The sequence below is a fragment of the Pseudophryne corroboree genome, chromosome 3 (genome assembly GCF_028390025.1).
Source record: "Pseudophryne corroboree isolate aPseCor3 chromosome 3, aPseCor3.hap2, whole genome shotgun sequence".
Lineage (NCBI taxonomy): Eukaryota > Metazoa > Chordata > Amphibia > Anura > Myobatrachidae > Pseudophryne > Pseudophryne corroboree.
The window spans coordinates 202,787,177-202,931,355 of NC_086446.1; the positions used below are offsets into that span (position 1 = coordinate 202,787,177).

A 144,179-nucleotide genomic window follows, 5' to 3' on the forward strand; every position below is an offset into this window, starting at 1 on the left:
GTCGAACCTGGAAAAGAAAAGTGCCCATCTGGCCTGACGAGGGTTGAGACATTGTGCGCCCTTCAGGTATAAAAGGTTCTTGTGGTCTGTAAGTATGGTGATTGAATGAGAAGCTCCCTCCAACAGATACCTCCACTCTTCTAGAGCGAGCTTGATGGCTAGCAACTCCTGGTCGCCAATGGCATAGTTGCGCTCAGCTGGGGAGAACTTCCGGGAGAAGAAACTGCAAGGGTGTAAATGGCCATCTTTAGCCCTCTGAGATAACACCGCTCCTACTCCAACGGAGGAGGCATCCACCTCTAAGATGAAAGGAGAGTCGATGTCAGGCTGTTTCAGAACAGGCGCAGAGATGAACCTTTGTTTTAAAAGATGAAATGCTTGCATGGCTTCTTCAGACCACTTGGACGGGTTAGCACCCTTCTTAGTGAAAGCAGTAATAGGCGCCACAATGGTGGAAAAGTCTCGTATAAACTTTCGGTAATAGTTGGCGAACCCTAAGAACCTCTGGACCCCTTTGAGGGTTAAGGGTACCGGCCAATTTTGGATTGCTTGTAGTTTCTCAGGATCCATCTCTAGTCCGGAACCGGACACAATGTACCCTAGAAACGGAATGGACTTGACTTCAAAGACGCATTTTTCTAATTTGCAATAGAGATGATTGACACGGAGATGGGACAGAACCTCTTTAACCCAAAAACGATGTTCCTCTAAATCGTTGGCAAAAATGAGGATATCGTCTAGATAGACCACGACATGACGGTATAGAATGTCTCTGAAGATCTCATTGACAAAATGCTGGAAGACAGCTGGAGCATTGCTCAATCCGAAGGGCATGACGAGGTACTCATAATGTCCGTCACGGGTGTTAAAGGCGGTCTTCCACTCGTCACCCTCACGGATCCGGATGAGATTGTATGCACCTCTCAAGTCCAGCTTTGTAAAGATGGTAGCTCCGCTAACTCTGTCAAAGAGCTCAGTAATCAGGGGTAAAGGATAACGGTTCTTGATGGTAATGTCGTTCAAACCTCTGTAGTCGATGCACGGCCGCAGACCACCATCTTTCTTTTTTACAAAAAAGAAGCCTGCGCCGGCTGGAGAAGAAGAAGGTCGAATGAACCCCTTTGCTAGGTTCTCTTTAATGTATTCCTCCATAGAATGCGTCTCAGGCAGAGACAACGGATAAGTTCGGCCTCGAGGTGGAACCTTCCCTGGAACGAGATCAATCGGGCAGTCCCATTCTCTATGAGGAGGAAGGATATCAGCAGAAGCTTTACTGAACACATCCGTGAAATCTTGATATGGAGGAGGTGGAACATCAGACGACCTGGGGGAGGAAGAACAGACAGGCAATACTTTAAACAAACATGTCTCAGCACAGGAGGAACCCCATGCCAGGATTTGCGTAGTCGTCCAATCAATTGTAGGATTGTGAAGACGGAGCCATGGAAGGCCCAGGACCACAGGATGTGTGGCTCTTGGAATCACTAAAAAAGAAATAAATTCAGAATGAAGAACTCCCACTCTCAGACGAACTGGTAGAGTCCTTAGGGAAATAACTGCATCAAAAATCTTGCTGCCATCCACGGCAGTTAAGGAGATGGACGAAGGAAGTCTCTCGGTGGGTAGGGACCACCGTTTAACATAGGCTTCGGTAATAAAGTTCCCAGCTGCTCCGGAATCAAGGAGGGCAATGACGTTCCGATAACGTTGAGCAATTTGGAGCGACACTGGGAGATTACAATCATGAGGAGATGGAGAGGAGATCATTACTCCTAGCCGGCCCTCTCCTGGGCGAGCTAGGGTTTGGAGTTTTCCCGGACATTCGGGACAGGCATTGATGGTGTGAGACGGAGCTGCACAGTAAAGACAAAGAGACTTGGAGAGACGTCTTCGGCGCTCAGCAGGAGTTAAACGGGAACGGCCAATTTGCATGGGCTCATCTTTAGTTGGTGACAGTTGGCGAGGAGGAGGAGCAGAAGATTTTGGAGCAGATGATCTTCCACGCTCAATTTCTCTCTCTCTGAAACGTAAATCAACTTTCGTGCAGAGTGAGATTAGCTCATCTAACTTAGAAGGTAAGTCTCTGGTAGCTAACTCATCTTTAATACGCTCAGATAAGCCATGCCAGAATGCAGCATACAGGGCCTCGTCGTTCCATGCCAGTTCGGATGCCAGGATCTGGAACTGTATCAGATATTGTCCTACAGTACGTGACCCCTGGCGTAAATGGAGAATCTCGGATGAAGCTGAGGTTACCCGGCCTGGCTCGTCGAAGATGCGCCTGAATGTTGACACGAAGGCAGTGTAGGAAGATAGCAGGGTGTCGGACCTCTCCCATAACGGTGATGCCCAATCAAGGGCTGAGCCACTGAGAAGAGAAATAATGTAGGCAATTTTTGTACGGTCACTGGGAAAATTGCCAGGTTGTAGCTCAAACTGAATCTCACACTGGTTGAGAAATCCCCTGCAGAATCTTGGAGATCCGTCAAATTTTGCTGGCGTTGGAAGATGAAGACGTGGAGCAGAAATGGGTAAGGTGGGTGGGGTTATAGCTGGAGTCACTGTGGTTGACGCACCAGACGCGCCTGATCAACGGAGAGTTGTCTGAATCCCATCCAGCCGAGTAGAGAGATCCTGGAGACAGCGGATGATGTGGCCCTGTGCAGCCTCCTGATGTTCTAGTCGGGCTGCCAGTTCTTGCATCGGCCTGGCCGCTTGATCCTGGTCTCCGGCTGGATTCATTAGGTCAGTGCTTACTGTCACAACTGAGGGCCTGAGCTGACGGGAGGCAGCCTCAGTTGTAGGGGCTGAGATGTACCGGAACCTGGGAGGTTGTATCAGACCCCTGGACATGTAAGTAACATGAATAATAACTGCCCGAAGGCGTGACCACGACAACTTGGATAAAAGTCAATGATGTTTATTATGACAACTCCGCAACACAGCAGCAGTAAAAGAAAACGTAAAAGTCAGCAAAGAATAAATACAGTTCCTGGGTACTACAGGATGGCAGGAGCCACAGGGCACTGGTAGTGTGAGATAGTTCTTATGATCTTCTAGATGGAAAGTCCTTACCAGGCCCGACTGTAGCAATGGAGATAACCCAGGATTGTGCCAGCTGGTGTTCCAGGAAAAGCTGGGTTGCTGAAGATAAAACAGCTGCTGTGGATACTGGCTGGAACCAGACTGTTGTTAGCACGGAGTGGATACTGGCTGGAACCAGTTAAATAATAAATGAACTTGGGAGCGATGAAATATGAACTGAAATGTAGAACTTGAGAGCGGAGAAATAATAATACCGGTGGAGAGTGGTAAAGTGTAGAAAGGACACCGGCCCTTTAAGGGAAGCTGTACTCTGCTGGAAGCTGAGCTGAAAGCAGGTAATGTTGTAGCTGGAAACAGATGAATCCACAATGGATTGGAGAGTCAGGCTACACCGCAGGTGGAATGCTGGTGCGGGTCTCTATGGTGGAAGTCTTGAGACAGGAGCTGGAACCTGGAAGACAATCACAGGAGAGAGACAAACAGGAACTAGGTTTGACAACCAAAGCACTGACGCCTTCCTTGCTCAGGCACAGTGTATTTATACCTGCAGCAAGGAAGGGATTGGCTAGGCAATTATGCAGATTATCAATACTGAGAACAGATTGGTGGAAATGATCAGCTGACAGAATCCAAGATGGCTGCGCCCATGCAGACACTTGGAGGGAAGTTTGGTTTGTAATCCATGTGGTAATGAAAACAGTAATGGCGGCGCCGGCCACCGGAGACAGGAGGCGCCAGGCCGACAGATGCACATCCAACCACGCGGACACAGCGGAGGCCGCGGCTGACGTAATCGCCACTCAGACACTCTGCATGCAGAAGTTCAGGGACGGCGGCGGAGGCCGCGGGAGACGCCATGCCAGGTGTAATATGGCGTTTACTGTGACAGCGTCCCAGAGTGACAGGAGAGGATACAGGAATGTACACATCAGGATAACAGATGGGATCCGGTCCTGGAGCGCTGAGCCAACCTTAGGAGGCATCTGATGGGTAAGAAATGGCGTCCAGATACCCGGATCGTGACAGTGTGTGGTTTAGGGGTACGCTCTCCTTTGCCACCAATATTGTGCATGTATTACATGTTGGCAAATTCCAGCACGTCCCATGTTGTTTGTGCCACACACTTGTGTCTCTTAGCTTAGTCATACAGCTACCTCATTGCACCTCTTTTTCTTCTTTTCGTGATGTGCTTTTTAGGGCCTAGTTTTTAAATGCCATCCTGTCTGCCATTGCAGTGCCACTCCTAGATGGGCCAGGTGTTTGTGCCACACACTTGTGTCACTTAACTTAGCCATCCAGCTACCTAATTGCACTTCTCTTCTTTGCATCATGTGCTGTTTGGGGCCTAGTTGTTAAATCTGCCATCCTGTCTGCCACTGCAGTGCCACTGCTAGATGGGCGAGGTATTTGTGTCGCTTAGCTTAATCATCCAGCCACCTCGGTGCAACCTTTTGGCCTAAAAACAAAATTGTGAGGTGTGAGGTGTTCAGAATAGACTGGAAATGAGTGGAAATGAATGTTATTGAGGTTAATAATACCTTAGGATCAAAATTACCCCCAAATTATGTGATTTTAGCTGTTTTTATGTTTTATTCAAAGATCATCCAGATCTAAAACCAAAACACAAAAGAGTGGTTTTGGCAAAAACAATACAGATCCAAAACATGACCATGGAACCAAAACCGAAACCAAAAAACAAAACACGAAAAGTGCCCTCCACACATCTCTACTTATTTCCAGTCAATTTTGACCACCTCCCAGCTCACAATATTGTTTTCATCCAGTATAGGCCTAAAGGCTGCACCGAGGTAGCTGGATGACTAAGCTAAGTGACAGCAGTGGGCGACGCAAACATGTGGCACTAAAACTTCCAACATGGCATGTATGGGGAACAGAATGGCACTGATGTGGCAGACAGGGTGGCAGTTTAATAAACTATACAAATGTTTGACGTCACAATCATAATTGCTCCAAACATCTCATAATGTAAAGAAGAGTGGGGCAAGATGGAAATGTCCTTGGGCCCTCCCACCTTGATGTAGTTAAGTTACCAACAGTCAAGATCCCCGTGATCGACACTAGAATCCCGACAGCAGTCAAAATGCCCAGTATTCCCAATAGGGTGGTGGTCCACACCACCTCCCGATGGGGGAATACAATAGTGTGGCGAGGGAACATGCTGCGCTTACTGTTGGGATTTTGACTGTCTGGATTCTGAAATCGGTATTTCGACTGGTGGAATCTTGACTGCCGGGAAGTAATACGGAATCCCTCCTACTCATCCTTATGTTGTATATATTAAACAGGACATGCACAATTTAACAAACCAGTCATTTAAGCAACAGGGACTGTCACTTGTGGTTGAAATGATTGGTTTATTTTGGCCCCACAAAACTATTTTTTAGAAGGACTACCTCCGATAAGTAATGACTCTGAGGTTGTTTATGATAAGGTGTTAATTACATTATAATCTTGTACAATAACTTTCATGTCTTCGCTACAAATGATGTAACATGGGGACGGTGCCTAGATGGATAACATTCCTACCTCTACTAACTTTGGCCTCACAAATGGGGCAGATGCTTTCACAAACATTGTCAGAATTGGGGTAAAAATAATCTCACACTCAAGAGGTGGCTTTTTTATGGTTTTATGTTCAGGCATCGCAATGACTTTCTTTTTATCATTGTCAACAACTGCTGTCGCCGGTGACTGACTTACACAAACATCATCATCAACAACATCCTCACTACACACACATCTCCCTCATCCTGTCCCACTTTCACACACGACTCTATGTCCTCATCATCATTATCTTTACTTGTACTGTTCCCCACGTGTTCTTTACATTATGTGATGGTTCAGAAATGTTGGAATGAGGTGAAAAAGGCTTCTCTAGGAGGACAGTGTGAGAAATGGCAGAATGACACATAGGTGACATGTACACCACTAAACGTTCCTCAAGAATATCTGATGATTCTGAATGCACAGTTTGTCTTACTGCCTCTGCATCTAACTTTCCTTTTGATGTTTTTTTCATTACTACTGCAAAATTATATGATTTTGCATGCCCTGACTTAAGCCCTCTATGATATGCTCTGGGCATCTGAATTAGAAGATGACACTGACGGACTTGTATCATCATCACTGTTGGCAGCATCTGCACCACAAGTATGTTCATCCTGATCTCCTCTAAATTGTTAGTCCTCCATATCTATCCACAAACACAAATGAAGTGTGGTACACAGCACACACCACAATTTCTACAAAAAATGTACCACCTTCAGTGTTGCACAATACAAGTATCAGTCAGAAATAGTAATCGAACACTGCCCTTTAAATTCACCAACAGTGTTGAAAATTTGTGTATGAGTAGGAAATAAAATAAATTACTGTGGTACCACCTTCACCCACAGCATCACACAATATATGTGCATCAGAAATAGTGACCGAACACTGCAGTTGAACTTCACCAACAGTGTCACACAATACATGTTTGGGCACAGCACAAACAAACAAAAATTAATAATTATATTTTTAGGCTTTTTCTTTTCAGCCGTTATTATTTTAATTTTTCACTGTGGCAGACCTCTTGGATGGATGCATAGATCACCCCTCCAAGACAGTACCCCTTTCGAAATTCAGATACAGCAGACATAGCACCATGTCTGGACTGATACAGCAGAGCACCCCTGGGTCATTCCATGTCAGTTCAACCAGGCGTGTCCACCACCCATTTTTTTATGAAATTATTTTAGTTAAGAGAGTATGTAAAAAAAAAACTATTTCTGCAAAATATCTCGACTGTCTGACAATTTGTTTATTATATATTGATTTTTCAATTTATTAAATTATTTACCAATCGCAGCTTCTTTATCCAGTTTGTTTGAAGTATGACGGGTGTTTATTAAGGAATCCCTCCAAAATTTGCAGCTCTATGGTAACTCATCCTCCTGAATCCAAAAATCCAAACCAAATGACTATATCTGCCTTATGTTTCGAGTTACGGCAAAAACACGTTTTTTTCAAAAATACACTGAACCTGTGTGTTTTTGCGAGATAATGTATTTTTTTTTTTTTGCAGGTGACAAAATTGGATAGCCTGCAAAAAAATATGGGTAAAACATCCGGAAAAATTGCACAATTTATTTTCAGCTGTAACTGTGGTTCCTGCTGTCTTCATGTCATCTGATGACGATGGGAATATGTGTAGTTCATCATAACTAAAATTGGTGATGAGCAAGTGTTCCTACTACAGTCTTTGCTGTTTCTAGATGGCTATGCAGCTTAGTTTTGCAGTCTTGTATTTCATATTGTGACACGTGTCAAAACTTTAGGCCATGTATCTTTTCAGCCCAGCTATACAGGTCTAAAGGTGTCAAGATGTGATGAGTTTCCACTGCTTGTAGACTGGTGCTGGTGGCTAGATGTTTACTAGAACCATCACTAAAGTAGTGAACATACTCCAATAGTTCCGCTAAGTGTTTAATAACTACCATAATGAAAGCATGCACAGTTATGGCTGCATGGTCACAGGTATCATTTATAACACACAGACTAACACAGTTTAACGTGTCACACAATCATCTCTCCTAAAAAACAGATGTAGCCACGCTAATCATTGCCTCGCGGCAAGTGTGCATGCAAATGCATGCCTATGGAGTAAATGCAGACTGTGATCAGACTGCCTATGGAGTAAATGCAGACTGTGATCAGACTGCCTAGGGAAGCCTATGGAGTAAATGCAGACTGTGATCAGACTGCCTATGGCGTAAATGCAGACTGTGATCAGAATGCCTATGGAAACCTATGGAGTAAATGCAGACTGTGATCAGTCGCAGCACAGCATTATGCCGTGATGCGTATGTCATGCACACATCGCAGCATAGATGAGCATGGCTCTATCTGTATACATAAAAGGGGTGAAGTGTTGCTTGTGAAGTGTCCCAGTGGAATCATTGAATTGCCTCCTGACACAAATTAATAATTTTCTGCAAAATCTAGTAACACAGAGCTTCTGTTTCTGGTAAAATGGTTTCCTTCAACTGGCATAGGTATTCAGCCTGTGACTTTGCTGTATACAGATGGGCAGTTGTATCATCAACAGCACTACAAATAACTTCACAGAATTGTTTCACCATACTAGTGATTGTAACTAATTTACTGTGGACCCACTGCTTTGTAAACAATTGTGTCCTCATCATCCATGTCACTATCATGAAAAAGTTTTTCAACTATTTTCTAAAATGCTTCCAGACCTGGGGGTAAATTTACTAAGATGGGAGTTCTATTTCAGATGGGATGTTGCCAATAGCAACCAATCAGATTCCAGGTATTATCTTCTAGAAGGTGCTAGATAAATGAGAAGCAGAATCTGATTGGTTGCTATGGGCAACATCCCATCTTAAATAGAACTCCCATCTTAGTAAATGTATTTATGTCAAATCAATGAAGCATACAGGTTTTGAGACTGAAGAACAAACAAGGATTTCAGTTACGTCTTTGTAGTCTATCTTTAGTGGTAGAGCAGCAACCAATAATTTGTTATGAATGGTGAGTTTCGCAAACACACATGGCATGCATACCTCCGGCAGCACCACTAACTAACACACCATGTAGGTCTTAAGGAACAAACCATAGACAATTCAACTTGAATCTTTGTAAAACAGTATTTGAAAGCAAGATAATGCCCTTTCAAGTTTATTAGGAGTAGGCTTTTCTATTTGTGAATCCTTTTTCCTCCTGGAACTTTTACAGAAACAAATTTTCTTTCCAGGGCACATCAGAGAATGTCCATCATCTTCGTAAAAACTGCTGTACCTGATGAACGATTTGTACAGGAATATAGTAGAGATGAGCGGGTTCGGTTCCTCGGAATCCGAACCCCCCCGAACTTCAGCCTTTTTACACGGGTCCGAGGCAGACTCGGATCTTCCCGCCTTGCTCGGTTAACCCGAGCGCGCCCGAACGTCATCATCCCGCTGTCGGATTCTCGCGAGGCTCGTATTCTATCGCGAGACTCTGATTCTATATAAGGAGCCGCGCGTCGCCGCCATTTTCACACGTGCATTGAGATTGATAGGGAGAGGACGTGGCTGGCGTCCTCTCCGTTAGAATAGATAGAGACACTTGAGTTGATTTACTACTAACTTAGTAATTTTGGGGAGCATTAGGAGTACTCAGAGTGCAGAGTTTTGCTGATAGTTACTAGTGACCACCACCAGTTTTATTTATTATTTAATATAATCCGTTCTCTGCCTGAAAAAAAACGATACACAGTCACATACCATATCTGTGCTCAGCCTCAGTGTGCTGCATGATAATATCATCTATGTATATCTGACTGTGCTGAGTGCTCACTGCTCACACAGCTGAATTGTGGGGGAGACTGGGGTGCAGTTATAGCAGGAGTACAGTGCACACTTTTGCTGCCAGTGTGACTGACCAGTGACCACCAGTATATTGTCTGCCTGAAAAAGTTAAACACTCCTGTGGTGTTTTTTTTTTTAATCTATAAACGCATTCTGCTGACAGTGTCCAGCAGGTCCGTCATTCATTATATTATATAAATATTTACCTGCAGTAGTGTTATATTTTTTTTGTTCATCTCTATCATCTTTATCATCTCTATATTAGCAGACGCAGTACGGTAGTCCACGGCTGTGGCTACCTCTGTGTCGTCAGTGCTCGTCCATAATTGTATACCCACCTGTGGTGGGTTTTTTTTTTCTATCTTCTTCATACTAGTAGTTTAGGAGTCTGCTGACAGTGTCCAGCAGGTCCGTCATATTATATATACCTGAAGTAGTGATATATATATATTTTTTTATATCATTATCATCTCTATACTAGCAGACGCAGTACGGTAGTCCACGGCTGTAGCTACCTCTGTGTCGTCAGTGCTCGTCCATAATTGTATACCTACCTGTGGTGGGTTTTTTTTTTCTATCTTCTTCATACTAGTAGTTTAGGAGTCTGCAGACAGTGTCCAGCAGGTCCGTCATTATATTATATATACCTGCAGTAGTGATATATATATATTTTTTATATCATTATCATCTCTATACTAGCAGACGCAGTACGGTAGTCCACGGCTGTAGCTACCTCTGTGTCGTCAGTCACTCGTCATCCATAAGTATACTAGTATCCATCCATCTCCATTGTTTACCTGAGGTGCCTTTTAGTTGTGCCTATTAAAATATGGAGAACAAAAATGTTGAGGTTCCAAAAATAGGGAAAGATCAAGATCCACTTCCACCTCGTGCTGAAGCTGCTGCCATTAGTCATGGCCGAGACGATGAAATTACATCAACGTCGTCTGCCAAGGCCGATGCCCAATGTCATAGTACAGAGCATGTAAAATCCAAAACACAAAATATCAGTAAAAAAAGGACTCAAAAATCTAAAATAAAATCGTCGTCGGAGAAGCGTAAACTTGCCAATATGCCATTTACCACACGGAGTGGCAAGGAACGGCTGAGGCCCTGGCCTATGTTCATGGCTAGTGGTTCAGCTTCACATGAGGATGGAAGCACTCAGCCTCTCGCTAGAAAAATGAAAAGACTTAAGCTGGCAAAAGCACAGCAAAGAACTGTGCGTTCTTCGAAATCACAAATCCACAAGGAGAGTCCAATTGTGTCGGTTGCGATGCCTGACCTTCCCAACACTGGACGTGAAGAGCATGCGCCTTCCACCATTTGCACGCCCCCTGCAAGTGCTGGAAGGAGCACCCACAGTCCAGTTCCTGATAGTCAGATTGAAGATGTCAGTGTTGAAGTACACCAGGATGAGGAGGATATGGGTGTTGCTGGCGCTGGGGAGGAAATTGACAAGGAGGATTCTGATGGTGAGGTGGTTTGTTTAAGTCAGGCACCCGGGGAGACACCTGTTGTCCGTGGGAGGAATATGGCCATTGACATGCCTGGTGAAAATACCAAAAAAATCAGCTCTTCGGTGTGGAAGTATTTCAACAGAAATGCGGACAACAGGTGTCAAGCCGTGTGTTGCCTTTGTCAAGCTGTAATAAGTAGGGGTAAGGACGTTAACCACCTCGGATCATCCTCCCTTATACGTCACCTGCAGCGCATTCATCATAAGTCAGTGACAAGTTCAAAAACTTTGGGCGGAAGCAGTCCACTGACCAGTAAATCCCTTCCTCTTGTAACCAAGCTCACGCAAACCACCCCACCAACTCCCTCAGTGTCAATTTACTCCTTCCCCAGGAATGCCAATAGTCCTGCAGGCCATGTCACTGGCAATTCTGACGAGTCCTCTCCTGCTTGGGATTCCTCCGATGCATCCTTGCGTGTAACGCCTACTGCTGCTGGCGCTGCTGTTGTTGCTGCTGGGAGTCGATGGTCATCCCAGAGGGGAAGTTGTAAGACGACTTTTACTACTTCCACCAAGCAATTGACTGTCCAACAGTCCTTTGCGAGGAAGATGAAATATCACAGCAGTCATCCTGCTGCAAAGCGGATAACTGAGGCCTTGGCATCCTGGGCGGTGAGAAACGTGGTTCCGGTATCCATCATTACTGCAGAGCCAACTATAGACTTTTTTGAGGTACTGTGTCCCCGGTACCAAATACCATCTAGGTTCCATTTCTCTAGGCAGGCGATACCGAAAATGTACACAGACCTCAGAAAAAGACTCACCAGTGTCCTAAAAAATGCAGTTGTACCCAATGTCCACTTAACCACGGACATGTGGACAAGTGGAGCAGGGCAGACTCAGGACTATATGACTGTGACAGCCCACTGGGTAGATGTATTGACTCCCGCCGCAAGAACAGCAGCGGCGGCACCAGTAGCAGCATCTCGCAAACGCCAACTCTTTCCTAGGCAGGCTACGCTTTGTATCACCGCTTTCCAGAATACGCACACAGCTGAAAACCTCTTACGGCAACTGAGGAAGATCATCGCAGAATGGCTTACCCCAATTGGACTCTCCTGTGGATTTGTGGCATCGGACAACGCCAGCAATATTGTGTGTGCATTAAATCTGGGCAAATTCCAGCACGTCCCATGTTTTGCACATACCTTGAATTTGGTGGTGCAGAATTATTTAAAAAACGACAGGGGCGTGCAAGAGATGCTGTCGGTGGCAAGAAGAATTGCGGGACACTTTCGGCGTACAGGCACCACGTACAGAAGACTGGAGCAACACCAAAAACGCCTGAACCTGCCCTGCCATCATCTGAAGCAAGAAGTGGTAACGAGGTGGAATTCAACCCTCTATATGCTTCAGAGGTTGGAGGAGCAGCAAAAGGCCATTCAAGCCTATACAACTGACCACGATATAGGAGGTGGAATGCACCTGTCTCAAGCGCAGTGGAGAATGATTTCAACGTTGTGCAAGGTTCTGCAACCTTTTGAACTTGCCACACGTGAAGTCAGTTCAGACACTGCCAGCCTGAGTCAGGTCATTCCCCTCATCAGGCTTTTGCAGAAGAAGCTGGAGACATTGAAGGAGAAGCGAACACTGAGCGATTCCGCTAGGCATGTGGGACTTGTGGATGGAGCCCTTAATTCGCTTAACAAGGATTCACGGGTGGTCAATCTGTTGAAATCAGAGCACTACATTTTGGCCACCGTGCTCGATCCTAGATTTAAAACCTACCTTGGATCTCTCTTTCCGGCAGACACAAGTCTGCAGGGGTTCAAAGAACTGCTGGTGAGAAAATTGTCAAGTCAAGCGGAACGCGACCTGTCAACATCTCCTCCTTCACATTCTCCCGCAACTGGGGGTGCGAGGAAAAGGCTCAGAATTCCGAGCCCACCCGCTGGCGGTGATGCAGGGCAGTCTGGAGCGACTGCTGATGCTGACATCTGGTCCGGACTGAAGGACCTGCCAACGATTACGGACATGTCGTCTACTGGCACTGCATATGATTCTCTCTCCATTGAAAGAATGGTGGAGGATTATATGAGTGACCGCATCCAAGTAGGCACGTCAGACAGTCCCGTACGTATACTGGCAGGAAAAAGAGGCAATTTGGAGGCCCTTGCGCAAACTGGCTTTATTCTACCTAAGTTGCCCTCCCACAAGTGTGTACTCCGAAAGAGTGTTTAGTGCCGCCACTCACCTTGTCAGCAATCGGCGTACGAGGTTACTTCCAGAAAATGTGGAGAAGATGATGTTCATTAAAATGAATTATAATCAATTCCTCCGTGGAGACATTCACCAGCAGCAATTGCCTCCACAAAGTACACAGGGAGCTGTGATGGTGGATTCCAGTGGGGACGAATTGATAATCTGTGAGGAGGGGGATGTACACGGTGATGAATCGGAGGATGATGATGAGGTGGACATCTTGCCTCTGTAGAGCCAGTTTGTGCAAGGAGAGATTAATTGCTTCTTTTTTGGTGGGAGTCCAAACCAACCCGTCATTTCAGTCACAGTCGTGTGGCAGACCCTGTCACTGAAATGATGGGTTGGTTAAAGTGTGCATGTCCTGTTTATACAACATAAGGGTGGGTGGGAGGGCCCAAGGACAATTCCATCTTGCACCTCTTTTTTCTTTCATTTTTCTTTGCGTCATGTGCTGTTTGGGGAGTGTTTTTTGGAATGGCCATCCTGCGTGACAATGCAGTGGCACTCCTAGATGGGCCAGGTGATTGTGTCGGCCACTTGGGTCGCTGAGCTTAGTCATCCAGCGACCTCGGTGCAAATTTTAGGACTAAAAATAATATTGTGAGGTGTGAGGTGTTCAGAATAGACTGAAAATGAGTGGAAATTATGGTTATTGAGGTTAATAATACTTTGGGATCAAAATGATCCCCAAATTCTATGATTTAAGCTGTTTTTAGGGTTTTTTGAAAAAAAACACCCGAATCCAAAACACACCCGAATCCGACAAAAAAAATTCGGTGAGGTTTTGCCAAAACGCGTTCGAACCCAAAACACGGCCACGGAACCGAACCCAAATCCAAAACACAAAACCCGAAAAATTTCCGGTGCACATCTCTAGAATATAGACGATTTGTCTATATTTTTCAGGTTCTGCCAGTATGCCATGGGTTTCTTTAAGTTTTCTTGATAGTTTTACTATGTATTCTATGACATTAAATAAGTTAGGAACTCAAGTTATGTTTAAGTTTTAACATTTCATGATTTCTTGTGTTAATTATGTATGCAGTACAACAGTAATTGAACATCAACTTGATGATTTTTTTTTCTCCACTATGAAACAGAGTACCATGATGATTTTTTGTGTGGTAGTAATGTATACCTTTGTTATGCACTTAATAAAAATTGGGATATCTAATGTTGATTGAACCTAGCGTTTAAGTATTTTCAAAAAAATGGGGTTTTAACCCGAAACGTAAAGCAGATAATTTGTTTTGTATTTTTGGATTCAGGAGAAAGAGTTACCTTAGTGGTCCAAATTTCATGGTGATTCTTTAATAAACACCTGTGATACTTCAAATAAACTGAATAAAGAAGCTGCAATTAGTAAATCATTTAATAAATTGAAAAATCAATATATAATAAATTAATTGTCAGACAGTCGAGATATTTGGCAGAAATTGTTGTTGTTTTTTTACATCCACTCTTAAATAAAAAAAAATTGTAAAAATCTGAGATGGGTGGTGGACATTTCTTTTTTTTTTTTGAGTGATTTGATGTGGAATGACCCCCCTTTCAGATACAGCAGACAGAGAACCCCTTTCAGATACAGCAGATCGGAAAAAAAACGCCCCACGCCAGACAACACAGTGCAAAGATTTACACGTCTGTCCAGTACACTCTCCGCAGCCGAAGATGTCGTTTATCACCAGGGACCTTTATAGAATCCAAAACCCGCGAGAATCCGACAGCGGGATGATGACATTCAGCCTCAATTTGGGATCCGAGTAAGGTGGGAAGTCCCAAGCCGGACTTGGATTCAGACACGGATTCCAAAGTTTGGGTGGATCCGGTTCTCGGAGACCCGCTCATCTCTAGTTTTTATTCATGTAGAAACACTTTTGTTGCAATCGATTGTTTACAGCAGGCATGTCCAAACTGCGGCCCTCCAGCTGTTGAGAAACTACACATCCCAGCATGCCCTGACACAGCTTTTGCATTCTCTGACAGCAAAACTGTGTCAGGGCATGCTGGTATATGAAGTTTCACAACAGCTGGAGGGCCGCAGTTTGGACATGCCTGGTTTACAGTGTTACAGTAATAGAATACATGTATATCATATATTTATGTAGTTTATGGATGTTTAGTCAGCCATTCCATGCACCTGGTTTATTAATAGTGCAGTGCTAACAAAATTTCTGATGCTGCTTTCAGATCGCAAATGCCGGATCCTATTCGGTAAGAGAAACGTGTCCTGACCAGGGTGGGATCCGGCATTTGCTCTCCTCTGCTGGCTTTCTGACATGGCAATATACCATAGCAGCGGGGGGCGCAGCAGCAGCAGGGGCGGGGGTGGAGGCGGCGCTGGGAGATGAGCTCATCTCCTGTGCCGCCTCTCCCTATGCTGTGAATGGGAGCCATGTCGCATCGAAATGGCTCCCATTCACACTGCACCTGACCCGGTATTCAACCCGGTAATAACCCTTCTTTTTAACCGGGTTGAATCATGCGACCCGCTAATTCGGCAAAGGTGCTTTCACATCGCACACTGACCTATTTCGCACAAATAACCCGGTATTGCCGTGTCGATACCGGGTTATTTGTGCTATGTGAAAGGGGTATTAGTGAGGCATATGTGGAATCAGCTTTCCCTAATTGGTTAGCCCTTTTCATTTAGTAGTTGTATGTGCACAGACACACCTGGGTACTTGCTGCTGAGATAACAAAAAAATTGTTCTGGTTTATATTATATGTGGTTATACTGTATTAAGCGCCTAAATACAAAGTCATTTAAAGACAAGTTGTGAATTAATGAAAGTCTGCTTCTCTTTCAGCCCGGTTTCCTCTGTGTAGTCACACTGATGTGCAATTTTAAATAATTATTTATATGATGGAAAAGATGCAGACCATCTGGAGGGCAACACAAGTTAAAGAGCAATGGTAAAGATGGTCATATACTTAAAGATTATGTGTTCAAACTGATTTAACCATTTTGTTTGAATGACCATTAATGTCAGTATTATGGTGTTTTGAAGAAAATGGTTAATTGCCATTTTCTCCCATATATTTCCAAATCTTGTTCCAACCATCCAACTATATAGGTAATCTAAAAGTGCATGGCCAGTTTCAGAGGCGTCACTAGGGTTGGTGTCACCCGGTGTGGTAACTCACGGTGTCACCCCCCATGCCACCCTCCCGTATCACAATACACGGAACCCTTAGTTATGTTTTTGTACTAGTTTTCACATTATAACACACAGAATGAGTCAAAAATCACATTATAGCACACTGCATGAGCCAAAATTCACATTTTAGCACACGGCATAAGCCGAAATTCACATTATAGCACACTGAATGAGCCGAAATTCACATTATAGCACACGGTATGAGCCGAAATTCACATTATAGCATACTGTATGAGCCGAAATTCACATTACAGTACACTGAATGAGCCGAAATTCACATTACAGCACACGGTTTAAGCCGAAATTCACATTATAGCACACTGTATGACACAAAATTCAGGGAGAGTGACAGCAGGGACAGGGACAGAGAGACAAGGAAAGTGACAGCAGGAGCAGGGAGAGTGACAGCAGGGACATAGGAACAGGGAGAGTGACAGATTGACTGGGAAAGTGACAACAGGGACAGGGAGAGTGACAGATGGACAGGGAAAGTGACAGCAGGGACATAGGGACAGAGAGAGGGACAGCAAGGGCACATAGTAGGGACTAGGGCGAGAGAAAGGCAGCAGGGTAAGATTACCTATTTAGCAGCGGCGGTGCTGAGGATGCTGTGGTCTGCGGGGCGGTGGATGAGATGGCTGTGATTGGCATGGTGCAGAGGAGGCGGAGGTGCAGAGAAGGACTGAGGGCAACGGTGGGGTGGCTGAGGGCAGCGCCGGTGTAGTGGAGGAGGAGGCAGAGGGTGGCGGCGGTGCAAGGAGGAGGAGGCTGTGGTCGGCAGCACTGCAGCTCCTATGACCGCGGCGCTACTATTTTGCGGACCGGCAGCCAATCAGGAGCGGCCGCGTGGCAAGAGCTCAATGTGGCGGCGGAGGTATTCAGACTCATACATACATATATATATATATATATACACACATATGTATATATATATATATATATATATATATATATACACACACACACACTCAAAACATTTTTTTTTATTCAAAACATTTTTTTTTACTCAAGTAATAATGGTTTATAATGTAATTGTAAACTGTAAAACATTGAATCAAACATACACACCCTCTCTCAGCTGAAACAGCTCACAGCCAGCCAGAGAAGAAGGCAATGAGGTGCGCACTTTAGTCCCTGCAGTACAGCTCCCTCTGGTAACGGCCGTCCTCCCTGCCCAGCAAAGTCTCCTCCCATTCTCCCTCCCAGCAAGGCATGCGGTGCAGGCGTGCGTATGACGTCACTCGTGACGTACAGCACCCGGCAACAGTTTATAGCTCATCACCATGGTGATAGTAGTACGGACCCGGTCACCGTGGCGCCGCGGCGGTGTACAGGCGGGCCGGTGTGTATATCACCGCTGTCCGGTGATGAAGTCGGCGGGGGTGCGGTGCTGGGGAGGAATAAGTGTGGGTGCAGCCGCAGACGTATCTGTGGATGAGTGTGCGGGTGTGCAGCTCTTTTTGGTGTCACCCCATTGAAGGGTGACACCTGGGTGCGGGCCGCACCCCCCGCACCCCCCTCATGACGCCTCTGGCCAGTTTAACCCTCCATGTGGTCTACTGAAAAGAGCAAAATAATATACTTTTGATTTACATGGTTCAGATATACAGATATACAGAATCAGAATCAGCTTTATTGGCCACATGTACTCACGTACACTAGGAATTGTTTGCGGTACACTGCATCTCCAAGTAGCAACACGAAAGGGGAATATATAGCATAAGAAGGGGGAAAAACGTAGCATACATTACAAGCATTACACGTATGAGTTCATACTGCACATAGCAACTGTACGACAGACTCGACATATTAGACATATTATATATGTTAGACTTTTTATATATTGTTCAGCTGGTGGATAGGTAGTAGGAAGAAGCTTTTAATGGATCTGGTCGACTTCGTGGGCATGGACCTGTAGAGTCTGCCTGATGGAAGCGGTTCAAACAATTTGTGACCTGGGTGCTGCATTTCTGCAACGATTTTCTCCACTTTCTTCCTGACCTTTGGTATAATTCCTGGACAGGAGGGAGGTCAGCCCCAACAATCTTTTCAGCTGTCTTCACCACCCTTTGCAGCCTCAGTCTGTTACTCTCATTGGCAGCTCCATGCCAGACTTTATTCGATGAACAAAGGACCGATTCTATGATTGTTGTGTAGAAGATGAGCAGCAGCCTCTCCAAGATGTTGAATTTCCTGAGTTGCCTCAGAAAGAACATCCGCTGCTGGGCATTCTTTACAATAGTGCTTATGTTGGGTCCCCATTTGAGGTCTCGCAAAAAATTTTACCCTAGGAATTTGAAAGAGTCGACCCACGAAATCAGGCTGTCAGCTATTATAAGTGGTTGCATGGCATTGGGTTTCCTTCTGAAGTCCACCACAATCTCAACTGTTTTGAGGGGATTTAGGTCAAGGTTGTTCCTGCCGCATCACTGCATTAGCCATTCCACTTCGCATCTGTATGCAGATTAATTAAGCCGATGACAGTGGTGTTGTCTGCAAATTTTTAGAATTTTTACTGATCGCTTGGCCGAGGTGCAGTCATTGGTATATAGAGAGATGAGAAGGAGGGAGAGGACACATCCTTGAAGGGCCCCCATGCTGATCGTGTGCCCATTAGACGTGAATGACCCGGCTTTCACCACCTGTTTCCCTGCTGTCAGGAAGTCGATGATCCAGAAGCATGTTGATTCTGGGACCCCTAAGGAGAGGAGTTTGGCTTGCAAGATTCTGTGGACGATTGTGCTAAATGCCGAACTGAAGTTGACAAATAGGACCCTTGCATAAGAGCCCGGTTGGTCTAGATGTAAGATGTAGTGCAGCCCCAAGTTAACAGTGTCCTCGACATTCCTGTTCACTTGGTATGCAAACTGCAAGAGGTCTAGGTGGGTGTAAGTCGCTTCTCTCAGGTTACAGTATAACGTAACAATAATTTGCTTCTGATTTTGTTATTAACAAGGACCAATTTAACCTGTTCGACAAAAAAGTCTTATAGTAAACAGTATAGCTGTCTAGAATTATTTAGGTAGGGAAGGGATGAGTAGGGTTGGTAGGATAGTGATTAATTGGCTAAAGGTAAAAAGCTCAAAACCTCCCAGAGTCCAACAGTCAATCAGTCTCCAAGTTTCAGGGATAAACAAGTGCAAAATTCCTCAAGACCCCACTAATAATGGTGATAAGCAGCATAAACTCCCAAGTTAAAACTAAATTTAGAAAAATGGGAAATAGGAATCTATGCTCGGGAACCAGTCAGGATCCCAGCTGTCGATATCCTAGCAGTCAGTATACCAACACCGGAATACCGACAGCTGGGATCCTGCATGAGGACAGACCACAGCACACCATAGGTAAGCTGTGCATGGGGGGGAGGGAAGGTTAGGGTTAGGCTGTGGGGTGAGGGTATGGTTTAGGCAGTGGGGACATGTGGTTAGGTTTAGGCACCTCCGGGGGTGGTTAGGGTTAGGCACCGAGGGGGGAGGTTAGGGTTAGGCTGCGGGTAGGGAGGGTTAGGGTTGGGGAGAGGGAGAACACCCCTTACTCACCCATCAGCTTCTTCCACATTGGGATCCCAGCATCTGTATTTCGAGTGCCAGGATCTCATACTGATCCCCTATGCCCATGACTTTCTAATGTAACACTTATAAACTGCTAGGGCCTCAGATGCTGAAGCCCAATAAATGTTGCATTGGTGGCAGCCCTAATGTGGAACAAGTGTGTGCCATAATTTAGCCAGATTGAAAAGATGTGGTGCCATAAAACCTAATGTAACAAAGACCATGATCAGGGAGCTGTCTGAATGCATCAACCAAGTGCCCTTGACCAGAGGTCTCAACAACATGTATTCCTGGGTGACAGCCACTGGGCAGATCTGGGAGTCAGCAGAGGGAGGAGGAGGCACCTAGGCACCACATGCCAGCTGGTCATTCTTTGAATGCTGTACTCTGCACAATATTGCCTCAGAAATAAGGAAATGTGTCCTCAACAAAAAGAGGTAGGGCACATTTCGAAACAGCAACCAATTAAGCAATGTTAAAGACGCATCCAAAAGAAAACCAGAGAAAAAACTTATAAGAGGACAAACAAATGGCTGTTAGAACTGAAACTAACTTAACCAACAGCAAATGGGTAATAGGTTGTCTACAATCCATGGGCATGGGCACCATACAAATGTAGACCTTGATGGCTTGATATACCAGGAAGGTCCTAGTAAATCTTGCAGTCCACACAGTTACAGAACAAATTAGATATTTTCTGGGATACAACAGCCATGGACTTTCCGGCAGAATAAAGGCCCCAATTAAGTGAAAGAAAAATGTGATGCAGGGTCTTAACCCTTGCAAGCTAAAAAGACTTCTTACTGATTCCAAGTATCATAATTTGTTCTAATGGTTCCTGGGGCAATAGAAAGCTCCACTAACACCTCCATTCTATCTAGATATCTTGACAACAGTGAGGGGGCAATTGCCACCAACAATAGCAGCAGGCACCAGGGGGTATATTAACTAAAAGTCGATTTTGGTCACTTTTTATAGATTTATGGTTGATGCTTGGTCTATTTTTGATTGATTTTGTGTTTCAGGGTCTAAATCACACATTTACTAACATTGTTTTTGACATATTTTTTAAAGGGACCAAAATCAACTTTTAGTAAATATACTCCCAGGGCAGGAAACCAGTCCCCATGAAATCTGAACATAGCATCCGCAATATAATTCTATATGCCAGGGATTTGAACCTCCACTGAATATAGATGTTGCAGGCTAAACAGCAGGGCACTAGCTGTGCCAGGAGCTGAATAACTGGCAGCAAAGAAGAATGCTGCTAGTTAATGGCCTGTACAACACCCAGATTATCACACAACTAAATAATGTAATACTTTTGTGCAAGTTGTTTTAAACACATGATGAAGTTTCTAGGTCAAGCTGCAGCTGATCAAGAACCTTCCAAGTATGCGCCAATACCTGACACCCCTGTAGCATGCATACAAAGTTGAAGATGCACATTAAATAAGGGGAGAGATAAGCAGAAGCTCTCTCCTTTAAAGTCTGCCAAAAAGGTGTCCCACAGATAACCTAATGAAATGGTGTGCTTTGCGGGTGCCAGCCACAGCCCATTCAATTTGCATCAGAAAATCCTGTTTATGGCTATGACCCATGTCCATTATTAATTTCAATGTATAGCTGGGAATGGCAAATACTGTACAGGGTTTTGCTGACATTTCAGCTATGATTGTAACTGTGAACTCAGCAAACAGGGCGCATAGGGAGACTAGAAGTGATATATCAGCCAGTCCAACAGTGAAAGTCATCAAGGTAATTGGGCTACCCACAACTCTTCCAAACCATTCACATGCAACAATGGAGGAATGAACTAAACAATCAAACAACAAGCATGAAACAAAACAGCCCATGGTCATGCATTTATCTACATAGAATCTACAAGAGCACCAATGCCTTTGAGTATTCTGCTGGGTCCCGTAACCAGCAGGATGAGAAGACCCTCAATCCTGCCTGTGATGAGCACCCACATAAATAGAGAAGAGAGGCCCTTTCCCCTCTACAAAGCTTCAGCTGCAATAAACTGAGGCCATACCCCCTGTGACCTAGAATCCTGCTGGGACCATGACCACAATTAATTGCCCCCAAAGGGCATGTGCTGTGGGGGCCTGGCAGAGTTCCCAAGATCATTAGAGCCCTTTTCCATGACCCCTTCAGCATTTATGAATCATGTCAGATGCAGGGTTATATGCCACAGGTGTTGTCATCAAAGGACACGGTGCGTTGCCTGCCAGACAAAATGGGGTTGCCTGTGTTAACCTGCAGGCATGATGGCTTCCCCAAGCATGAAAATATTGGTGATGGACAGAGCATTGAGGATGCTGCATATTCACAGGAGAGGAGGAGGATGGCTCAAAGAAGTAGAGGGAGAGGAGAAAATGGAAACAGATTCAATTAAGGTTCGGAATCGGAGACAACCAAAGTCACTTGCCTGATCCCGGAACTCCAACAAAAGAGACAGACCTCTGCCTTACCATACAAAAAGAAACTAAGTACCTGCCCCTATCCCCTCCCTTAACATTCTGTAACTATATGAAAATCAGCCACTGACATTAATCCCTAACAGCCCTATAGCTAATGACTAAAGCAAACCCACTAAAAAATGACTCTGCACTTGGAGCACATTCTGACTAACCTGAGGGTTTAAGGCTCATCATTTTAATTTGGGTGTAGTATGGTATGCCAGCGGCCGGGCTCCCGGCGACCAGCATACCGGCGCCGGGAGCCCGACTGCCGGCATACCGACAGTGTGGCGAGCGCTCGCCACGCTGCGGGCACGGTGGCGCGCTACGTGTGCCACGCTATTTTATTCTCCCTCCAGGGGGGTCGTGGACCCCCACGAGGGAGAATAGATGTCGGTATGCCAGGTGTCGGGATCCCGGCGCCGGTATACTGTGCGCCGGGATCCCATCATTCGGCATACTGAAGACCACCCTTTTAATTTAGGTACCTTTTGTCATCATTTTAACAAAATCACTCATAAAGTTTAAGAAGCATGCCAAGATAAATGGAAACATATTATTGTGGGCATTAATGTAGAAATAATTTAAAGTCTGGACAGAGATTCCTTATTTAATGTTTGTATTTCAGTATTATCCTCCTAGCCATCATGTGTTAGCATGATGCTGCAGACATGTATAAGATCTATGTCATAACTTATAATTTAATCAATGTTTTGTTTTTTATAACAACATCCAAACATGCGTTTTTCTATTTTGCCTTAAAATAAATAATGGTCCTCATTTAAATATGTCTATTAATAAAGTGTAAATGTATGCTTTTGCATATGGTGCATGCATACCAATATGCAGCCAAATTTATATTTTAATACAGTATATCATGGGCTTACAGCCTCTTACACTGGGAGGGTGAAGATTAAGTCAGGCAAGCATAAGTTGTGTACTGTACAGTTGTGTTGATTTAAGAGTTACACATCCCCCTGGAGGGAGCCAGTCAGGATCCTGGCAGTTGGGATTCCAGCAGTCAGAATACCGATGTCAGAATCCCAACACTATTTGGAATGCCGACATCGCAAATATGGTCTAAAGACTGGCGCCAAAGTCATGACAGCCACAATCCCCAATGACCAGACCATGCCACGCTGGACATGTAAGTCGCAGGGAGGGTAGGTTTAGGCTGAGGAGGGAGGGTGAGGGTTAGGCTGCGACCCATGGGGGGATAGGTTTAGGCTGCAGGGAGTGGGGGTTAGGTTTAGGCACCCCCCAGGGAGGGTTAGGTTTAAGCTGTGGGGGAGGGGGATTAAGGTTTAAGCTGCAAGGTGGGGGGATAGGTTTAGGTGCCACCGGGGAGGGTTAGTGTTAGGTTGCGGGGGGAAAGATGAGGGTTAGGTTTAGGCTACAAAAAAGGAGGGGTAGAGTTAGAGGGCCAGGGGGAAGGTAGTATAGGAATTCTAATCATCAGGATGCCACGGTCGGTATTCTGACCACTGGTATCCCGACCACCAGCATATTTAACTCAACCCTCCCTGGAGATGTGACCTAACGAGACTTAGATACATTGTCATATTTGTAGGTGAGTACCACAGGCCTGTTGTAAAGATATGTAATGTTGATGATGACACCAGCAGCATTATCTAGCCACTTCTGATTGGCAGTTTGTCAGCACATCATATATTGACATCCTAGCTACTTCATGTGAACTCCTTTCTTTCTCATACACTTTAACCAATGCAGGAAAGAAACTTTCTATTGGATTTATAAAGCAATCTGTAAATGACCATTATGGGTGTACTGTCATTTTTAGACCACATAATGTATCAAACTCTAAATCCAACACAATGTACATGTAGTTCTAAATTCTTTTTGTTTTCTAAATACCAAGAGTTAAAGAAAGTACTGTACTGGTAACCATTATATTATAAACCTGAAGTTATCTAAACTTTTTAGATGCCATGCCCTACCTCAAAACTGTATTACACACACAAAACAATCAGAGGTGAAAAATACACACAAAACATTCAGAGGTGAAACAATGAATGACAAGTTTTATTTGTAACAGCATACGTACCTGTACATATTTTTTTTATAATCTGTAAAAATTCCTCCTTTAACACACGTTTTGGTGAAGTACAGTATGTTTTGCTGGCATCAATCAGATGCAAAGTCTATTGGAGTTCTGAACTTACTCTAAACAACTAACCAACTACATGTGATGTAACTGCATTTTTAAAAAATTGGTGCACCTGCAGGAGAGGTCAACCAACTCTGATTCAAGAAAATAATGAAAAAATGTTTTCCCTGATTTAGGAACTGAATTCTGATAATGCCATTTCTCTTAGATGTTCACATGAAAAACTACAATATCCAATTTCGCAAGAGTGATTCTGAAGCTCCCAGTACACAAATATCCACCATTAAATTGCAAGACATTATAAGAAAGACTACATAATCATACAAATAATCTTTGGTATGAAATTTGCTTGGACAGCAAAACTGAAAAAACAGTACAACATTTTTTTTTTAACTGCCCCATGGACATGCATTTTAAATATTTCTTTCAAAAAGAAGCTTTAATATTGTCAGCAAATGCTGCAACTCAAAATATATGTGAGAAAGGTCAAGATAAGGTAACGTTATTTGAGATCCCTGTGTGATGTGGAGAAAACCGCTAAATCAATACATTGCAGAAATTAGACTTAGAGATCGTTTGCTTGCTTCCTCACCAAGATCATTGATAACTTAAAATACAACCTCTACTGTATTTATAGTTTAACATTTTAAAGATAAAAGTCTACAGCAACAAATGTAAAGAAGCTCTGCACAGTGAGACTGTATTTTCACAACTTTTATTTTTAAAGTAACCATTGTATTTAACTAACAGTAATGTCGTTAGGCAAAAAAAAATGTTGTAACTTTTTTTTTTGTAAAATACTATATGTTAGTTTACTACAATACAACAACAATAATAATATTATGCTCCAAAAGTGCTTAAAGGAATGGTCTTTCTTTGATTAACATTTTGTTCTTTAGAATTAAATATAGAAGAATTCTAAGGTATATCTTGTAAACGGAACTGCTAAACTGACTGGCAGCTTTATTAGGAACACACTGTAAAATAAGGTATCCAACAGTTTTGGAATATTTGTATTGAAAGTAGAGATGAGCGGACTTGGTTCTCAGAGAACCAAGCCCACCCACATGTCTCGCGAGAGAATCCGAGTTGTGGACCAAGTTTTCCGGCCAGGCTAAGATTTCAAACTGAGGAAAAATGTCATCATCCTAGCATCGGATCTCGTGGGTTTTGAATTCAATATAAGTTCCTCCTGCAGTGATTCAGATGCAATTTCACAAAATACCACTGGCGAGGATAGTCATGGCACTATTTGACAGGCACCCACATGTCACTAGTTATTATTACTGTGGAGAGTCAGGACTCTGTTTGACAGGCACCCATGTTTCCCTAGTTAATAGTAATGACCAAGCTAGATGGCTCATGTAGACAGATAGCAAAACAATATTTTTTTATATTTGTAATAGTCCAGGAAGGAACATGTTATCTATTATTACTTGTAATTAAACTGCATCACCTTGGTGCACAGCCCATAGATCCTAATACATAAAGGGCATCGTTAACAATTTTTGCCCAGTGCACACTGTTGTTGTTTTTTTTTGTCACTTCCCACAGTGCAGTATTTACCTCTTATTGGTGCACACTTGTGAGTGCCACCATTAATATATTTTTTGAACAATAAAGCACAATAGGTGACGTGCCACATTGCATTCATAAATATAAGCACTGTGACTCTGCAGTGTGAGTTGTCATTTGTGAAAAAAGCTGTTATTTTTTGTGTACAACCTATGTGTTAAATAAAGCTCAGTAGTTGCTGTGCAACTGCATATTAATAAATATAAGCACTGAGTCGATATGGATCATCAGTTGACACAAGAGCAGGAGTAGCAACCAAGTACTAGTGCTGTGGCTGCTGCCAGCCATGATAATACTACAACATCTACTAAAGGTGGTCCAGAGGGCAGAAAATTTAGGAAAGGGCAGCTGAAATCAAAATCTTTCACAATGTTAAAAAAGGAGTAGAGGTGTCACAGTAAAAATAAAACAAATTAGTGCCCATAAAAAGAACACCAAGGCTGAAGAACAAACTGTTCACAAATCCCTGAGGAAAGTCTAAAGGTGTCATAATAGAAATGGTGTATGCTAGTGTGGAAGTGGAACAGGAGAGGAATATTTACAGTATGTACTATCTGACGCTAATGAGGATGTTGATGATGTTTGCAGATTCTGCTGGAGGCTGCCCAGCGCAGGGCAAGGCCGCCCAGGATGCTATTCTCCACCCAGCAGCTGCAACCGCAATTTACATTGTGGTCGCAGCACTTGTAGATGACCCTCTGGCTTTGCAGCCTGGCTGCAAAGGCAAGCACACCGTGACCATGGGGGTCATTCCGAGTTGTTCACTCGTTGATGATTTTCGCAACGGAGCGCTTAAGGCAAAAATGCGCAAGTATTTTATCACAAAACTTAGTAGATTTACTCACGTCCAAATGAAGAATTTCCATCGTTGAAGTGATCAGAGTGTGATTGACAGGAAGTGGGTGTTTCTGGGCGGAAACTGACTGTTTTCTGGGAGTGTGCGGAAAAACGCGGGAGTGTCTGGAGAAACGGGGGAGTGGCTGGCTGAACGGAGGGCGTGTTTGTGACGTCAAACCAGGAATGAAACGGGCTGAGCTGATCGCAGTGTAGGAGTAAGTCTTGAGCTACTCAGAAACTGCTAAGAATTTTCTATTCACAATTCTGCTAATCTTTCGTTCACAATTCTGCTATGCTAAGATACACTCCCAGACGGTGGTGGCCTAGCGTGTGCAATGCTGCTAAAATCTGCTAGCGAGCGAACAACTCGGAATGAGGGCCCATGTTTTTAATTGGAGCAGCTGCGTTTGACATCATGGAGCCACCCCCAAAATAGTCCACAATGGTAAAACACCCCCTTCCCTGATGGCCACCGCTGTCAGTCATAGTCAGATCGCATTCTTCAGGGAAAAAATACAGATCAAAACCAAAACACATGAGGGCGGTATTGCAAAAGCCCAAACCTAATGATGAATTAGAACCAATATTAAAACATGGAGGTCGGCTTACATTTCTAATTGAAGGTGTTATCCTCTGATTACTGTGGACCATGGCAAAAAAGTATGTTTACAGATGCATCCATGTTCATCTTGCTGCGATGCTGCATGGTGCGCTGTGCTGTGACTAAACGCAGCTGGCAATCGCTCTATTATTTCCACAAGGAATTAATGAAGTGATCACCAGCTACAAATAGTCACATCCTGCCACAATGCAGCAAGTTAAACATGGCTACTTCTGTATGTTAATTGTGGCAATTGTTGCTAGATGTAATAATAGTTATTTTCTTTTACCTATGGGCTGCAGGATTGCAGCCCCTCAGTTAAAATCTGCCACCTCAGCTCAATGTCAGTGAAGCCAGATGCAGTCCGTAAGACTGCACTGGCTTCACTGTGACTGGCAGAGACTTCCTATTGGAAGTCCTACCCGACAGTCATAGACACTACAGGCAGGTCCATTGGGAGGTGTTTCCTCCCTGTGGGACTGCCAGACCAGGCTGCAATAGGCAGGGATCTGGCTTCCTGCAGGAAGCCATCTCCCTGCCTCATCAGCCCTAGACAGTTTCTATGGACTGCAGCCAATGCATTTAATAGATGCCATGATTTTGCGCATGCGCTACTGCGCATGCACAGGATCCTTGGCATCTTTGGACTGTATCTAGTACAGGAGCACTTACCCAGGTGGCAGGAACAAAAAGGCAGAGGAGACCTGGCAGTATCGCCAGTGGCAGCACTCCCCCTCCACTAAGGTAGAAGCCACTACTGGTCTAAACTGTGGACTGCCAAGATACAGAAAAAGTGCATGCCTTTAACACTCTGCATATGCACAGCCTGAACTGATTTACTGGCCTCATTCCCTGCTGGAAATGACCCCAGTTGAAGTTCCACCATTGCTTATTCATGTACTTTACCTTGACATTAAATTGTATAATCAACGTTTTACTAGCAATCCCAGTATATAAGATCTGAAAATCATCCTGATTTTGGTGGGACAGTCGCACTGTTCCGGCACTGTCTCACTATTCCACCCTTGGCCTGAATTGTACCACAGGGCGTGATGGATGTGAGGTCTCTTTTACCTGCTGCTCTGCATAGCATACTGTAGCATTACAAACAGTAGAGAGATTGAGCAACTTTTAAAGCGTTGGGAAAACTCCCAGTGTGATGAGAACAGGGTGAAATGCTTGATCACATCCTTATCATGAAAGACTAGGACCCCTTTCTTTTTCATCCACTAGGGGTCACTGGAGTACTCTTGGGATATGGACGGCTTCCACAGGAAGTAGGCACTGAATAAATTAATTTTGAAACTACACCTCCCCTCCATATCCCTGAGTACCTCAGTGTTTTTTCTGTGCTCGACACAGTTAGTAGGCTTGTGGCTTTGCTGCCACAGAGGTCCACATTTCATTGGAATTTTTTCTAAGTTTTTTCTTTTTTCAACGATTTACCACATCCCTTCCCCCCTTCCAATAGGCGTGGGTCCGGGATAGTGAAGGCTGCTTTAGCAGCTGTGGGTGTCGGACCTCTCTAAAAAGAGTTCCCTCACTACCATGTGCAGGACTAAAACCTGCAGTAAAGGCTGGACGGAACTTACAGAGAAGGCCCGTCATAGCCCTCACCACAGGGTCCAGGTATGTTGAACGGGGCGGTCAGCTCACGCTGCCGCCCCACTGTGTGGGATACTGTGTGTGTGTGTGGTCCCCCGCCGCTCTGAGCTGCGTCAGCCACATGGTTTTATGCATAGGCCGCTCCATGAGTAACTTTGCTGCCACAGTGATGTTCCCTGCACACAGAAATGTCAGGGTCACTGGATAAAAGATCATGATTCAACTCTTATTGATAAAGGGAATACAGCAGCGCTGCATATGTATTACAATAGGCTATGAAGTCTTTGTTAAAACATGATACAAGTTACATGTGCAGGTTTGAGTGCAACATAAGATGTTTATTAAATCTGCCTACATAATTATAAGTCGGCACTTTGTGTTATACTGTGAGCATGGGGACATATTAACCATGCTTCCTGTTGTTTTCCTGTTGTATTTCCAGAAATTTCCTGTGTTACATCTCTCCTCCATTGAAGGCGCAGGGGTGTTAAGGGGAATTTGGGATCAGGCATATTGCTGGCGTGCACTGCACTTGGCCAGATATATATTTATAGAGACACCTTAGTGCTATTTACTGAGTCATGCAAGTTGTCTGTCTTTGTTTTTTTTGTATTGTCTGTCTGCATTGGTAAGACACCAGCAATTACTAATAAGCAGTTTCCCTGCCATGTCTAAAACATGGGTATACACTTACTAATTATTTATTTCATAAACTGTTTATAATGATCCTAAAGACTGCAAATCTGAATCATGGCTGTGGCAGCCAAATACTGGCTTGGTTCACTGTTGTAAAGTAAGATATGTTATATCAATTGGTCAGCACATGGTGCTTATAAAACAGTATCTGTAGAGCACTGCAAAGCCTGCAGCAGCTTTGGCTTAATTCACTTGGCCACACCACACTGGATACGCCCAATCTCATCTGATTTTGGAAGCTAAGCAGTGTTGGGCCTGATTAGCCACCTTGGGAGTACAAGGTGCTGTAGGTATTTTTAATCTACAGCCACACCACTCTGGATACGCCCAAACTCATCTGAGCTTGGAAGCTAAGCAATGTGCATAGTGTTTTGCCATCTGGGGGAAACTGGTGATCCAACTAGATTGCATACTAATACATGCTAGTTCAAACTGTTAAAAATAGCTCAGTTGGGGCTTACACTATCAATATAAACCTACCATAGGTTTAACAGTCAGGATAGCTCTCCAGAGGCTGCTCCCAAGAGCGCGCTCCCGGCGCCAGCCACTAGATAGGGCCCATTAACTAAGCTGTGGTTAAGCAGCAGTCATCTCAGGTTTTAAGCCTGTGTGAGCTCACATTTAGTTTCAGACTTCTAAAAAATGTATTATACCTCTGTATCAGGATATATCTGGATATTTGTATATGGGTATATAATATATATGTGTATGTATACATATATGGAATATATATATATATATTTATTAAGGTCTGAGTATGTGTGAATATACATTGTTGTATGTATGTGTAGATATATATATATATATATATATATATAATATGCTGACATTAAAAATCTATTTTGCAGTAAGCAAGACTAATTGGTCAGCACACAGTGCTTATTAAACAGTATCTGTTGAGCACGGCAAACATGGTGAGTTCAGGCCTCATCTGCAGCAGCTTTGCTTATTGTTTTTACAGGTGGCTCTGTAGCTAAGTGGTTAGGCTTTCAGGCCACAGTGAACATTGTGATTGCATGGACACTGGTTCAGATCCTGGTTTAACAGGTGTTAAAAAAAAAACAAAACAAAAAAACATGGTAGGACACCATTTTCTTTTAACGTTACTTCCTGGTTCTTTCCCGGAGGTTGCTGCTCTACAACACTTAGCATCTGGAGGAGCGGTGTGTTGTTAGGAGTTTAATTTATTAATTGTTTTTTGTACAGCATGACTCTACAGGAAGATTCACTATTGCTGGTAACCACATGCACGGTAATGCAGGTTAATACACACGTTACTTCCGTGGTGTACTTACTGGTTGGAGTACATGATCACTAAGTCTAATGCATATTTAAACAAGCAGCTTTGCTGCAAAGTCGGTCACACAGTGTGTCGGACAAATACGAATCTGGGCCAGAGGCGCAATGTATAACGCATCTGACTATAGATAACAAGATTGTAGGTTCGTCTCCTACCTGGCTCGTTTAAGTTGTCGTGATCGTATAGTGGTTAGTGCTCTGTGTAAAAACTGCACAGACAGACCCTTACCGGTCCTCTTTTGGGGGAATACGGGGGCATGTACTGCCTGAAAGGGGAAAAAAAAAATAATAATTTTTTTTACTGTTTCAGTTAGATTGTTGCGGTCGATTTACCGCCAGCCCTCATAGCACCAGGCCAGTGCGTCAGGTTCTCAGCGAAGGCTGAACGATTTCCAATGAGAGACAATTACAATTATTGGGTGTTTTACTACCTATCGGAGTGTACCCTACACAGCAGTAGGGCTGTTGCTTCGCCCTGCTTTGGTAAGGGTTTTGAGGTAACAAGGCTGTAGGGGCAGGGCACTCCAGTTCAGGTTTGCCCTAAATAAAGACCACCTTACACTTCTTGCTACCTACAGCTTCTTTGGACGTTGGCAGTTGGTTCTTGCGTTTTCAGCTTCGCTAGTGGCGCATAACGTCCACTTTGGCTACGTTCCTAACAGGCGGAGTCGGATTCCAAACGAGATAGATCGCAGACCAAGTGGGGGGGGGGGAATCTGATTTCCTACCATTGTCTACGCGAATTCCTGAACGATTCCGTATCAACGACTTCAATTCCTAGGCATGATTCTCGGTACGGTAAATCAAAGAATTTACCTACCCGAACAGAAAGTACAGGTAATTCGTCATCTGGTACAATTAGTGCTCAAGCCACGCACAGTCTCGGTTCATTTGTGCATTCGCCTATTAGACACAATAGTGGCGGCTTTCGAAGCGCTTCAGTTCGGAGGACTTCACTCACGTCCTTTTCAATTGGATGTGCTCGCACAGTGGTCGGGCTCGCATCTGCAGATTTACCGCAGGGTGAGGTTGTCTCCAAGGGCCAGAGTGTCTCTACTCTGGTGGCTCAAAGTACAGAATCTAACCACAGGGAAACGGTTCGGTGCCTGGAATTGGATAATTCTCACGGCGGACGTGAGTCTCAGAGGTTAGGGAGCTGTAGTTCAAAATTATCAGCTCCAGGGTCTCTGGGCGGTTCACGAAAGACTGCGGTCTATAAATGTCCTGGAACTCCGGGCAATTTACAATGCGCTACGACAAGCAGTGCACAGGCTGCAACTCATGCTGTTCAGGTGCAGTCAGACAATGCGACGGCGGTCGCATAAATCAACAAACAAGAAGGAACGAAAAGCCGTATGGCAATGCGGGAAGTAGCTTAAATCCTCTATTGGGCCGAGTATTACCAAATGATATTGTCGGCAGTAGTCATTCTGGGAGTGGACAACTGGGAGGCGGATTATCTCAGCCGTCTGAATTTTCAAGGAGAATGGGCATTAAATCCAGAAGTATTTCACATGCTGGTCCAGAAATGGAGTTACCCGCAGGTGGACCTGATGGCTTCTCGCCACAATCATCAAACGCCCCAGGTCGTGTCCAGAACGAGAGATCCAAAGGCAGTGGCAGTGGATGCTATCACAATCACGTGGCCATACAGTCTCGTGTATCTGTTTCCACCATTTCCACTGCTCCCTCTGTGGCTAAAACGGATCAAAGGAGAGTCCGTCACAGTTATACTAGTGGCGCTTCTTTGGCCTCGGAGAGCTTGGTTCTCGGATCTCCGCGGTCTACTCGCAGTCGGTCTTTGGCCGCTCCCACTACGTTCTGACCTGTTTCAGCAGGGTCCGTTCCTTTACCCCGATTTAGCGCAGCCGCGTTTGACGGGGTGGCTGTTGAGACAGCCCTCTTAAGAAGAGAGGGCATTCCAGAATCTGTTATACCAACCATGTTACGAGCTAGGAAGCCGGTTACGGCAGCTCATTATTACAGAATTTGGCGTGCCTATGTAGGTTGGTGTGAAGCTCGGAAGTTTCCGACATCATCTTTTAAGTTATCCCGTCTTTTGTTATTTCTACAGATGGGGTTAGATAGAGGTCTGAGTTTATCCACACTTAAAGTGCAGATATCGGCGTTGTCCATTTATTTTCATAGTAGATTGGCCCTATTGCCGTCGGTTCACACCTTTATGCAGGGTGTCCTCAGAGTTCAGCCTCCATTCACTCCACCTACTGCGCCATAAGACTTGAATCTGGTTTTTAGATTTCTTACAGTCTTTTTATTATGAACCCTTACAACAAGTGGATATTAAATTTCTCAATTGGGAAAACAATTTTTCTTTTAGCCTTAGCGTCAGCAAGGCGTGTTTCAGATTTGGGTGCTTTGTCGTGCAAGCCACCGTATTTAGTGTTTCATGATGACAGAGCGGAACTCCGGACGAATTCCGCTTTTCTACCAAAGGTAGTGTCATCTTTTCACATCAATCAACCAATAGTAGTAACTGTGTTACAGGAGACTCTGGTAGGTTGGATGTGGTACGCGCATTACGCATTTATGTATCCCGAACGTCGACCGTTCGTAAGATGGATACGTTGTTTGCTCTCTCTGATGCTGCCAAGATGAGTTGGCCAGCTTCTAGGCAGACCTTATCCAGTTGGATTAAACTGACCATACGTCAGGCTTACCTTCATGCTAGGTTACAGCCGCCTACATCAGTAACAGCTCATTCCACACGGGCTGTGGGAACATCATGGGCAGCGAGTCGTGGAGCTTCTACGACACAGCTTTGCCGGGCGGCCACATGGTCTTCGGTCCACATGTTTGTGCGCCTCTACAAGTTTGATACGTTGGCGGCATCAGCATCTAGCTTTGGCCGCCTAGTGTTACAGGTGCCAAACAGCTCTCCCGCCCACGGGGGGAAACTTTGGTACGTCCCAAGAGTACTCCAGTGACCCCTAGTGGATGAAAAAGAAAATAGGATTTTGGTTCTTACCAGGTAAATCCATTTCTTTGAATCCATAGGGGGCACTGGACGCCCACCTAGAGCAGTTTACCTGGTTTGGGGTAGGTTCAGTAGATCTTATGGTAACACATTTTCACCGACTGGTTCAGATTAACAAGTTCTAATCAGTTATGGTGTCAACTGTTTAGTTGTCAGTAATGTTGTGTCAACTTTATTGTTGTCCGTTATGTTATATGTAATTCTACACTGTCAACCTCTCTATCGCTCCTGTTCGGCTCAGTAAAAAACACTGAGGTACTCAGGGATGTGGAGGGGAGGTGTAGTTTCAAAATTAATTTATTCAGTGCCTACTTCCTGTGGAAGCCGTCCATATCCCAAGAGTACTCCAGTGCCCCCTATGGATTCAAAGAAAAGGATTTACCTGGTAAGTACCAAAATCCTATTTTTTATGTGCACACTCTGTCCCAATCACCACATTTTGGAAGGTAAGCATATATGCCTGTGAGACAATAATATACAGAATGGAAGTTTCCCAAATCAATATATAAGCTAACTCAGGTGCTTGAAATTGAAATGTTATCTATACAATAAAAGCACAATAAGCTGAATATACACTACAGTGATACTCCATCTATGAGTAGCAGAAATCTATGGTCATCAAGGAACTGTGTTTTCCTGTATCCACAACTATTATGGTGCCTACCATTCTGCCTTTGGAGCTGCCTCTAGATGTTTCAATGCCATTGCATGGCAGTCATGATGGTTTCTCCCTAGGCCCTTCTGGCACCTTTGACTTTATAATGTATCCAGTTGACCTACAGGACTGTGACACTCCATCTCACATCTGCCAGTGTCCACTTTATTTGGGCGCTGCTCAATTTCCCCACAGGGTCAATCTACTTCTGTGGCCCTTTTAACTGAGGAGCTCATCATCCTCCTTTTGCTTGCCTACTCCATCTCAGAGTGTCTAAAGTAGTACTGGCTTCAAGTCTCAGCATTAGTCCTGTGATTTGGAGGCTCATCATCCCACACTCATCATCCCTTTGAGTATAAAGGTACTGTGGAGCCTATTAACTGAAGAGACTTCTAAAAGATAGAAATTAAGGTTTTTTTTTCACATAGACTGGAATGACTGTAGCAAACTTGTAGTGATTACAATTTATCACCCTAGCTCACAGATACACAGATGAATAAAGACTTCATTTGGAAAGGTGGCTGCTCAGTGATAAAATATGATGAAGAAAAGATCATCTCATAAGAAACATCAAAAAACAATTTGAGACCAAGTAAAGCAATCTCCCAGCCAAGGCAAAATATCATATGATGTAGAATACAGCATCGGTGGCAAGAGGGCAGTGGGTCAATAACCCAGTGGAAAGGTACACTTCTGGATAAATGACCAGTCAATCCTTCCCTCTAGCTTATAAAGTATGATGGATTTGATTGTGTATATAGACTTCATCGTCACAAATATGAAAGGGTGTCTGCTCTTTAATTTCTACCACAGTTGACTCATCCCAAATCAGTGATGCCCATTTGACTTACACAATGATTGGTAAAGCAGTGGATGATCTGCTTGAAACAAAGCATGATTCCAAGGATGAGTGTTCAAGGATGGTATTAGCACAAGCACCTATAATGAACATATGGTTTTATATAACCTATGAAAATGACCCAGTCTTATACAGTTTATGAATCAATTTTAAAGAAGGAGATCTTTGAATCATGCCAGACCCAAATGATTCCCATCCAGCTGAAAGAGAGCCAAGGAAGGTTGTAGACAGACTGGTGAGCAAGCAAGTGGAATATGCCAAAAAAGGTTGCTCAAAAAGGACTGGCATGATAGTTCATAAAACTGAAGCCAAACCTTCTTGGTATGTCATTAAGTTTTTTTTTTAATATAACAATTTTTTATTTTATTAATGGTATACATCCATTATACAACATTTGTATTCAGTAAGACATGGAGCAGAAGATATTCAAACATAACTCTTTAGGCTAGTCTTGTCTCATTGTTTTTGGTTTAAACATAAAACTTAATGTCCATATATGGCAATAAAGTATTATAATATCTAAAGCATTGCTGGCAGATCCAAACGGGAGTGTTATGACATGACATCAAAAACTGGAACTCTTATTATCTTAAGAGCCCAACAACACCAAAAAAAAAAAAAAAAAAGAACATGTCATTGTTATTAACTCTTTACTAGTCACCAAAGGAGGCCAACTTGTTGCGATGTTGTTGTCAGTTTCTTCGAAAGAACTGATAATGAATTAAATTGTAAAGGAAGTGAATGCCATATGGTAAATAACTTATGTAGTATTTAGTAACCTTAGAGTGTTGCTCCATATAACTAAATGTAAAGGAGTATCCCCATATATAATGAGCGCGAGATAAAAAAATAGGTATAAAGTACCTGTGAGATTAGGATTATATAGAAGGAAGAAAGAATGAAAAGAAGGGAGGAGTAGTATGAAGGGGGAGAGAAGGAGGAGAGATCAAGGAGGAAATATGGCTCTATCTAGGCGTATTTGCGCTTGAGGAAAGTCCTATTGACATCCCAAAGAATGCGCATTATACTGGTTCATCTCCGTCGGGACATTTATTTCGAGAGTTGGTGACTGTGGGGATGAGAAAAAGGTGGCTGAGAGGGGGGGGGGGGGGGCGAGCTCTCCGAACCTGGGCGTCACTGTAGAGGAAGAGGGGATGGGTGTTGTGAATAGTATAATGATCCCTTCAACCTCCAATTAATTTAACCCTTTGAAGAGCAGGGAACAAAATGTTCGCCGTACTTTAGTGGTGAGACCACTGGGTGATGTCAAACATTTTGGTTAGCGAGGTTTCCATTTCTACTGGTAATGACAGCATATAGAAATGCCATTTGTTCATAAACTTGGAGAGATTCTCACCCCTGGCCAAGGTCAATGATCTTCTGTCAAAAAGAAAGATCTGTCTAAGTTTCTGCATTACCTCAGTAAGGGATGGTGTGGATTTCGAGGTCCAGTGGATGAGGATTATCTTTTTTGCTATAGTCACTATAATAGTGAGTAGAGGGTGGATCTGTGATGTATGTGGGCCAATTCTCCAATTTGTGAAATTTGCGCATAGACATGCTAGCATGTCAGGTTGTACCCTCGCATTAAATAATTTATTAATGTAAGCTATTACCTTGTACCAGAATTTTTTGATCTTTCCACATGACCAAAAGGAATGTAGAAATTTGGCATTGTGTGCTGAGCATTTTGGGCAATCTCCCGATTCTTCCAAAACCATGTGTCTTCTCTGTGCTGGGGATATATAGGCCTTATGGATGGTTCTGAAGTGGACCTCTTGTAAATATGATGAGTTAAGCCATCGCATGGTTAGGGTGAAAGTAGGGCATAAATCAGCGATTTCAGAAATCGTTGGTATATCTTGTGACCAACTAGCAACGTTTGATGGGGTGAGAGCCGGACGTCTGGCTTGCATTAGTTTGGGATAAAGAAGGTTAGTCTTATATGGTCTGTGTGTTAATGATTTGAGTAGTGAGAGTATGAGATCTTGCTTGTCAGGACAGAAAGTGTGTGTATGAAGAGATATTGCAAAGTGGCGAGCTTGAAGGAACATAAAAAATTGGTTGTTAGGAAGTTGGTATTTTTGTTGGAGATTGGAGAAAGAGAGAGGTATTCCCCCTGGGTCAAAGACTTTTGCAGTTGTCGATAGTCCCTTAGCTTTCCATTCAAGGAAGAGGCAGTTTGTTAAGGATGGGGGGAACCCCGGATTGCCCCATAGTGGGATGTGTGTTGACGAGAAGTGATTTCGGTGTAGGATTTTGTTGATGGAGATCCAAGTTTTGTATGTGTCTGTGAAAATGATGTTATTGTAGATATGTGTTGGGATTTCTTGCTTTTTTGAGTGTAGTAGTGCTCCCGGGGAGTAGGGTGCGAACATGGCCATGTCAAGGTTGACGTCTGTATATGTGGAGGTTTCCAAGATCCAGTCCGAGATGTAGCGGAACATGACTGAATGTGTATACATGCGTAGATTGGGGGCTTTGAGACCTCCCTGTTTGATGGGGTTTTGTAATTTGCTCAGAGAGATTCTGGATTTTTTATGTTTCCAAAGGAATTTGGAGGTTAATTTATCGAAGGTGTTAAAGTCAGAGGGTTTCAGAGAAAGCGGTAACATTTGAATGAGGTAGAAGATTTTGGGGAAAATAATACTCTTCACCGCAGCAAGGCGGCCCAAGAGTGATAATGGGAGATCTTTCCAGTTATCGTAAAGAGAGGCTATTTTTGTTAGTAGGGGGGTGTAATTGAGTTTATAGATGTTGGCAGTGGATGGTGGAATTTTTATCCCTAAGTATTTTATACCTTCCTTTGCTAAATGAAAGGTAGAGAGAGATGTGATATTTTGTGTGATAGGGGGGGGGGGGGGCATTGATAGGTAGGATTTCAGATCTGGATATGTTTATTTTGAGGCCTGCAATTAGGCCAAAAGCTGAGATAAGGGACATAACATGTGGGACTGAGGAGGAGGGATCTGAAAGGAATAAAATCATATCATCTGCGAACAGAGAAATCTTTAATTCCGTGGATCCGATAACAATTCCAGATATATTGGACGATTCACGGATGGCTATTGCAAGAGGTTCAATGGCTATGTTGAATAGTAAGGGTGACAGCGGGCATCCTTGTCTGGTGCCTCTAGCTATAGGGAAGGAAGAGGAGAGGGTTCCATTGCATGAGATTTGGGAAGTAGAATTTGAATATAGGGCTGTTATTATATCAATGAATTTCTTAGGGAAACCAAATTTATGTAGCGTGTAATGTAAGTGGGGCCATAGTACTAGATCAAAGGCCTTCTCGGCATCCAGCGATAGAATGATAGCTGGTGTGGTGGGAGGGGAAACATTCATGCACTGGATAGCCGAGAAGACCTTCCTCAAATTGATCACAGAATGGCGTCCTGATACAAAGCCAGTTTGGTCTTGGTGGATTATATGGGGTAAAATCGGTTGGAGGCGTTTGGATAGAATTTTTGTCAAGATTTTGTAGTCGAGATTGAGTAAAGATATGGGTCTATAAGAGCTAGGTAGAGATAGGTCGCGATTTGGTTTGGGGAGAGTTTTTATTATTGCTGATGTGAAGTAAAGTGGGGGGTTTAGGTTTGTGAGGAGATGGTTATAAAGCAGTACTAAAATGTGAATAATTTTGGGGGCTAGTAGTTTGTAAAATTCGCCTGAAAATCCGTCTGGGCCTGGGGCTTTATCTCATTGGAGATGATTAATAACTGAGAGGATCTCTATATCCGTTATGGGTGTCATCAAGGTATCAGCAAGAGATTGCGGAATGGTAGGGAGTGTGGGATATTCCCATTTGTGCGGAGTGGGGGATGTGTCCTGGGGTGTGGTGTCTGTAGGAGAGGAGGGAGTAGGGGCTGAGTATAGCGATTCATAAAATGATCTCATCACCTCTGTTACTTGTTGGTTAGAGGTTGTTATTTGGCCATGTTGTGTTTGCAGAGGATGTACGAGCGCAGAGGATCGAGTTCCATGCAGTAAGTTGGTCAAGAGCTTTCCAGTTTTGTTGCCAAATTTGTGATATCTATAATTGATATTAAACAGATGTTTGTCACCTAGAGATTGAAGATGGTCATCAAATTTGGTTTTTGCTTTTGTATATAGTTCTTTGTTTTCAGGAGAGGGTGTTATCTTGAATAGTTGGAATGCGGATGTTAGGTCTGACTGTAGTTGTAAGTAGCGTGAGGCTATATGTTTTTTGGATCTGGAAGCGTACGAAATGATCGTGCCCCGTAATATTGATTTGGCAGTTTGCCAAAAGATTGGGGGGTTTGAAGTGAGGTGTGATATGTTATTGGCTAAAAGTTCATCCCATTTCTCCATCAGTGCTTTGCAGAACTATTGTGAGCGTGTTAGATGTGTGGGGAATCTCCAGACTTTTGTGACTGAGGGGTCATGGGAGAGTTGGAGGTCAAACCAGATGAGGGCGTGGTCCGAGATAGAGATAGATTCTATATTGGTAGAAATGATGTCGGGGATTAAGATATGGGAGATTAAGAGGTAATCTATGCGTGACATGGTGCCATGAGCGGCTGAGAGGCATGTGTACTCTCTGCCGATGGGGTTGAAGGCTCTCCAGACATCAGTGGTTTGGAGGGATGTAGCAAAGTGTGGTATACCAAATTTTGGTAAAGAGATGGGTTTAGAATTAGTATTAGATCGGTCAAGGAGCGGGGATGAGATTAGATTGAGGTCCCCACCAATCAGTAGTCTGTTATGGAGGTTGGGGGATAGTTTTGTTATCAGAGTGGAGAAAAATGACTTTTTGAAGGTGTTGGGTGCGTATATATTACATAGTATATATGGTATGTCATGTAATGTAGCTTGGGCTATGATAAATCTACCATTGGGGTCGGGTATAACCTTGGTCACCTTCAATGGTAGGGATAGACGTGCTAAAATTATAACTCCACGAGCTTTGGAAGAGAAAGGAGCTGCCGCCACAACCTTCCAACCCATGGTGCCGAGTTTATTCGACTCCAGTTCTGTCAGGTGTGTTTCTTGTAGGTATGCTAAATCTAAGTGTTGCTTAGTTAGGTATTGCAGGATTTTTCGACGCTTGGCTGGGGAGTTTATGCCGCCCACGTTCAGAGAGCCCACCTTAAGGTGTGAGGTTGTCATAAGTGTAAGTCATCAAGTAATGAGGGGACAGAGAGAAGGTTCTATGTAAGCCATATTTCAAGTTTGTAGCAAAGAGTGGATGATAGAAGAGGGGATAGATGGGAAAGAGAAGAGAGGATAGAATTGTGTAAAATAAAACATATAACAATAATGTCCTTCTTAGGACCTCACTAGGGGTTAGCCTAGGTGTTTGACGGCATACCAACTTCCGATTCATCAATATAGGGGGAGAGTTAGCTTTGGATGAATCCTAGCTACCCGGGACAACCCACCTGATACTATCGATAGGGAGGGAACGAACCTTTTATGAACATAGTAAGCCGCTGATGTGCAGGGATTATTCTTAAACTCTATAGCAAAAATCTATACATCATCTGTGACTTCAAGAAGTCACGCATCAATCTGCAATGTACTCCGCCACTCATATCTTAGTGTCAGAAAAAAAAAAAAACAGTTAGAAAGAATAAAAATAAAAACAAAGGGAAAAATATTACTAGTGGTAATAGAGAAAGAAAGAACAAATATAACAAAAAGGCGTCTCCGCCTGAGTAGACTAACTAAGATTAGTTTACAGAGGTTGGGCTTGTATATGAAACAATAGTGCCCATCCTCCATTATGCATCTCAATCTTCAATGATAGAAAACAGTCAAGCAGTTAGCTGTAACGTAAACTCAGGAGGGTCTTGGCTGTTTCTGAAACCCATTTAAATTGCTATGAATTGTCAGAAATGTCCTCATGGTGCCCTTGAGCTTCATCTTTCAGGAATGCATCAGCGTCGCCAGGGGTGGAGAAGTCATAAAAGGAATCTCCTATGAATATACGTAATTTTGCTGGATATTGGAGGGCAAATTTACGTTTCATCTGCACCAGCTGAGCACAAATAGGTGAGAAGGCCTTCCTGGCCCGTGTGAGCTCAGGGGAGAAGTCTTGGAATATTAGCAATTTATTTTTTTCCCATAACAAAGGACGTATTTGTCTAGAGGCTGTCCATATGGCTTGCTTGTGAAGGTAGTTTAAGCAGCGTAGAATAACCACTCTGGGACGGGTGTCTGTTCGTCGCAGGTTAGGGCCTATTCTATGTACCCTTTCTATGACAATATCTTTGCAAGCATCTGAGACATGGAGCAACTGTGGTAGTGTAATGCTAACAAATCTCTCCAGTGCGGCATCTTTCACTGATTCAGGAATACCTATTATTCTCAGATTGTTTCTCCTGGATCGATTTTCAATATTATCTAGCTTGTTTAAAAGGTGATAATTTTCCTTTTGCAAGCGAATTCTGTCGTGCTGCACATCAGCCATGTCATGTGCTATTTTCCCCATATGTGTTTCGTTTGTGGTCACTCTGTGGGTGAGGTTTTGGAGCTGTGTGGAAATGTCATTTACAGCCTGTGACAGAAGGGGTCCCATCGTGGCCGTTATAGCTTGGGCCAAATCAGAGTATGTAATGGGGGAATCAGGATGTCTCTGTAAGGCAGACTTATCTGTTTCAGGAGTCGCTTTCTTGTGTGCCGGAGACGCTGGCGGGGAGTCTGTGTCCGGCGCCATCTTTGATTCCGCTCGACGTTTCTCCTGCCGAAACAACTGCTTGCGGACGGCGGTGGACGGAGCGAGGAACTTCTCCATGCACTGGGGAGTGTAATGAAGGTTCTTCCCTGGTGGGTGCGGGCTCCGGTGAGCTGTTATATGCTGGTTACAGTGGGTTCGTCCCGGGAGCTGCACGGACACGCTGTTCACAGCATGAACCCGGAACCGGAAGTCCACCGGTATGTCATTAAGTTTAATTAAAATTTCTATATTTATGTCTATGATCTGGTGAAGATATCTCAAGTGGGATTTTGTACTTTTTTTTTTCTAAACTTAATCTAATAATGTAAAACTTATAGAAAATAATTGTGTTCTGATTATAGAAGAGCCTAGATATTCCTGCGAATGCATGATCCCTTCTGGGAGGAAAAAGAAATTGAGAAACCATTGTTTGCGAATGTTGACCTCTTAACGTTACAAAGGAACAACCCACGTTCTGAGCAGACTGACATTCTGGGGTTTAAGGCGACATAATGTTTTTGAAAATAAATCATAAATCAGGTGGTGTAATAGAGCAAAACAGTAGTGTATCTGGCTTCCATAAGGAAGTAGTCCATTATTTTAGCTTCCTTTGAATTTTTTTAAGCATTGGAGGTGATCCATGCTTTTTTTTACTTTTTTCTGCATAGCCCAGTAAAAAGTTGCAATGTTAAGTATTGATTTGTGCCTTCTGAGGGTCTTGCCGTACTTTGCAAAACATCTTACATAATTCAATTGAACATACAGTATGTGGAATGTCCATTAGCTGCTTGTTCAACATCACGTTTACAGTATGTAAAGATCAGTGCTGAGAGCATATCTATATTGCTACAAATAAAGACATTTCTAAAGTGGCTTGAACCCAGACATGTCTTAGGTTATGGGGCAATTTTACACCATGTTTAACTGTGCTGAGTATATTTCCATTATTATATCTATCATGAAGAGCGATAAGTGGTGGTTTCCACATTAAAAAAAAAAATTTATCTTTTTTTATATCATGTTTGCTTAACTTGTTCAAGTTCTAAAGGAAGATGTATAACTTGTTTGAATTCTACAGCGATAAAATACTTTTTCAAATAAAATGAATAACTGACCAAAAAAATAAAAATCAGAAAATGATTGATTGATTTCTTGATTGTGGTAGGCAACTGTATGGTCCGTATTCTCTGTGAGGTGAGGCTTAGCAGAAAAAAATACAATAAAAGAAGTTTAAAAAGTTTATTGGTGGATTGTGGTTGGCACTGGCAACTGTACGATTCACTGGGTTAAAGACTGGTGTGAATTAATAACCTCTGTGAGGTGAGGCCTAGCGGCAAAAATTCAATGAAAGAAGAATCACAAATGATTGATTGTGGTAGGCATTGGCAACTGTATGGTCCTTATTCTCCGAGAAGTGAGGCCTAGCAGTAAACAGACAATAAAAGAATAAGCCCTCTAAATTTGGGCACCAGTGCCCCCCACAATGCAGCCCATATTAAAAAATTTGTGCAAGATGGAATGTCCTTGGGCACTCCCACCCACCCTTATGTTGGATATTAAAAGACATGTACAGTTTAACGAACCAAGAACTTCAGCAAAAAGGGGCTGTCTATTTTGTAGCTGAAGTGCTCGGCTTATTTGGACCACTACAAAACAAGCTGTCGATGGGCTTAAGGCAGTTTACAGTGTTGTAAATCCTCTCTACATTTGGAAGAGGTTATTCTCCTCACCCGATTCTTCACCCTCATCGTTGTTAATACCATCACACAATATTAACTCATCCCTACTGGAATATACCATTAAAATGCCCTGAGAAAAATGCAGCCTATAATGAAAATAAAAATGGTGCAAGATGGAATGTCCCTGTGCACTCCATCCTTATGTTGGATATTAAAAAAGGGTAACCGGACTATTGATCTACACTAGAAAGGTCTACAGTCAATAGGCCTATCACTAATGGTAGACATGTATTAGGTTGACAGGGTCAAAAGGTTGATATGACAATGGTCGACACACATGGTAGACACATTTTTTTCTTTACATTTTTCTGCTTTTTCATACTTGACCATCCACGTGGACTATGATTGGACATAGTAACCTTGCCCAAAGCATGGTGAGCCATGTGAGGGAATGCAATACACTAATGGGGCTTGTTTATGGCAGAAAAGTGACACAACACCTAAACAAAAATTGTCTACCTTTTTGTGTCAACCATTTCAATGTCGACCTTTTGACCCCAAAGACCTAATGCATGTCTACCATTAGTTTTAGACCTATTTACTGTAGAACTTTTTAGTGTAGATCTAATAATTCACACCCTTAAAAAAGACATGCAAAGTTAACAAACTAAGCACTACACCAAGAGGCCCTTGAAGGGTAAAACAAATGATTGATGATCTAAGTAGACTAGAGGAGTGGTCAAATGTGTGACAATTACAGTTTAATGTAAAAAAAATGCAAAATCGTGCACTTGGGTCTCAAAAATCCAAAGGCTAAATATAGTATTTATGGCACTATATTGGAAACTACCGAGGAGGAAAGGGATCTACAGATGTAGCCACCTTTATCTTGACTGTTTCTCCGCCGAGACGGGCGTTTAGCCACGCTAAGGCGATAGCTGAGTTTAATCACAGGCAGGCGCGTTGAGACGATCTAGATACTCATCATGCATTACACATCTCCACCACTGTGTGGCTAATGCTCCACTAATCCAGTACTTTCGATCGTACAGTATAGCGGCGGATTGATCTACAGCTCTGGCAATACTGTAGGCGTAACGGGAGGCGGTGGAAAAAGTATGGAGTACAGTACTGTATGTGTATGGAGACGCAACTACAGTAATTGTGTAAAAGGAAGAATGTACAGTACAATGTATAAACACCGTGCTTTTAAAATATATGAGCGTCTGAGTTCGCTAATGCATAATGGGAATGGAGGACTAGCAGAAGGCGGAGGAAAACACCGTGCTTTACAAATGCGAGCGTCCGAGTCCTCTAAGGCATAAACCAACAGCAATGGGGCGGGGGCCGGGCGCTGTTTGCAGTACTTTCACACATGAAATTAGAAATCTCTCATGAGGCGTCGTGGGCTAGGGGTGAAGGCTCCCACCTCCCTCACTGGGGGTCCAGGGTTCGAGACATGATGTGCTTTCTTTCTTTTTTTTTTTTTTTCTGTAATAATGCACTGTATTATTTTATTTACATTGTAAGACAGTCAATGGAAGGATGCACACAGGTTTCACATAAATCAAAGTACATCTGCAGGAGCGATTCTTTACGCTAAATGCACCCAAACAGCGTGAATGAAATGAGTGTATTCTGACGCTACCAACTAAGCAAAACAGTACTGTAGATCTTCAGCGTTTGTGCATTGCACAGGACCTGAATTTCCTCCCTGTGCAGGCCCCCAGGGGGGAAGGGCGATGGGGGTAGGGGGGAGACGATGGAAAATACTGTGCCTTTGAAATGCAATTACAGTACATGAGCGTCCGAGTACACTACGGCATACTGTAAACCAACACCAATGGGAAGGAAGTGCCAACCTTATTTTTAATGTGTTCCCGTGACATTCACTTTAACATTTTTTTTTTCTCTCCAATACAGTACATCCAATGGAAGGATGCACACAGGTTTCACATAAATCAAAGTACATCTGCAGGAGCGATTCTTTACGCTAAATGCAACCTACAGTACGGTACTGTAAGTGAGCAAAATAGTACTACAGTGGGCGTTTGTGTATTGCACATGACCTGCATTCCCTCCCTGTCTACTGCATGATCTGTGCAGGCTCCCATGGGGGAAGGGCAACAGGCTAGCAGGAGGCGGAGGAAAACACCGTGCTTTACAAATGCGAGCGTCCGAGTCCTCTAAGGCATAAACCAACAGCAATGGGGCGAGGGCCGGGCGCTGTTTGCAGTACTTTCACACATGAAATTAGAAATCTCTCATGAGGCATCGTGGGCTAGGGGTGAAGGCTCCCACCTCCCTCACTGGGGGTCCAGGGTTCGAGACATGATGTGCTTTCTTTCTTTTTTTTTTTTTTTTCTGTAATAATGCACTGTATTATTTTATTTACATTGTAAGACAGTCAATGGAAGGATGCACACAGGTTTCACATAAATCAAAGTACATCTGCAGGAGCGATTCTTTACGCTAAATGCACCCAAACATCGTGAATGAAATGAGTGTATTCTGACGCTACCAACTAAGCAAAACAGTACTGTAGATCTTCAGCGTTTGTGCATTGCACAGGACCTGAATTTCCTCCCTGTGCAGGCCCCCAGGGGGGAAGGGCGATGGGGGTAGGGGGGAGACGATGGAAAATACTGTGCCTTTGAAATGCAATTACAGTACATGAGCGTCCGAGTACACTACGGCATACTGTAAACCAACACCAATGGGAAGGAAGTGCCAACCTTATTTTTAATGTGTTCCCGTGACATTCACTTTAACATTTTTTTTTTTCTCTCCAATACAGTACATCCAATGGAAGGATGCACACAGGTTTCACATAAATCAAAGTACATCTGCAGGAGCGATTCTTTACGCTAAATGCAACCTACAGTACGGTACTGTAAGTGAGCAAAATAGTACTACAGTGGGCGTTTGTGTATTGCACATGACCTGCATTCCCTCCCTGTCTACTGCATGATCTGTGCAGGCTCCCATGGGGGAAGGGCAACAGGCTAGCAGAAGGCGGAGGAAAACACCGTGCTTTACAAATGCGAGCGTCCGAGTCCTCTAAGGCATAAACCAACAGCAATGGGGCGGGGGCCGGGCGCTGTTTGCAGTACTTTCACACATGAAATTAGAAATCTCTCATGAGGCGTCGTGGGCTAGGGGTGAAGGCTCCCACCTCCCTCACTGGGGGTCCAGGGTTCGAGACATGATGTGCTTTCTTTCTTTTTTTTTTTTTTTCTGTAATAATGCACTGTATTATTTTATTTACATTGTAAGACAGTCAATGGAAGGATGCACACAGGTTTCACATAAATCAAAGTACATCTGCAGGAGCGATTCTTTACGCTAAATGCACCCAAACAGCGTGAATGAAATGAGTGTATTCTGACGCTACCAACTAAGCAAAACAGTACTGTAGATCTTCAGCGTTTGTGCATTGCACAGGACCTGAATTTCCTCCCTGTGCAGGCCCCCAGGGGGGAAGGGCGATGGGGGTAGGGGGGAGACGATGGAAAATACTGTGCCTTTGAAATGCAATTACAGTACATGAGCGTCCGAGTACACTACGGCATACTGTAAACCAACACCAATGGGAAGGAAGTGCCAACCTTATTTTTAATGTGTTCCCGTGACATTCACTTTAACATTTTTTTTTTTCTCTCCAATACAGTACATCCAATGGAAGGATGCACACAGGTTTCACATAAATCAAAGTACATCTGCAGGAGCGATTCTTTGCGCTAAATGCAACCTACAGTACGGTACTGTAAGTGAGCAAAATAGTACTACAGTGGGCGTTTGTGTATTGCACATGACCTGCATTCCCTCCCTGTCTACTGCATGATCTGTGCAGGCTCCCATGGGGGAAGGGCAACAGGCTAGCAGGAGGCGGAGGAAAACACCGTGCTTTACAAATGCGAGCGTCCGAGTCCTCTAAGGCATAAACCAACAGCAATGGGGCGAGGGCCGGGCGCTGTTTGCAGTACTTTCACACATGAAATTAGAAATCTCTCATGAGGCATCGTGGGCTAGGGGTGAAGGCTCCCACCTCCCTCACTGGGGGTCCAGGGTTCGAGACATGATGTGCTTTCTTTCTTTTTTTTTTTTTTTTCTGTAATAATGCACTGTATTATTTTATTTACATTGTAAGACAGTCAATGGAAGGATGCACACAGGTTTCACATAAATCAAAGTACATCTGCAGGAGCGATTCTTTACGCTAAATGCACCCAAACAGCGTGAATGAAATGAGTGTATTCTGACGGACTGTGCATCTTCGGTATTTGTGTATAGCATAAGACCTGTGAAGGCTCCCAGGAGGGAAGGGCGTAGGGCAAGACAGTGGAAAATACTGTGGTCAAAGAAAGGGCATATTTAAAACTAAGGGAAACTGTCACAAAGTACAGTAACTACAGTACTGTACGTTGAATGCCTGGAACGCACGACGTCTGAGACGCACGACGTCTGAGACGCACGACGTCTGGATCGCTCATTGAGCATAAGCATGGCTGCTGTACGTGACCGTCCCTATGCTCTGGGTGAGCTGCGTCTCCTCGTTCGCTGGCGGGACAGAACTCTCGCCAGCAACGAGGAGAAAGTTAGAGCATATAGGAGGGCAAGTAGGGCTATCCTCCAGACCTACAACCGGAGGAGAACGGTGAGGTCTCTCCAGAGGAGATGGAGCGACCTCGTGAGGAGGACCCCACGACGCCTGCAGGCCATAAGGGATTGTAAGTACAGTACATTACTGTAGATTACTGTTCTTTAAGTTACTGTAGTTACAGGTACAGTACATTATAGCAGGGGCTGCTGTAGCAGCAGGTATCCGGTCTATACAGCACTGTACAGTATTTGTGGTAAACAAATGGTTAAACAAGGACCAAACATTAACCCGGGTCAAAAGGTCAATTTGTTTTTTTGCGTCGACCTAGATGGTGCGGCTTTTGAAATTGGTTGACACCAATTACTGTAGGTTGACATGGTCGTTAAGTTGACATGGAAAAAGATCGACATGCGTTTTACAAAAACAATTGTTATTTTTTTAAACTTGTGTATATACAGTAGTTCTTTACAATCCAGGTGGTCTACGATTGTGCAGTGTACAGTATCATGCAGTGTACAGTATATGCAATGTATCACAGTGTATCGTGCTGCGTAATTGCAGCGTGTCATGCAGTGTACATTCAGTATATGGTATTGTGCAGTGAGTGTAATACATAGTGAATCACATCGTGCAGCAGAGCCGGCCTTAGGCATAGGCAAACTACAGTAGGCAAATGCCTAGGGCATTTGCTATGCTTAGGGGCACCAGCAGCTTCTGCTGATTAAAATGATATGCGGCATGCCTATATTTTGCGTGACTGCGGCTGTATCTGTACCTGGCTAGGGCCAGCACTGTCGTGCAGTGTACTGTATACACATGTGGTAATTGCAGTTTTTTGTGTAGTGTACATTGTATCATATTTTGCAGGGAAATGTGCAGTTTGTCATATCACGCAGTGCATACACTATGCAGTCGTGCAGTGCATTGTGTGGTTTAATTGCAGTGTGTCGTGCAGTGTGCCGAAATTTGTGTTTCAGATAGTACAGTGTTCTAAGGGATGTTACTTTGGCAGAAATTATTCTAAGGGATGTTACAGTGGCCTAATGTGTTCTGACGTGCATTACTCTTGCATAAGGTTCATGACTGGCAGATCTCTACTTTGTGACGTAATGTGGATATACTACTGCACTACTGTGACGTACAGTACAGTAACGTGAATAAGGTGCTCTACTGTGTGACACAACGTGAATCAAGGACAGTACTGTGACGTGAATACGGTGCTCTACTGTGTGACACAACGTGAATCAAGGACAGTACTGTGACGTGAATACGGTGCTCTACTGTGTGACACAACGTGAATCAAGGACAGTACTGTGACGTGAATACGGTGCTCTACTGTGTGACACAACGTGAATCAAGGACAGTACTGTGACGTGAATAAACTGCACTACTGTGACATGACGTGAATAAGATGAATTCAGGTGAGTACTGCATCATCTGTCATGAAATCAATTTGTAATGTAATGAACAGTACTGAGATGGTTAAGGGTGGGAGGGCTGCATGCTGATGTGTGTCATAATGTTTATAAGGGCAATGCTTATGTGTGTTACAATGTCTACAGTATAAAGGTAGTGTTCTGTCTAATACCCTGGACCTACTGTACTGTAGCGATACTGTAAGTGTACTGTATGTCACATTTAGAAATGTGCCCCTTAAGTTTTGAAGACAGTACAGTACACTATGCCCTCCTGAGTGATTAGGTGCAGGGTACTAGAATGAACAATTCCATTTATTGTGATGTCATAAAGATGCTGTCAATGTTGAATTTCATTGGCTGTACAGTATGCTGCCATTATACTGTATATATATTTTTACAGGGCTGGTAGCACGACGTCACAGGAGGCGGGACAGGCGCCGCCAAGCTGGTAAGTATTGTCAAATACAGTAGTGTACAGTACATAGTGATTTCTATAGTCCCAACCCCCTGTCCTGACCATCACAGATAACTCGCTGCAATCCGTTAATGTTAAGAATGTCTGTTTACAAAACTAAATGTAAATATTAAACACAAAGTATAAATAACATTGTAGATAGCTGAATACCCGTGCTTCGCTACGGGATGAGGATGGTAAATTCCAGTGATAGTTGTTTGTTAATTTACGTTTGTTGGCGATCTAGTATATAGTACTGTATACTTTAAGCATACTGTATCTTGCTTCTCTGATGCAGATTGTTTATTGGCCGGACCCCTTTTTGGTCCTGGATACTGTACAGTACATGTTTCAAATTGACAGCTTCACTTACAGTACTGTTATTTTTTTTCCCACAGTACCACCACCACCACCACCACCACCACCACCACCACCTGCTGCGCTGCCAGGTATTGTGTAACGAGAATTCTGGTGCTACTGTCATCGTTGTTACACTACTGTACATGTGTCCTGGATACTGTACAGTACATGTTTCAAATTGACAGCTTCACTTACAGTACTGTTATTTTTTTTCCCACAGTACCAACAACACCACCACCACCACCACCACCACCTGCTGCGCTGCCAGGTATTGTGTAACGAGAATTCTGGTGTGACTGTCATCGTTACACTACTGTACATGTGTCCTGGATACTGTACAGTACATGTTTCCAATTGACAGCTTCACTTACAGTACTGTTATTTTTTTTCCCACAGTACCAACACCACCACCACCACCACCACCTGCTGCGCTGCCAGGTATTGTGTAACGAGAATTCTGGTGCTACTGTCATCGTTGTTACACTACTGTACATGTGTCCTGGATACTGTACAGTACATGTTTCAAATTGACAGCTTCACTTACAGTACTGTTATTTTTTTTCCCACAGTACCAACAACACCACCACCACCACCACCTGCTGCGCTGCCAGGTATTGTGTAACGAGAATTCTGGTGTGACTGTCATCGTTACACTACTGTACATGTGTCCTGGATACTGTACAGTACATGTTTCCAATTGACAGCTTCACTTACAGTACTGTTATTTTTTTTCCCACAGTACCAACAACACCACCACCACCACCACCACCACCTGCTGCGCTGCCAGGTATTGTGTAACGAGAATTCTGGTGTGACTGTCATCGTTACACTACTGTACATGTGTCCTGGATACTGTACAGTACATGTTTCCAATTGACAGCTTCACTTACAGTACTGTTATTTTTTTTCCCACAGTACCAACACCACCACCACCACCACCACCACCACCTGCTGCGCTGCCAGGTATTGTGTAACGAGAATTCTGGTGTGACTGTCATCGTTACACTACTGTACATGTGTCCTGGATACTGTACAGTACATGTTTCAAATTGACAGCTTCACTTACAGTACTGTTATTTTTTTTCCCACAGTACCAACAACACCACCACCACCACCACCTGCTGCGCTGCCAGGTATTGTGTAACGAGAATTCTGGTGTGACTGTCATCGTTACACTACTGTACATGTGTCCTGGATACTGTACAGTACATGTTTCCAATTGACAGCTTCACTTACAGTACTGTTATTTTTTTTCCCACAGTACCAACAACACCACCACCACCACCACCACCACCTGCTGCGCTGCCAGGTATTGTGTAACGAGAATTCTGGTGTGACTGTCATCGTTGTTACACTACTGTAAATGTGTCCTGGATACTGTATAGTACATGTTACAAATTGACAGCTTCACTTACAGCACTGTTGTTTTTTCTCACAGTACCACCACCACCACCACCACCACCAACACCGTCTGACCAGCAGAGCTCTGGAAGTGGTAATCATTATTTTTGTTACAGACACACTAGTTTCCTACAGTATTACTGTAATTTTTTTATTTTACAATACTTGTTATCTTGTACACACAGACCGCCTCGTTATTGATACCGAGGAGGAGGAAATGGGGGAGCCTTCAGGCCAGCCTGGTAAGAATTGTAATCTACTGTACAGTACTCTACATTCTACATTCATTGATTTATTAACAGTACCAATGGCTTGGGTTTGCGTGACCAGTGGTCAGGATTCCAGCAGTCAAGTGACCGACAGCGGTATCCTGATTGCAGAAATCCCATTGACTTTTCTTTTTGTTTTTTTTATATTCAACACAGATGTCACTTACGTGGACTCTGAGTCGTCGGAGGAGCCGCCACAGTATAGTAAGTACAGTAGGATTTTCTCAAGCCCATTCTTAAAAGTATTGACCAAGTCCACTTTTATTACTTTTCAGGCAGGGAATTCCAAACATGTACTGTACAGTATTTCCCTCACTGTGAAGACCCCTTTTCGCCTCTGTGTGCGAAATCGCCTCTCCTCCAACACGAGTTAAATACAGGCACAGTACAGTACTGTATGTCCCCTACCACTGGACAGTCATTCTGCTCTTACTGTATTATGAATATATCTCTGCCTCCTGTAGCACTGTACTACTGTGCAATTTTGTAGTAACTGTACTCTACTGTATTTTGTTTATAATATTTTTTTATTTTCCACTCAGTAATTATTGACAGTGATGAGGAAGGGGAGAAAAAGCCCTCTCCCCAACTTGGTAAGTAAACTAAAGTATTGTACTGTACTGTACATTGTGTTAAACCAATGGGTTGGGTTTGCATGACCAGCAGGGTGATCCTGATGCATCCTGATTGCAGCAATCCCAACAGGGTGAGGTACGGTATCCTAACCCTCCTCCACTACCCCCTGATTCTGGCCTCGACATTCTCGTCTCTGTGTGCGAAATCTACTCTCCTCCTCCAATTCCTGACTGAATTTTTGCTTTACTGTATTCAACACAGAATACAAAAGTATATTTCATGGAATTTTTGCTTTCACAGGCCCTACACTGTCACAGGCGGTGGCGGAGGACTCTATGTCCATCACCTCACTGCACCCATTAAGTAAGTCCAGTCCGGTACATCTTGCCTCTGTAGAGCCAGTTTGAGCAAGGAGAGATTGATTGCTTCTTTTTTTGGTGGGGGCCCAAACCAACCAGTCATTTCAGCCACAGTCGTGTGGCAGACCCTGTTTATATAACATAAGGGTGGTTGGGAGGGCCCAATCACAATTCCATCTTGCACCTCTTTTTTTATTTATTTATCTTTGCATCATGTGATGTTTGGGGAAAATTGTTATAAGTGACATCCTGTCTGCCACTGCACTGCCACTCCTAAATGGGCCAGGTGTTTGTGCCGGCCACTTGGGTCACTTAGCTTAGTCATCCAGTGACCTCGGTGAAAATTTTAGGACTACAAATAATATTGTGAGGTGTTCAGAATAGACTGGAAATGAGTGGAAATTATGGTCATTGAGGTTAATAACACTATACAGTAGGATCAAAAATACCCCCAAATTCTACGATTTAAGCTGTTTTTGAGAGGTTTTTGAAAAAAAGCACCAGGATCCAAAACAAGTCCGAATCCAAAAGCAAACACAATAGGACACGAGGATGTGCACGGAGACTGGAGGGGGGCGAGGTTCAGGGGGAATTTTAAGAAAAATTACTTCACAGAAAGTGCAGTGGACAAGTGGAATAGCCTCCCATCAGAGGTGATAGAGCCTAAAACAGTAGAGCTACAGTATTTAAACATGCATGGAAGAGACATACATAAGGATATCCTTACAAAGAAATAAGGATCAAATAAGGTTTGATGTAAAAAAAAGGTTAAAAAAAAGAGGCAGATTAGATGGCCAAAGTGGTTCTTACAGTATTTGTCATCAAATTCTATGTTTCTGTATGCAGACCCTCCAACATGACCCGCCGCACTGCTCTGTTTCTAGACTTCCCTCTTAATTTATGATTTCCATCACCTGTGTTGAACTAGTTATATGATAAGAAAGCTGTTTCTTCACAGGTGATGGCAATAATAAATTAAGAGGGAAGTCCAGAACCAGAGCATTTTGTACCTAGTGGGGCGGGTCATGTTGGAGGGTATGTGTATTTCCTGGAATGAACCTTTTTTTTTTTCACATTAATGTTTTTTTTCACAGGCCCTACACTGGAACAGGCCATGGAGGAGGAGGATGATGATGATGATGATGCTGCTGCATTTAGTGGTAAGAATTATTACTGACATTGATCTGATGCCATCAGAGTAGCACTTTTCATCAGATTTTTCTGGCAAATGCGTAGAAATCGGATGAAAATTGTTTTTGTTTGAACTGGTGATATTGCCCATACAGTAGCAACCGATCACATCCCACATTAACATTTACAGTATCTAGTTACACTTACAGACGATAATACAGTACAGTAGGTAATATTTGATTGGTTGCTACTGTATGGACAACATCCTGTTCTAAAAAAAACACCCATCTTACTCAATTTCTCTCTCTCTCTCTCTCTCTCTCTCTCTCTCACCCCTTGTCACTGTCTCTCCATTCATCTCTCTAGATACTGTCAGTGATGAATTTCCCATTAGGCACGAGAGGCACGTACTGTACCTAGTGGCGGCATCTGTTTGGGGGCCTCAGTTGGATGCTTACAGTATGCTAATACTGTCATCCCAAAAATTACCACTACAGTAACTGCTAAATATTTTAAGTGTACTGTACAATATGCACATACAGTACTGTACAGTATACATAATTCAAAAGAAAAAAGAGTTGCTACCTTATTCTAGTCATAATCACCGGCATACGGGTCACTCACAAATTTTCTGATGGTCTCGGTGGGGTCCCTTGGAATCACCATGCCTGTCACAAGCATACCTTTTTTTACCCACCTGACACTGGGCCTGGACACTAGTGTACTATTACTATACTTTTTACTGTATACTGTATCTTATAATATTCTTCTCTTTTACCCACAGACGACGAGCCAGAATACATTTTTGGTAAATATACTGTACAGTAGCAATAGTTGGTACTGTAATTACAGTATTTTTTTTCTCCAACATTATTTTAAGTCAAACTGATATGACTAACTGTATTTTATCTTTTTACAGTCCGTCGCCAACCAGTGGAGGAGACACCTGGTAATAAAATATAAATACATAATGCACTGTACTGTATTCTAACTTACTGTAACATGTATAACACTGAGCTGATCATCTTCACACCCTCTGACATAACCTTACAGTACATACTGTACTTTCTCTCTTTTTTCACCCTCTTCACTCCACAAATGCATGCTGCCTTTCCTGACTACTGATATAATAGTGTGCAGAGCGTAGCGAGGCACCGTGCCCACCGCATGGCGAGCGAAGCAAGCATAACGAGAATAAGAGACACTATTGCATGATATGTTGTGAATAAAGTTGCAGTACTGTGTGGCGTCATTTCAGATTGGGGAATTACTGTGTGTCCATGCCCCTTCCCAGCAAGAACATGCACCGTTTTGGGATGCACACCGAATGTGCACACTGTTGCTATTTTAAACATACAGTACTGTAGGTTGGAGGAGCACCAAAATGAGGACTGCTATGGTTGAGGGGTGATGGTGCTGGGAAAGGGGTACAGGATCAGAGGCGGAAATAGCGTCTGTGCAAGGGGGCAGCATCCAAAAACTTGACTAGGGAATCATAATATTTATGGCTGGCTCTGAGTACAGTCCACTATTATTGATAGTACTCCCTACAACACCACCTACAGTACTGTAACCCTCTTTTTTCTGAAGCGGTCATGAAATGTCATGACTGCTAATACATACAGTAAATGTCTACAGTATTTGTACTGTGGTGTTTTATTCCTTTGACAATTTGTTTATGACCTATTGAAGCTAAACTCTTGTACAGTACTTTATATTTTGAATACCAGCAATACAGTATAATACTGTACCTACAGTATAAAGTAATAATTGTATAGTATTTGAATGTGACTAAATGTTTTTTTTTCTCCAATATAGTGCCAATGATTTATGGGGGCCCCAGACAGGGGCAAGATAGGTGGGCTGGCCCAGAAGCGGGCAGGCAGCAGCCCACTTATACAAGAGGTAAACTAAAGCAATGTTTAAATTACCTCGACAGCATACAGTAGTGTTTGATTTACTGTACTGACAATACAGTACTGTACATTGTAAATAACAAGATTGTCTAATATAGAGTAAAGTACTGTATTGCCATTACTACACTGTAAAGTATTCAGTATTTGTTTTGTAATACTGTCCTTTTTTTCCCACAGAACAGTTGCAGCGTGCCGTTCTGCTCCTGCGGGTGGTGGTCCACCTCTTAGTGGACCACTTTTTTAATTTGTTGTTAAGATCATTTTAAATTTTTTTTTTTTTTTTAATAAATGTTTGTTATTGTACTCCATTGTATAGTATCTTTTTCTACTGTATAAGATAGGCATACTGTACACCATACAATTATCTGGCAGATAATCTGCAACATCTGGCTGTTTGTAATGAAATTCTCTCGTAATTTAGCTGTGGTGTACCTCCTGAGTGTGCTGGCGTGCTTTCTGTCCAGTTTGGGGTGATTTGGAGCAAGTTTGGTCGGCCATCTGGCCGACATGTGCTGTCGACTGTTTGGCAAACATGTGTTTTCCCTCCAGCATGTGTGTGTCAGGCATTTTGTGTGTGTCAGGCATTTTGTGTGTGTCAGGCATTTTATGTGTGTCAGGCATTGCTGTGTGGTTCCACAAATGTTAGTGTGTCAAAGTGCTGACCACTGACACCACTATTTCACTTTGGACCGCATGCCTTTTGTGGAACCACACAGCCCAGCATGACTTATTGCTGGGCTGTGTGGTTCCACAAATGTTAGCGTGTCAAAGTGCTGACCACTGACACCACTATTTCACTTTGGACCGCATGCCTTTTGTGGAACCACACAGCCCAGCATGACTTATTGCTGGGCTGTGTGGTTCCACAAATGTTAGCGTGTCAAAGTGCTGACCACTGACACCACTATTTCACTTTGGACCGCATGCCTTTTGTGGAACCACACAGCCCAGCATGAGTGTCTTTACTTTAATACTTTTTTTTTTTTTTCCCCACAGATATCTATATACACAAGAAAAGAATGTAACGAAGAACAAACTACTTTTTTGTTTTAATTAACTTTCAAACTTTATTTAAAAAAAAACACCTTTTTTTTCTTCAATAAACTTTTAAAAATAGAAGTTTCCTGTGGTTTTTATTAAAATATGAAATGCAAGATGCCTAACCAAGTTGTTTTACATACAGTATACCACTCTTAATTGAATTCCCATCATACAGTACAGTAGTACTAATTTATACAGTACAGGAAGTTGGGAATACAAACATTGGAAACCACGTCATGTTTATTTTAAGAAACACTTTATTTACGGACAAAATCATTTGGAACATGTAACATCACACATACTGTACTGTATTGTAATAAAGCCAACATCACACATACTGTACGGTACTTTAATCAAAAGGTAACAGCACAAATACAGTAACAATATCAACTTTAACATTTTTATAATTTATTTTTTTGTGGTGGTGGTGCGGGGTAATGGTTTTTGTACTTTATTTTTAGGTTTTGCTTTTTTGAATTATTTTTCGTTTTTGTCTTTTGCTTTTTAACACTGTCGCATACGGACACCAGAATAGAGGACTGACAACAGCAGCCCCTGGATGGAAACGCAGCCCAAGGCCCCAGATGGACACAGCACAATGGACTCGGCTGCTACTGGATAGATACAGCAGCGCCCAAAAAATCAACAGGAATAAAAGGGGCAACTTGTAACAGGCCCTTACATTACCAGGAATGTGGTGAGCCAAGTTCATGCACTCCCCTTTGAGTAACCAAGCTGCTCCAAGTGGATTCAGCACAGTGCATGCAGCCCCAGAAAATGTACAGGTCATACAGGTACATTGACACAATTTTTTAGCTTCAGCTGTGTGAAGCTGATGTGCTGAAGCTAGGAGGTAGGTAATGATCTGGTTTCATCATAGTCGAGCTTCCAAGTCATTTTCCTCTTCGTTCTCAGCACAGAGTTTATGGTATCCCTTATCTTCCTCTTTTCTGGATCACCAATCCTCACGCGGCGTTCACACCTAGCCATGATGTCATGTACCAGATTTTTGGGCAGCGGAAGTTTGCCCTTGGAACCATCAAAGTTCACACGATTGGCCCACGTCAAGTATTTGTCGTACCGTACATGGTGCTGGAACAGAGAATATGCATATTTCTGAATATGTCCATTTGAAGCTCTGTACAGATGGTCGTCCAGGGAAGTTGAGATGACAGCCAGGGCAATATTGTTCAGAGAGCCTCCGAATGTATTGCGAAGTGGCCTGTGAGCAGGTGTGCTGGTCATCATTGGTGTTCCTGGCAACAGCACACTTGAATCCAGGCCTCTGCGGTCGTCCAGCCCTCTGCGGTCGTCCAGGCCTCCTCTGCGGTCCTCCAGGCCTCCTCTGCGGTCCTCCAGGCCTCCTCTGCGGTCCTCCAGGTCTCTTCTGCGGTCCTCCAGGTCTCTTCTGCGGTCCTCCAGGTCTCTTCTGCGGTCCTCCAGGCCTCCTCTGCGGTCGTCCAAGTCGCTGACTTCGTCCAGTCCGCTGCTGTGGTCCAGGCCTCCTCTGCGGTCCTCCAGGCCTCCTCTGCGGTCCTCCAGGCCTCCTCTGCGGTCCTCCAGGCCTCCTCTGCGGTCCTCCAGGCCTCCTCTGCGGTCCTCCAGGTCTCTTCTGCGGTCCTCCAGGCCTCCTCTGCGGTCCTCCAGGCCTCCTCTGCGGTCCTCCAGGCCTCCTCTGCGGTCCTCCAGGCCTCCTCTGCGGTCCTCCAGGTCTCTTCTGCGGTCCTCCAGGCCTCCTCTGCGGTCCTCCAGGCCTCCTCTGCGGTCCTCCTGGTTTCCTCTGCGGTCCTCCAGGCCTCTGTGGTCGTCCAGGCCTCCTCTGCGGTCGCCCAAGTCGCTGACTTCGTCCAGTCCGCTGCTGTGGTCCAGGCCTCTGCGGTCCTCCAGGTCTCTTCTGCGGTCCTCCAGGCCTCCTCTGCGGTCGTCCAAGTCGCTGACTTCGTCCAGTCCGCTGCTGCGGTCCCCCAGGCCTCCTCTACGGTCGTCCAGGCCTCCTCTGCGGTCGTCCAGGCCTCCTCTGCGGTCGTCCAGGCCTCCTCTGCAGTCGTCCAGGCCTCCTCTGCGGTCGCCCAAGTCGCTGACTTCGCCCAGTCCGCTGCTGTGGTCCAGGCCTCTGCGGTCCTCCAGGCCTCCTCTGCGGTCGTCCAAGTCGCTGACTTCGTCCAGTCCGCTGCTGCGGTCCCCCAGGCCTCCTCTGCGGTCCCCCAGGCCTCCTCTGCGGTCGTCCAGGCCTCCTCTGCGGTCGTCCAGGCCTCCTCTGCGGTCGTCCAGGCCTCCTCTGCGGTCGTCCAGGCCTCCTCTGCGGTCCTCCAGGCCTCCTCTGCGGTCCTCCAGGCCTCCTCTGCGGTCCTCCAGGCCTCCTCTGCGGTCGTCCAAGTCGCTGACTTCGTCCAGTCCGCTGCTGCGGTCCCCCAGGCCTCCTCTACGGTCGTCCAGGCCTCCTCTGCGGTCGTCCAGGCCTCCTCTGCGGTCGTCCAGGCCTCCTCTGCGGTCGTCCAGGCCGCCTCTGCGGTCGTCCAGGTCTCTTCTGCGGTCCTCCAGGCCTCCTCTGCAGTCGTCCAAGTCGCTGACTTCGTCCAGTCCGCTGCTGCGGTCCCCCAGGCCTCCTCTGCGGTCGTCCAGGCCTCCTCTGCGGTCGTCCAGGCCTCCTCTGCGGTCGTCCAGGCCTCCTCTGCGGTCCTCCAGGCCTCCTCTGCGGTCGTCCAAGTCGCTGACTTCGTCCAGTCCGCTGCTGCGGTCCCCCAGGCCTCCTCTACGGTCGTCCAGGCCTCCTCTGCGGTCGTCCAGGCCTCCTCTGCGGTCGTCCAGGCCTCCTCTGCGGTCGTCCAGGCCTCCTCTGCGGTCCTCCAGGCCTCCTCTGTGGTCGTCCATGCCGCTGACTTCGTCCAGTCCGCTGCGGTCCTCCAGGCCTCCTCTGCGGTCCTCCAGGCCTCCTCTGCGGTCCTCCAGGCCTCGGTCGTCCAGGCCGCTGACTTGAACCGTTTGGTGGTGTGTTGCAATGATGGTGCGGCAAACTCCAACTTGCCATTCTTCCCTCGTTTGTTCAATGACTTTCTTCATGGCTTCTACCATCTGTTCCTTTATGCCTTCTTTAAGGCCAGCCACATCGGTCTGCAGCTGATTGACCTGTCCACCAACTTCTGACTCCATATTGGTCACCTTACTGAGTAGCTCCTTTAGTAAAACAGGACAGGTACACTGGCAGTCCTGCACTTTGGTGTTCACATCTGTGAAATGCAACCTTCTTCGTGGTGAATGTGTCATGTCTTCTTGTCCAGGGGTGGCTACATGGTCCAAAAAAGAAGCTTCCTGATGCAGCGTGTTTGTCACGTCCTCTAGCACCGGTATTTCCAGATTCATTGGCTGAACACTGTGATCTGCAGGAGATGGAACAATTACATCATTTGCCACACCACATATCATCTCCAACGTATTATTCTTTGCCTTGGCATTTTTTCGTGGTTTCACCACATTTTCTTTCTGAGCCGCCTTGGCAGTTTTCTTCTTCTTTTGTGGGACTAATGCAGCAAGTTTCTGTGCCACTGATGGGTGGGTTTTGGCACTCCCGTAAAATCTGGTAGTCTGCATTCTTTGTCTTTTGTCTAAAAATATAAAAACCACAATAAGAAAACATGTAAAGCACAGCATGCTAAAAATAGCAAACAACTGTACATTTTCAAATAAAGTGCACAACAGTAAAGTGCAAATACTGTACAGTATTTGCCTTTTTTCCCTGTGCCTCCCAACAAGAACCTCTGCAGGAGGGACAGAATGCTCTGTTACGGACTTCAGTTTAAATATACAGTATGATTACCATCACCTGTGCGAACAACTATACTGTACAGTAGTTACTGTATTTGATAAGATAGGTGTTTCACCACAAGTGATAGCAATCATTCAGTACTACTGCACATACCTGTAGTACACCGGGATAAGCAAGGTCTATGTACATTACGTTATACCGAGCTGGATCGCTTAGCAACCTGACAAAATGGCCACCGACCGTGAACTCCCAGCACGTGGCAGCGCTTGGATATGGAGTGAGATACAGTATGGTACAGTCCAGGGGCAATGCTGAAGGAGCGTCACAATCCCCTAGCTCAATTACTAGAGCCATCTTAACAGCAGTGTGGGCCCCTGGACACAGCAATGCACTGGGGCCCCTACCCACTCACCAGCGGAAGGGGTGGGGGGAGCTATCAGCGGCAGCTTTGATGCTCCGCGGGGGATAGGGGGGGTTCTATCTTTCGCTCAGTATGTACAGTAGGACCTGGAGAAATAATTTCTGCTAATTATTCCTTTACTGCACAGATGGGGCAGGAAGGAGAACACTAAACTGTAGAAGGGGGCATTGTGCTGAATGAAGGGGCCCTGGTACATGACTTCCAGGGTGGTAGGGGGTGTTTAATACACAGGGGAGGAGTGGATAATGGAGTGGGCTTAATATTAGTGTTATGGACTGCAATTAGTTTCCTGTATGAAACAGATACAGTACAGTAAATAACCCTCCTTGGAAGTGCATGGGCCCTGTGAGACTTACAGTAGTGTACAGCATAAGGGTCGACTGACATGATGTACAAGCATTACATACAGTACATGTCAGTACTGTATGTAAATTCTTCAATTATTGCCTAACAACAATGCTGCTTACTGTATATTAAATACTGTAGGCCTAGAAATGTGCATCTCAATATAGTAGTTAAAAACACAGGGGCCTATGTGGATAAGCGAGTTCTATGCACACTAAAAATGGCCACCGACCGTGAACCCCCAGCACGTGGCAGCGCTCGTATATGTAGTGAGATACAGTATGGCATACATTTCACAGTTCAGGGGGCAATGCTGAAGGAGCGTCACAATCCCCTAGCTCAATTACATTGGGATAAGCGAGGTCTATGCACATTACGGTATACCGAGCTGGATCGCTTAGCAACCTGACAAAATGGCCGCCGACCGTGAACTCCCAGCACGTGGCAGCGCTCGGATATGGAGTGAGATACAATATGGCATACATTTCACAGTTCAGGGGGCAATGCTGAAGGAGCGTCACAATCCCCTAGCTCAATTACATTGGGATAAGCGAGGTCTATGCACATTACGGTATACCGAGCTGGATCGCTTAGCAACCTGACAAAATGGCCGCCGACCGTGAACTCCCAGCACGTGGCAGCGCTCGGATATGTAGTGAGATACAATATGGCATACATTTCACAGTTCAGGGGGCAATGCTGAAGGAGCGTCACAATCCCCTAGCTCAATTACATTGGGATAAGCGAGGTCTATGCACATTACGGTATACCGAGCTGGATCGCTTAGCAACCTGACAAAATGGCCGCCGACCGTGAACTCCCAGCACGTGGCAGCGCTCGGATATGGAGTGAGATACAATATGGCATACATTTCCCAGTTCAGGGGGCAATGCTGAAGGAGCGTCACAATCCCCTAGCTCAATTACATTGGGATAAGCGAGGTCTATGCACATTACGGTATACCGAGCTGGATCGCTTAGCAACCTGACAAAATGGCCGCCGACCGTGAACTCCCAGCACGTGGCAGCGCTCGGATATGTAGTGAGATACAATATGGCATACATTTCACAGTTCAGGGGGCAATGCTGAAGGAGCGTCACAATCCCCTAGCTCAATTACATTGGGATAAGCGAGGTCTATGCACATTACGGTATACCGAGCTGGATCGCTTAGCAACCTGACAAAATGGCCGCCGACCGTGAACTCCCAGCACGTGGCAGCGCTCGGATATGGAGTGAGATACAATATGGCATACATTTCACAGTTCAGGGGGCAATGCTGAAGGAGCGTCACAATCCCCTAGCTCAATTACATTGGGATAAGCGAGGTCTATGCACATTACGGTATACCGAGCTGGATCGCTTAGCAACCTGACAAAATGGCCGCCGACCGTGAACTCCCAGCACGTGGCAGCGCTCGGATATGTAGTGAGATACAATATGGCATACATTTCACAGTTCAGGGGGCAATGCTGAAGGAGCGTCACAATCCCCTAGCTCAATTACATTGGGATAAGCGAGGTCTATGCACATTACGGTATACCGAGCTGGATCGCTTAGCAACCTGACAAAATGGCCGCCGACCGTGAACTCCCAGCACGTGGCAGCGCTCGGATATGGAGTGAGAGATGGTATACATTTTAAAATACACCGGGATAAGTTGTACAGGCCATGGAGCAATGCACAGGGACATTCATCATTTACGTACAGTATATAAATAATTCTAAACCGTAAATGAAAGAATTACCGGTCAAATACTGTATGACGAAACTGTGTCAATGCGCTGGAACAGTATGGCCTGTGAAGAAGTTTTCGAAGGCAGAAACGGAGAGCAAATTATCAGGAGATTTCTGAAAGGTCGGAGAAGATCCACACAGCAAGTCTGCCTACGAGGAAACAGATTTGCAAAGTGGGTAGCGGGCGGTGACTGAGACGCTCTTTTATTCACATTCAAAAGTACAGTATGCTCTGTGATTGGTGTAAGGATGAATGCGCCTATATTGGCACCAATCACAGCGGTAAGAATTCCTTTTGTGTGAATGTGAATAAAAGAGCGTCTCAGTCACCGCCCCGCTACCCACTTTGCAAAGCTGTTTCCTCGTAAGCAGACTTGCTGTGTGGATCTTCTCCGACCTTTCAGAAATCTCCTGATAATTTGCTCTCCGTTTCTGCCTTCGAAAACTTCTTCACAGGCCATACTGTTCCAGCTCATTGACACAGTTTCGTCATACAGTATTTGACCGGTAATTCTTTCATTTACGGTTTACAATTATTTATATACTGTACGTAAATGATGAATGTCCCTGTGCATTGCTCCATGGCCTATACAACTTATCCCGGTGTATTTTAAAATGTATACCATCTCTCACTCCATATCCGAGCGCTGCCACGTGCTGGGAGTTCACGGTCGGCGGCCATTTTGTCAGGTTGCTAAGCGATCCAGCTCGGTATACCGTAATGTGCATAGACCTCGCTTATCCCAATGTAATTGAGCTAGGGGATTGTGACGCTCCTTCAGCATTGCCCCCTGAACTGTGAAATGTATGCCATATTGTATCTCACTACATATCCGAGCGCTGCCACGTGCTGGGAGTTCACGGTCGGCGGCCATGTTGTCAGGTTGCTAAGCGATCCAGCTCGGTATACCGTAATGTGCATAGACCTCGCTTATCCCAATGTAATTGAGCTAGGGGATTGTGACGCTCCTTCAGCATTGCCCCCTGAACTGTGAAATGTATGCCATATTGTATCTCACTACATATCCGAGCGCTGCCACGTGCTGGGAGTTCACGGTCGGCGGCCATTTTGTCAGGTTGCTAAGCGATCCAGCTCGGTATACCGTAATGTGCATAGACCTCGCTTATCCCAATGTAATTGAGCTAGGGGATTGTGACGCTCCTTCAGCATTGCCCCCTGAACTGTGAAATGTATGCCATATTGTATCTCACTACATATCCGAGCGCTGCCACGTGCTGGGAGTTCACGGTCGGCGGCCATGTTGTCAGGTTGCTAAGCGATCCAGCTCGGTATACCGTAATGTGCATAGACCTCGCTTATCCCAATGTAATTGAGCTAGGGGATTGTGACGCTCCTTCAGCATTGCCCCCTGAACTGTGAAATGTATGCCATATTGTATCTCACTACATATCCGAGCGCTGCCACGTGCTGGGAGTTCACGGTCGGCGGCCATTTTGTCAGGTTGCTAAGCGATCCAGCTCGGTATACCGTAATGTGCATAGACCTCGCTTATCCCAATGTAATTGAGCTAGGGGATTGTGACGCTCCTTCAGCATTGCCCCCTGAACTGTGAAATGTATGCCATACTGTATCTCACTACATATACGAGCGCTGCCACGTGCTGGGGGTTCACGGTCGGTGGCCATTTTTAGTGTGCATAGAACTCGCTTATCCACATAGGCCCCTGTGTTTTTAACTACTATATTGAGATGCACATTTCTAGGCCTACAGTATTTAATATACAGTAAGCAGCATTGTTGTTAGGCAATAATTGAAGAATTTACATACAGTACTGACATGTACTGTATGTAATGCTTGTACATCATGTCAGTCGACCCTTATGCTGTACACTACTGTAAGTCTCACAGGGCCCATGCACTTCCAAGGAGGGTTATTTACTGTACTGTATCTGTTTCATACAGGAAACTAATTGCAGTCCATAACACTGAAGTTGTATTTTCAGTACTGTACAGTATACAATACTTAAATTTGAACATCAGGTACTGGATAGTAAACATGTACAGTATTAACTTCTATCATAAAACTCTTATGCATTTTCAGATGTGTAAATTTTAGACTACAGTATTCACAAATGTTTTCTCTCCATACAGGAATTATAGTTGGACAACATGCCAGTAACTATCAACAAAACGATGAGCAAGATAATCGCCAACATGAAAAAAGAAAATAAAACCATCAAAGAGATCCATGCATGGCTCAAGGAAAGTGGCATTATAGTCACTTTAGAAACGGTGCGCTATCATGCATTCGAGAGAACAACGCCCAGATTTGTATTTCCTACAAAATGCACATGGTACGTACTGTACACTACTGTAATGTTTAAATGACTTGCTTTATACCATAAACAATTTTTTTGAAATAAAATAAAAACTTCATCAATTGTAACTGTGATTGTGCTGTTCATGAATTCATATTTTTCATACTGTATTGTACTGTAGGAGAGTGCAACAAATTGTGGAGGAACTAACTCGTGAGGATGATGAGCGTACTGCTCTGCAAATAAAACGAATTCTCCATTCCAAGTATGACCTGGACATATCGGCCACCAGCATCAGAAGGATGCGACGGAAAATGGGATGGACCTTTGGCGCAACAAGGTAAAATACTGAAAGCAGTATAAACCATACAGTAAATGCACTGTTAATAATCCCTTGATACGTGATATAATAATGCCATAAATCATTATACAGAGTGTGTACTTTATACTATATACAGTATGTGTGTGTGTATATACTGTATATATTCTATCCCAAAAGAGATACCTACTGTATAGGCACTCAGAGACAGCAATGAAGCATTGCCGGCTTATTGTGATGATTACATACTGTATACTGTGTGTGTGTGTGTGTTTGTGTGTATGTACAGTATGTATATATATATTACTCTGTATGTAACTTAATGTACTGTATGTACAGTTTAATGTATACAGTAGGTATATAATACAGTATACTGCACATACAGTCTACTGTATATACAGTAATCTGTAAATCTGTAATTTCATAACTGTATCTGATTTCATTATTTTTGGCTCTTCACAGGATATCTCCAATGATAAGAGATGTGAATAAAGAAAAGAGAGTGGAACAGGCACGGCGATGGATTGAGAGTGGTGAAACATTTGATGATGTCATTTTCACAGATGAATCGTCTGTTGCCCTTGAGCGGTTCTCCAGAATGTCATTCAGGAAACGTAACCATATCTCTTTAAAACCACGCCCAAAGCATCCATTGAAAGTCCATGTATGGGGAGGCATATCACGATTAGGAGCTGGTCCCCTATTATTTTTCGAAGGTACAGTACTATACTTTATTCTGTGCCTGTGTTCTGTAAAAATACATGTTGTATTGTAGAGTACGTGTAACTGCACAATAAAAGGAGTTGCTTATTAATGAACAACATTTTTTGATTTCTGTAGGAATCATGGATAAGAAATATTTCCAAGAAACAATAGTAGAGAAATGTATGGTGCCATTTGTGAATAAATATTACCCAACTCACCATAGGATATTCCAAGACAATGATCCTAAACACTCCGCCTCAGCCAAATTTATGGAAGAGAAAGGTATGAATTGGGAACGCACACCACCAGAGTGAGTATTCTTTCAACAGTGTACAAGTAAAATTTTGGATAGCACTCTAGTACTGTAAAAAAAAATTTTGTTTAATAAACAGTACAATATTGTATGTTTAATTTTCTCTCTATTTACTGTAATGTAATTAATTTTTTCTATACGCTTTTTTTTTATTTTTATATAGATCACCAGACATGAACCCAATCGAATTAGTGTGGGCTCAATTGAAGAGGTACGTTAGGAGTGTTGCAAAGCCAACAACAAAACAGCAACTGGTGGATGGGATAAAGAAATTTTGGCTAGAAGTACTCACACCTGAACATTGTAATAATTATATAAATCACCTGTATAAAGTATTACCTGTTGTAGTTGAAAGAAATGGTCAAGCCACAAATATGTAGTTCTGTATTTTCTGTTTAAAATTTTAAATTGGTGCATTATTAAAAAAAATGATAAAATTGCCTTTGTCTGATTATTGCATAAACTAATGTAGAATATTATACAGTAGTAATGTTATTGATGTGTACTGTATGAACAGTTATTTTCAGTTTTATAAGTCCTGAATAAGAGTACTGTACATTTTGATCAGTGCAGTACATGGAATCGGATGTTGTAATACTTTATTTTTACATTAATATTGATGTTTTTCCAATAAATATTCAATTTTACAGTATGGTACGGTACAGTACATGAGGGTACCTGTACAGTATGATACGTCATTATGGGGGAGAAATACTGTATCCACTAAATGTACAGTAAAATGTTTTTTTCTTATTACAAACACACAAATGCATCTCAGATGGAAATATGCTATACACAGCAGACAGCTTATGGTGACAGAACTTCCCTACTGTATCCCCACCCATAGTCGTGGTATATTTTAGATTGCCTAATGAGACACTCCTGCAGCATTGCCAATGATTCATGTAAAACCTGTGTGCAAACAGTATCTGTATTGAATGCAAAGTACAGTAAGAGTACAGTATACAGTATTATCAGAGCCAAACCTGACCAACATGATGCCCTAGGCTAGATTTTGGCTGATGCCCTCTTGCACAGATGCTACGTAGTTCCGCCTCTAACCCTGCACCCCTTTCCCAGCACCATCACCCATTTTGGCGCTCCTACCCCCTATAATCTAAATAAGAACAATGTGCACATTTAGTGCCAGCCCAAAACAGTGTACAGTATGTTCTTGCTGGGAAGGGGCATGGTAACACAATAATACCCGAAGATGAAATGACACAACACAGTACTGCAACTTTATTCACATTATATCATGCAGTGGTGTCTCTTATTCTCATGACATCATATCATAGTACCACATTACTCCTAACAGTAATGCCCCTTATTCACATTACACCCCACCACATTCATCTTTATTTACATTAGACCACAGGTTCTCAAACTCAGTCCTCAGGACCCCACACAGTGCAGGTTTTGCAGGTCTCACAGAATCACAAGTGAAAAAATTAGCTCCACCTACTGTATGGACCTTCTAAAATGTGTCAGTTAGTAATGAATACATCTGTGCACTTGCTGGTTTACCTGCAAAACATGCACTGTGTGGGGTCCTGAGGACCAAGTTTGAGAACCACTGCATTAGACCATGCAGTAGTGCCCTTTCCTTATGTTACACCAGAAAATATTGTAGTACACCTTATACACATACAGTACAGTAATGCCACACATTAGTAATGCATTTCATATTTAAATTTTCTGATTTAATTTCATAGAGCCGCAGTCACTCACAGAATATAGGCATGTACTGTAGCATCTCATTTTATTCTGCAGAAGCTGATTATTCCCGTTTGGCTAGTTTGCCGCCTCTGTACAGTATATCACAATAGAAAAAAGTTATAGTGTCAGTGAAAAAAGCACCTCATGACAGATACTGTACACAAGCTCATGTCTAAATACTGTATACTGTAAGCAGTGACATTAAGGGGTACAGTACTGTATATGCAATTGCAGTCGAATTCCGGAAGGAATACGGAAAAAATGGACACGGGATCCCCCATCTTTTTAGAACCAGCACCGGGCTCTGCGCCTGGTCCTGGTGCAAAAAATAAGGGGGACAAAAAAAGCGTAGGGGTTCCCCATATTTTTTGAATCAGCACTGGGCTCCACTAGCTGGACAGATAATGCACAGCCGGGGGAGACTTTTATACCGGTCCCTGCGGCCATGGAATTAAATACCCAACTAGTCACACCTGGCCGGAGTACCCTGGAGGAGTGGGGGCCACTTAAATCAAGGGGACCCCCCTCCAGCCACTCGATTATCTCTATCACCCCTGTGTATTGTAGCTAGGGGATTGTGACGCTCCTTCAGCATTGCCCCGTAGCCTGCAAAATCTGTGCTGTTATTTGCTCCATAGCTGAGTGCCTCCTAGGAGCTACTGTAGGAGTCACAGGCGGTAGCCATTTCAATTGAGTCTGCCCTGCTATAGAATTGTACAGGTATGTGTACATTACCGTACGGTGCATAGAACCTTTACAGTAGAAACTCTCCTGCAGCTTTGGCCTGCTTTACTGTATGTACTGTAAAACTTGTGTTTTGTCAGTTTGCTATGCGACCGAGCCCGGTGTAACGTACAGTACTGTAATGTGCATAGACCTCGCTTACAGTATCTCTGTGTATTTTGGCTAGGGGATTGTGACGCTCCTTCAGCATCGCCCCGTAGCCTGCACAGCTTATGCCATTTCTCATTCCATACCCAACTGCTGCATGCCACGAGGTGGGGGTTCAGGAGGTGGGGGTTCATGGGTAGTGGTCGTTTTGACAGTGTGCTATGCGATTGAGTCCGGTGTACCGTAATACTGTATGCAATCCTACAGTGGCTTATCCCTCCCCTGTGTATTTTGGCTAGGGGATTGTGACGCTCCTTCAGCATTGCCCCATAACCTGCACAAGGGTTCAGGGGCGGCGGCCATTTTGCCAGTGTGCTACAGTATGTCATCGAGTCCGGTGTACCATAATATGCATACTGTGTATTTTAGCTAGGGGATTGTGACGCTCCTTCAGCATTGCCCCATAGTCTGTACAATCTGGACTATTACTTGCTCCGTAGCCTAGGGCCTCTGTGGGGCAAGGAGTCATAGGTGGTAGCCATTTCTATTCAGTCTGCCCAGCTACAGAATTGTATGTGTACTGTGTACGGAGCATAGTACCTTAACCTGCATAGAACCTGCACATTATGGTACACCGGACTCGATCGCATAGAACCGCTCATGCAGCTACTGTATGCCCTGGTTTACAGTATGTGAATAAAAAAAATAATAAAGTGTCTGAAAAAAACTACAGTAACATGCATTCGTACTTAAGGAATCGAACCCTGGACTCTGAGTATAGGAAGCGAAACACTTCACCACTTCGCCGCAGACAAATGTATAAATCCGTTGGTTTTGATTATGCTGTAATGGCTACGGGATTAGGACGATAACATACTGTAGAAAATTCCTAATCTTGAGAGGCAATAGTGAACTTGTAACACACATCCATTTGCGACAGTGTACACTACTGGTTTTACAGTACTGTGTTTTGTCTGCGGGACTTGGACGCTCACATACAGTATTCATAAAGTATTGTAGATGGATCATATACTGTATGCTGTACTACTGTATTTGCGTCGGTGTCGTACTGTATATACAGTACTGTATTAAATAATGCAGCGTAATGAGTACAGTATTTGCTGTATGCAGCGTAATGAGACGCCTTAGTAAAGTAGTCCTTATTATGTATGTCAGTATTGTATTTTACGGGAGACCACACGCATGCGCAGTGGTGATTGTAAAAAGCGACATCTGGTGGCTGATCGCAGGTATTACACGTAAAGGTAACGCCAAACGTCAAATGTCTGTCTCCGTGCGATTAGATAGCCTCTCTGTGGCTAGGCGCGCCTCGCTACGCCACAGTACGCTGCGTATGGTCGAACGGGACAACCGCCGCGGCCACTCAAGATAAAGGTGGCTACATCTGTAGGAGTTTCTATTTCAGTTGACTTAAAGGCAGGTAAGCAATTTAACAAAGCAATGCAGAATGCTAGTCAGATGCTTGGTTGCATAGGGAGAGGAATCGGCAGCAGAAAGAAATAAGTAATACTGTAATGTCACAGTACAGGTCATTGGTACAACGTAATCTAGAATACTGTATTCAATTTTGGAGCCATATATTCAGAAGGGTATTAATACATTAGAGAATGTACAAAGAAGGACAACTAAAATGATGCATGGCCTACATCACAAACGTACCCCAAAAAGACACACAAAAAAATCTCTATATGTATAATTTGAAGCAGAGAAGGGAAAGAGATAGTAACATAGTATCTAAGGTTGCGAAAAGACAATTGTCCATCGAGTTCAACCTATTTGTGGTCTCCTATGCATGATTATTTGGTCTAAAATTTTGACTGATGCTGATGTCTGCCGTTACGTTTTATCCCTCTTTTTATAATAACTATAATGCGTGAATATGCACCATAACCCTGGATATCCTTATCCATTAGGAATTTATCTAACCCATTCTTAAAGTCCGCCATTACAATTCCCTCAGGCAGGGAATTCCAAACACGTATCGTCCTTACCGTGAAAAAGCCTTTACGCCGTATTGTGCGGAATCTCCTCTCCTCTAACCTGAGCGAGTGTCCACGAGTGCTCTGTGTTGATCTAACCAAAAACAGGTCCTGCGCAAGATCTGTGTGTTGTCCCCTTATATATTTGTAGATGTTGATCATGTCCCCTCTTAGTCTCCTCTTTTCCATTATAAACATGCCTAGTCTTGCAAGCCTTTCCTCGTATTCCAGCGTCTCCATGCCCTTAATTAGTTTGGTCGCCCGCCTCTGAACCTTTTGTAGCTCCAGGATATCCTTTTTGTAGTATGGTGCCCAGAATTGTACACAGTGTTCAAGGTGTGGCCTCACTAGTGATTTATATAATGGGAGTATAACACACTCGTCCCTAGCATCAATTCCCCATTTTATGCATGCTAGTATCTTATTAGCAATCCTACTTTGGGTACTACTGCTTAGTTTGCTATCTATGAGGACACCTAAGTCCTTTTCTAGTACAGAATCCCCCCATTTAGTATGTAGGCGTTATTTTTGTTCTTGTTACCACACTTGTCTGTATTGAAGCACATTCTCCATTTCGCTGCCCATGCTTCTAATTTAACTAAGTTGTTCTGAAGTGACTCAGCATCCTCCTCCATATTTATAGCCTTACACAATTTGGTATAATCTGCAAAAATTGACACCATGCTCTCTAGACCTTCTGTTAGGTCATTAATGAAAATATTGAACAATAGTGGTCCTAATACTGAGCCTTGTGGCACACCACTTAGCACTTCAGTCCAATTTGAAAAAGATCCATTAACCACAATGCGCTGCTCCTTATTATCTAACCAATTTTTATCCAAGTGCATATTGTGCTTCCTAGCCCTATTTCTTGTAGCTTGTAGATAAGTCTCATGTGCGGTACAGTGTGGAAAGCTTTGGCAAAGTATAAAAAGATTACATCCACCTCTTAACCCTGATCTAGGTTTGCACTTACTGTTTCATAAAAGCCAAGTAAGTTGGTTTGACAGGATCTGTCCTTCACAAATCCATGTTGATTCCTTTTAATGACCTTATTGACTTCAAGGAACTTCTGAATACTATCTCTTAGCATACCATCCAACACTTTCCCCACTATAGATGTAAGACTAACTGGTCTATAATTACCTAGTTCAGCTTTACTTCCCTTTTTGAATATAGGCACTACTTCCGCTATACGCCAGTCTTTGGGAACCATACCTGATATTACTGAATGCTTAAAGATCAAAAATAGCGGTTTTGCAAGTTCAGAGTGAAGCTCCATTAGAACCCTTGGGTGAATTCCATGGTAGAAGCTAAGAGAGTAGAGCAATTTATTAATGCACGGGATAGACATAAGGATATCCTTACAAAGAAATAAGGATCAAGTATTGTTTGACATAACAATATAGCTAAAAAAGAGGCAGACTAGTTGGGCCAAGTGATTCTTATCTGCCATCAAATTCTATGTTTCTACATTTCTATGAGATCCGATATCAGGAAGAGTACATTTTGTCTCATTTTCCTGATCCAAGCCTCATGGGAAAACCTGACCAGAGGCATGGATTAACTGGGAATCGGGATGGTCACACATCTCTAATTTTATAGTGTGTAAAAAATGTTTTATGTTTTTAAATATACTATACTACTAAGCTTGTCAGATAAGTCTGTTTGTATAGATAACCCATTGGGACTTAACTGTATGTAGTATGTTCTTTATGTAAAAGAATTTAACTGCATGAGAAGTGTTTGTTTTGAGCTTTTTGCAGCAGTTTATTTTAGCTTTCCAGCTAAATTAAGCATTTAGAAATCTCTATGTAGAAATCCTGCATTTGCCATCTTGTGATGCAATACCTTGGTTGGGAGTTTAATTTTAAAAAAAACCACAACAACCCACAACAACTTAATAGCTCTGCTATTACGAATACACACTTGCTTATTATTACCAAACTTTTCAATCATATATGCTGTAGTACACCTGTTTTGTGCATTTTGGAAAAACGTAGCACCATAAAAAAAATGCATTACACTATCCTGTGCCTCTGGAAAAATGTCTACACCTACAATATGCACACTTGCAAAATAGGAACAAAGATAGGCAGAAGGCATACATCACTATTAAACAGGGCTTACAGCTGAGCTGCTTTATTATCCTCCAAGGTGAGAAAAGTACAGTACACAGCATAACATTTCAGGGACCACACGGCTCTCTTCCTCAGATGCTCATGTCTGTGTAACACAAAGTCAGAATAAATAGTGCAGAAACTGCTGAAATAATTAAATACACCAGCTGTGTTTAAAGTGAAATGACAACACCTGTGATCATTAAATATAGAAGTGAATCATTCTAAAGCACACACAGTTTCACCTTTCTATGTATAAACCATATTAAAAATGTACATGTAACATAAAAAGGACTAATTGGACACTTTACCCCATAAACTGGCAACACATCTTTAACTGTTTACTGGATTATTCAGATTGCCTCTAATTCGATTTCAAACCTACTTTACTTTGCTTAATGCAATTCTACCTAAGGATGACCATTCAGTAATTTGGGGCCAATATATCCCTCTTGGGGACCTGCCACAGGTTATAAATATGGCTATCTAGCTGCACACTCCCCATGCTTATGAAAACTAAGGGGGGAATTCAATTGGTGCCAGTTTTTCTGACAGTCAGATAAACTGCACTTTTGAACAGCTTTTAGGTCAAATACATTCGACCTATTCAATGAAAGTGCCATTTTTTCGACGGCAGAAAAAAATGGCAGTTGATAGAAAACATGTGGATCGGCGAGTTACTCACCGAGCCACGTGTTTTTGTTGAAACTGCGGCAGTTTTTGACAGTTTGCCACTGATGCAGATTCAACTAATCAAGTCGAATCTGCATCGTAATCAAGTCAAATCTGCATTGTTGGATTGCTGGCCGGAAACGGCCGGCATTGAATAGTGTTGTGTCGAATCCTCTCTGTCGGAGAGGATCCGGCTTCAATTGAATATACCCCTAAACATTTTTGTTGAGTGTTGATTTATGTATTTTGTTGTTTAATGTAACTGATATTAAATATATGTATTGAATTTACTCACAAGCCTTACTTATTTATTTACATTTTAATCCCTATTTTTCCTATTAGTTGTATAATACCTAAGCCCAGATTTGGAGGCTGACATTTTCCCTTCACAGCTGCTTAATTTTCATTGGCATTGCCATAATAGGATCGTAGTATTGTTTTTGAGATATAACTTGTGCATGGGTGATGACTTAAATGGATAAAAAAAAAAAAAGTACATTCTTTTTTTCATAAATAATAGTATGGAACCAATGAAATTGGGAGAGGGACTGAATGTGGGAGTAGAGTTTGGACTTGATGGAATGTTGATATTATTAGTGAAGAGGATTAATAGAGTGGGGGCATTAGAGAGGGAATGTAATGTATTGTTAGGCTATGTACACATCAAAACGAGGTTCACTTGATGCGATCGTCTGTGAGGGGGTCCAGACATCAGCAAGTGTGTATGCATTGGCTGCAATGTGGGGAGCAGTGGGGCCATGCTGCATTCAGCAGTATGGCCCTCATAAGCAATGTGACACATCAGACCTGCATGCAGGTCCAACATGTGATGCAGGATATGACTCGCGGGAGCGTGCTTTGTATCCTGCATCGAGCATACACACTATACAATATTGCAGTGAACCGGCCAATATCAGCCAGATCATGTGTGATATTGTCTAGTGTGTATGCACCCTTAGCAAGGATGACTTATAGAAATAAGATATCCAACAGGAGATGGCCACAGATGATAAGGGAGAGAACAGGAGGTGGGAGTTTGAGTAAGAGAGGTCAAATTAGGTTTCTCTGTAAAAATGAAGATATTGAAAAACACTTTAGAGCTCACATAGTGAAAAGATGAATAGTGAGAAGAGATGGGGTCTCAAGGGCAGAGCCTTAGGGGATGCCAACAGGAAGGGAGATAGAAGGGAGAGGTTAAAGTACATGTAGAGACAAAGAAAGAGTGGTTGCATGGCTAGGAAGAGATCTATAAAAGAGCAGTGTCTGAGAGGTGAACAAAATTGAGAATTTGAAGGAAGATGAGCGGTTTATGAGGTTAAAGAGAATACACATAGAGAACTAACTCTCAGATTTGGAAAATAAAGTAATTGTCACCTTAATGGCATTCTTGTTAGAATATGAAGTTTCAAAACTGGAGAGCGTTAAATAAGTAGTTGGTGGCAAGGAGTAAGTTGTGTCAGTTGTAACCAACTCCTTAAGGAGTGTGGAGGCATAGGGGATTAGAGTGATGGTGCTGCACTTAGAAATGGAATGTTAGTTAAGGGAGGGTTTCTTTAGAATTAATCAAAAACAGGGCATACTTGATGAAAACAAAAGTTTGAGCAGGTAGACAATGTGGGAGCAGGCCTGTGACCTTTTATTAGATTTACTTATGGGGTGTTCCTTTGCTGTTCTTTATGTAAAGTGAATAAAGTATATTAGATTTTTTCTTTCACCTTATCAGAGAGGCAAGTGGTCTTTCCAACTAAAACAGCAATTTACTCAATAACTGAAAACATTTATATTTTTATTTTTTAGGAAGCACAGATCAGCAAAGGTCTACAGTCCTCCAATGGCTCTACAATTCAGATAGAAACTTATGGTAGGTAGTTATGTGTTATCTCATAAAGTAAATGTACAACTTGTTCAATAACATAAACTAAACGGGTAAACACAGTGTCCCAAAGGGACTTTTGTATGTTAACGTTGTCCTCCTAGAATATTCTATTTGGCACTTAGTGGTACACAAATAAGTAATTTTGTAGTCCTAGTAATCTCTGGAAACTTTGAGAATTTATAGCTTTAGAAATTACAACATGATAAATTGGCAGTTTGGATGGTCAAACTACAGACACAGGAAGATAAGTATAAGAATGATCTCATACAGTTCAAACATAACAAATTGGCAAGTGTTAAAAAAGACTGTTAAGATAAGTGGGTCTACAGGTGGACAAATAATCATTCTGGAGCCCAGGGACAACATAAATTTTATCCCTGTAGAAACAGAAGATTTCCATTAGAAATGGATTGATCTGGGAAAATACCTACCTCTAACATATGTCTTTACTATATGACATTCCCAAAATCTAAAGATTTTATTTGATACAAAAAAAAATACCACTCAGCCACATGGCAGACCTATTGTTTCTGCCAGGGGCTCCCTGTATTATGAGGTGTCCAAATACTTGGATAAATTCCTGCTACCACAGAGAGAGAGCACTTATCTACAGGATATGATCTTTGTTCCTTAATGAGTTGGAACAGGTGAATTCTAATACTGGGAATATGTTTCTATGCACCATTGACATTGTAAGTCTCTACACTAACATACCTCATCATAGAGGCTACAAGGAGACTCTTAACCAATAATGTTAATTATACAGGTCCAGACATTGACCTATTTCTCCAGCTTCTCAATTTGATGTTAACACAAAATGACTTCATTTTCAATGGTATAACATAGATCCAGATACAAGGTTGTGCGATGGAGGCGTGTGTAGCGCTTTCATACGCTAATGGCTTTACTGTATGTTTAGCGTGGAGAAAGATTTGTTCTTCAGCAATCCTTTGTATGTGTCAAATATCAAGTTCTACAATTGCTACATTGACGATACTGTACCTTTGTTCTATGGACTGGTGCAAAGGACTTGATACACATGATGAACAATATTAACCAACAGGATACTAACATCATATATATTTTTAACATCAGCCAGGCACAGATTGACTTTGTTGATGTCAAGGTTGTTAACCAAGCTGATTAAAATACAAATAAAAGCCTTGTGTTCTGCCTGGAGATTGGGATTTGGAATTAAAAATTCCCTACGGGATTCTATTTCTTTTTCATGAACTGTTAAGATATATAGGGACTGGACATCAGTTGTGGCCCAATAGTACTCATCTTGCCACTTAAAATCCTTCGGTGAATCCCGCATCTGTTGCAGCTATCTCTAGCATGCGCCGCCCCATGGCAAATCATGGCTCCACTGGGCACGCATGAAAAATGTCACTTCAGTTAGCGCCAATCTCCCACGATTACTGTGGCATCCTGTGCATGCACGGATCCACGGTAATCGTGGCAAAAGCCTGCATATACAGAAAAGGGTTAACAAAGGAGTTTGTAAGCACTGAACTCCAATGATTTTTGCGGTTATTCCTGCACATGCACAATAGAGGGCAACAAATGCCAATTAGGCCCTCACTAACCTTTATAAACCTCCCCAGTGCATGCTCACCCACTCTTTATCTCATGAGGAAATCCTAGACTGTTGTCACAAAGGACAAAATGCGTTGAGAGAGCTGCTCTACTCCATGCAATGCAGTAACCAGATAAGCATGTGTTATATTTGTTAAGCCTCCATCAGGTGCACCTCTGGGACTCCCGGGTTCAGGTGCAGTGCGCCTGACAGGCGTCCGTTAGAAAATTGTCATTCGCACCTAATTAACTAAATTCTAATGCTCTTAAAGTGATCAGTGACCTTCATTAGGACATACAAAGAGAGAAATAGTAGGTTTTACAGACCATTTTACCAGAAAATCTGAAGCAAAAAAGAGAAAACGCGAACATGAGTATAAGTTTGGGCGCAGTGTGCCTGAGAGGCCATCCTGGACAAACCTACATATTTCCGCAAAATATCCACAACCTTTGCAATTTTAATTCATAAAATGAGCAAAATAAACAATAGACGAAAATAAAAGGAAAAACGAACCTTCAAAAGTTGGAGGATATTGGGCGCAGTGTGCCTGAGAGGCCAGGATGGGTCACTACTGCACTCCACGCAGGCTAGGGGGGTTTCGAACAGCACCTAGAGATAGGAAGGTACTAGGAGGGACAGGCCCCTGCACCCCCTTAGGGTGGAGAGGGGCGCGAGAGCAGCTTTGCGGCACCTGTCAGGTCAGCTGCGTCTGACTGAGGGTTCAATTGTATGAGTCCAGCTTTTATTTGTATTTTATATATACTGAACTTTGTAGAAATCTTACCACCAGTACTACATCTCATAATGAGCTACAGACGCTCCCGCATATTGGCTTTGTGTGTGTCTTTGGCTCCATCCTAGCAGCTGCTGGCAGAGCCTCCTTTCAATATCTGCATCATCAGCTGTCTTCTCACACTGGTCTCCCCCTTTCATTACGGTAACCTGCCAGATATGCTCAGTGGCACCTCAATTGTATAGTTTCTATTTCTACATTGTTACCTCCTGACCTGACTCAAACAGTCAGTGATCCTTCCTTTTATCAACTGGTGGTTTAAATTTTTTCTAACTACAGCACAAGTCAGATCTAGAACTTTATGACTGCTACAAATGGCTCCTCCACAGCTGCAGCAGGCAGTGTCAAAGTGGGAAGTAAACAACCCACAATATAAGTCCCATCAGAGTTGCACAGGAATAATAGTTTACAATTTGATAAAGAGCATCTCACATGCTCTCTATACGAGCCCTTTTAAACATGAAGGGAGACCTACACAGTTTTAACGGTGGTTACTCTAGCTATTAGCTGGTGGTCATAATAATGTGACTAGGCCATGTGTATAGTGTGTGTGTGTGTGTGTGTGTGTGTGTACAGTATATGTATATATATATATATATATATATATATGGAACAATCAAAATTCATGCGCAATTCTAATAAAGTATAAAGTCCATATATTAAATCCACTTTTCACGTGTCCAGCAATCGCTACTCACTTCTTCACCCTTCCTCAAGGGTGTTTGGTATCACTATAGTAATAAGAACAAATGGGGGCGCAGATAGTGTAATGAAGTTTTTTATAGCACTCAATTTTACTTCAAAGTTAAACGTACATTAAAAAGATTATAAACAGCTTATGACAAAAGTCGTCACCCAGTCAGATCACAACAATGGGCATACAGCAATAGCAGTCCTGGATCTCCTCCTCTCAGGGCTCTGGTTTTTGATCACCCACTTTTTCACCTCCACATCCAGGCTCGTGTCTCCCGGCTTCCGGTCTCAACACCGTGCAGACTTGTGCAGGCTGTAACAGTGGCTCAGTGTCTCTCTACCCAAACGTGTTTCAGCGCTAGCCTTCGTCAGTGGGCGCCCCACTGACTAAGACTAGAATCTATGGGGCATTGCCAAGAGAAAGATGAGACATGAGACCGAGCAATGCAGAAGAGCTGAAGGCCGCTATTGAAGCATCCTGGTCTTCCATAACACCTCAGCAGTGCCACAGGCTGATAGAATCCATGCCATGCCACATTGAGGCAGTAATTCATGCAAAAGGGGCCCAAACCAAGTAATGATTATACTTTTCAGAGGGCTGACATTTCTGTATTTAAAATCCTTTTTTTATTGATTTTATGTAATATTCTAATTTTCTGAGATTTTTCGATTTGGGGTTTTCTTAAGCTGTAAGACACAATCATCAAAATTATAACAAATAAAGGCTTGAAGTATCTCACTTTGCATGTAATGAGTCTATATAAAATATTAGATTCACCTTTTAAGTTGAATTACTGAAATAAATTAACTTTTGCACAATGAGAGTCATTCCGAGTTGTTCACTCGTTATTTTTTTTTCGCTATGGAGCGATTAGTCGCAAACTGCGCATGCGCATTGTACAGGATTGACAGGAAGTGGGTGTTTCTGGGTGGAAACTTGCCGTTTTATGGGAGTGTGCGGAAAAACGCAGGCGTGCTAGTTGAAAATGCAGGAGTGTCTGCAGAAACGGGGGAGTGGCTGAGCAAATGCTGGGTGTGTTTGTGACGTCAAACCAGGAACGAAAAGGACTGAGCTCGTCGCACTGGCAGAGTAAGTCTGGAGCTACTCAGAAACTGCGGGGTAATCGTTATGAGAAAATTAGCGAACCCTTCGTTAGCAAATCTGCTATGCTAAGATACACTCCCAGTAGGCGTAGGCTTAGCGTGTGCAATGCTGCTAAGAGCAGCTAATGAGCGAACAACTCGGAATCACCCCTAATATTCTAGTTTTCTGAGTTTCGCCTGAATATATTGTAAAAGATCATCAAGTCACATATAAGTGTACATATTATATCACTAAAGGAATCAAAGCCCAATAATCATTTAGGTCTGCAGCATGAATATTGGTACACCATAGGCAGTGAGGGAGACAATGCCACAATATATTGTCCTCATCATATACATATATTAACTCTAAGAACTATAGAAAAGTTAAAATCGGACAACCCTCCCTTACAAAAAAACGCAAAAAACCCCCATAAAAGTTGGGATATCATGGCAGTACAGATGGTATAATGTTATCATTACTGCCTCACAACACTAAGGTCATGAGTTCTATTCCCACTATGGCCCTAACTGTGTTGCGTTTGTATATTCTCCCCGTACTTGCGTGGGTTTCCTCCGGGTGCTCCTGTTTCCTCCCACAGTCCAAAAATATACTGGTAGGTTGATTGGCTCCTGACAAAATTAACCCTAGCATTGATGTGTGCGTGTGTACATGTGGTAGGGAATATAGATTGTAAGCCCCACTGGGGCAGGAACGCTGCAGAATATCTGTGTTCTATATAAATAACTGGTAATAAATATCAAGCTGGAAAATAAATTTACTTTATCTAGTAGAAACATATTCAAGGAATTCTACTCATTCTGACCCCTTGGGGCCACTGTATCCAACTTAAGAATCCAACAATGTAGTGCACCTCAAGAGATGGCATACGGAGTATGTGAATGCGGATTCTAAGACTCTCTTTCTTTCTTTATATATATATATACTGTGTGTGTGTATATATATATATATATATATACTGCATATATATATATATATATATATATATATACACAATACTCCTGGTGACTAAATCAATAACAGCTCTTGTGTAGGCAGATGATGAAAGACAACGTTTCAGTGACGTTTATTAAGTCATTTTCCTCAGGTCTAAAAATGACAATGAAGCAGGTCTTACCTTATAAAGAGTGCATCACCCTGTGTTTGAATGGCTCGCGGTCAGCGGGACGCCGCCCGTCCAGCGTGCCGGAAGTGACGTTGCGCTACGTCACTTCCCCCGGCCGTGCTCCCCGTCACCATAGTACCAGACAATAAACAACAGACATAGGCAGCTGTAGGTAAACAAATGAGCAGGTCTAACTACAGGGCAAAGTAATGTTGTTAGGAACATACTATGTATTACAATATCAATATTGTTCCACCTCAACGATACATTATGACCATGAATAGCAAGCCGCAACTACAGCAATACTGATAAATCTAACAGCATTGCATCAACTTACTTAGCGGTGGAACATAGTAAGCATGAAATACAACATAAAATACAGTTAAATACCAGCAACAATACAGCAGTACTGGTAAAGCTAGCTGTCGTAACCTGACTAGGCTCACATAAATCCTCAAGTCTACTGATATGCATAGGTCGACCTCTCATATAACAATTACTATGCAGACCCCCCTAAAAGGACTGCTTCTTGCATATACATTGTGCCCCCACATCATTTTACAGAAAACTGTTGAAACTATGGGACTCATTTAAACCCCGTGGATGCACCGTATCTAAACGGTAAATCCACTGTGCTTCCAGCCTTAGGAGTTTGGCCCCTCGGTCCCCCCCACGGATAGATGTTGGCACATGATCAATCATGCAATATCTAAGCGTTGTTAGTGGGTGGCGTTTAGAGGCGAAATGCCTGGCAACAGGCTGTTCACTAGTTCCCTTGGTAATGGCCAATTTAATTGCCGACCTGTGGGCTGCCATACGTTCTTTAAACATACGTTGTTTTTACCTATGTATGACAGCCCACAGGGGCATACCAACTGGTAAACTACAAAACGGGAAGCACATGTCAATGTATGTAATATATATAGTGTTTTCCCAGAGTGGCGATGTTGAAAGGTATCCCCCGCTATCATAAATTGACATGTTGTGCAAGTGCAACGAATGCATCCCCTATGCCTACCCCCCGTAGGATTGATGGTGGTGGAGGAATACTTGGTTACATCCGTTTTAACCAGAATGTCCTGGATATTTTTACTTCGTTTGTAGCAGGACATTAATCTGGTGTTGTGTAGCCGTAACTCAGGGTCGCTCTGCACAATGGGCCATAGTTTTTTAGATATTTGATTAATACCTGTACTGGCTGAGTGATATTGCACCACCCATGGGATGATGGGACCAGGATTGCTAGAGGTCTGTGATGGGCCTATTAGTGTCGCTCTGTCAATCTTCTACACTTTGAGTTTCACCTCCTGTAAAAGATTGATGGGATACCCTCGTTCTAGAAATTGGGCTATCATGACGGATGTAATCCGTCTGATGCGCAAAAGCTGAGAAAACGGCAAGCCCCGTATAAGGGGTTGCGGCTGGAAATTACTATAATGCAAGACATTATTCTTATCAGTGGGTTTGCAAAAAAGAGAGGTTGCTATGCGGCCCTGTTGAATTGAAATTTGGACATCTAAATAATTAATAGATTGATCACTAATTGTATATGTCAATTTAATTGGATGTTGTTTGGCGTTATGCCCAAGAATAATGGTTTCAAGTTGAGTCTGTGAGCCCTGCCAAATCAGAAAAAGATCATCGATGTAGCGGCAGTAAAACAATGGCCCTCATTCCGAGTTGTTCGCTCGCAAGCGGATTTTAGCAGATTTGCTCATGCTAAGCCGCCGCCTACTGGGAGTGGATCTTAGCATCTTAAAATTGCGAACGATGTATTCGCAATATTGCGATTACACACCTCGTAGCAGTTTCTGAGTAGCTCCAGACTTACTCGGCATCTGCGATCAGTTCAGTGCTTGTCGTTCCTGGTTTGACGTCACAAACACACCCAGCGTTCGGCCAGACACTCCTCCGTTTCTCCGGCCACTCCTGCGTTTTTTCCGGAAACGGTAGCGTTTTTTCCCACACGCCCATAAAACGTCCAGTTTCCGCCCAGTAACACCCATTTCCTGTCAATCACATTACGATCGCCAGAACGATGAAAAAGCCGTGAGTAAAATTCCTAACTACATAGCAAATTTACTTGGCGCAGTCGCAGTGCGGACATTGCGCATGCGCATTAAGCGGAAAATCGCTGCGATGCGAAGATTTTTACCGAGCGAACAACTCGGATTGAGGGCCAATATACTAGCAGCTACATCCGGTTCTTCAAAAAATATTTGCTGCTCGATGTCAAACATAAAGATGTTAGAATATGAAGGAGCCACAGAGGACCCCATGGCACACCCCTTCTGCTGTAAGTATATGCGCCCATCGTACAAGAAAAAAAATAATTTTTGTAAGGTCATCTGTAACAATTGCATGCATAACTGAAGATCGGGGCCCTGGTACTCTGTATGATGCATTAAATAGCGTTCAACCGAAGCCAACCCCATTTCGTGTGGGATAACTGTGTATAGATTTTACACATCTATGTTGCATAACAATACATCTGTCTCAAACATAGGTAACTGCTGAAGTTTATATAATGGTGTGGTGGTATCTAGAAGGAAGCGGGGGTGGACCTGTATACATGGTTGCATGATAGAATCTAAGAATAAGGCTACTGGTTGGAATAGTGATGCTCTGGCGGATATAATGGGGTGCCCAGGTGGATTATGGAGGGATTTATGAATTTTGGGTGTTGTGTACAATACCGGCATAACCGGGTGCACAGGTATAAGAGCATCACGTAGGGCACTTGAGATTTTACCTTCACTAACTGCCCTATCTAAGGTCATGGTAAGCTGATCTTTAAATTCAACTGTAGGATCCCTACTAAGATGACCATATGTGTCCGTATCTTGTAGTTGGCGCTCTATTTTGGTTTTATAGTCCTGTAGATTTTGAATCACGAGCGCTCCCCCTTTATCTGCCGGGCGGAAGATAAGGTTCTCTTGTGCTGATAAATGGTGAAGGGCTTCACTTTCTGCTTTCGTAAGGTTAAAAGATACATGCGTGTTCCTCAACATATGTGCATTGGTTTGTTCATCCAAAAGGCGTGTAAATGTTTTGATAGAGGCATTATGATACTGGGGCTCAAATTTAGATTTAGGTAGTATCTTCTGCAATTTGGCTGGTATTACAGGACGCTCCATGTTGGTAGACTGTTTGTTGAAATGTTCTTTTAATTTCAATTGTCGCTGTAAACGATATTTTTCAATCTGCCAATCAAACGGATCTGGGCCCCTGGACAACACCCGTCGTTCTACAGCAGATAGATCGTAGTCAGATAAATTCACTACTAGCGTCTCTGATGCTTGGGGGGCCTCCCCACTCTGCCTCTGCCATTGTTTGCTCCTTCTTGGGAACAGGCGCCGGCATCTCTTTTGTCTTGGACCAAAGTCCATGTCGTAACCCCTAAAGGGTGAACCCCTGCTGCTGGTTGACTCGTAGAGTCAGACTCACTAGATGTGGGAGTATGTTCATGGGATGTTTCAAGGTTGCGCTGTCTGTACCGTCTGCGACGGAAGAACGGTTTCTTTTGGTCATAGCGTGTAGACGAGTCTGTCCATTTATATACGTTATGGTTGTCATAATCGCCATCAACCTTACTCCGTTTTTGTGCCTTGAATTTGATGAGGTCACGCTTATAAATTTGTAATTGCCCATAAAGTTTTTCGTACCAATCGGTACCAGAGTCAGCCTGCAAAATTGGTTTGTGTATGATCTCATACTCCACTCTTTTTGCTTTTATATTATTCATCTCTTTAGTAGATTGCTCTATGATTAAGAGCATTAAGTCCATGGAGCATTTATTAAGGATGCCTACCCACTTCTTACAGAAGCCTAAATCATTGCAGCCAATAGTGGGTGAGTTCCTCACTCGTAAACCCCGCGGTATCTTTTTGGCTCTATAATAATCGGAGAGCAAAATACAATGATAGTAGTAATCTATCTCCTTATGATGTAATCGGAGCAGTTCGCGATAGGAGCTATCAGATGTATTAGCCTCCTCTTGAGCCTCCATAATTTCACTATATAGGATCTCCTCAGCCTCGGCCCCAGAATAGCCATGAAGATCCCCAATAGCATAGTTAGAGAGCTGGGGACAATCCCCTAGTTCAATACTCGGTTCAGCCATTTTGATAAGATACCGCGGTTAATGGTACATACACAAACGGATTAACATACAAGCAGCCCAATGAAAAAGTGCAAATGTGTCCAAAATATTGTGCAAAATGCGCATAGAAAAAGTGCTGCTGCTGTATTACAGCTGTGCAAACTGGCAGAGGAAACAGAGTAGTAGCATCATGTAAAATGAAAGGGAGCCTTGATCAAGTATATGTTGGAGATGCCACTCCAGCAACTTACTAATACAATGTTCATGTGATCCGGCTCTCCTTTAGAGTAGAATACCGCACCGAGTGCCCCCGTGATGAATCAATCATGTACGCAGTGGACACGGCACTCCTGGTGACTAAATCAATAACAGCTCTTGTGTAGGCAGATGATGAAAGACAATGTTTCATTGATGTTTATTAAGTCATTTTCCTCAGGTCTAAAAATGACAATGAAGCAGGTCTTACCTTATAAAGAGTGCATCACCCTGTGTTTGAATGGCTTGCGGTCAGCGGGATGCCGCCCGCCCCGTCCAGCGTGCCGGAAGTGACGTTGCTCTACGTCACTTCCCCCGGCCGTGCTCCCCGTCACCATAGTAACAGATAATAAACAACAGACATAGGCAGCTGTAGGTAAACAAATGAGCAGGTCTAACTACAGGGCAAAGTAATGATGTTAGGAACACACTATGTATTACAATATCAATATTGTTCCACCTCAAATAACACCCAAAATTCATAAATCCCTCCATAATCCACCTGGGCGCCCCATTATATCCGCCAGAGCATCACTATTCCAACCAGTAGCCTTATTCTTAGATTCTATCATGCAACCATGTATACAGGTCCACCCCCGCTTCCTCCTAGATACCACCACACTGTTATATAAACTTCAGCAGTTACCTATGTTTGAGACAGATGTATTGTTATGCAGCATAGATGTGCAAAATCTATACACAGTTATCCCACACGAAATGGGGTTGGCTTCTGTTGAACGCTATTTAATGCATCATACAGAGTACCAGGGCCCCGATCTTCAGTTATGCATGCAATTGTTACAGATGACCTTACAAAAAAAATTTTTCCTGTACGATGGGCGCATATACTTACAGCAGAAAGGGTGTGCCATGGGGTCCTCTGTGGCTCCTTCATATTCTAACATCTTTATGTTTGACATCGAGCAGCAAATATTTTTTGAAGATCCGGATGTAGCTGCTAGTATATTGTTTTACTGCCGCTACATCGACGATCTTTTTCTGATTTGGCAGGGCTCACAGACTCAACTTGAAACCATTATTCTTGGGCATAACACCAAACAACATCCAATTAAATTGACATATACAATTAGTGATCAATCTATTAATTATTTAGATGTCCAAATTTCAATTCAGCAGGGCCGCATAGCAACCTCTCTTTTTTGCAAACCCACTGATAAGAATAATGTCTCGCATTATAGTAGTTTCCATCCGCAACCCCTTAAAATGGGCTTGCCGTTTTCTCAGCTTTTGCGCATCAGACGGATTACATCCGATCCAGAAATAGCTAACTCACAAATGGATGTCATGATAGCCCAATTTCTAGAACGAGGGTATCCCATCAATCTTTTACAGGAGGCGAAACTCAAAGTGTTGAAGATTGACAGAGCGACACTAATAGGCCCATCACAGACCTCTAGCGATCCTGTTCCCATCATCCCATGGGTGGTGCAATATCACTCAGCCAGTACAGGTATTAATCAAATATCTAAAAAACTATGGCCCATTGTGCAGAGCGACCCTGAGTTACGGCTACACAACACTAGATTAATGTCCTGCTACAAACGAAGTAAAAATATCCAGGACATTCTGGTTAAAATGGATGTAACCAAGTATTCCTCCACCACCATCAATCCTACGGGGGGGTAGGCATAGGGGATGCATTCGTTGCACTTGCACAACATGTCAATTTATGATAGCGGGGGATACCTTTCAACATCCCCACTCTGGGAAAATGCTATACATATTACATAAATTGACATGTGCTTCCCGTTTTGTAGTCTACCAGTTGGTATGCCCCTGAGGGCTGTCATACATAGGTAAGACACAACGTATGTTTAAAGAACGTATGGCAGCCCACAGGTCGGCAATTAAATTGGCCATTACCAAGGGAACTAGTGAACAGCCTGTTGCTAGGCATTTCGCCTCTAAACGCCACCCACTAACAACGCTTAGATATCGCATGATTGATCATGTGCCAGCATCTATCCGTGGGGGGGGGGACCGAGGGGCCAAACTCCTAAGGCTGGAAGCACGGTGGATTTACCATTTAGATACGGAGTTTAAATGAGTCCCATGGTTTCAACAGTTTTCTGTAAAATGATGTTGGGGCACAATGTATATGCAAGAAGCAGTCCTTTTAGGGGGGTCTGCATAGTAATTGTTAGATGAGAGGTCGACCTATGCATATCAGTAGACTTGAGGATTTATGTGAGCCTAGTCAGGTTACGACAGCTAGCTTTACCAGTACTGCTGTATTGTTGCTGGTATTTAACTGTATTTTATGATGTATTTCATGCTTACTATGTTCCACCGCTAAGTAAGTTGATGCAATGCTGTTAGATTTATCAGTATTGCTGTAGGTGCGGCTTGCTATTCATGGTCATAATGTATCGTTGAGGTGGAACAATATTGATATTGTAATACATAGTATGTTCCTAACATTATTACTTTGCCCTGTAGTTAGACCTGCTCATTTGTTTACCTACAGCTGCCTATGTCTGTTGTTTATTGTCTGTTACTATGGTGACGGGGAGCACGGCCGGGGGAAGTGACGTAGCGCAACGTCACTTCCGTCACGCTGGACGGGGCGGGCGGCGTCCCGCTGACCGCGAGCCATTCAAACACAGGGTGATGCACTCTTTATAAGGTAAGACCTGCTTCATTGTCATTTTTAGACCTGAGGAAAATGACTTAATAAACGTCACTGAAACTAGAGATGTGCACCGGAAATTTTTCGGGTTTTGGTTTTGGGTTCGGTTCCGTGGCCGTGTTTTGGGTTTGAACGCGTTTTGGCAAAACCTCACCAAATTTTTTTTGTCGGATTCGGGAGCGTTTTGGATTCGGGTGTTTTTTTCAAAAAACCCTAAAAAACAGCTTAAATCATAGAATTTGGGGGTCATTTTGATCCCAAAGTATTATTATCCTCAATAACCATAATTTCCACTCATTTTCAGTCTATTCTGAACACCTCACACCTTACAATATTATTTTTAGTCCTAAAATTTGCACCGAGGTCGCTGGATGACTAAGCTCAGCGACTTAAGTGGCCGACACAAACACCTGGCCCATCTAGGAGTGGCACTGCAGTGTCACGCAGGATGGCCCTTCCAAAAAACACTCCCCAAACAGCACATGACGCAAAGAAAAAAAGAGGCGCAATGAGGTAGCTGTGTGACTAAGCTCGGCGACCCTAGTGGCCGACACAAACACCTGGCTCATCTAGGAGTGGCACTGCAGTGTCACGCAGGATGGCCCTTCCAAAAAATACTCCCCAAACAGCACATGACGCAAAGAAGAAAAAAAAGAGGCGCAATGAGGTAGCTGTGTGACTAAGATAAGCGACCCTAGTGGCCGACACAAACACCTGGCCCATCTAGGAGTGGCACTGCAGTGTCACGCAGGATGGCCCTTCCAAAAAACACTCCCCAAACAGCACATGACGCAAAGAAAAATGAAAGAAAAAAGAGGTGCAAGATGGAATTGTCCTTGGGCCCTCCCACCCACCCTTATGTTGTATAAACAGGACATGCACACTTTAACCAACCCATCATTTCAGTGACAGGGTCTGCCACACGACTGTGACTGAAATGACGGGTTGGTTTGGACCCCCACCAAAAAGAAGCAATTAATCTCTCCTTGCACAAACTGGCTCTACAGAGGCAAGATGTCCACCTCATCATCATCCTCCGATTCATCACCGTGTACATCCCCCTCCTCACAGATTATCAATTCGTCCCCACTGGAATCCACCATCACAGCTCCCTGTGTACTTTGTGGAGGCAATTGCTGCTGGTGAATGTCTCCATGGAGGAATTGATTCTAATTAATTTTAATGAACATCATCTTCTCCACATTTTCTGGAAGTAACCTCGTACGCCGATTGCTGACAAGGTGAGCGGCGGCACTAAACACTCTTTCGGAGTACACACTTGTTTGAGGGCAACTTAGGTAGAATAAAGCCAGTTTGTGCAAGGGCCTCCAAATTGCCTCTTTTTCCTGCCAGTATACGTACGGACTGTCTGACGTGCCTACTTGGATGCGGTCACTCATATAATCCTCCACCATTCTTTCAATGGTGAGAGAATCATATGCAGTGACAGTAGACGACATGTCCGTAATCGTTGTCAGGTCCTTCAGTCCGGACCAGATGTCAGCATCAGCAGTCGCTCCAGACTGCCCTGCATCACCGCCAGCGGGTGGGCTCGGAATTCTGAGCCTTTTCCTTGCACCCCCAGTTGCGGGAGAATGTGAAGGAGGAGATGTTGACAGGTCGCGTTCCGCTTGACTTGACAATTTTCTCACCAGCAGTTCTTTGAACCCCTGCAGACTTGTGTCTGCCGGAAAGAGAGATACAACGTAGGTTTTAAATCTAGGATCGAGCACGGTGGCCAAAATGTAGTGCTCTGATTTCAACAGATTGACCACCCGTGAATCCTTGTTAAGCGAATTAAGGGCTCCATCCACAAGTCCCACATGCCTAGCGGAATCGCTCAGTGTTAGCTCCTCCTTCAATGTCTCCAGCTTCTTCTGCAAAAGCCTGATGAGGGGAATGACCTGACTCAGGCTGGCAGTGTCTGAACTGACTTCACGTGTGGCAAGTTCAAAAGGTTGCAGAACCTTGCACAACGTTGAAATCATTCTCCACTGCGCTTGAGACAGGTGCATTCCACCTCCTATATCGTGGTCAGTTGTATAGGCTTGAATGGCCTTTTGCTGCTCCTCCAACCTCTGAAGCATATAGAGGGTTGAATTCCACCTCGTTACCACTTCCTGCTTCAGATGATGGCAGGGCAGGTTCAGGCGTTTTTGGTGTTGCTCCAGTCTTCTGTACGTGGTGCCTGTACGCCGAAAGTGTCCCGCAATTCTTCTGGCCACCGACAGCATCTCTTGCACGCCCCTCTCGTTTTTTAAATAATTCTGCAACACCAAATTCCAGGTATGTGCAAAACATGGGACGTGCTGGAATTTGCCCATATTTAATGCACACACAATATTGCTGGCGTTGTCCGATGCCACAAATCCACAGGAGAGTCCAATTGGGGTAAGCCATTCTGCGATGATCTTCCTCAGTTGCCGTAAGAGGTTTTTAGCTGTGTGCGTATTCTGGAAAGCGGTGATACAAAGCGTAGCCTGCCTAGGAAAGAGTTGGCGTTTGCGAGATGCTGCTACTGGTGCCGCCGCTGCTGTTCTTGCAGCGGGAGTCAATACATCTACCCAGTGGGCTGTCACAGTCATATAGTCCTGAGTCTGCCCTGCTCCACTTGTCCACATGTCCGTGGTTAAGTGGACATTGGGTACAACTGCATTTTTTAGGACACTGGTGAGTCTTTTTCTGAGGTTTGTGTACATTTTCGGTATCGCCTGCCTAGAGAAATGGAACCTAGATGGTATTTGGTACCGGGCACACAGTACCTCAATCAAGTCTATAGTTGGCTCTGCAGTAATGATGGATACCGGAACCACGTTTCTCACCGCCCAGGATGCCAAGGCCTCAGTTATCCGCTTTGCAGCAGGATGACTGCTGTGATATTTCATCTTCCTCGCAAAGGACTGTTGGACAGTCAATTGCTTGGTGGAAGTAGTAAAAGTGGTCTTACGACTTCCCCTCTGGGATGACCATCGACTCCCAGCAGCAACAACAGCAGCGCCAGCAGCAGTAGGCGTTACACTCAAGGATGCATCGGAGGAATCCCAGGCAGGAGAGGACTCATCAGAATTGCCAGTGACATGGCCTGCAGGACTATTGGCATTCCTGGGGAAGGAGGAAATTGACACTGAGGGAGATGGTGGGGTGGTTTGCGTGAGATTGGTTACAAGAGGAAGGGATTTACTGGTCAGTGGACTGCTTCCGCTGTCGCCCAAAGTTTTTGAACTTGTCACTGACTTATGATGAATGCGCTGCAGGTGACGTATAAGGGAGGATGTTCCGAGGTGGTTAACGTCCTTACCCCTACTTATTACAGCTTGACAAAGGCAACACACGGCTTGACACCTGTTGTCCGCATTTCTGTTGAAATACTTCCACACCGAAGAGCTGATTTTTTTTGGTATTTTCACCAGGCATGTCAATGGCCATATTCCTCCCACGGACAACAGGTGTCTCCCCGGGTGCCTGACTTAAACAAACCACCTCACCATCAGAATCCTCCTTGTCAATTTCCTCCCCAGCGCCAGCAACACCCATATCCTCCTCATCCTGGTGTACTTCAACACTGACATCTTCAATCTGACTATCAGGAACTGGACTGCGGGTGCTCCTTCCAGCACTTGCAGGGGGCGTGCAAATGGTGGAAGGCGCATGCTCTTCACGTCCAGTGTTGGGAAGGTCAGGCATCGCAACCGACACAATTGGACTCTCCTTGTGGATTTGTGATTTCGAAGAACGCACAGTTCTTTGCTGTGCTTTTGCCAGCTCAAGTCTTTTCATTTTTCTAGCGAGAGGCTGAGTGCTTCCATCCTCATGTGAAGCTGAACCACTAGCCATGAACATAGGCCAGGGCCTCAGCCGTTCCTTGCCACTCCGTGTCGTAAATGGCATATTGGCAAGTTTACGCTTCTCCTCCGACGATTTTATTTTAGATTTTTGAGTCCTTTTTTTACTGATATTTTGTGTTTTGGATTTTACATGCTCTGTACTATGACATTGGGCATCGGCCTTGGCAGACGACGTTGATGGAATTTCATCGTCTCGGCCATGACTAGTGGCAGCAGCTTCAGCACGAGGTGGAAGTGGATCTTGATCTTTCCCTATTTTTGGAACCTCAACATTTTTGTTCTCCATATTTTAATAGGCACAACTAAAAGGCACCTCAGGTAAACAATGGAGATGGATGGATACTAGTATACTTATGGATGACGAGTGACTGACGACACAGAGGTAGCTACAGCCGTGGACTACCGTACTGCGTCTGCTAGTATAGAGATGATAATGATATAAAAAATATATATATATATCACTACTGCAGGTATATATAATATAATGACGGACCTGCTGGACACTGTCAGCAGACTCCGAAACTACTAGTATGAAGAAGATAGAAAAAAAAAACCCACCACAGGTAGGTATACAATTATGGACGAGCACTGACGACACAGAGGTAGCTACAGCCATGGACTACTGTACTGCGTCTGCTAGTATAGAGATGATAATGATATAAAAAATATATATATATCACTTCTGCAGGTATATATAATATAATGACGGACCTGCTGGACACTGTCAGCAGACTCCTAAACTACTAGTATGAAGAAGATAGAAAAAAAAAAACCACCACAGGTAGGTATACAATTATGGACGAGCACTGACGACACAGAGGTAGCCACAGCCGTGGACTACCGTACTGCGTCTGCTAATATAGAGATGATAATGATATAAAAAATATATATATATCACTACTGCAGGTATATGTAATATAATGACGGACCTGCTGGACACTGTCAGCAGACTCCTAAACTACTAGTATGAAGAAGATAGAAAAAAAAAAAACCCACCACAGGTAGGTATACAGTTATGGACGAGCACTGACGACACAGAGGTAGCCACAGCTGTGGACTACCGTACTGCGTCTGCTAATATAGAGATGATAATGATATAAAAAATATATATATATCACTACTGCAGGTATATGTAATATAATGACGGACCTGCTGGACACTGTCAGCAGACTCCTAAACTACTAGTATGAAGAAGATAGAAAAAAAAAAACCCACCACAGGTAGGTATACAGTTATGGACGAGCACTGACGACACAGAGGTAGCCACAGCTGTGGACTACCGTACTGCGTCTGCTAATATAGAGATGATAAAGATGATAGAGATGAACAAAAAAAATATAACACTACTGCAGGTAAATATTTATATAATATAATGAATGACGGACCTGCTGGACACTGTCAGCAGAATGCGTTTATAGAATAAAAAAAAAAAAACACCACAGCAGTGTTTAACTTTTTCAGGCAGACAATATACTGGTGGTCACTGGTCAGTCACACTGGCAGCAAAAGTGTGCACTGTACTCCTGCTATAACTGCACCCCAGTCTCCCCCACAATTCAGCTGTGTGAGCAGTGAGCACTCAGCACAGTCAGATATACATAGATGATATTATCATGCAGCACACTGAGGCTGAGCACAGATATGGTATGTGACTGTGTATTGTTTTTTTTTCAGGCAGAGAACGGATTATATTAAATAATAAAGTGGTCAGTCACTAGTAACCAGCTATCAGCAAAACTCTGCACTCTGAGTACTCCTAATGCTCCCCAAAATTACTAAGTAATCAACTCAAGTGTCTCTATCTATTCTAACGGAGAGGACGCCAGCCACGTCCTCTCCCTATCAATCTCAATGCACGTGTGAAAATGGCGGCAACGCGCGGCTCCTTATATAGAATCCGAGTCTCGCGATAGAATACGAGCCTCGCGAGAATCCGACAGCGGGATGATGACGTTCGGGCGCGCTCGGGTTAGCCGAGCAAGGCGGGAAGATCCGAGTCTGCCTCGGACCCGTGTAAAAAGGCTGAAGTTCGGGGGGGTTCGGATTCCGAGGAACCGAACCCGCTCATCTCTAACTGAAACGTTGTCTTTCATCATCTGTCTACACAAGAGCTGTTATTGATTTAGTCACCAGGAGTGCCGCGTCCACTGTGTATATGATTGATTCATCACGGGGGCACCCGGTGCGGTATTCTACTCTAAAGGAGAGCCGGATCACATGGACATTGTGTATATATATATATATATATATATATATATTTATGTATATATATATATTCCACTCCCATCATTGAATGAATGCTTTGCTGACAAAATACAGCACATATTCACTTATTTTAAGGCTGTGCTGATTGTCAATCACTTTCATTCATACTCACTGTAAATATGTATAGTACCATGATGAACACTGTAGGAATGTTATCCAATGGGTATGACAATTTTGTATTTATTTATTAATATGACCCTGGTTCAAACCATCCCTTAGAGTACATTGTATATAACATTGGCAGCTGAAATTAATTTACATTTCAACAGGTTTTTTTTACTTTGAAATTTTTTTTAAATATACTTATAGCTAATTTTGAGTCAGATACTTGAGACAAGTGATTAGCTTCCATGTCACCTTGCTGTTTGATTACATGTTGTTTGCAAAATACATTAGGGTTAATTAAAAGCAGCACAATGAGCAAAGTGAGATAGCTGATTCTGCGCTAGCATAATTCATTTTCTCACCTTCAGTCTGTCCACTAGAATTATAAAAGCCTGTATCTCAATTCATCTAAGATGTTCGTACATGCTCAAGATTATTTATGACAGATTGCTTGCATAGTGATCCAATTCAAGTTTAATTCCATAACGCATCTGCTAATGCAAATTGGAATATGTACTGACAGTTAAATAATATTTTCAGGTAATGAATTGGAAGGAGTAGCAGAGTAAATACCGCCTACCTGAATATGTTGATCTGCAGCAGATGGCAGTATCTCCCAGGAAATAATCAGGGACATGGGATGATCTGAGTATGTGATCTAGTGGCTATAATGAAGATTTGTTGCAGACAACAATAGAGAGCCTGGAACTTAATTTAACATCAATTCTTAGCAGTGAACCGAAGCCTGGTAGTATAGCTTGGCAGTGAACGCATCTAATTTCACCTGCACTTCAAGATCATATATTTCTGTCTACACTTATCCAAAGAAACTACTGACACACAAAACCATTAAAAAAAGACAAGTGTGACCCTTATAAATGTGACCTTTTATTGCAATTAGTAATCAACATCTGTATTGTGCTTAAGAGTTCAAGGTGACTGCTGGCCATGTACAATTAATTATGATGACTAAATATGTTATAACATGCTGTTCACAATAATTAACAATTAGCAACTGCTGCACCATCTTTGTCCCTTGAAATATAATTGGTTTGCACCCATTGCGACAAGCGACGTATCAATAACATTTCTAACTACGTAGAGCTCGCAGTCTTTTACATTTGAAATAAACTGCGTGCGCTGTACTGCTGGCTTAGGATGCTAGAGGATCAAACTATTTTTTTTCCTATGTCTCTTGTTTATTGCTGTTGATGTAGGAGGCGTGCCATGGTAAAGGGAGAGTTGCAGTGGTCGTGGATGCTTTACTAGCAAATGTACCCAAAGGCAAAAGCAAGTCTACCAGTGTAATGTTTGAGTTGCAGCTTTTATTTCAAGTAGGTTACTCCACAACAAGAGCTTCATGACAGAGATAATTGCTTATTTTTCAGCTTTCCCAGCTCCCGGATCATATTGTCACTGCTTCCAATCTCTAATCTGGTATCCTACAGTATGCAGCAAATGCTGAATGGTTATTTACAAAGACAGCAGTGAAGTACTGTAACAGGCCAGGCTTGGCCAATTAGGTCTTGTAGATGGAGCAGAATAGATATGGCTTGATTTTTATTATATAGGTTAGAGTATGTTATGTTTTTTAAAGTACCAAGGTAGTGTATTGTAGAACATGTTAATTAAAGCATTGCTTTTTTTATGCCTTGGTTCCTCGCTGAATAAATTTAGCAATGTCCGTTTATTAAAGATGTGTGTTAAGTGATTTGTAATGGTAAACCTACAGATGGGTCCTCGTACGTCGAGCCTCAATACGCCATGCAGTGCAAGACACCTGCTGCGAGTCACACCGAAAGGTTTAGCATCTTTTCCACATCATTTTCGCATCAAATGTGTGTCTTAGAGGTCTACTTATCACCATCCGCATCTGTTGATGCAGATGACAGATGATAAACTTGACCAGACTCGCATGCATGTATTAATTATCGCATGCAGGGACAGAGCTCTGTCCCTGCAATGCCTCTCTGCAGCATATTTGGTGTATTTGTCATAAAAAATACCCCATTTTCCTGCTGCGCATGCGCTGCCACCCATCACTACCACCATTGCCGGGATCCCCCCCCCCCTGTCGCTACTACCCCTGCACCACAACCCCCCTTCCCCCGGATTTTAATCTTTCCAGTAGAGATGAGCGGGTTCGGTTCCTCTGAATCCGAACCCGCCCGAACTTCAGGTTTTTTACACGGGTCCGAGCAGGCTCGGATCTTCCCGCCTTGCTCGGCTAACCCGAGCGCGCCCGAACGTCATCATCACGCTGTCGGATTCTCGCGAGGCTCGGATTCTATCGCGAGACTCGGATTCTATATAAGGAGCCGCGCGTCGCCGCCATTTTCACACGTGCATTGAGAGTCATAGGGAGAGGACGTGGCTGGCGTCCTCTCCGTTTAGAGAAGAGAGAGACAGTATTTTCGGGGAGCATTATTAGGAGGAGTACTACTGTATACTACTATACTACTTGCTGAAGTGATATTTATAGATTAGATAGTGTGACTGTAAGTGTATTATCTGACTTGTGGGGGAGACACTGACAGTGGGGAGCAGTTAGAGTCTGAGAGCAGGACTCAGGAGTACATATAACGTACAGTGCACACTTTTGCTGCCAGAGTCAGTGCCACACTGCCATTGTTGTGACCACACTGACCACCAGTATAATAATATATTTTGTGATTGTCTGCTTAGGCCTCGGAGTACTAGTTGCAAGTTGCAACGTGACCTGTCCTGAAGTGACCACCAGTTTAATAATCAATCACCACCAGTTTAATATATATATATATATATATATATATATATATAATTGTATATAATATATATATATATATATATATAATATTGTATACCACCTACCCGTGGTTTTTTTTTTTTTTTTCATTCTTCTTTATACATACTACTATAGTAGCTTACTGTAGCAGTCTGCGGTGCTGTGCTGACCTGACAGTGTCCAGCAGGTCCGTCATCAGTCATTACATAATAAATATATATAGTACCTGTCCGGCTGCAGTACTAGTGATATTATATTGATTTCATCTCATTATCAATAATTTATCATCCAGTCTAGACTCTATATTAGCAGCAGACACAGTACGTTAGTCCACGGCTGTAGCTACCTCTGTGTCGGCACTCGGCAGTCCATCCATAATTGTATACCACCTACCCGTGGTTTTTTTTTTTCTTTCTTCTTTGTACATACTACTATAGAGTATAGTAGCTTACTGTAGCAGTCTGCGGTGCTGCTGAGCTGACAGTGTCCAGCAGGTCCGTCATCAGTCATCATTACCTAATAAATATATTATCTACCTGTCCGGCTGCAGTACTAGTGATATTACATATACATACATATATATATTGATTTCATCTCATTATCAATCATCCAGTCTATATTAGCAGCAGACACAGTACGTTAGTCCACGGCTGTAGCTACCTCTGTGTCGGCACTTGGCAGTCCATCCATAATTGTATACCACCTACCCGTGGTTTTTTTTTTTCTTTCTTCTTTGTACATACTACTATAGAGTATAGTAGCTTACTGTAGCAGTCTGCGGTGCTGCTGAGCTGACAGTGTCCAGCAGGTCCGTCATCAGTCATCATTACCTAATAAATATATTATCTACCTGTCCGGCTGCAGTACTAGTGATATTACATATACATACATATATATATTGATTTCATCTCATTATCAATCATCCAGTCTATATTAGCAGCAGACACAGTACGTTAGTCCACGGCTGTAGCTACCTCTGTGTCGGCACTTGGCAGTCCATCCATAATTGTATACCACCTACCCGTGGTTTTTTTTTTTCTTTCTTCTTTGTACATACTACTATAGAGTATAGTAGCTTACTGCAGCAGTCTGCGGTGCTGCTGAGCTGACAGTGTCCAGCAGGTCCGTCATCAGTCATCATTACCTAATAAATATATTATCTACCTGTCCGGCTGCAGTACTAGTGATATTATATATACATACATATATATATTGATTTCATCTCATTATCAATCATCCAGTCTATATTAGCAGCAGACACAGTACGTTAGTCCACGGCTGTAGCTACCTCTGTGTCGGCACTCAGCAGTCCATCCATAATTGTATACCACCTACCCGTGGTTTTTTTTTTCTTTCTTCTTTGTACATACTACTATAGTATAGTAGCTTACTGCAGCAGTCTGCGGTGCTGCTGAGCTGACAGTGTCCAGCAGGTCCGTCATCAGTCATCATTACCTAATAAATATATTATCTACCTGTCCGGCTGCAGTACTAGTGATATTATATATACATACATATATATATTGATTTCATCTCATTATCAATCATCCAGTCTATATTAGCAGCAGACACAGTACGTTAGTCCACGGCTGTAGCTACCTCTGTGTCGGCACTCAGCAGTCCATCCATAATTGTATACCACCTACCCGTGGTTTTTTTTTTTCTTTCTTCTTTGTACATACTACTATAGTATAGTAGCTTACTGTAGCAGTCTGCGGTGCTGCTGAGCTGACAGTGTCCAGCAGGTCCGTCATCAGTCATCATTACCTAATAAATATATTATCTACCTGTCCGGCTGCAGTACTCGTGATATTATATATACATACATATATATATTGATTTCATCTCATTATCAATCATCCAGTCTATATTAGCAGCAGACACAGTACGTTAGTCCACGGCTGTAGCTACCTCAGTGTCGGCACTCGGCAGTCCATCCATAAGTATACTAGTATCCATCCATCTCCATTGTTTACCTGAGGTGCCTATTAGTTGTGCCTATTAAAATATGGAGAACAAAAATGTTGAGGTTCCAAAATTAGGGAAAGATCAAGATCCACTTCCACCTCGTGCTGAAGCTGCTGCCACTAGTCATGGCCGAGACGATGAAATGCCAGCAACGTCGTCTGCCAAGGCCGATGCCCAATGTCATAGTACAGAGCATGTCAAATCCAAAACGCCAAATATCAGTAAAAAAAGGACTCCAAAACCTAAAATAAAATTGTCGTCGGAGAAGCGTAAACTTGCCAATATGCCATTTACCACACGGAGTGGCAAGGAACGGCTGAGGCCCTGGCCTATGTTCATGGCTAGTGGTTCAGCTTCACATGAGGATGGAAGCACTCAGCCTCTCGCTAGAAAACTGAAAAGACTCAAGCTGGCAAAAGCACCGCAAAGAACTGTGCGTTCTTCGAAATCCCAAATCCACAAGGAGAGTCCAATTGTGTCGGTTGCGATGCCTGACCTTCCCAACACTGGACGTGAAGAGCATGCGCCTTCCACCATTTGCACGCCCCCTGCAAGTGCTGGAAGGAGCACCCGCAGTCCAGTTCCTGATAGTCAGATTGAAGATGTCAGTGTTGAAGTACACCAGGATGAGGAGGATATGGGTGTTGCTGGCGCTGGGGAGGAAATTGACCAGGAGGATTCTGATGGTGAGGTGGTTTGTTTAAGTCAGGCACCCGGGGAGACACCTGTTGTCCGTGGGAGGAATATGGCCGTTGACATGCCTGGTGAAAATACCAAAAAAATCAGCTCTTCAGTGTGGAGGTATTTCAACAGAAAAGCGGACAACAGGTGTCAAGCCGTGTGTTGCCTTTGTCAAGCTGTAATAAGTAGGGGTAAGGACGTTAACCACCTCGGAACATCCTCCCTTATACGTCACCTGCAGCGCATTCATCATAAGTCAGTGACAAGTTCAAAAACTTTGGGCAACAGCGGAAGCAGTCCACTGACCAGTAAATCCCTTCCTCTTGTAACCAAGTTCACGCAAACCACCCCACCAACTCCCTCAGTGTCAATTTCCTCCTTCCCCAGGAATGCCAATAGTCCTGCAGGCCATGTCACTGGCAATTCTGACGATTCCTCTCCTGCCTGGGATTCCTCCGATGCATCCTTGCGTGTAACGCCTACTGCTGCTGGCGCTGCTGTTGTTGCTGCTGGGAGTCGATGGTCATCCCAGAGGGGAAGTCGTAAGCCCACTTGTACTACTTCCAGTAAGCAATTGACTGTCCAACAGTCCTTTGCGAGGAAGATGAAATATCACAGCAGTCATCCTGCTGCAAAGCGGATAACTGAGGCCTTGACAACTATGTTGGTGTTAGACGTGCGTCCGGTATCCGCCGTTAGTTCACAGGGAACTAGACAATTTATTGAGGCAGTGTGCCCCCGTTACCAAATACCATCTAGGTTCCACTTCTCTAGGCAGGCGATACCGAGAATGTACACGGACGTCAGAAAAAGACTCACCAGTGTCCTAAAAAATGCAGTTGTACCCAATGTCCACTTAACCACGGACATGTGGACAAGTGGAGCAGGGCAGGGTCAGGACTATATGACTGTGACAGCCCACTGGGTAGATGTATGGACTCCCACCGCAAGAACAGCAGCGGCGGCACCAGTAGCAGCATCTCGCAAACGCCAACTCTTTCCTAGGCAGGCTACGCTTTGTATCACCGCTTTCCAGAATACGCACACAGCTGAAAACCTCTTACGGCAACTGAGGAAGATCATCGCGGAATGGCTTACCCCAATTGGACTCTCCTGTGGATTTGTGGCATCGGACAACGCCAGCAATATTGTGTGTGCATTAAATATGGGCAAATTCCAGCACGTCCCATGTTTTGCACATACCTTGAATTTGGTGGTGCAGAATTTTTTAAAAAACGACAGGGGCGTGCAAGAGATGCTGTCGGTGGCCAGAAGAATTGCGGGACACTTTCAGCGTACAGGCACCACGTACAGAAGACTGGAGCACCACCAAAAACTACTGAACCTGCCCTGCCATCATCTGAAGCAAGAAGTGGTAACGAGGTGGAATTCAACCCTCTATATGCTTCAGAGGTTGGAGGAGCAGCAAAAGGCCATTCAAGCCTATACAATTGAGCACGATATAGGAGGTGGAATGCACCTGTCTCAAGCGCAGTGGAGAATGATTTCAACGTTGTGCAAGGTTCTGATGCCCTTTGAACTTGCCACACGTGAAGTCAGTTCAGACACTGCCAGCCTGAGTCAGGTCATTCCCCTCATCAGGCTTTTGCAGAAGAAGCTGGAGACATTGAAGGAGGAGCTAACACGGAGCGATTCTGCTAGGCATGTGGGACTTGTGGATGGAGCCCTTAATTCGCTTAACAAGGATTCACGGGTGGTCAATCTGTTGAAATCAGAGCACTACATTTTGGCCACCGTGCTCGATCCTAGATTTAAAGCCTACCTTGGATCTCTCTTTCCGGCAGACACAAGTCTGCTGGGGTTGAAAGACCTGCTGGTGAGAAAATTGTCAAGTCAAGCGGAACGCGACCTGTCAACATCTCCTCCTTCACATTCTCCCGCAACTGGGGGTGCGAGGAAAAGGCTCAGAATTCCGAGCCCACCCGCTGGCGGTGATGCAGGGCAGTCTGGAGCGACTGCTGATGCTGACATCTGGTCCGGACTGAAGGACCTGACAACGATTACGGACATGTCGTCTACTGTCACTGCATATGATTCTCTCACCATTGAAAGAATGGTGGAGGATTATATGAGTGACCGCATCCAAGTAGGCACGTCACACAGTCCGTACTTATACTGGCAGGAAAAAGAGGCAATTTGGAGGCCCTTGCACAAACTGGCTTTATTCTACCTAAGTTGCCCTCCCACAAGTGTGTACTCCGAAAGAGTGTTTAGTGCCGCCGCTCACCTTGTCAGCAATCGGCGTATGAGGTTACATCCAGAAAATGTGGAGAAGATGATGTTCATTAAAATGAATTATAATCAATTCCTCCGTGGAGACATTGACCAGCAGCAATTGCCTCCACAAAGTACACAGGGAGCTGAGATGGTGGATTCCAGTGGGGACGAATTGATAATCTGTGAGGAGGGGGATGTACACGGTGATATATCGGAGGATGATGATGAGGTGGACATCTTGCCTCTGTAGAGCCAGTTTGTGCAAGGAGAGATTAATTGCTTCTTTTTTGGTGGGGGTCCAAACCAACCCGTCATTTCAGTCACAGTCGTGTGGCAGACCCTGTCACTGAAATGATGGGTTGGTTAAAGTGTGCATGTCCTGTTTATACAACATAAGGGTGGGTGGGAGGGCCCAAGGACAATTCCATCTTGCACCTCTTTTTTCTTTAATTTTTCTTTGCGTCATGTGCTGTTTGGGGAGGGTTTTTTGGAAGGGACATCCTGCGTGACACTGCAGTGACACTCCTAGATGGGCCCGGTGTTTGTGTCGGCCACTAGGGTCGCTTATCTTACTCACACAGCTACCTCATTGCGCCTCTTTTTTTCTTTGCGTCATGTGCTGTTTGGGGAGGGTTTTTTGGAAGGGACATCCTGCGTGACACTGCAGTGACACTCCTAGATGGGCCCGGTGTTTGTGTCGGCCACTAGGGTCGCTTATCTTACTCACACAGCTACCTCATTGCGCCTCTTTTTTCTTTGCGTCATGTGCTGTTTGGGGAGGGTTTTTTGGAAGGGACATCCTGCGTGACACTGCAGTGACACTCCTAGATGGGCCCGGTGTTTGTGTCGGCCACTAGGGTCGCTTATCTTACTCACACAGCTACCTCATTGCGCCTCTTTTTTTCTTTGCGTCATGTGCTGTTTGGGGAGGGTTTTTTGGAAGGGACATCCTTCGTGACACTGCAGTGACACTCCTAGATGGGCCCGGTGTTTGTGTCGGCCACTAGGGTCGCTTATCTTACTCACACAGCTACCTCATTGCGCCTCTTTTTTTCTTTGCGTCATGTGCTGTTTGGGGAGGGTTTTTTGGAAGGGACATCCTGCGTGACACTGCAGTGCCACTCCTAGATGGGCCCGGTGTTTGTGTCGGCCACTAGGGTCGCTTATCTTACTCACACAGCTACCTCATTGCGCCTCTTTTTTTCTTTGCGTCATGTGCTGTTTGGGGAGGGTTTTTTGGAAGGGACATCCTGCGTGACACTGCAGTGACACTCCTAGATGGGCCCGGTGTTTGTGTCGGCCACTAGGGTCGCTTATCTTACTCACACAGCTGCCTCATTGCGCCTCTTTTTTTCTTTGCGTCATGTGCTGTTTGGGGAGGGTTTTTTGGAAGGGACATCCTGCGTGACACTGCAGTGACACTCCTAGATGGGCCCGGTGTTTGTGTCGGCCACTAGGGTCGCTTATCTTACTCACACAGCTACCTCATTGCGCCTCTTTTTTTCTTTGCGTCATGTGCTGTTTGGGGAGGGTTTTTTGGAAGGGACATCCTGCGTGACACTGCAGTGACACTCCTAGATGGGCCCGGTGTTTGTGTCGGCCACTAGGGTTGCTTAGCTTAGTCATCCAGCGACCTAGGTGCAAATTTTAGGACTAAAAATAATATTGTGAGGTGTGAGGTATTCAGAATAGACTGAAAATGAGTGTAAATTATGGTTTTTGAGGTTAATAATACTTTGGGATCAAAATGACCCCCAAATTCTATGATTTAAGCTGTTTTTTAGTGTTTTTTGAAAAAAAACACCCGAATCCAAAACACACCCGAATCCGACAAAAAAAATTCGGTGAGGTTTTGCCAAAACGCGGTCGAACCCAAAACACGGCCGCGGAACCGAACCCAAAACCAAAACACAAAACCCGAAAAAATTCCGGCGCTCATCTCTACTTTCCAGTCCAGGAGCTGGTGTCCGCTGCTCCAGGAGGATGCAGGGCGCCAGGTCCTTCTTCTGTGCTGTGACACCCGGTGCTGTAAAGTATGTTGTTGCTTTGCAGCATCACTAACCTGCACTGGGGTCACAACGCAGCATATGGGGGATCTGGCGCCTGGCAGAGCTCACCGAAGCAGCGGATACTGGCTCCCTGGACTGGTAAGTATGTTTTTTTTGGGGGGGGTTTCCTTTTTTTTTTCTTTTTTTTTTTACAATGTGATCAGCTTGTGGGCCAGATGTACTAAGCTTGAAAAGTGATAAATATCACTGTGATAAAGCACCAGCCAATCGGCTCCTAACTGTCATTTTTCAAACACAGCCTGTGTCATGGCAGTTAGGAGCCGATTGGCTGGTGCTTTATCACAGTGATATTTATCACTTTTCAGGCTTAGTACATCTCCCCCTGTGTGTCCATTAGACACACAGAACTGATCACTGGAGCCAGGTCCCGCACAGCTTCCTCTGCCAGGGGGTAGAAAAATCTGGGCAAAGGCAGCATATTGCAGTGCTGCCCTGTGAGTTTGCCAGCCTGAGCTGGTGACATTACCACAGGGCACACTGCTGTGTTTTTTTTTTGTTTTGTTTTTTAATTTTTATTTTAGTAAATTCGGCCTCATCGCATTTCCCATTATAAGCATGGGGAATTCGATGTGGCTTACTAAAAAAAAATACAATTAAAGGGTTTGGCGCAGTTTTTCATGAAAACTGCTCCATATGCCATTTAACACATTTGAGTGGTACTTAAATAATGTGAAAAGGGTGTGAAATATGGACTACATGACTAGCATTATATAAACTGCTCCTCTAAGTCATTTGATAAAATATGGAGTCCATGGCTGACTGCCCAACATCCTCCCTCGCCTTTCAATTAGTAATGCCCCATACTATATCTGATGGAACCCCCCTGGGGATTGTGTTCTACTCTATTATATCTCTTTCTTCCTCTCTCCTCTTCTCCCTCTCTCTTTCTTTTCTACCTCCCCCTGTTTTTACTCTTCAATCTCAGTCGGTTAGCCTCTTTGCTGACTGCTATTCTCTCTGTTTTATACTACCCGCTTTATGGGTCAAAAAATGGATCACTGTTTTTTGGTTATCTTTATAAATGCCAACTGTTAAGCTGTATTTGTAATGTATTATGCTATAACCACTATCTGTTGGTTTCTGTTCAATTTTGTGATCCCACAAATAAAAATTATGTTAAAAAAAAAAAAAAGAAAAGGGTGTGAAAAAACTTTTTCACATTATTTTAGTAAAAATAATGTTAATAAATAGGCTCCTTAAACACTATGAGATGCAGCAAAACTGCACCATGAAACTGCACTAATTAATTTGATATTCGGCACTTTTATATCTGTGTAATGAAATTTGAATCTCAATACAAAGCGCAATAGAGCTTGGCGTGAAAAAAAGATGGGCGCTGCATCGTAGCACTTTGTATCAGCGGCAGCTCCTATCTAGGTCCCGGCGCCTGTGCTATGTGCAGGTCACAGACACTGGGACACGTTGCATGTGCAGTAGTGGCGATGGTACTGTGCATGCGCAAATCCAAAACTTCTAAGGACTGCATCAGCTGCAGTTCATAGAAGCCAGCTCCGGCTCACGAGGCAGGGAGGAAGCCAGCTCCCTGCCTATTGCAGCCTGGTCTGGCAGTCCAGGAGGGAGTAAACACCTCCCAATGGGTCTGCCTGTAGTGTCTGTGACTGGCAGGTAGAATTTCCAATAGGAAGTCACTGCCAGTCACAGTGAAGCCAGTGCAGTCTCATTGGGTGGCAGACTTTACCTGGATTGCTGAGGTCCTGCAGCCCATAAGTAAAAACCACCACTTATTTGAATAATGATTCAGACTACAGTAATATATTTAGCTAAAGATTAAGAAAAATAGAATACTCATTTGAAAATAATATAATGTTCAGGCTATCACTTCTTGTTTTAATTGCTGTAAGAAAATGGGGCACGTGACCATGACAGAGAACTACACTTTCATCCCCCTCACCCCAATAAGTGCAAGAGGGAAAGCAAATGTGCTGCCCTGCAGTCCTGAACTTTCTTGCCCTAAACCACTGAATTTGGCCAACACACTTGCTGTATTACTTAAATCTTCTGTTATGTGTGCATTGTTTTGATGTCTGTACAGCGCCTTGAGTTCTATTGGAGAAAGAGCACTATATAAATAAAATTATTATTATTATTATTATTATTATTATATTTCACGAAGATGAAAAAAATAAAGTGGAGATGTTGGCCATTGCAACCTATGTGCTTCCGCTGTAGCTATCATTTATCAAGCACAGTCTATATAGAGATGTGCGGTTCGGTTTTCCTGAAACACACCCAAACTTAGGGGTTTCAAGATAAATCAAGTCCCAGTTCAGAATCACTTTGGGTTTCCAAGTGAAACAGTTCTGGCTTGGGTCTGTTGTCAGTTTGAAACTCTCTGATTTATAAACCAAAATCGGGTTTTGTATTGCATGTAAACAGTCCCAAATTACATGATTTTAACAGTTTTATCAATCTTTATCAATTTTAAAGAAATCCAAAACCACTCCAAAAACTGAATCTGAAAACCAAAATGTGTGATACGGTTTTCCAAGGAAACCAGAACAACCTGAAATTCTGGTTTCCAAGTACAGTATTTACGAGTCCCGGTTCGGTATGTCTTTTCAGGCTAGAACAACAGAAGGAGGAGGTGAAACAAAATAATTCCGCGAAATATTTTGGACTTATAGATCAAGTTCTGTACTTGCTGGGCCAGGACCAAAGGGTTGGCAACTTCTTGCAATTGGATCACTACATTTTGGCAACCTTGCTTGATTGTAGGTTTAGGGTGTACTTAATGTCTTTATTTCCAACTGACACAGTTCTTAAGAGATGCAAATATCTCCTTGTAAGCAAGTTGTCAGCTCAAGTGGCACATTACATGGCAAAGTCTCCTGCTTCAGTTTCTTGCTGCTGCCAGGAAAAAACTAACCTTTTCCAAGAGACCCATTGGTGATTGGGGTGAGTCCACTCAGTGCACCAGAGTGAAACATTATAACAATAACAAAGTCTTAACAGTGATGAAACCAGTTGGAGGACAGAGTGGATGAAGTGTCTGCAAACACTGGGTCCGAGGAATATGTGACTGAGCATTGAATGCAGCCAGGCAGGACAGTGGGGCAGATATATTAAGTCTGGAGTAGGGATAAGAAAGTGATAAAGCAGTGTTAAGTGCAAGGTGATAACGCACCAGCCAGTCAGCTTCTGTCATTTTTCAAATCTGTAATGATCGCCTTGCACTTATCACTGCTTTATCACTTCTCCAGGTTAATACATCTGCCCCTGTGTTTCCAAGTCATCCAGAGGCTGGGGGAATCATTTTGCAGGCAACTTGCTTTTAACCTTGTTGTATGTGAGCATATTACACAGTAAAGTTTTTAATTTATTATATCTCACGGAGTATGCCCTCTGCTCTCTTTGTTGTTTACATGTGTTGGACTACTGCTCGTGTTTGAGGAAGACTGAGGAGCTGACACTAAAAACATCACTCAAGTGTGAAATGGACTTGTGAACTGTTATGCTGCGTGCGTATAATTTATTGTATATATATATAGATATATATATACCTATTTCATTGACCGGCACTCAGTCCTTCCCCTTTAACCGGTGTTGTCAGGTAAATGATGTAGACAACGTTTCGGGGCCATCCCACCTTCTTTGTCAAGGTGATCCCCGCTCATGTTTTGGATCTGGATTGGTTTTGCCAAAACCACCCTTTCGGGTTTTGGTTTTGGATCTGGATGATTTTTTTAAAAACCATAAAAACAGCTAAAATCACAGAATTTGGGTGTAATTTTAATCCTACGGTATTATTAACCTCAATACCATTCATTTCCACTCATTTCCAGTCTATTCTGAACAACTCACACCTCACAGTATTCTTTTTAGGCCAAAAGTTTGCAGCGAGGTGGCTGTATGACTAATCTAAGCAACACAAGTGTGTGGCACAAACACCTGGCCCATCTAGTAGTGGCACTGCAGTGGCAGACAGTATGGCACTTAAAAAAACTAAGCCCCAAACAGCACATCATGCAAAGACGTAAAAGAGGTGCAATGAGTTAGCTGTATGACTAAGCTAAGCGACACAAGTGTGTGGCACAAACACCCGGCCCATCTAGGAGTGGCACTGCAGTGGCAGACAGGATGGCAGATTTTAAAAATAGTCCCCAAACAGCACATCATGCAAAGACGTAAAAGAGGTGCAATGAGGTAGCTGTATGACTAAGCAAAGCGACACAAGTGTGCAGCACAAACAACATGGGACGTGCTGGAATTTGCCCAGATGTAATACATGCACAATATTGGTGGAACAGGAGAGCATACCCCTAAACCACACACACATATCACACGGCAAAGCCTGTAAAATTAATTTGGATAATAAAAAACTCTTTTATTTGGAGCTATTATAATATGCAGCACAGGCGAGCGTACCCCTACACCAACAGGGCAAACCCTGTAAAAATAATTTGGAAAATGTAAGTAATGTATATAAGCCTTTTATTTGGAGTAAATAATATACAGCACAGGACACCACAACTGGACTTATGCAGCACAAGACAGCACCACTAGACTGGACTTATGCGGCAGTACTCCTGGACTTATATGGCAGTACTCCTGGAGTTGTACGGCAGTGTCAGACAAGATGGCACTTTAAAAAACTAGGCCCCAAACAGCACATGATGCAAAGAAGAAAAAGAGGTGCAAGTATGGAATTGTCCTCCCGCCCTTATGTTGTATTAACAGGACATGCACACTTTAACGAACCAATCATTTCAGCGACAGGGTCTGCCACACGACTGTGGCTGAAATGACTGGTTTGTTTGGGCCCCCACCAAAAAAGAAGCAATCAATCTTTCCTTGCACAAACTATCTCTACAAAGGCAAGATGTCAACCTCATCCTCATCCTCTGATTCCTCACCCCTTTCAATGTGTACATCCTCCTCCTCACAGAGTATTAATTCGTCCCCACTGGAATCCACCATCACAGGTCCCTGTGTACTTTCTGGAGGCAATTGCTGGTAAAGGTCTTCCCGAAGGATTTTATAATTCATTTTGATGAACATCATCTTCTCCACATTTTGTGGAAGTAACCTCCTACACCGATCGCTGACAAGGTTACCGACTGCACTAAACACTCTTTCGGGGTACACACTGGAGGGGGGGCAACATTGGAAAATAAAGCCAGTTTGTGCAAGGGCATCCAAATTGCCTCTTTTTCCTGCCAGTATACGTACGGACTGTCTGACATGCCTACTTGGATTCTGTCACTCATATAATCCTCCACCATTCTTTCAATGGCGAAAGAATAATATGCAGTGACAGTAGACATGTCAGTAATCGTTGGCAGGTCCTTCAGTCCGGACCAGATGTCAGCACTCGCTCCTAACTGCCCTGCATCACCGCCTTTGGGTGGGCTAGGAAATCTTATCCTTTTCCTCGCAGCCCTAGTTGTTGGAGAAAATGAAGGAGGAGCTGTTGATGGGTCATGTTCCGCTTGAGTTGACAATTTTCTCACAAGCAGGTCTTTGAACCTCTGCAGACTTGTGTCTTCCGGAAAGAGAGATACAACATAGACTTTAAATCTAGGATCGAGCACGGTGGCCAAAATGTAGCGCTCTGATTTCAACAGATTGATGGGCACCCTTGAATCCTGGCAAAGCGAATGAAGGGCTCCATCCACAAGTCCCACATACTTTGCGGAATCTCTCCATCTTAACTCCTCCTTCAATTTATCCAGCTGTTTCTGCAAAACGCTGATGAGTGTGTCAAGTTCAAAGGGATGGAGAACCTTGCACAAGACGGAAATCATTCTCCACTGTGCTTGCATCAGGTGTATTCCCCCTCCTTTGCCTATATCGTAGGAGGATCTATAGGATTGAATGACCTTTTGCTGCTCCTCCATCCTTTGAAGCATATATTTGAGTTGAATTCCACCTTGTTACCACCTCTTGCTTCAGGTGATGGCAGGGCAGGTTCAGGAATGTTTGCTGGTGCTCCAGTCTTCGGCACGCAGTGGCTGAATGTCGAAAGTGGCCCGCAAATTTTTTGGGCCACCTACAGCATCTCCTGCACGCTTGTTATTTTAAAAAAAACTCTGCACCACCAGATTAATTGTATGTGCAAAACATGGGACGTGCTGGAATTTGCCCAGATGTAATGCACGCACAATATTGGTGGCATTGTCTGATATCACAAATCCCCAGGAGAGTCTAAGTGGAGTAAGCCATTGTGTGATGATGTCCCTCCGTAAGAGGTTGTCAGCGGTGTGCCTCTTACGGAAACCAGTGATACATATCATAGCCTGCCTAGGAACAAGTTGGCGTTTGCGAGATGCTGCTACTGGTGCTGCTGCTGTTGTTGCTGCGGGAGGCAATACATCTACCCAGTGGGCTGTCAAATTCATATAGTCCTTAGTCTGCCCTTTGCCACTTGTCCACATGTCCATGGTTAAGTGGACAGTGGGTACAACTGCATTTGTTAGGACACTGAGGAAATTCTTTCTGAAGTCTGTGTACATTCTCGGTATTGCCTGCCAAGTGAAGTGCAATCTAGATGGGATTTGGTACCGGGGGGACACTACCTCCATCAATTCTCTAAGTCCCACTGTACCAACAGCAGAGGGCATGCAAATAATGGATGGTGCCACCTCTTCCCGTCCAGTGTTGGGAAGGTCAGGCATCGCAACCGCTGACACACTTGGACTCTCCCTGGGGATTTGTGATACCATCTTAGAACGCACAGTTCTTTGCTTTGCTTTTGCCAGCTTAACTCTTATCATTTTTCTAGCTGTAGGATGAGGACTTCCATTGTCATGTGAAGTTAAACCACTAGTCATGAACATAGGCCAGGGCCTTAACCGTTCCTTGCCACTCCGTGTCATAAATGGCATATTGGCAAGTTTACGTTTCTCCTCAGACAATTTAAATTTCTTTTTTTGGGGTCTTTTTACTGAGCTTTGGCTTTTTGGATTTTACATGCCCTCTACTATCACATTGGGCATTGGCCTTGACAGACGAAGTTGATAGCATTTCATTGTCTATGTCATGACTAGTGGCAGCAGTTTCAGCACTAGGAGGACGTGGTTCTTGATCTTTCCCTATTTTATCCTACACATTTTTGCTCTCCAATATTTTTCTGGAGTTATATAACACAGTATGTAGTACAGGAGAGCATTCCTCTACACCACACACGGCAAACCCTGTGAAAATTATTTGGAATAAATATATATAAATAATAACCCCTTTATTTGGAGTAAATAATATACAGCACAGGACAGCACCACTGAACTTATATGGCAGCACTACTTGACTGGATTTATATGCCGGTACCACTGGACATATATGCCGGTACCACTGGACTTATATGCCAGTACCACTGGATTTATATGCCAGTACCACTGGACTTATATGCCAGTACACTGGATTTATATGCCAGTACAACTGGAATTATATGGCAGTATCACTGGAATTATATGGCAGTACCACTGGAATTATTCATCAGTACCACTGGACTGGATTTATACGCCAGTACCACTGTAATTATACAGCAGTACCACTGGAATTATATGGCAGTACCACTGGAATTATACGACAGTACCACTGGACTGGATTTATATGGCAGTATCACTGGATTTATATGCCAGGACCACTGGAATTATACGGCAGTATCACTGGAATTATACGGCAATATCATTGGAATTATACGGCATTATCACTGGATTTATACGGCAGTACCACTGGACTTATACGGCAATACCACTGGACATACAGTATATGGCAGTATCACTGGACATATACGACAGTATCGCTGGATTTATATGGCAGTTCTGCTGGACATATATGGCAGTATCACTAGACATATACGGCACTACCACTGGACATATACAGCAGCACAGGGACACCACCACTGGACTGATGCAGGACAACACAGCACCACTGCAATGGACTGGACTTATACAGCAGCACTGGACATATGGCAGCAGAGGACACCACCACTGTGACTGGACTGAAGCAGCACAATACACCCCCACTGAACTGATGCAGCACAACACAGCACCACTGCAATGGACTGGACTTGTACAGCAGCACTGGACATATGGCAGCAGAGGACACCACCACTGTGACTGGAATGAAGCAGCACAATACACCACCACTGAACTGATGCAGCACAACACAGCACCACTGGACTGGACTTATACAGCAGCACTGGACATAAGGCACAAATTAGAATTGCTGAACAAATTAGGTTTTCCGTTGCCATTACCTATTATTTATTTGTGTTTAGAATGAATTACAGAAAACATTATAGCTGCAATTAAGAGAAGCATATTTAGCCAAAAGTGTCTAGATGTCACCTCGGGCATTATATAGGGCACTTAGTATAAATGCTGGCTTGTGGCCTTTTATGCAACATGTAGAGTATACATATTTAAATCAAATTTAATATTATATTGTCATGGCAAGGTGTAGGCAACCAATAAGCTAAGTAATTCAATTTTTACTTTTCTAAATGGGGCATATATGGTAAATGTATTGAGGTAAATTCCTATGCTTTGTCTAGTCGCCTTATGATTAGAATACTGCATATTGTGTGCAAAATATCTATTGGCTGGATGTTTTCACATGACTGTCGTACGAATGTTTGCTGGAAATTATTGTTGCTTTATCACAAATTAACATAATTCCCAACATGACCCTCTCCATGAGGGACACAATGCTCTGCTTCTGGACTTTTCTCTTAATTTATGATTGCCGGCACCTGTTATGAGCAGGTTTATGGATAAGAAAGGTGTTTCAGCACGGGTTATGGCAATCATAAATTAAGAAGAAAGTCCAGGACAGAGCATTCTGTCCCTCCTGGAAAGGGTCATGTTGGGAGGTATAATTTAATGACTGAGCTTATCTAAAACAGTTTCATGATCAGTGGTAGATTATAGTGATTTTTATCTCTCATCTGTACATGCACCATGAACCTTCACCCCAAATGCGAGACTCCACTAGGTGTCAAATGTATATTATGAGACCTATCTTTTCAAACATTATACATTTCACTCTCTCTCCTCCATTCAGTCATCATATGAGAGGAAACGTAGTTTTTATATCTGATCATCCATTCTGCTGTGTGTTGTAGCTCGGAAAAGGCTGGAAATATTTATGGTAATTTCCATAACGAGATATTGTATGTCACATTTTGTTAACAAATGTCAAACGAGGTGAAAAGATTTTTTTTGCTGATCTTTAATGAAATTGCAAGATCTACTAGAGCAGTATTTCCCAATTTTGGTCCTCAAGTCACACTAACGGTCCATGTTTTAAGGATATCCATGCTTGAGCACAGATTATGAAATTAAAATAATTGAGGTACTAATTAATTCACTTGTGCTCTAGTATGCCTATCCCTAAAATCTGGACTGTAATATCGCTTTAGGATCGCAAATGCCGGATCGTACCCGGGAATTGGAAAGAGGTTCTTCCCGGGTGTGATTTGGCATTGGACCCTGAGAACTGGCTTCCGTGTCGGGTTGGCATTGGGGGCAGGGGCGGAGGTGGCGCTGGGAGATCAGATCATATCAGCGCCGCCTCTTCCTATGTTGTGAACTGGTACCGGGTCGCATCGACCTGGGTAAACCCGTTCACACTGCACCTGACCTAGTAATAACTCGGGAATAACCCTTCTTTATTCCCGGGTTGAATTACCGGGTCCCGCAACCCGGGAATTCGGGAGTGACCCTTTCACACCACACAGCGACCCATGTCAACCCGGGAATATACCAGGTTATTTGTGCGGTCTGAAAGGGGTATCAGTGTGCTTTGAGGACTTTCGTTGGGAATCTCTGTACTAAAGTAAGTGAAGGGAAAGATATAGTTTGCCCGTTTGTCAATAATTTTCATGAAAACTAAGATGCTTTTATTCTTATATTTTATATTCTCAGAAACACATTGTACCTGAAATATAGTAACAATATAACAGAATAGTACAAAATGTATATTGAAAACATTTGTGTTTCCTCCAGTCATTTCTCAGTATAATCTAATGTCGCAGCATACAATCGTTATCAGCTTTCCTGTTCTAAAAGTATTTAAAGTACAGGATGTTGCAAAGGGATTTATAATAGAATGCTATAATCCAGTGAACATAAAACCCTATATTTTTATATTAGAAATATTTGCTTTTTGTTTGTAGTGATTATCACAAGCAGGTCTTTATATATAAAATAGAGAGACTTCAATAAAAAGAAGATAATACTCTTCTCACATTTTTATATCTACAAATAAGAGATTTGTTTTAAAGCGATGTGTCAGTTACTGCACTAGAAAGACTTAAGCCCTCAGGGAAGGGACACTCCAGTCGTAGCATTAGCAATCTCATCAGAAAAAAGATTATAACTTTAGCCTTAGAATGAAACCATTCCTTTCAAGTGCGGATGCCCTGCAGCTCAACGAACAGTGGAATCCAGCTTTGAATGGGCTGAGTGCTATCAACACGTCTCTGAGCTACATAAGACAGTTGTGGCTTAATATCTAAAGACCCTGCAAGACTAGTTAATTCTGTGGTAGCATACTAGAGTGAATGAAACATTCTTACAATAAATATATTTTAATTCATTTAAAAGGGTGACTATGATTTTTACTTGTCTGGCGCCCTATAGCTTAAAAGCGGGATCTGGGTTATATTCCCATTTACTATTATATCAATAAATTGCCTTCCAGTCTTTTGGGACAATAATGAGAAATATTTATTTTGACCACAATATTTGGACCTCTCTGTGTGGCCATATTTCAAATTTGCAGAGACCAATACAAATGTATAGTTTTAATTATTGTTATCCCTTGTAACACTGTACATTTAAGGGGCAAAAATGTGGCACACTCTAAGTAGTTTATTATTCATATTTTTATTTTCATTCAAGTATAATGATGAGATACTAAAATGTGTTTAGAATAAAATATGCCTTGAAATAGTTGACAATTTAAATTGCTGTACTATTTCTAACCTGTTGCCATGATGACATTCCTAGCATATTAAAGAGGTCGTTCTAGTAGCAGTTCTGAAGTTCTGTGAAGAGTTTCTAGTGTTGGGCTGGCAAACATTATCCTGGGGGTGTCCACTGGAATTGCTGTAACAAGGTGCTAAGTTTGAGGCTATGCATTTACAGCTTTTCCCATGATAGAGATGAAGCCATGCTCATCTTGCTGCAATGCGGTGTGGTGCATGGCGCACCGGGCTGTGAATATGGTATTGCAGCATGCCACATCACAGCAAAGATGAGCATGGCTACATCTGTACTGCATATTATTTTTTTTCACAGAAAAACTGACATTCATAAATACGGACTGTCTGACATGCCTACTTGGATGCTGTCACCGATATAATCCTCCAATGGTGACAGCATCATATGCACTGACAGTAGACATGTCAGTAATCGCTGGTAGGTCCTTCAGTCCTGACCAGATGTCAAAACTTGCTCCTGACTGCCCTGCATCACCGCAAGTGGACGGCTAGGAAATTTTATCCTTTTCCTCACAGCCCCAGTTGAGGGAGAAAATGAAGGAGGAGCTGTTAACGGGTCACGTTCTGCTTGAGTTGACAATTTTCTCACCAGCAGGTCTTTGCACCTCTAATGACTTGTGTCTACTGCAAAGAGAGATACAACGTACGCCTTAAATGTAGTGCTCTGATTTCAACAGATTTACCACCCTTGAATCCTGGCAAAGCAAATGAAGGGCTCCATCCACAAGTCCCACATACTTAGCGGAATCACTCCATCTTAGCTGCTCCTTCAATTTCTCCAGCTGCTTCTGCAAATGGAAAGGAAATGACCTGATTCAAGATGGCAGTGTCTGAACTGACTTCACGTGTGGCAAGTTCAAAGGGTTGGAGAACATTGCTCAACACAGAAATCATTCTGCACTGTGCTTGAGTCAGGTGCATTCCCCCTCCTTTGTCTATATCGTAGGTGGATGTATAGGCTTGAATGGCCTTTTGCTGCTCCTCCATCCTCTGAAGCATTTAGAGTGTTGAATTCCACCTCGTTACCTCCTCTTACTTCAGGTGATAGCAGGGCATGTTCAGGAGTGTTTGCTGGCACTCCAGTCTTCGGCACGCAGTCGCTGAATGTCGAAAGTGGCCCGCAATTTTTCGGGCCACTGACAGCATCTCCTGCATGCCCCTGTCATTTTCAAAAAATTCTGCAGCGCCAAATTAATTGTATATGCAAAACATGGCAGGAATTTGCCCAGATGTAATGCATGCACAATGGGGGTAATTCCAAGTTGATCGCAGCAGGAATTTTGTTAGCAGTTGGGCAAAACCATGTGCACTGCAGGGGGGCAGATATAACATGTGCAGAGAGAGGTTCAGACAACGGGATGATATTTTGCCTGGTTCTGGTTTCCGAGTCTGGTGGGACTCGGATCCAGGCTCGGAGCGTGAAGTTCGGGGGGTTCGGTTCTCTGAGAACCGAACCCGCTCATCTCTAGTAGCCGCATTTGCTAGCACCAAGGAAGGCGGCTCTTTGTGCCCTGACTGATTGCTCTGTGCAGACAGTATTGACATCTAAGAGCCAGTGATAAATATTTTGGACATAAAGCCAAGATTTAAAAAATCAATGTGTCAGTGTCCTATCATGAGTTTAAGTGTGTTCTATAATTGGTACAGTATTTGGGAACAGTGCTAGTATAAATCTAATGCTTCTATACTCTGTGTGGAAATAATGTTATTTTAATCAGTGAATTGGCAACTTTGGTATAATTAGTCTGGCATAGTTGCTATAAGTTATGAGGTCAGCACTACTTTTATAATCCAAGTGTGGTGCATTGCTGTTATAAAATTTAGTTGACAATTTTCACAACTTGTGTCTACTGCAGAGAGAGATACAACGTACGCTTTAAAATGAAAACGCTGTCTTGAGCTCTATGTGATCTCAAGCTAATACTACATGATCCATGGCGCATTTAGCACAAGTACATTTGCAAGTAGGTAGCATGTTAAAAGCCATGCCTGCTTTATGACATCAAAGTATGTAATGCATGCGATACATGACAATAAAATAATGGTTTTAATTTCCTGTGACTGTGTAAAATAAAGTCCCAACCAGTATGTTTTGTAGCTCAGGTTGCTGGTATTCCTGGTATTCCTGGTACCACCTGTGCTTTCAGCTCTCTACCCATGCACCTCATTCCATGATCAGACATGGTGATATTTTTTAAACTTACAACCACATATGGCAAGTGTTAAGAACAGTAGATGATGGGGAAGGTATTATGGCATTCAGGCTGGCTATAGTAACACACTCTGGGGGTCATTCAGACTCGATCGCACGCAGCATTTTTTTACAGCCGTGCGATCGGGTCTGAACAGCGCATGCATGCGGGCCACAATGTGCAGGCGCGTCGCTGTCCGGAGATGGCCATCGCCAGGCAGCGACAAAAAGAATGAAGAAAGCATTTGCAGGGGTGAACACAAGAAAATTGACAGGAAGAGGCCGTCTGGGGGTTTCAATTTTCTGGATCCTGACGTCAGCTCCAGCAAGGATCATTGCAGCGGCTGAGTAAGTCTTGAGCTGTGCAGAGACTGCACAAACTATTTTCTTGTGTAGCTCTCTGCACAAGCGAACGCACCACTGCAAAGGCATTACCCCCTCCCCTGCAGGCGGCGATTACCTGGTCGTAGCAGTGCAAAAAATAGCCTGCGTGTGACCAGGTCTGAATTAGACCCTTGATGTACTGTATTTTTTATTGTTAACCATGCATCCTTGATGACCGTTACTTGATGCCTGTTACTTGATGCAGAGTTGAATGGAAATTGAGTGTGTATGCTCTTGCACAACAAAATATTTGTATATTCACTTGAATGCAGAGTTGTAGGCATTTTTAAGTGCACCCACCCCCTATTGGTAGGCTTGGATTTTTTTAAGCATCTTCATCAATGCACACATGTACCTAATCCCTACTAGGTAATGAGTCTGGAAACAGTCATACTTCTGCTTATGTTTACTTCTGCATTGCACTGAGCTGTTAACTCGCCCTAAATGAACTTTGCCTATGTCAGAACTGCCAGTTGCGCCTCTTCATTCATAGGTGTAAATGGGATTCAAATGCAAACAACTCTGCATCACCCATGATGCAGTGCAAATTCACTCATAAATGCCCCACAAACAAGCACACTCTGAAGTCCTCAGGGTGGGCCTGATTCAGAGGTGGATGCATTTAAAATGACAAATATTTTAAATCAGGAATACACAGATTAAAATTGCATGGTGATCTATTCAGCTCTGATATTCATTCCTGGGTGTAACTCGGGTGATGACTTTCATCTGCGGACATGTCAGGGCAACATTCTGCTCACACCCTCAACAGAATGTTGTGTTGTACCTTTAGGTATGTTGTTTATCATATACAAGGGGAAATGAATTGAACCTTCCCCAGGATCTACAGTAGTAGTGTTAGTTTTGATCATGTTAATAGACCAGAGACTATAGGTAGATGTATCAAACCTTTTAAAGAGTGAAGAAGTTGCCCATAGCAACCAATAAATCAGTTTCTACAGTAGTTAACATTTTTGAAGTACATTCTTTAGTATGATAGGTAAACTCTGATTGGTTTCTATAGGCAACTTCTCCACTCTTTAGAAGGTTTGATGCATCTCCTCGTAGTATCTGGTCTATTAACTTGACAAAAATAACACTTATTGAATCTACTGTAGGTCCTAGGGATGACTAAGTGCTAGCCATTACATAGAGCCTTCTTTTGAGGTTGGAGTAAAGCAAAAAAAGGGGATGTGCAGTCACTTTGCACCTTAATAAAACCATGTTGCACTGCTGGTGGGGCAGATTTACAATAGGTAGAGATATAGAAATTTTAGAGGGGTGTGTCCAAACTCAAATCTAAATTGCTTTCAAAGCGGTCCAGCATTTGAAGGCTGCTTGCAAAAGTAGCAAACATGGGGGGTAATTCAGATCTGATCACTGGGCTGCGTTTTTTGCTGTCCTGCGATCAGATTGTCGCTGCATACAGGGGGGAGTATATTTTTACTGTGCAAGTGTGCAATCGCATGTGTAGTTGAGCTGCAAAAATCCACTTTGTGCAGTCTATGCGCAGCCCAGGACTTGCTCTTCCAGTACGATGAGATCTGGCTGATCAGGGCCGGAGCTGACGTCAGACAAACTCCCAGAAAACACTTGGGAATGCCTGCGTTTTTCCAGACACTCCCATGAAATGCTCAATTGCCACCCACAAACGGCCTCTTCCTGTCAATCACCTTGCGAACGCCTGTGCAATCAGTTTTTTCGCACCATCCCGTCGCTGACCAGCAATGCCAGTTGTTGTTTACCGATGCATGTGTGCATTGCGGTGCATACGCATGCTCTGTTATGACCTGATTGCCCGTTGTGTGAAAACACACAGCAACGATCAGATCTGAATTGCCCCCTTGGTTTGTCCAGATACACAGTGACTCTTTTTTGCTTTACTCCCACCTCAGAATCAGGCCCATAGCATTCTATGGCGTAGGTGAAGACTTTTTTAAGATAAGAGCTGCTTTATCACTTTCTTGAAAGTGAGCACATACAAACATACTTCACAGCAACCTTTAAAGAGAAAGAATGCCAGAAAGACAGAAGGACAAATTTTCGCATTTATATAGTAGATATCATACCAAACCCTTTATAGTATATCTTTTATTCCCTATTCTTTTTACTATAAATTGCGCACTAGGATTTTCTCTTGTGCCATTATTTTCATTCTGGTGTACAGCCCCAGTCCCAATAGCAGAAGGCAGACAGTAATTTGCTTATACAGATTGGGAGCGCAGTCTGTGATCTATTTGTTTATCACAACTGGATGTCTGACCACTATCCATACATAAACTTTTGAAGTATGGAAAAAAATAAGAGCGCTATATAGATAAAGTTATTATTATTATTATTATTATTATTATTATTATTATTATTGTGAAGTCCCTTACAAATGTCAATGAAATGTAAAATTATATAGAAACACTGTTTCAGGCATAATGGAGTAATCTTTAGTACTGTACAATAGAATTATTTCTGGAATAAGCCTTTTTGTTTGTTTTTTTGCACTAAGTTTAAAGTTTGTACAAATGTGTCCAGATGATGACGATTGGGATCGTATCATATCGTATGAATATACATATTATTTAGTTATGTGCAATCAATGCAGAATAAATTTTGACCTTGTGTTCAACTAAGGGTCTAACTTTAATTGATCCTTTTTACCTGATCTTAAATCTGCCAACTGAAAAATGGAATATCCAACTTATTCCAATGCGCTAATTAAAGCAATGATGAGTCATATTCAGAGATGGAAACAAATGTACAGTAGCTGTGCCTTTGAATGACACAGCTACTGTATGAAAATATGATAATGTACTGTAAATATATGTGAAGAGATGCCTCCTGCCAGCTTCTGTAATCTATTGCTGCATCCAAAAATGTAGCATTGTATAATCTGTGTGAACATTGGAAATCAGAGTAACTGTCAGGTTACTCAGGATGCATGGTGTTTTCGTGCTGCTGGGCCAGTGAAAACTGTGTCCAAGGGTGCAGTCACTTGGTTTGTCATGCCCAGAAAGCAGGGCAAACATGCCCCCATTTTCTGAAAAGCTGCCCCTTCCCTGTCCCCAAACAGAGCAGCATGTCAATCCAACTGTGTCTTAGGGTACACTGTGAGCAGTGGCGGAACTACCACCAGTGCAAGCGGTGCCTTGCACTGGGCCCGCCACTGTAAAGGGGCCCAAAGTCAGCGGCATGTAACAAATCAAACTGACTCATTACATGCCGTCTGCCGCTGTGTGTAAAAAGGGGGATTGTTTGCTGTAATGTGCGAAAAGGGGGACTGTCTGCTGTAGTGTGTAAAAATGGGGACTCTGCCATAATGTGTAAAAGGTGGACTCTGGTGTAATGTGTAAAAGGGGGACGCTGTCTGCCGTAATGTGTAAAAAGGGCTCTACCTGGTCTACTGTGCACCGTAATTTGAATCATGGAGACTACTGTGAACCGTAATATGAATTGGTATTATTTTGTGGCCACACCTCTTCCCCATGAAGCTATGCCCCTATATTTTTTGCGCGCACTGCCCCTATTTTACATAAAGGGGGAGGGCGGTGATGGAGTTTTTTGCACACAGTGCTAAAATATAGCTAAAGAAAGAAAAGTATTCCGTACTATGGCACACTCAAAAACACATATTTATATGGATGAGATATATTGATGACCCGATGATACTCTGGGATGGCCCTCGTGAAAAGTTGATCGAATTTATCGATCTACTTAATAATAACAACTTAAATTTGAAACTTACCTATGAGGTAAGTGAAACAGAAGTCACTTTCCTGGATCTGAAAATAAGAAAGAGGGAGGATGGACGAATTGCAACGGATCTTTATAGGAAGCACACAGCTACAAATAGTGTACTACATAGATCAAGTGCACACTTTCCTCCTGTATTGAAAGGTATTCCAAAAGGTGAGTTCCTTAGGATGAGAAGGAACTGCTCGGATCTGGCACAATTTGAATAGAGGGCTACGGAATTAAGTGAGAGACTCCTCAAAAGAGGATACACCAAGAGGGCCATAAAGAAGGCCAAATACGCAGCCCAACAAATAGATAGGAATCAACTTTTACACCCTAATAAGATCAGAACAACAAAACAATCTGACATCATCAGATTTGTGGGTGATTATTGTGCCGAATGGGAGGAAATCCAAAGGATCCTTAGCAAACATTGGCCAATACTTACCGTGGATCAGGATCTAACTGAAAAACTGGGACCAAGACCATCAATTAGTTGGAGGAGGGCCACCAACCTACGAGACAATTTGGTTCATAACCATTATGGTTCAACCAAACAGAAAAAGAAAACCATCATAGGATCACATAAATGTGGGGAGTGTAAGGCATGCGACTACATGACGAGAACAATGGAATTTAAGGACAAATTCAACAGAACACATGAGATCAAAGATCATATAAATTGCAAAACCTCTGGCGTGATCTACTGTCTGACATGTACATGCTCAAAGAGATACATTGGCATGACAACGAGACCTTTAAAACAACGGATACTGGAACACGTAGGATCTATTAGAAACTGTAAAAAAGATCACAGCAAATTTAAACAGTTGACAACAGTGACCAAACATTTTTATGATAAACATGCTGGTAGACCAAGTGATCTGAAGGTGTTTGGCATTGAACAAGTACGTTTGGGAATAAGAGGTGGAAACCTTACGCAAGAACTATTGAGAAGAGAAAGTCGATGGACTTTTCTTCTTGAGGGTTTACAACCACATGGACTAAATGAACATATTAACTTTGGAGTCTTTCTATAATGATAACATCAGGTAACATAAAGGGATATAGACCATAGGAAGATCAAAGGAGAAAAAAAGAAGGGAAAAATAAGAAATATATACTTACCTTGGACCTTACCTTGCTATTGGGAATTATACATGAACATAACAGTTATAACACATTTTTAACTTTCTTTAATTTTTTGGTTTTGTTGTTTGCACCGGGTTTCTATTATTGTATCACTAATGGTATGTCACATGGTATGTGAAATTTGTCGCTTGCTGTTTTTTTACACAAGAACATGACCTTGTTAAAGAATTCATTCACTTACTAGTGAATCACACAGATCACTCACACATGCATATGTGTATTAAATAAATACACATTGGATTAACAATTATATATCACAAATAACTGAGGTATATTAAGTCACGGTTAAGTTTCACCATAATTGTTCAGAATGAAATATGGAGGTTCTCAATAATTTATATACACTTAGAGGTATCTACTGGAAGATTGTATTATAACATGTATGGTTCTAGTATATTCCCTAATATGGATTCATTTTTAAATATAATGGTATTAGGGAAGTTTCTAAGGTTTTCACAATGAATGGGATGAATATATTTATTTCTTAATATATACCATATCTGAGCATCTTAAGGGTTATATGTTCATATGCTTATGAAATTTGACACATTCAGAACAATTAATATGGTCAAAAGATAAAAAATAAGAATAAAAACTTTTAAAACATATGAATTCAAAAAATATGAATTTGTCAGTTCCTTTGTATAGAAACTATGTATTATAAACATCATATGTACACAGCTATTTTTTGTGTGTACAAATATAATTTAAGATCTGCTAATCGTTATATCACTTATTCTAGTTGTGATTTGCTTAAGGACATATCAATCAAGATATATAACCAATGAGGATTAGAGGCAGACTATTTAACTCTCTTCCGCCCGTAGTTCGGGTTCCCTATTATTAAGTAGTGATGAGCGGGTTCGGTTCCTCGGAATCCGAACCCGCCCGAACTTCACCTTTTTTTTACACGGGTCCGAGCGACTCGGATCCTCCCGCCTTGCTCGGTTAACCCGAGCGCGCCCGAACGTCATCATCCCGCTGTCGGATTCTCGCGAGACTCGGATTCTATATAAGGGAGCTGCGCGTCGCCGCCATTTTCACACGTGCATTGAGATTGATAGGGAGAGGACGTGGCTGGCGTCCTCTCCGTTATAGTAGAACACAGAGTGACTTAGTTATAATTGGGGGGACGGGGAGCAGCTGTTAGGGAGTACAGTGCAGGGTTTTGATTAGTTTAATCCTTTGTTTCTCTGCCTGAAAAAAAGTCTCCACCATATCTGTGCTCACTCAGTGTGCTGCACTGCTGCATGATATATCTGTGCTGAGTGCACTGCTCACACTGCCTAATTGTGGGGACTGAGGAGCAGTTATAGCAGGAGTACAGTGCACAGTTTTGCTGACAGTGACCACCAGTCCAGTATACGTTTGTCTGCCTGAAAAACACTGTGGTGTTTTTTTTTCTTTCTTCATGCTAGTTTGTTTAGCAGTCTGCTGACAGTGTCCACTAGGTCCGTAATACAGTATATTATATATATAAGCACTAAGCAGCAGTACGGTAGGCCACGGCTGTACCTACCTCTGTGTCGTCAGTGCACTCGTCGTCCATAAGTATAAGTAATACTATACTATCCATCCATCTACATTGTATACCTGTGGTGTTTTTTTTTTTTCTTTCTTCATACTAGTTTGTTTAGCAGTCTGCTGACAGTGTCCACCAGGTCCGTTATACAGTATATTATATATATAAGCACTAAGCAGCAGTACGGTAGGCCACGGCTGTACCTACCTCTGTGTCGTCAGTGCACTCGTCGTCCATAAGTATAAGTAATACTAATACTATCCATCCATCTACATTGTATACCTGTGGTGTTTTTTTTTCTTTCTTCATACTAGTTTGTTTAGCAGTCTGCTGACAGTGTCCACCAGGTTCGTTATACAGTATATTATATATATAAGCACTAAGCAGCAGTACGGTAGGCCACGGCTGTACCTACCTCTGTGTCGTCAGTGCACTCGTCGTCCATAAGAATAAGTAATACTAATACTATCCATCCATCTATATTGTATACCTGTGGTGTTTTTTTTTTTCTTTCTTCATACTAATTTGTTTAGCAGTCTGCTGACAGTGTCCACCAGGTCCGTTATACAGTATATTATATATATAAGCACTAAGCAGCAGTACGGTAGGCCACGGCTGTACGTACCTCTGTGTCGTCAGTGCACTCGTCGTCCATAAGTATAAGTAATACTAATACTATCCATCCATCTACATTGTATACCTGTGGTGTTTTTTTTTCTTTCTTCATACTAGTTTGTTTAGCAGTCTGCTGACAGTGTCCACTAGGTCCGTTATACAGTATATTATATATATAAGCACTAAACAGCAGTACGGTAGGCCACGGCTGTACTTACCTCTGTGTCGTCAGTGCACTCGTCGTCCATAAGTATAAGTAATACTATCCATCCATCTACATTGTATACCTTTGGTGTTTTTTTTTTCTTTCTTCATACTAGTTTGTTTAGCAGTCTGCTGACAGTGTCCACCAGGTCCGTTATACAGTATATTATATATATAAGCACTAAGCAGCAGTACGGTAGGCCACGGCTGTACCTACCTCTGTGTCGTCAGTGCACTCGTCGTCCATAAGTATAAGTAATACTAATACTATCCATCCATCTACATTGTATACCTGTGGTGTTTTTTTTTTCTTTCTTCATACTAGTTTGTTTAGCAGTCTGCTGACAGTGTCCACCAGGTCCGTTATACAGTATATTATATATAGAAGCACTAAGCAGCAGTACGGAAGGCCACGGCTGTAACTACCTCTGTGTCGTCAGTGCACTCGTCGTCCATAAGTATAAGAAATACTATACTATCCATCCATCTACATTGTATACCTGTGGTGTTTTTTTTTTCTTTCTTCATACTAGTTTGTTTAGCAGTCTGCTGACAGTGTCCACCAGGTCCGTTATACAGTATATTATATATAGAAGCACTAAGCAGCAGTACGGTAGGCCACGGCTGTACCTACCTCTGTGTCGTCAGTGCACTCGTCGTCCATAAGTATAAGTAATAATAGTATACTATCCATCCATCTACATTGTATACCTGTGGTGGCTTTTAGTTGTGCGCAAAATATGGAGAACAAAAATGTGGAGGTTAAAAAAATAGGGAAAGATCAAGATCCACTTCCACCTCGTGCTGAAGCTGCTGCCACTAGTCATGGCCGAGACGATGGAATGCCATCAACGTCGTCTGCCAAGGCCGATGCCCAATGTCATAGTACAGAGCATGTAAAATCCAAAACACAAAAGATCAGTAAAAAAATGACCCAAAAATCAAAATTAAAAGCGTCTGAGGAGAAGCGTAAACTTGCCAATATGCCATTTACGACACGGAGTGGCAAGGAACGGCTGAGGCCCTGGCCTATGTTCATGGCTAGTGGTTCAGCTTCACATGAGGATGGAAGCACTCATCCTCTCGCTAGAAAAAAGAAAAGACTTGCGGCAAAAGCACAGCAAAGAACTGTGCGTTCTTCGAAATCACAAATCCCAAAGGAGAGTCCAATTGTGTCGGTTGCGATGCCTGACCTTCCCAACACTGGACGGGAAGAGCTTGCGCCTTCCACCATTTGTACGCCCCCTGCAAGTGTTGAAAGGAGCACCCGCAGTCCAGTTCCTGATAGTGAAATTGAAGATGTCAGTGTTGAAGTACACCAGGATGAGGATATGGGTGTTGCTGGCGCTGGGGAGGAAATTGACAAGGAGGATTCTGATGGTGAGGTGGTTTGTTTAAGTCAGGCACCCGGGGAGACACCTGTTGTCCGTGGGAGGAATATGGCCATTGACATGCCTGGTGAAAATACAAAAAAAATCATCTCTTCAGTGTGGAAGTATTTCAACAGAAATGCGGACAACAGGTGTCAAGCCGTGTGTTGCCTTTGTCAAGCTGTAATAAGTAGGGGTAAGGACGTTAACCACCTCGGAACATCCTCCCTTATACGTCACCTGCAGCGCATTCATAATAAGTCAGTGACAAGTTCAAAAACTTTGGGCGACAGCGGAAGCAGTCCACTGACCAGTAAATCCCTTCCTCTTGTAACCAAGCTCGCGCAAACCACTCCACCAACTCCCTCAGTGTCCATTTCCTCCTTACCCAGGAAAGCCAATAGTCCTGCAGGCCATGTCACTGGCAAGTCTGACGAGTCCTCTCCTGCCTGGGATTCCTCCGATGCATCCTTGAGTGTAATACCTACTGCTGCTGGCGCTGCTGTTGTTGCTGCTGGGAGTCGATCGTCATCCCAGAGGGGAAGTCAGAAGACCACTTGTATAACTTCCAGTAAGCAATTGACTGTCCAACAGTCCTTTGCGAGGAAGATGAAATATCACAGCAGTCATCCTGTTGAAAAGTGGATAACTGAGGCCTTGACAACTATGTTGGTGTTAGACGTGCGTCCGGTATCCACCGTTAGTTCACAGGGAACTAGACAATTTCTTGAGGTAGTGTGCCCCCGTTACCAAATACCATCTAGGTTCCACTCCTCTAGGCAGGCGATACCGAGAATGTACACGGACGTCAGAAAAAGACTCCACAGTGTCCTAAAAAATGCAGTTGTACCCAATGTCCACTTAACCATGGACAAGTGGAGCAGGGCAGACTCAGGACTACATGACTGTGACAGCCCACTGGGTAGATGTATTGCCTCCCGCTGAGCAATACTGAACAGCAGCGGCGGCACCAGTAGCAGCATCTCGCAAACGCCAACTCGTTCCTAGGCAGGCTACGCTTTGTATCACCGCTTTCCAGAATACGCACACAGCTGAAAACCTCTTACGGCAACTGAGGAAGATCATCGCAGAATGGCTTACCCCAATTGGACTCTCCTGGGGATTTGTGGCATCGGACAACGCCAGCAATATTGTGCGTGCATTACATCTGGGCAAATTCCAGCACGTCCCATGTTTTGCACATACCTTGAATTTGGTGGTGCAGAATTATTTAAAAAACGACAGGGGCGTGCAAGAGATGCTGTCGGTGGCCAGAAGAATTGCGGGCCACTTTCGGCGTGCAAGCACCGCGTACAGAAGACTGGAGCACCACCAAAAAAACCTGAACCTGCCCTGCCATCATCTGAAGCAAGAGGTGGTAACGAGGTGGAATTCAACCCTCTATATGCTTCAGAGGATGGAGGAGCAGCAAAAGGCCATTCAAGCCTATACATCTGCCCACGATATAGGCAAAGGAGGGGGAATGCACCTGACTCAAGCGCAGTGGAGAATGATTTCAACGTTGTGCAAGGTTCTGCTGCCCTTTGAACTTGCCACACGTGAAGTCAGTTCAGACACTGCCAGCCTGAGTCAGGTCATTCCCCTCATCAGGCTTTTGCAGAAGAAGCTGGAGGCATTGAAGGAGGAGCTAAAACAGAGCGATTCCGCTAGGCATGTGGGACTTGTGGATGGAGCCCTTCATTCGCTTAACCAGGATTCACGTGTGGTCAATCTGTTGAAATCAGAGCACTACATTTAGGCCACCGTGCTCGATCCTAGATTTAAAACCTACGTTGGATCTCTCTTTCCGGCAGACACAAGTCTGCAGGGGTTCAAAGAACTGCTGGTGAGAAAATTGTCAAGTCAAGCGGAACGCGACCTGTCAACATCTCCTCCTTCACATTCTCCCGCAACTGGGGGTGCAAGGAAAAGGCTACGAATTCCGAGCCCACCCGCTGGCGGTGATGCAGGGCAGTCTGGAGCGACTGCTGATGCTGACATCTGGTCCGGACTGAAGGACCTGCCAACGATTACTGACATGTCGTCTACTGTCACTGCATATGATTCTCTCACCATTGAAAGAATGGTGGAGGATTATATGAGTGACCGCATCCAAGTAGGCACGTCAGACAGTCCGTACGTATACTGGCAGGAAAAAGAGGCAATTTGGAGGCCCTTGCACAAACTGGCTTTATTCTACCTAAGTTGCCCTCCCTCCAGTGTGTACTCCGAAAGAGTGTTAAGTGCCGGCGCTCACCTTGTCAGCAATCGGCGTACGAGGTTACTTCCAGAAAATGTGGAGAAGATGATGTTCATTAAAATTAATTATAATCAATTCCTCCATGGAGACATTCACCAGCAGCAATTGCCTCCAGAAAGTACACGGGGATCTGAGATGGTGGATTCCAGTGGGGACGAATTAATAATCTGTGAGGAGGGGGATGTACACAGTGAAAGGGGTGATGAATCGGACGATGATGATGAGGTGGACATCTTGCCTCTGTAGAGCCAGTTTGTGCAAGGAGAGATTGCTTCTTTTTTGGTGGGGGCCATAACCAACCAGTCATTTCAGTCACAGTCGTGTGGCAGACCCTGTCGCTGAAATGATGGGTTGGTTAAAGTGTGCATGTCCTGTTTATACAACATAAGGGTGGGTGGGAGGGCCCAAGGACAATTCCATCTTGCACCACTTTTTTCTTTCATTTTTCTTTGCGTCATGTGCTGTTTGGGGAGTATTTTTTGGAAGGGCCATCCTGCGTGACACTGCAGTGCCACTCCTAGATGGGCCAGGTGTTTGTGTCGGCCACTAGGGTCGCTTAGCTTACTCACACAGCTACCTCATTGCGCCTCTTTTTTTTCTTCTTTGCGTCATGTGCTGTTTGGGGAGTATTTTTTGGAAGGGCCATCCTGCCTGACACTGCAGTGCCACTCCTAGATGGGCCAGGTGTTTGTGTCGGCCACTAGGGTCGCTTAGCTTACTCACACAGCTACCTCATTGCGCCTCTTTTTTTCTTCTTTGCGTCATGTGCTGTTTGGGGAGTATTTTTTGGAAGGGCCATCCTGCCTGACACTGCAGTGCCACTCCTAGATGGGCCAGGTGTTTGTGTCGGCCACTTGGGTCGCTTAGCTTAGCCATCCAGCGACCTCTGTGCAAATTTTAGGACTAAAAATAATAGTGAGGTGTGAGGTGTTCAGAATAGACTGAAAATGAGTGGAAATTATGGTTATTGAGGTTAATAATACTATGGGATCAAAATGACCCCCAAATTCAATGATTTAAGCTGTTTTTTAGGGTTTTTTGAAAAAAACACCCGAATCCAAAACACACCCGAATCCGACAAAAAAAATTCGGTGAGGTTTTGCCAAAACGCGTTCGAACCCAAAACACGGCCGCGGAACCGAACCGAAAACCAAAACACAAAACCCGAAAAATATCCGGTGCACATCACTATTATTAAGCTTTAATGCGAAACGATCGTTAGGCAGGACGGGTCACGTTCAAAACGTGTCCGTCTTTCTGTTAGCTGAACCACTGTATTTATGGGTATTTAAGCCCTCAATAATGTTTAATGTGCATGTTTGTGTGTGTATGATATATGTGTTAGGGTCTCCTGCCCTGTGCTGCCACGTCGTCATGGCAACCGGGAGACAAGTGCTAGCGGAGTAACCTGAGCGCAGCTGATACTCCGGTTCAGGTCTTTTGCTGTGCAGTGGTTACAGGCTCTGTGCACGGCAGGGGATCCGGTGCTGGTTTTTGTGCTCACAGTCTGTGAGGTCTGAGTGGGGCGTGGACAGCACCTGCTTTATAAAGCCTCTTCTCAGGTTAAGCAGATGCTGCTGAATCTTTGTTGGTTAGTCAGTTCCTGAAAGTTAGCCAGTACTGTGTAGCTTTGTATTTGTTGTTGCTTACTGCAAATAGGCCTGGGGATTTGGTACTACACTCTGCCAATCCAGACCTATCAGTAAGACTGGAGTCAGTCGTTTAACTTGCTGGGGTTCTTTTACTACTCTGTGAACTTAGCAAGTTTGCGGCTGTATTCTAAGACTTGCCTGCCTAAATCCTGTCTCACTGTGCAAGGTGTCAGGTGTCAGTTTAGTGGCAGTAAGCTGAACCTGTGCACTGCAAGTGAGAATTAGGATTGTGGAGACTCTCCTTGTGTCTATCATTCCATCTCTGACCAAGGAGTTTACTGCCACACCCGTTGGTAACCCTTTAGGGTTTTGCTGTTGCCCTTAGCAACAGCATTTCGGGTTCTCTACGTATTAAAACACAACATCTTGCTTTTCCCATCTGAGCATTACTAATACTAGGGAGACACCCAGTTCCTTAGCCTCTGGGCTTCTCTGTTCACTTTGTGTGTATTTTGTTACCCTATCACCTTCTGTGTACGTAATGTCATATTCCCCAGTCTGTCTGTGAGTTCATTTTTTATTTTGCATACCTATCCGTTCAGACACCAGTACATTCCTGCAGGCACTGGTGTGCATAACAGTTCAAACACCAGTACATTCCTGCAGGCACTGGAGTGCATAACAGTTCTGACACCAGTACATTCCTGCAGGCACTGGTGTGCATAACAATATGTCCAACTGCTGCTTTAACTCTTATAGTGACACATTTTTTTTTTTTTTCAAACTATTTTTATTGCAAACTCACATCGTACAGGGTAAGTAAGCAGCATTTCGAGACATGAAATATAGTATATAGTTAACAATATATAACATAAAATACATCATGCAAAATCCTCATAGCAGGAGACCAGGAGTCACATATTATTCAGTCTCATATAATCCCAGGTAGAGATCCAAACATATTTTCAAACTTTTCCTCTTATAATAACTTTTATACCCTTCCAAGAAAGGGAACATGTGTAGAACTAGTGATATCAGGGAATTTATAGCGTGTTTTAATTACCAAAGCGGAGCAGATTATAAATGGAACAAGGTGTATCAGAAATCGATTCTCCACTAGTAAAAACAAGGTATCCAAAAAAAAAAAAAAAAAAATAATAATCCCTAAACTTGTAAAAAATACCTAAAACATAAGAAAATAAACCAACATGTAATGCCTACTATGGGACACGGATCGTCGATCCATCCACAGCACAATCTTCCCAAATCAGGGGTCTATATTTCCAAGCAGCCCGGTATACGATTGAATATAGAAGGGAGTGGAGAAGGGTCCAGAGAAGGAGAGAAAGGATAAGTCAGAAGTTTAAGGGGTTAGGGTGGTCTATAGCGTGGAGGAGGTACCATGAGGTGGATTGAAAGCATTTGTCTATGGCTTGTTTAGTATGTAGGGGGAGTGTCAAAATGTAAGTGTTCCAACATTGGAACAAAGCAGGGGTGAGCCTCTCCTTATGGATAGTGGTCTCCAGCCAGTCCATGGTGAATAGAAAAAATAGTCTAGAGGTCACCATCGAAATATTAGGAGGTATGTTGTGAATCCACTGTTGCAGGATTGCCTTCCTGCCAGCTGCTGATAGTATCATAAGCAGTTTTTTGTTAGCCCTGGGGATGTCAGGTTGATCAGTCAGACATCCGAACAGTGCCCAGGAGGTAGTGACACTAAAGGATATGCCTAAGGACGTAGTTCCATAGTGATGTACCTCATGCCAAAACTGTGACACCAGAGCGCATTCCCAGAAGCAATGGAAGAGGTTGGCCCCCTCCATTAGGCATTTGGTGCATTTACTATCTTCTGAGATGCCCATCAGTGATCGGCGTTTAGGTGAGATGTATGCCCTATGGAGCATTTTATAGGCCATTTCTTGGTAAGAGCTTGCAGGAATAAGCTTTAAGGTCAATTGAAAGTGATTTAAGAGGGATTCAGGGGTGACCGTTGGGATGTGGGAGGACCATTGGGGCAGCTCTGGAAGGTCCGTGTCTGGGATAAGTTCAAGACGGATACGTGAATAAATGGTTGATATAGAGTAGCAGGTCGACTGGATTAGTGTGTCTAGAGAGTTAAGAAAGTCGATTCCTGTCAGTTTAGATAGTACAGTTTTAAGATAGTGTATTGCTTGGAAGTAGGCAAACTCGTGGTGGGGAAGTAGGCCGTATTTCTCTCGCGCCTCCACGAAAGACAGCGGGGCGTTGGAGGAGTTAAGCAGGTTGCGCAGGTTGCGGACGCCCAGAGAGTGCCAGGTGGTGAAAGGTTGTAGAGCTCCCCCCTCCTGAAACTCTAAGTTGCCGATAAGGGGCAGTGAAAGTGAGTATAAATATTGAAGTTTGAGGGATTTCCTTGCCATTTTCCACGCCTGCATTATGGGGAGTAGTAGTAAATTAGTAGTAATATGTAAGGCTAATTTGGAGGGCTTGGTGTGTAGAAGATAACTGAGGGAGAAGGGAGCACATAGTTGAGAATCTAGTCTAGAATCTGTGTAATAATTATTGTTTCCAAGCCAATCCATAGCAATGCGTAAGAGGCACGCAAGATTGTATTGTTTAATATCAGGTAGATTGATTCCCCCTCTAGGTACCGTCTGGGTTAATTTTTTCATGCTAATCCTTGGGCGTTTACCAGCCCAGATGTATTTGGAGATAGAAGCGTTCAGAGAGGATAGGTCTGATTTAGATAATAATAGGGGGGTCATCTGTAAAACATAGAGGAGCTTTGGGAAGCTGGCCATCTTAAATAAGTTACATCTCCCTAGCATATTAAGGGGGAGGGATTGCCAGAGGCCAAGTTCGGTTCTAATCTTATATAGGACTGGAGTGATATTGAGCCTATATAGGTAGCATGGTTGAGCAGGAAGTGCAACGCCTAGAAAGGTAATATGTGTATTCGCCCATTTAAAGGGAAAGGTGGTCCCCCAACCCAGTTTCGCCTGTCCATATATGGCCAACGCCTCTGACTTACTATAATTGATAGTAAACCCTGCGAAAGAGGAGAAGCGTTCAGTCATGGCAATTAGCTGCGGGATTGTACGGTGAGGATCTGACATAAAAAGGAGGAGGTCGTCTGCGAATGCCACCGCCCTTAATTCCTGTGTTCCCACAGCAATGCCCTTATAGTTCTTGTGTGACAGAATATGGCGTATAAGGGGTTCCAGTGCCAAATCAAAAAGGAGGGGAGATAGGGGGCATCCTTGCCTAGTGCCTCTATCCAACGTGAAGAATGAAGATGTCACATTATTGACTAAGACCTGCGCCACTGGGTTGGTATATAATGTCTGCACCAGGTTGCAAAACACTGTGCCAAACCCCTGGTGGGCGAGCACTCGAGATAGGTGAGGCCAGGCAATTTTATCAAATGCCTTCTCTGCGTCTAAATTTATAATGATGTTATTTTTGGCCTGGTTAAGGCGGGTGTAAGATATCGCAGTTAGGGCCGCCCGTACTCCTCGTGTGGATTGTCTACCTTTGACGAATCCCATCTGTGTAGGTGAGATGAGATGGGGTAAGTATGCTTGCAACCTGTTAGCCATGATTTTAGTCAAGATTTTAAAATCTTGATTGAGGACTGAGATGGGGCGGTATGACCCAACCTGAGTAGGATCTTTACCAGGTTTTGCTAGCACTATGAGTTTGGCTTCATTGAAACGGAGGGGAGTCTCCCCTGTTGTTAGTATATGGTTATATAATCGTGTTAATATGGGGAGTATGTCGGCAGCCAGCACCTTGTAAAATTCAGCGCTGAAACCGTCAGGGCCAGGGCTCTTTCCATTGGGGAGGGACTTAATGGTGGCCCGCACCTCCTCCTCAGTTATGGGAGTATCCAACGATTCCCTCTCTTCTAATTCCAGCTTCGGTAACTGCGCCTCATCTAGGAACAATTGACCATCAGTTGCATTATCAACGTCGGCAGTATATAGGGACTTATAGAAATGCATAAAAGCCGAGCAGATGTCAGTGGGATCAGAAAGAACACCTCCAGAGCTGTGCAACGAGTCAACCCATGTTTTATTTCGGGGCCCCCTAACCAAGTTGGCCAGGAGCTTACCGGATTTATTCCCCCACCTATGAAACCTGTTCCTGCCGTAGTCGTAGCTGATCTGGGCCTGTTCGGTGAGAAAGGTATCATAGATTTGTTTTGCCAGGAGGTACGCCTCCTTGTGGGTAGGGCTATCGCTTTGTTTGTATGTGCGATATGCAAGTGTGAGAGCCGCACTAAGTTCCTGTAATTTTATGTTAAATTTCTTGCGCTTAGAATTGACGTAGGAGATGATATGGCCACGGAGGACTGCTTTAGAGGCTCCCCAAAAAAGTGGAGTGTTAGATTCTTGATCTAGGTTGTCAGTAGTATAATTCTGCCAGGTGTGTTTAAGATGTAATAAGAAGTCCTCTGAGTGTGTGAGATATGCTGGGAATCTCCAACATTTAGATATGTTCTGAGGTAGGGACAGATGTAGGGACAAGGTAATGGGGGCGTGGTCCGAAATAATGATGTCTTTAATTGAGGTGTGGGTAACTTTAGAAAAGAGGTGTTTGGATAAAAATAGATAGTCAATGCGAGAGTGAGTAGAATGTGGGTGGGAATAGAAAGAATAATCTCGGTGAAGGGGGTTATGCAGACGCCAGGGGTCTAATAGGGTGAGTTGAGAACAAAACGAGGAAAGCAGAGTAGAGGAGGGCCCGGGTCTTTTGGTACTTACCCCCGACCTATCCATGGATGGATCAACGACCGTGTTGAAGTCTCCCCCTAGGATTAAGTTCTGGCCGCCCCAGGATAAAACTCTTTGAAGAATATCTGCAAAGAAGAGATTGTTAGATCCAGTAGGTGCATATACGTTTAGAAAGGTATATATCACATTGTCGATTGAGACATCTAAAAATATAAATCTGCCCTCAGGGTCGATATACTTTTTAAGAGTGGAGAATTGAAGATTCTTATGAAAGAGAATGGCCACACCTCTGGTTTTATTGGTGTAAGGAGCAGACACGCATTCCCCAATCCAAGGGGCTCTCAATGACATAGGGGAGTTATGCTCCCAGTGCGTTTCTTGCAGGAACACTACTTGAGGGGACAAGCGAGAGAGATGAGCAACTACCTTCTTGCACTTAATGGGGCTATTTAGACCCTCCACATTCCAAGAAACTATATTAAAGTCTAAAAGTGGGGTTGTCACCGGGGTTGAGGTCCGGGAAACAGCGTGATCAGCCATGCTATCCTACCCCAGTAGATGGAGAATAGAATATCAAAATTATACAGGTAAAACGGTGCCCCCCCCCCGTCCCAGTGAGCAAGGAGGGGCCAACCTCTGGAGGATCGAGACACATTATCCCAGCAGGCAAGACAAACAGACACACAAACATACAAAAATATCAAACTAACAGATAGGAAACATTGGGAGGCAAAACCTCCAGCATGCGTGAATAGCATGCCTTGATCATATCCCGAACACTGTGTGACCTACAGATGAAAGCAGTTGTGAAAATAGGCAAGCTTCAAGTAAGGGTGGACATTCAAGTGTCAGGGTGTGCAAAATGGGTCTTTGCCGCCATCGGATCGTCAAAAAAGCACAGTTTTCCATTGACAAAGACCCGAAGACGGGCAGGGTATAACAATGAGAACTTGACGTTTTCTTCAAACAGTCGCTTGCATATTGGAGCGAACTCTCTGCGCTTGTTGGCGACATGAGTGGAGAAGTCCTGGAAGATGAGCAACCTTTCTCCCTTATAGAGGAGGTTCGCTGACTGTCGGTAGTGGTCCAAGAGCTTAGCTTTATCCGCATAATTTAAGATCCGTAGGATAACAGGTCTAGGGCGTCCCGCGGATTCTCTGCGTTCAGGGCCAATCCTGTGTGCCCTTTCAATGGCCAATGGTGAGCCCTGAAGATCCATACCTAATTTGTCGGGTAGCCAGTTGGATAGAAGGTCTAGCAGTGCGTGGCCTCTCACCGATTCCGGGATGCCCACCACCCGCAGGTTGTTTCGAAGGCTCCGATTCTCCAGGTCATCGAGTTTTTCAGTAAGGCCCTTGATTTCTGTGGTTTGGGTCTTTATGGTAGACTGTGCGGCTTGTAGATCGTCTTCCAATGTTGAGACCCTCTGCTCGACTTCATCTAAACGGTTACTGTGGTGAGTCAGCTGGGCTAAGGTGGAATCAATGGCTTCTTTGATGCCCGCCAGTTTTTCGTCTAGTAGAGGTCCAAGAACCGCAGCGATGTCAGTGGGTTTCATTTTAGGCTGTTTGGTAGTTGAAGCGCCAGTACGTTTTCTTTGGGACCGAGATCGGGTGGTGGAGCAATCGGAGTCAGATGAATTTCTGCGGGACGTGTCTTCGCGTGCGCCTGAAATAGGACCAGTCGAGGACATTGGGGTGGATACCAGGAAATTTTCCATATGAGGTCGCTAGAATTAAGTATGTAGAGTAGAAGCAATGTAGGGCGCAGTGAGTGGTGTAATGAGGGTCACATCAGCGTTGGGAGGGTACTGGAAAGTTACATTGCTATGAAGATAGCAGGTATGTCAGGATGTTGCGGATCAGGGTTGCCGGCCGCAACGTTGTAGAGGCGTCAGAGCGTGGCACCGCAGAATACCGCAGCGGCGTGATGTATATGTCAAAAGGCTCGGGGTGAGGTAGCGGGAGCCAGGCATCCACCGTTATGAGTCTGTAATTTTCGGGCGCGGCAGGTTGTGGTCGGGCCGATAAAGTATCACACCTGTTGTTGTAAGGCACAATATAATGGTTCCTCTCCAGCCACCGAACAGGAGATATAAGAATAGGTGAAACAATGGGATTAGCTGTATAATGGCTGCAGGTTGTCTAATCTAGAAGTCGCCACAAGAGGGAGCTGGAGTCATAGCTATCACCAGCCATGAAGTGAGGATTGTGCCAATCGCAAGATGGCCGCCGCTTGTCAGTGGATACTGTGCCAGTCGCAAGATGGCCGCCGCTTGTTAGTGAGGCCTGGTCCCCCTGGAGGTCCCCCGGCCGTCAGTCCTCATCAGCGAGGTGGGAGATCCTTCATGTGGGGGGATATGTGAGGCAGGGGCTGTAAGGTAGGCGCCTGGTGGAGCCAGGAGTCAGTGAGGCCTGGTTCGGGGTCCGGGCGGCGCCAACCGCAAGATGGCCGCCGGCCGCCAGCCACACGCGGCCTGGCCTCCACCTCCCGCAGGCCGCCCGTTTTTCGGTCTCCCGCGAGGGCCAGCGCTCGGTGAGCAGGCTGCTAGGTGCCAGGGGGTGCCACTCAGGTGGGGGAGGAAGTCTGCAGAGCCGCTGTACCGGATCCGATGAGTCGCCGGGTCCGCTCTAAAATCGAGGCCCCGGCTTCTGAGACGGAGGTAGGCCGCAATCCGCAGGGGGCAACGCAGGGCCCCCCCGATTCCGCAGCTTCGACCTCCGGGTGCAGGGTAGTGTAGCAGGGTGAGGGGTCGGTATTCTTGTAGATGGGCCCTCAGGTTCAGGGTAGGAATGTATATATTAAATCGTTCCAGCCGGAGCTACACAGGAACCCGACCTTCCCTGATGCCAGCTAGGCCACGCCCCACCTATAGTGACACATTTAGTGTCAGATGCTTCATGTGTGACGTGCTTGCTAGCAGCACGGTCACACTACAAACGGCTGCACTGCAGGCGCACTTACACCGCTAACTGATACCAGAGAACAGGATCCGTTAAGCGGGTTGTTGCACCTACTGAATATCTGTCCTGACCGCGTGAACCGTGGGATGCCGACCGCGGTCAGTCGGATTGAACTGGTCTGACCACGCGAACCGGGAGACGTCGGCCGCGGTCAGCTGGATCACTATCTAATAACCCATTGCTACCTCTCACATATCATCTATAGCTGCAGCAGGGAGACGCCGGCAGCAATCAGTAAAATCAAGGTGCAAGGGCTATGTAACACACTGAAACTGCCAGTGCCCAGAGACGCCGGCTATCATTAGTTAAACATCCGACATTGGGACACATTGCATATTTGAGACAGTCGATGTTGACTGATGTTGCCCTATCATTAGACCATCGGTTTAGGCCATATTAATACAGATTAATTTTCAAAGCGTGGGTGCAGGGCAATACCCATTATGCTCATTGAGATTATTGTTACCTGTTATATGTATATTTGACAGTTCAGCCCATAAGATAGTGAAAACACAGAGTTATTTTCTTATATGTCCCCTACATAATACATTGGTCTCTAATTATTGACACTGATGGGGACATTTAATACTATATATGCAAAGGACTATTATGGATAATAAGTAGACTCTCACTATCTTTCATTCATTAATTAAATTTAGCAGCGTATTTATTTATTTATTACTTCCCATGTGTGTGCTCCCAAATATTCATCAACTTGATTTACAACTGTGGTACACAATATTATACTAGGAGACAGGAGTGTGCCATGCCTCAAAGATATTTAGACGTCAGATTTACTCCATGATATAGTGTGTGAGGTGAATCAGGCATATAAAAGTGAGGTTATTAAAGTGAAATTGATACAAACACTCTTCCTGTCACAAGGTGCTACAGTATTGTAATTGTTGTAGCAACATATGATGCAACCACAGAATTAAGTGACACACACTTTTTCATTGGAAGAATAAACATCACACACATTCATACAGTGGTTCAGCTTTTTAATATCACATTTATTTTATACACTTAATATTTTTCTTATTTTTTTCATTATCAATATTATTTTTTCACGTGCACATATTTCGTAAGCTTTAACGTATATCAATAAAAGTTATATTTTAATTATCATTGGTCCTCTCCCCTAAGGGGCGTTGACTTTTTCGGATATATCAGTGTATTTGTTTTTGAGTGTGCCCTAGTACGGAATACTTTTCGTTCTTTAGCTATATTGATGCCAAACCTTATTCCAGGAGCACCCCCCCCCCCCCCCCGGTTCACAATATTGTAATATCCATTTAATGATAAGCGGGGATAGAATAAACACACATAATTGATTCATAAATTTATTTTGTCTGTGCGACCATTTCTATTTGTTTTTTCTGTGACACAGTGCTAAAATGTCTAGTTACGGCACTGTTGCTAGTTATCCATTTCCCTGTCCCTGAGCAGGTCATCCTCGCCATATCCTCCCCAGCACAGTGCCCCCATTGCATCCAAATAATCACCCCTCTTGTTGCATTTTGATGCATCTGGGCACATCGTTTGCTAGTTCCGCTACTGACTGTGAGTGATTTCTGAGAACAGGATCTGCATGTGTGCAGCATGGTATCTGTGCAAGTGCAGATCACACACCATCGGAGATATACATAAATCAAAAGTTTTGCATACATATTTGAATTAGACCCTAAGCTCTTTGTTCTGCGGAATCAACCCCTAAACATTGAAAGCAGGCAATTTAAAAGCTATGGAATGAACACGTGACACATAATAAAATATAAAGACAGTCTTGTAGATAGATACAACTCCAACAGCATAATAAGTTAAACTTTCTTAAGTCAGGAGAGCATGCAGGTAGACGGGGTACATAAAGAAAGGATAGTGACAGATATGCCACACTTATGGATGCCATGGAAAATTATCAAGGGGTAAACATGCTAGAGCACACTGCTTTCTAACAAAAGGAACATACCTATCATTGTTCTCTGTTATTTATATTCATTATGTTCCAGTTTCTTGTAACAGGAATTTTTTTTATTTTTTAATATATACATATGAGGGGTGTGCAATAAGGTTACAGATGCTCAAAAACTATTATATTTACAAAGTGAACATTTTTTTCAACGTGTTCGCCATAGGAGTCTTTGCAAAGTTCCATGCACTCAAACCACTTGGTGAAGCAACTGGACCAGTCTGAAACAGGTATGATTTCTACGTGTTTGATGAAGATCTTCACTGCAGCTTCCAGTACCTGAAAATGAATCCCACACAGGATGCGCTTGATTTGTGGTAACATGAAGAAGTTGCAGTTGGCCAGGTCTGGACTATACAGTGGAAGACCAAGCTCCTGGATGTGTTCATGGACCAGAAAATCCAAACTTTCGTGGACTTATAGCGCATTGTCATGATGGAGAAGGGCACCAAGAGTTCTTAGATAGTGCCTGGAAATGGCTTCCAGAACTTGAGGCAGGCAATGGTTGGTGTACCTGTCCCTAGGTGATGGTGTGCTGCTACATGAGTAGTATAGTAGCTACAGTACAGGACAAGTCTTGGTCACAGAACAGCCACCATCTGCTTGGCCACACTGTACTCATGTAGGAACTTTTGTGGCATCTAGCATCCACTGGGACAACTGTTGTTTGGTCTCTGGGTCAAAACGATGGCTCCAGAATTCATTGCAACTGATGATCTCCCAGACAGAGGTGCTAATTCAGACCTGATCACTGCTGTGCGTGTTTGGACAGCAGCGATCAGGTCTGAACTGCGCAGGTGTTGCAGTGGGCCGACGCATGTCAGACAGCCAATGGCTATCTTTGCCCTGCGATCGCCTCTGCCTGATTGACAGGTAGAGGCAGTCACTGGGTTGGAGGGGGCGGGCCAGAGGCTTTGGCAGCTGTTTAGGGGGCATGGTCCGGGCAATGCAGGCGTGCCTGGCCTGGACCATTGTGGGGGCAAGCCACACAGCCGCTGGGACCCAGGCAGTGATGAGTAGCTCCCTGCCAGTGTGCAGGAGCTGTGCTGGCTGAGAGCTACTCCTCCAGTACAAAAGCATCACGTTGTGCAATGCTTTTGTTACTTGTGTGACGGGGGTAGGGTCTGACATGCGGGGCAGACTAGCCCTGTGCTGGGCATCCCCCCGCATGTCAGGGAAGCTGATCGTAGATGTGCAAAATTTAGCACATCTACGAACAGGTCTGAATCACCCCCAGAGTTGGAGTAACCCCCATCAAACCTGCCGAGTATGTAGTGGCACCAAGTCAACTGAGCCTCCTGATTTTCGTGTCAGCTGATGGGAGACCCAGAGAGCAGCAACCTTGCTCAGGCCAAGCATTTCATGGATTATCGCGTGGAGGGATCACAGTGAGATACCTACTTTCTTCTCTAACTGTGCAATGGTCACCAGGTAACTATATCAACAAAGGCCGCACAATGTTGTCCTCTCTGATGGCGGACTAAGTTCGGCCTCAGTACTTCTCATCTTCCAGGGACCGTCTCCACACTGAAATTCTTCAAACCACTTAAACGCAGTGCATTTGGACAATGCTTCCTCCCCAAATGCAGCTCACAGATGGGCAAAATTATCCTTCTGTCACAGACTAATTTTATAGTTGTAGAAGATCATGGCTCTCCAGTGGACTCTTTTAAGCTCAATAATGAGTGAGTGATTGAGTGAGTGAGTGAGTGAGTGAGTGAGTGAGTGAAGGAAGTGAACATGCTGACATCTTTAGTATGCTTTGCTACTTATATATGGTTCTATGCCTTGACACCTTGACATTTCACAAGAAATTTAGTCAGAGATCACAGTTCACAACCAGACAGTCATATTGAGTGAGATGTAATGGCATCAGAGATTGCCGGAGGTGCGGGATGCTGGCTGATCTCACACATTTTTGTAAAAGGGTCAATAACTTACAACTGCAAGGCAAGGTTTTGTTTTGTAAGTGATTGCCCCTTTAAAAAAAACATCCAAGATTGTCCATCATCCCGCACCTCCAGCGATCTCGGATGTCATTACATCCCGCCGATTGTGTCTACTTTACCATAACAGTGTACATCTGGAAACTTACTAGACACCCCTCATACAGTGAAGATAAGCGGTTAATACATACCTCCCAACATTATCTATGGAAATAATGGGAGTAGTCTTAAATAGGGGTGGGATCTTGTTGGAAAGGGGGTGGAGCCTTTCAGCAAACTTCAATTCACATCACGTTGAAGGCATTTTCGACACTCTGGGGCATGCCCTCAGGCTCTCTTGGAAAAACTGCCATGCGCATTGTAAGACATCTATTCACACGCTGCTCTGCTGGGCAGTGTGGTTAATATAAGAAATTATTTATCACAGCGGAACTGGCTTCAACGTTATCATGGAAAAATGTTGCTCCCTCAAAAGTTGTTTCCACTCTGATGTACCATAAAATAACTACAGTAGACTGACAAAAATGCAAGTAACTGGTAAAAAGATTGAAATTTACAAAATGTTGGCATTACAGAGAATTCCTAATATTAGGGTCTGAAATTTAAACTTGCCCATGAATAAAAACAGGAAAGACATCACTGTTGTGCATGTTCTTTTACTGGTAAATATGTAAACTAGCTGATGTGCCCAGTTTCAACCGGGCAAACATTTGCTGGGTGGAAACATTTTACACCTTTTCACTCCTTTTGGACTCGAAAAAGCCCTGCTTAGTGGGTGGCTGCAAATAAGTGTCTCAGTTACCAGACAACCCCGCAGGTGACATGTTCCAAGTCACCCAGCAGGTGCACAGGGAGAATTCATTAACTCTTACAGTTTCCAGAGTATCATGGTGATGAATTATAAATAGCAGGCAGACATTTTGCCACATTACTCCAAAACAAGGCAACCAATTGCAATACGATTACACTTCTGCAAATCTATGGACCAACAGCTTTAATTTGGTATATGATGTCTCCTGTTCAGATAACGGAATCCTAGATATAAGTCACTCCTAAAAGTTGTCCTTTTAGAAATGAGTAACTCCTAAAAGTTGTCCTTCTGCTGTTAATACATATATAGATGGCATATAGCTCTATTTACTACTATACTGTAGCTCATATTTACAAAAGAAGCTTTCCAGTCAGTAGGTAGTAAAATGAACATAGAGCATTTCTTTAAACATACAGATATAGCCACGCTCCTCTACGCTGCCATATATACGGATCGCATAGTTAGTTTTCCTGCAACGGAATGCATACACCCATGCATTCCTATGGGTGAATGCCAACCATGAGTAGTTGCAACACAATGTATAATGCAGTTTACTGCAATGCGTATGCCTATGCATATGCATTACAGCAAAGATGAGCTTGGCTACATCTGTATGTATGTCTGTATCTTGAAAATAAAATGTATACAGCACCATAGTTACAACAGTCTCTTGCAAATAGATGATATAATATTAACAACAACAAATCTGAATCACTATAAGACAGTGATGGCTATCCTTGACACTCCAGCTGTTGTTGAACTACACATCCTAGCATGCCCTGCTACAGTTTTGCTATTTAGCCATGCTAAAACTGATGCAGGGCATGCTGGGATGTGTAGTTCAACAACAGCTGGAGTGTCAAGGTTAGCCATCACTGCTATAAGACAATGATTTATCCACAATGCATTAGCCATCTCAGATATTAATTTGCCTATGAAAAATAAGAAATTCAAAATTCAGACTACTAAATCATAAGAGGGCTATATGTCTATAGTTCAATTGAACATGAAAAGAGATTGATATGGTA

General features: G+C 43.6%; 1 pseudogene; it reads left to right on the plus strand.

Annotated features, from left to right (window-relative positions):
* Nucleotides 1–21,481: 21,481 nt before the first annotated feature.
* On the plus strand, nucleotides 21,482–84,272 carry LOC135057232 (spindlin-Z-like; annotated as a pseudogene).
* The last annotated feature ends 59,907 nt before the right edge of the window (nucleotides 84,273–144,179 follow it).